This window comes from Peromyscus maniculatus, chromosome 12 (assembly GCF_049852395.1).
Source record: "Peromyscus maniculatus bairdii isolate BWxNUB_F1_BW_parent chromosome 12, HU_Pman_BW_mat_3.1, whole genome shotgun sequence".
NCBI lineage: Eukaryota > Metazoa > Chordata > Mammalia > Rodentia > Cricetidae > Peromyscus > Peromyscus maniculatus.
In genome coordinates, this window is record NC_134863.1 from 30,323,625 (window position 1) to 30,467,803 (window position 144,179).

At 39.7% G+C, this 144,179-nt stretch overlaps 1 long non-coding RNA gene across 2 annotated transcripts; it reads left to right on the top strand.

Moving 5' to 3' along the window:
- Positions 1-5,598: 5,598 nt before the first annotated feature.
- Positions 5,599-102,858, top strand: LOC143268001 (uncharacterized). 2 transcript variants are annotated; one of them, XR_013043586.1, is made up of 3 exons: positions 5,599-5,723; positions 98,992-99,145; positions 102,833-102,858. It is a non-coding gene; the product is annotated as an uncharacterized LOC143268001 (long non-coding RNA). The 2 variants fall into 2 exon arrangements; XR_013043587.1 differs by lacking the exon at positions 5,599-5,723 and adding an exon at positions 94,915-97,237.
- Positions 102,859-144,179: the final 41,321 nt, after the last annotated feature.

Here is a 144,179-nt window from a genome sequence, read left to right on the forward strand (position 1 = left end):
ACAGGGTGGGTGGCTTCAATGGCAAGACCAACTGCTCCTTTTCTGGCTAGTTTTCAAACTTTTAGCTCTACCTGTAGATTCCTGAACTTTAAATACTCCCCTAATCTTTAACACAACTTCAATTCCATTTTGAAGTCTTCTACTTGTCTTTTAAGGATCTCACTATATTGTGCTTTATGACAAACCACTGTAACTCTTAGTAGCTTTTGGCATCATGGAAAGGTAGATAAAGAGCGATTCCAAAGCCCTGATCTTCAATATTCACCAGGGTTCAAGGGAGTGACAGGCTGTTCATTGGTGAACCATCAGCTCTTCTATGTGTGTGATGGAAGGAGAAATGACCCATCTGTAACATTTGCTCATTTCCTTGGTGTGAGTACCCCCAGTGCCTTGATTTCAGGTGATAACCATGATGCCATTAGGATAGCTCTGTGAAAGAGATACACATAAGTGGCTTTGCAAATCTAGTTCGCTTCAGTCAAGCACTGCTCATAGGTCATAGCCTGTTCTTTCTCACCAATCATGCTGGAATCATATTGGAAGCAGGTACTCAAACTCTAGATGAACTACCCACTTCACACATGGAGTAGAAGGCTGCCTTTTCCTCTAAATCCTGTCCAAATTCTAAGCTTGCTATCAAAATAAATGTGTGTGTGTGTGTGTGTGTGTGTGTGTGTGTGTGTGTACATGCTCATGGAGGCAAGAGGCATTGGATATCCCTGTAGCTGGGATTACCATCAGTTGTGAGCCTCCCTATAATGGTAGGTGCTGGGAATTGAACTCAGGTCAGCAGAAAGAGCAATGTGTAATCTTAATTGCTGAGATATCTCTCAAGGCCCCTTGTTCCTATATTTTTAATACAAAAATATTTATTTTGACCGGGCATAGTTGCACATGCCTGTAGTGCTGGCACTTGAGAGGCAGAGGCAGGAGGATCAGAAGTTCAAAGCTGGCCTCGGAGGCCAGCATGGGCTACCAGAGAACCTGTATCAAAAAGCAGAACAAAACAAAAATGCTTAGCTGAAGTAACAAGTGTGTCTCTCTGTATTTTATGTAGTATGTTTGCTTATTGTGGTCGAATGACTGCTGAATGAATTAATGAACTAGTCTTGGCCTTTGATGGCTCTTGGGGAGAAGATGCTCTCTGTTCCTTTCCTGTGGCTCCCTGTGACTTTCTCAGTTCCTAGTCACCCAGGTGAGTGAGAAACCAAGTTCCTTTGAAGTATCCATCTGTGGTTATGTTCTGAATCTGGTGACAGTGTCATTGATTCCACAACTGTCCAGTCCCTGAAGACTGCAAGGGTGTACCTTCACAGGAGCTCAGCTTCCCAGCAGACAGCCACCTCAACCAGCTTTCTGGACGAGAACCCCTCCCACAGACTCAGGGCTAGCCTTTTGTTCAGGGCACTCCGGGGGATAAAAACACCCCAAGGTGTCAGTGTCAAAAACGGAAACTTGAGAATCTCGTTTCTGCTTTGTCTCTCTTAAGTGTACACCCAGTGAAGGTGCCGGTGCTGTGGTAAAAATAGCAGGGTTATTATGCTCGAATCTAATGCATTTAATGTAACAATAGATTACTCCATTGTCATGAAATGAAGGGAAGGTAGGAGGTTCTAATTCTATCTCCAGATTCCTTAATAAGTACCTCATTGTCAGGGAAATCACTTACCTTGTTCAATCCAAATAAAAAGGAAGATTATACAGTAGCACGGACGTCCGTGGGAGCACCTAGGGGCCAGGAGGACTTCAGGCTCCAGCTCGGGGTTAAGGGGCACCCAGGGAGGAGGCTGGCGATGGACTACTGCTTGCTCGGAGATGAAGTGCTTCGCTGTGTGGAGTCAGGGAGGTAGTGTTTTGGCGAGATGGAATTGACAAATGCTTCACTTTATCCACCTCCTCACACCCCCATGAACGTGTGATTTTGTGGCAGGATTTGGAGATGAGATTTTCTACTGTATAGGCTTCTTGTCAGGATGAATGAAGACCCTGTTAGCGAGATCATATCCCCCAATGGCCTGTAGGCGGCGCTTTTGCTCTAGATTGAACCCCCTGCAGCCTGAAGGCGGTCGCTGCAGCCCCGGCTTTCTGCTCTGGGCCTGGCAGAGTGCAGTCCTGTGAAATCTGTACTCAGGGACACCTAATCGAAGAGCCAGCCACAGCTCTCCTCTTGCCAAATCAACAAATCCTCAGTATCTGCTAATCAACCATTAATGTTCTATTGATAGGCAGAGCCAAAACAGGCTCACAGGGATGGGTTCATGGATTTAAACTGCTGCTCAAGTTTATAGCCTAAAATTTGGTCTTTTTTTTGCTTTAATTTCTCCTTGAAGTTCTTAGATATTATGAGTTTAAGGAACTTAAAAAATATTAGAGACTATGAGTTTATAGAGGGGTTGAAAGGGAGTAATTTTTTTGAGATTTGTACAAATTTCATCATTTTGAAAGATAAAGATCATGATTAAAACACCTTGTTAATTCTATAGAATAGTTCCTATACTGTTCAGAATAACCATATGCTACTATTTAAAAAATAAATTTTTAAAAGCCCTCAATTTTACTTCCTCACTTTCATATTTTAAGGACTCAATGACTACATGTAACTAATAGGCACAGATGTAAGTTGTGGCTGCTGTCACAGAGAATCTAGACATCAATAGAGAATTAGAAGAATGGAGAAAAGGAGGAGAAGTTGAACATCTGCAAGGCTTAGGGTTCAATGAGAGAGAGACACACACACACAGACAGACACAGAGATCGAGAGGAGACAGAGAAAGTGAAACATACAGAGAGATAGAGGAGACACACACAGAGAGATACTTAGAGAAAGAAAACACACACACACACACACACACACACACACAGAGAGAGAGAGAGAGAGAGAGAGAGAGAGAGAGAAACAGAGAGATGGAGAGACAGATTGAGCCTGAGGCTGGTGCATATAGATGACTTTCACGTAAGTATAGGGCTCTATGATTCTACACACAAGGATTTTTGTGGATCTTCCATATTTTTGCAATGATGAGCAAAAGTGTCTGTAGATACTATCACCTCTTAGTACTTTCTATATTGTCAAGATGAAAATGAGTTGAGACCCTGTCTTGGTTCATAGCCCACAGCTTGTCTATACCTAATCAATCAGTGCCATCTCAGTTTGTCAGGAAGGTGAGAAGCCTTCTGAGTGGTTGTTTTGTTTACACCAGGATGTGATGATCAGCTTGACTTACGCTCTCAGAGCTAATACATCACCATGGTACCTCATGGGCATATCGGGAGAGTCATGAAGCCAGAGGTGACTAAGGTTTGAAAATAACCTAAGTTGGAGCAGCATCCATCTAGTATTGGGATAGCATAAGACTTTGGACTGGACAGTCATTCTGTGTTGCAATTCTAACTTTCCTGTCCAGAGTTCTTCCTGTTAGCTAACCAATAGTTCTTTGGCCACTGAATACCTCCATTGCCTTTTGATCTTCTGTTTGGTGTCTAGTGAGAGGTAGGGAATTGTTTTGCTGTTGTAGCCCTCAAATTATGTCTTTGAACTCTGAAGTACTGCAAGGAGGTTTATGGGAATGAGGTCTGGGATTGCTCCCAGCACTCAGCCTTCCTTAGGAGTCTTTGCTCACTGAAGTACTTGTGACAGGTAAGACCAACAGACCTGAACTGTCCGACATTCACCTCCTTCCTTTTAGCATCCAGTCCACAGTTTTATCACACTAGCAATTTGATTTTATCATTATTTTTTCCTGGCATAATTAGGCACTGCATAATTGGTTCATGAAACACGCGCCCCCCTCACCTGATTCTGTTATGCAAAGCAAGATGCAGGCTTATTAATTTACAGCTGAAGAAAAACTTGGCCCGGAGACTGTGAGTTCACTCAGAAAAACGCTTGACAGTTCAGAAAGTTTCTTGGTGAATATAGAATCAGAGCTGGGCATGCTCAAGGGACAGTCCTGTCAAGTCATGGTAGCTTGATGTATCGTCTCTCTTCCCCCTTGAGAGGCTTCTGTCCGAAGATCCGGAACGTTCCCTGTCTGAGAACCCTCATGCCTGAGTGGAGCAGCAGAGAGGGAGACCCCGTCCCTCATCTAACTGCTAGGCTGACCCTTGTCACTTAACTTTGTGGTCACTCCAGCCTTTCCCTTTAACAACCTTTTGTAACAGTCTACACTTGACAACTCTCCAGATTACTTTTAATTAATTATAGTTTAGGTTGACTACCTCCCAGTGACATTTAGGGAAGTATTATAAACTCATTTCATAGTACATCTCCAAATCTACCTGGAGAATACGTTTCTTCTGGGCAAGCCAGTGTTTGTGCTGACAGATCTTTCTTCATTCATCTGCTCACTCATTCATTCAGTATTTATTAATTATTATTCTTGCTAGACACCAACAGACGCAGTAAAATTATAAAGATAAATAAATCTCTTTCTGGTTTTGTAGTGTTCACACTCTGTTTCAGAGACAGATTCAGAAGCTAATATTTTCATTTGTAAGTCACAAATAGAGATAGATAAATGGTTTAGGGGCATGAAGGAACGGGTTGAGTGTTTGAAACTTCATTGGCTATGGAAGGTCTCTTGTGAGCTATGCTTTTTTTTTCCTGTTGTCTATTTTGAAATTAATAATGATAGTCTCAATAATAGTGGTGATAGCTAGTACATCATGACCACCTGTCAGGGATGAGGCATTATCGCTCAGCTATTAGTATATGTTACCTAATTTAATAGTTTTTATTCCTTTAAAATTTCTATTGGTTCTATTGTCCTTCCATTTTTTTTTAAAGAGCTTGGTTATGGGATCCTAGACTTCTGTATCAGTTTTATGCTTCCTTCTTCTGGGTTAGCCCTCCCCTTCACCTTGATTTTCTGAATAGTTACATGCCCCTCGCTGCTCATGCATTTTGATGGCCCAGTCATTTTACCTATACGCAATCTACTATTCCCTCTCCCTTAATATGTCTTTCCCGCCAAAGTAAAATCCCCTTTCTAGTTTCCTGGCAATGGTATTACCCAGTTCTGGTTCCTACATGCTGCAATAATGATCTACAAGGCTAATATAACAGTGGCAGAGATGTTATGGGGTAACTGACTGCATTCTGATTGTATCTGAGGCCTGCCCTCTAGGAGGGAATTTCATGTCTGGTACTATAAACTCTGTCAAAAGCCCGGAGCTTTCAAGATCATAGGCTCAACGCTAAAGCCTGCTGTTGCTATTTTGCTAAGTGGTCATTTTATCAGATTATCTTCTAAATACGCTTATCCCACAGAGCTGGGCTGCACTCAGCCAGAGACGCTTCTTCCGCAGTGGAGAACAGGCACATCACTGTCAACGTGCTGAGAATAGAGACTGAGTGCCCAGCCCCAGAAGGGCCGTCTGTCTATATTAACCCCACCACCAGCAAGGCTCCAGGAACACTGTGGAAATGAAGATGAAAAGGACACAAGAGCCACAAGACGGGGAGGAGTGATATGAAATGCTGTCCTCTGAACAAGACGTGGCTGACACAATCATGAACTCATAGTGGTTGTGGTTATTGCACAAGACCCCTATGACATCAATCAGTTAAAATTCCAGCATAGACGGGATAGACAATCACAGGCCCCATCTTTTATGGAGATGCTATTGGCAGTGGGTCGTTGCTGAGATGGAGCCACGGGAAGGACCATGATCCAGTGGATGGCCCCTACCCATGTGCATATGGGGAGCACTAATGGGACTTAGTGAGTCATTTTTTTTTAAAGACATGAAAGTAGGAGAGGCATGCCAAAGGGGACAGAAGGGCAGATGGAAATACGGTCTTATTTTAATTTTTGCCTATATGAAATTCCAAATATAAGGAAAGATTGAAAAATTATTGGCATTATGGGCTTCAAAAAGACAGTGTCTTTCAAGTACCTCATGTACTTTTTACAATATTCACTCCTTCTCCACTAGTCTTCTTCCTTTCTCCAGTTTTCTGCTCTTATGTCACACACACACACACACACACACACACACACACACACACACACACACACAGAGAGAGAGAGAGAGAGAGAGAGAGAGAGAGAGAGAGAGAGAGAGAGAGAGAGAGAGAGAGAGAGAGCGAAGTTGAGTTTTTATGTATCTATATGCAATGCAGGAGCCACACAGGAGAGAAAACACATGATTTTTTTTAAACTATACCACTCCTGAGTGTACACTGGAATGACTCTATGTCATCAAAATCCTTTCAAACAACTCTTGGAAGAAAATTTCAAAAACTTTGTTTAATGGAAGAGAAAACCAGAAGTGGTTAGGCACTTGTCCAAAGCCGTCCAGGGAGATTTTGGATAGTGATGGATTATTAGTCCATTTTACCATATTGCATGCCAGCTACCACCCTTGAGCAATGAGACTTAAATCTACCAAATGGAATTATGGGATAAGGGGTGCATGGATCTTGTGGAGGACCCTCTCCCATTTGGGTTGAAAGAGCAGGTCATCTAAAGTTGAAAGCTTCCATTCTGTGACCATGTGTGGGGAGGCAGGAACTCTAAAATTATGCTGTAATTTTTAGTTGTAAAAATCTAAGGCTGATAGGTAACCACATGGAAGTTCTGGGTAATGTCCACGTTAAGAGGAATATCAGATACACTTGATGGCTGAATGAATCTTACAAACATCTCTGAGTCCTCAGAAGGACTGGGTTTCTTGGGTTCATAGAAGCAGTCCCGGGGAAAAATTATCTACCACTTATACACCTTATGGCCAAGACCATCACGGCTCCATTATCCTGGCCTTGACTGGACCACTTGTGTTTGCTTTTTCAATTTCCCATATCCTAGTGATTCAATTCTGTCTCTGAAGCTAAGAGAATGCAATTGAGTTTCCTTTGAAGCAACTGAGATACACAGTGTGAAGAACTTTAATTGCATTTGAAGGACCTGTCTTGGAAATGCATCGTGGCTCTGCGAAGGACTTGCCAGAGGATGTTGTAGCTCCCCTGAGCCTTTATTTCTTCATAGGTAAACATTTTCTGACTTTCTTATCCATTTTATACTATTCTGCATTGCTGGCAGTTCTTTGCTGCTGCTTCCAAAGGTCATGCATTGTGCCCTTCTCTCCCTTTTCTATTTTTAAGTGCCCTATGCTGTCTTTGAGCTCACCTTCACTATCTCTAGCTCATCTCCTGCCACAATGGGGGAAATGGCACCTAAGACACCTAAGACAAGGATTGCTTGCTGCTTCTGGCAATAAATGAGTCCACTATGTATAGGTAAGACTGGAAAGGCACCAGAAGGCACCTGGCATTCTTTCCCCTTCTGTCTTCCACCTCAGGTCTTGAGGAAGGGGGAGAGGGAAGGAACCCCATCCACAGATGAACAGTAAGGCCACAGAGAGCAGTGGTTTTGGTCCTTAATGATCCCATACACATGCCCCACCATACACACCAGAGATTGGAAGCCTCACATATGTGTTTCCGAATGCTCTGGGAAGATCAGTTCTCTGTACACAGTGTAGAGGAGGGAAACCATGCCATGACATTCTTATGGCCCCATTGGGCTCTCAGATCTCCCATGTAGAAAAATGTAATGTAGAGCCCAGAAGCTTCAGTCATATTATTTCCATGCTGCAGCATAACCTACTCAACAAATGCAGTGTAGCAACAGGAAGACTGTTTGCCTTCTGTCCACTCTTGGTAAGTTGGATCTAGTCCTATAGGAGGGAGGCAGTGAACATCTCTCTCTTTTTCTGAGCCTGAACTGATGTCAGCAAAGACAACAGGAAAGGCATTTTTCAAGGAAATTTGTCTAACTTTAGGGCTCTGTGGGAGTTTATTGATCTGAGTTCATTACATTTGAGAGGCAGGTTAGTGGTTCAGCCCATGCCCTCTAGGCTGGTCATTATCAAATCTTGGCACTTCTGTGGCCTTTAGACTACCCAGAGTCTTGGTTTTTCTGTCTGTAAAATATGAGGATTTCAATCATTTTAGTCTCTCATAGAATCTAAAGTTTAGTCAACATATGCAAGTCACTTGGAAAGCTGTCTGGTACACAGTAGTCAATATTATTGTTACTAGTCTCTCTTTGAATTTTTCCCAATAATGCTTACACATTACATTCTTTGTTATCACAACAACCTTGAGCTGCAGCAGCTACAGTCTGTGGTGAAGGAAACAATTGACTCCAGCCACATCTTCAAGCTCACACAGCCAAAGAAAGCCAAACAGCCCTGCAGCAGGTGTCCAGCTGTTTCCCATGAGCTTTCACTACTGTCCTTTCAGATCCTGAACCTAGAAGACTCAAGTGAGAAGCATTTGTGAACAGCTCACCGTTCAGCTGAGAATTAAGAGTTTGGATTACAGATCAGAATCTTTGAAATGACTTAAGAACTTCATTAAGTCACTATGTATATACAAGGAACTGTTAGACAAAGCTGTGTTTTCAATAGGAATAATCCCAATTTTAAACACAAAGCCCAGGATTCTTTCTTAATATTTTATATGTGTATCCCACTGCATTAGCCAGGTCTCCAGAGAAACCAAACCAGTAGAACTCATATATAGGTTATAAATGGAGACATATTCAATTAGCTTACAGAATAGGAGTTGGGCTGTCCAAAAATGTCCATCTGTATGCTGGAGACTCAGATAACACAGTAGTTGCTCAGTTTGACAAACTGGGTGCCTCACAGGCAGGCCCAATCCTGTTCTGAAGGTTTAAATGTTTCCTGAAGGGTTGCTAGCATTAAGTGCTCCTTGAAGGGCCAACAATGTTGAGCTCTGATGTAAGCAGACGTTGGTGATAGGCATGTACATATTCACTCGGGGCTGTCTGGAACTCTCAGGGTGCCTTTCCCTAGCTCCCTTCCATATTGTCCTGACTGCGGGGTGGTTCTTATCACATTTTGGGCCAATCTTCTTCCTCTACCACAAGTCACCACTCTGCATGTCAATGCTCTCTGAACACTCCCTCACAAACACCCAGAGGCACATGTCACCTGTCCTAGACATCTTCAAATCTAGTTGTTGATAACTGAGACCAATCATCACATTCATTCATTTCCACGATTCAGATTCCCACAAAACATTTATAGATTAAAATGGAGAAAATTATTTGAACTCTGTGGGAAGCAATTCTCTTTTTTTCCTCCTCAAAGCTAATCCAGGACAATTATACATATTTATGTGCCATTTTTATTTCATTCAGAAGGAAAATAGGTTTATTGGGCTCCTCAGGAAAATGTGTATTTTTTGTAAATAAAATTACCAACATCACTGAATATGAAATATTAGTGAAATAAATGGCACTGAGCTTTAGCCATCAAGATGTTAATTTGGAATCAGAAATAAATTTATTCCAAAATTGGCTAAAGAGTGGGAACCTGAACAAAGGGAGACTGTGTGTGGGTGAGAGATGGGAATCATTTATTAGAAGGAAATAAACTTGAGAAGTTAAACCTCTGCAGAGCTCTAGGAACTGGGTCTGACTGAAGGATTTCTTTGTTTCCTAATGGAAGATTAGAATTTGTGGGTTGTCTCATTTTAATTTTTTGACAAGACAAAGAATACTGCACTCAGCCAACAAGATTATTTTCTTATTCTAAAATCAAACAGAAACAGAATTTTATTTTGTTATTTGTGTATGAGTGTTTTGCCTGATTGTATGTCTGTGTACCACATATGTGCCTGGTGTCCGTAGAGACCAGAAGACAGTGTCAGATCCCCTGGGACTGGAGCTTCAGGTGGTTGTGAGTAACTATGTGAATGCTAGGAACTGAAACTGGGTCCTCTAGAAGAGCAAACCATGCTCCGCTGAGCCATCTCTCCAGCCTTGATACTTGAAAATATCAAGAATGAGATTTTATGTAAATAAGTTTTGATAGTACAATGAACGGGCTCTTCAATAACAGCTCTCATGAAAGGCACTGGCATACTTAAAGAACAAATACCGTTACAACTTTCTGTAACGGCAGAAGGTATAACATTGAATGCTAACAGAATACTTCAATGCTGGTATCCCTTTCCTCTTCTGCCCTCCTTTACACCCTCCCTCCTCCTCTTCTTTCTTTGCAGACACTATAAGAACAAGAGAAACTGTGTCACCATAGTTTCTGATAACAGAGAATCTTGAACAGGACAAAGAACAAAACAAAACAGAACAAAAAGACCTGCATCTGTTGAGTCCTCATAGCACCAGCTGAGCAAGGCTGGGTGGTGGCACTGATGTGCATAAGAGGATGTGTTCCACCTAAACAGGGCAGCAACTCCTTAGCTCCAATGGTAGGATAGAACATGGACTTTTATCAGATCTCTTGCTCTTCTACAGAAATAACTTAGAATTTTATAGGCTATACATGAAAGCTCCCTGCTTTTAAACACGGACAGTGAGCTTGTATATAAAAAAAAAAAGCCTCGTGGCATGTACTAACTCACTTATGTGTGATATTAGTTGCAGCAATATCCCTCATGTTGGAAATCTTGGAAACACCTTAAATGTTTATTGTGGAGAACAAAAATGGAGAACAGAGAAACAAAAAAAGTCATGTCATGCTAATTTGATGACACATTCTGCTAGAATAAAAAAGAAATAGGAATGAGTTGATCTTGATGTCTTAATGTGGAAAAATCTAAGGTATTCTTGTTTTGTTATTGCATCTGATTGACACATAGCTATATATTTTTATGGAGTAATGTAATGTTTTGATTCATACATACATTTCATGATGATAAAATTAAGGTAACTAATCTAGATTCTTAACAGTATCATTTCTTTGAGTGAGAACATTGAACCTATTTTATTAGCTCTTTTTCTAGTTATTTTGAAATGCACAACACAGTATTATTCAAACTACCACCCTTCTCCCCTTCAAAAGACCCACAGGATGTACTGCTCCTGCCCATCTTCTGTGCTAAACCTGCCGGGCACGCACATTCCTGCTCTTTCCATTGTCCGCAGACTCTATACTCTCATAAGGCTATACTGGATATATTATCAAGCAACCTTGTTTTAGAAGACTCTGCATCTAAGGGAGGCCATGTGGTAACTTGTTTTTCTCTCTCAAACTTATCAACAAGGAGTGATAGGCATGGTGTTGTATGCCTGTAATCCCAGAACCCTGGAGGCTGAGACAAAAGGCTTGCTATGATTTTGAGTTTTACTTGGGCTAAAAAGAAATATTCTGTCTCAAATCACCACCACCACCACCACCACCACCACCACCACCACCACCACCACCACCACCACCACCACAACAACAACAACAACAACAACAACAGCAACAAAAGACAATTTACAGAATAAGGAAATCATTCATAAGTTCTGCATCTGACAGAGTGAGTTAATATCCGTAATAGGATGTACATGGAATTCAATAACTCACTAACAGAAAACCAAATAGTCTAATTAAAAGTAGACTTTAGATATGAATAGATGTTTGCCAAAAGAAGGCACCCAAATGTCCAACAGAGAGATGAAAAATGCTTAACATCACTAATAGAGAGATGTATATTAAGACCTCTATAAAGTGTCATCTCACTTCAATTATCATCAAAAATAAACAAAACGAAACTTGGTGGAGTTATGTTCAGAAGGGCATCTCTTGAATATTGATTATGGGGATGTGTGTTAGTTTAGCCATTGAGATGAAGAGTGTAAATCCCTCCAAAAACTGAAAATAGAGTTTAGAGCTACATCATGGTCCATGAATTCCACTACTATGTATGTTCTCAAAGGAAAAGAAATCAGCATGATAAAGAAACATCAGCAGTCTCTTGCTTACTGTAGTGAAGCACACAGTGTGGAGGGCTTTTCAGGGTATCAGTACAGTGTCTGGGCTGGGGATCCAGGGAAGATTCAGAAATGTACCTAAAAATCTAGCTTATCGGGTGACTTGTTTGTATTCCAAACTTTAAAACAATCACATCAGACTTTCCATTAGTAGGATTTAATTCTTTCTCATTTACTGCTTATTTCCAGCAAGTCAAGTACAGGTTAGGTATCCAATAAATACCACTGGGTGTTAAATAAATTATCCTGAGAAATGAACAGGGTTTGCAAGCTTATTAAACTTCAGATTCCTTGTGTATAAAGAAAGACAATGTGTATGTGACTTTAAAAGTCATTCAGAATGTGGATAAAATAACGTGAGTTGAATCATAAGTTTCTAGTCCATGTGACCTTTAGTGCCTAATGACACCAGTTGTGTTTGGTACAGTATAAGGAGAAGATATTAGTGTTTACTGTGATCCAAATGGAGGCTGATATTTCTGACAAGTATTTCTGGATGCACAGGCTAGGGGCTTAAGTTTCTAGACTCCTTTATTGCAAGAATTTAGGACCCAGCTCCATCAATCAGATATCCTCGTGAGAGAATTAAGTGTTTTAACGGAAAGGCTGTGGTCTTGCCCTATAATGAGCTGTGTTGTAGCACTGCGCTGCTTGCCCTCCCCTGCTAGACTTAAAAGCTGAATGAAACAGGCAGAGAAGCATCATAATAGCAAGACTCTAGAGCTGACAGACATGGTGGTCTGGGTTTAAGAACTGAATTAACCAGGCAGAGGAACATCGCATTAAGACTGGAGAGCTGACAGACACGGTGACCTCTTCTTGGTGGCCAACTGTGAGAGTCAGAGTAGAAACACCTTTGGGTCTTTTGCTTCAGCAATGTGGCATGGGAATTAGCCGCAGGAACTAAGTCTCTTATCCTGTATTCAGCAGCCTTTCCAAATAAAGTAATTGTCTAAGCCACTGAACACAATGCGTGTTTGGTTTATAAAGCTACCATAACAGACTACTACATCTGTCTAGTTAAAACAACACAGGTTTCTCCTCACACAGTCCAGGAGTTGGATACTAAAAACTACGATTCCATTGTGGCCATGCACCATTTGATAGATCTTGCAAGAATCATTCTTTCTTCTTCCTCATCTTTGGTGTGTTTTGATAGTCCCCTTTAGAGTGTCATAGGACTTCTTTCCTTTGGGTGTCTTTGTGTTCATAGAGTGATCTCTTGAGGACAACAGTCACTGGATTTAAGACCCACATTAATCACTTACTTGAGACCTCTTTTAAATTTTGACAACATCTTTGAGCTCCAAATAAAGTCTCCTTCTAAGATTCTAGCTGGACACATGTTTGTAGGGGACATCATTTAAGCCAGTATATGGGGAAATGATTTCACATTGATCAAATTATCGCCAGTGAGTTCTGATCTCTGAAATGGAACCTTCTTGGTCTACATGGACTCTGAGGCTCTTAGCATGTCTGACATAGGAGGTTCCACAGTAGTGAAGCATTTGATCTGTTTTATTGAATTACTATGATAGAAATCATCAATCCTATACAGGCAACCATGCAGAAAAACCCAGGGACGCAAAGCTTCTTGTTCATAGCTGTCTGTGGCTGTTGGCTCTGTATGGGGAAAGCAGCGACTCCCTGCTCTGTTATTGCAGATCCTGACAGCCATTTCTTCAGTGTGTTTGTGACTTTTCTTCATCTTTCTTGGCCCTCTTTCTGTACGATACGAACAGCTTCTTTTCATACGTAATCAGTCCTTAGCTTTTAATTCTATGCTCAACAGGATAAACTGGTTTGAAGAATTTATTTTAAAATTAATTAATAATTAAACTGAGTATACATTATTACAGAATTATTGAGGTAATTTGGACTAAGTGGTGGTCACCAGGAGGCATTTGAGAAATGCAAAGGTGTGGATATTGTTTGAATGTGTCCCTGAAGGTAGCTCAGCTATCCGTATGTCAGTACTGAGATCATGGCATCTTTAAGAAGTGGGAGGAGTGGAATATGTTTGGCCACTGGGGTCACCAGTCTTGGACTAGGAAATTGAGGTTTCATATACTACCCACAATCAGGAAGCAGAGAATGAATAGGAAGTGGCATGAAGCTACAAACTCTCAAAGCTCAACCTTACTGATGTACTTCCTCCACCATACTCTCCCTCCTAAACATTCAACAACAGCACTATATATTGGGGATCAAGTGTTTAGGTGCCTGAGCCTATGGGGGGCATTTATCATTCAAACCACCACATCTGGTAAACACATATCACCTATTTCTTTCTCCTTCTGATCCCTCAAGATTAACTGATACTTAATTGGCTCAATCAATCATATAAGGAATGTGTGCACACATATACAAACTGAATTGAGTATCTTGAAAAAGATACATTAAGAATCACAACTATCTTAGGATATCTACCAAAGCCTCTAATTAAGAGTTATTCAATGTAGGTGCATAGAAACATAAAATATGCATATTTTTGAGAAGAGATCATCACCTGTGGGTACCCGATAATACTGCCTGGAGGGGATGTTCTTAAATTAGCTCATGCACTAATGAAGATGGCACTCTAGGTAAGGAAGATTTGGATCTAGGAAATGAGGGCCCATGTGTGAGATTCTGATTGATTACAAAAAAACTTATTGAGGATAGTAGTCAGAGATAAGGAAGAAATTGCAGCTGGGCGGCGACTAAAGCATGCTTTTAATGCCAGGCATATTGTTAAGGCTTGATTAGGGAGGCAGTACTATGTCAGATATTCTGGGATAATAATTCATTAAAATAATTACACGTTACTAATGGAAGGCACTCTATACACTGCCAGAGGAGAAAGGTGAAGACTACCCAGCTACAAATGCTTCTGTCTACAATGATGACCTGCCTGCAAGTGATGCTGGTGAAATAGTGGCACAGAAGTAGAAGTAACCACCCACTTTGTGATTGGATTTAAGGCCCACTCCATAAGACGTAACCCATCCCCGACCCTGTTTGGATAGCTAACAACCTGAGACTAGATAGGCCATGGGCTCAGCAGAAAACCAAACCTTCTGCTAAAGGAACATAACAAATGACTACCAATGATGTTCTGATGCACCCATAGATCAGAGGCTTGCTCAGTCATTATCAGAGAAGTTTCCTCCAGCAGTAGACAGAAACAAAAATAGAGATCCACCACTGGACCAAGTGCAGGGAAGTGAGAGATCGTGGAACACTCAGTCCTAAATGGGATGTCTCCATAAAATCCTTCCTTTCAGGGCTCAGATAACTATGCAGAAGAGGATGCAGAAAGATTCTAAGAGCCAGTGGTGATGGATGGAAGACAGCAAGGGAACAAATCCTTCTAGTCACGGCAGGACTTACACACACATAAACTCACAGAGTCTATGGCAACACACACAGGGCCTGCACAGGTCTAAGCCAGATGGAGTACCACTAGCACTGTGAGGGGAAGTGAACAGAAGCCCCCATCCCTAACCTAGAAGCTGTCTTCAACTGATACAACTCTCAAAGGAAAAAATAGTTTTCTCCAGTAGAGTCTCCCTGGATATATTAACCACACCTAAGGGCAGGCCCCATGCCCAGCAGTTGATGATCAACACAAAATGAACTCAATGGTATGTTGGCAAGCTTTTCTGTCTCATAATGCTTTTCTAGGCTTCTTTCCCCATGTAGGTCTTTTGCGTATATATTATGGTCTTTATGAGATTTCTGTGTATGCGAATGTGTGTATCTCTATGTTTATATGTGTTTCTTGTGCTTTTTATTTGGCTATTTTTTATGTTTTGTCCTATTTAGAGTTGCCTTTTAAAAAAATTGATTGATTGATTGATTGATTGATTATACAGTGTTCTGCCTACATGCCAGAAGAGGGCACCAGATTGAATTATAAATGGTTGTGAGCCACCATGTGGTTGCTGGGAATTGAACTCAGGACCTCTGGAAGAGCAGTCAGTGCTCTTAAATTCTGAGCCATCTCTCCAGCCCTAGAATTGTTTTTATTTTATCTTACTATGTTTTATTACTATTACTTTAAGATGACTTTTTCCTAATCAGAGAAAGTAAGAAAGGGTATGGATTTGGGTGAGTAGCGAAGTAGGAAAGATCTGGGAAGAGTTAGGGGAGGGGAAACTTTAATTATAATATGTTGTATGAAAAATAATCTATTTTCAATAAAAAAGAATTACACCTTACGTAGTTCCTGGGGGAGCTAGAGTATTTTGGCTTTATATTTTTGTATAACAAATCAATCCATAAGTTAAAGACTTCAAAACACAACTGATATACATGCTCATGATTCTGAGATTGCTGAGGCTCAGCTTGGCAGTTCTTCTGCAGGACTTTCCTGGGGTGTGGGTCAGATTAAGAGTAGAAACACGTGTTTAAATTAACTTCATTCACAGGCATATCTGATGCTTAGCAGGGATGTCTGGGAGGTTTCTGTACCTCTTTATATCTCTCAGCATCACCTTTTCTATGTGGCTAGTAGATGCTTTCCATAAAGCTTGTACCCTAGTAGTAACCAGTAGTAACCAGATAAGCCTTATTGTGCAAATATGTATCAAGCTCCTGTTTGCATCATGTTTGCCAATGCCCTTTATGTTAAGCTTAGCGCTGGTAGGAGAGAGAGCACAGCACTTGGATTCTAAGAAGGATGTCTCCTGGAGGCCATCATAGTATCAATTTATTATACTGTGCTACGGGATCAAGGCTTTTATCAGTAGGTAATAGAGAACTGAAAAGTTTGGAAGGGAAAGTGACATAATTCCATTGGTAATTTAGGAAGACTAATTTGGCAATAATGACGTAAGATGGTATAGGGAGACAAACCAGGCAGGGAGACTAATTGAGGGAAGCCACTGCAGACAGTCACAGCTAGAAGAAAGGAGGGATGAATTAGTGTGTCAATCCAGTTCTTATGTGCCTTTGGATCCATTCTTCTCTCTACCCTTGATGAGAAAGGAGCTGATTACTGCTGTATGTGTTCTCCCAGCCTCTGTATCAGCTGTCAGCTGGCCTCCTGCTGATGTGGCCAGTGAGAAGCACTGGTGGGGGGAGGGCAGGACAGTGGAAGGAGCCAGTGATCATCCTCACTTTCTTTACCTCAGGTGATACTTAGGGCAGCGGATGGAGTTTCTCTGTGCCTCCAGCATTGCTAACCCCATCTTCCGTCCTTGACTCTCCAAGGTAGAAATCGTAGCAACCTGGCTTGTTTCACCTTCCTTTGTTTCGCTTATCAGTTTCTCTGTCACCTTGACAGCAAAATTTCTGTGTGTAAGTCCTTCTGTTTTAAATAATTAGTTTCAATGTTCTCATTTCAAACCTGGCTGATACTGAAGGCTAGTAAGAATAGAGGAGATGAAACACAAAAAGGAATGTTTAAGGCTGGATAATGACTGGAGGCAGGGTAGTTCCTCTCAGGGGATATTGAAGATGATTGCAGTTTTCTGTTATGTGTAACCGAGAGAATGGGTGTTTGATTCTTTACTCAAACACCCAGAAGGGAAACAATCTATCACGGAAAGGATAACATGATAGTTAATCTTGATTGGACTAGGAGTCTACCAAGAGATGTGACTGTGTGTGGATCTATGGGGAGAGTTCCAGGAAGGAATAATTAATGGAGAAGATCCTCCCCTATAATGAGTGGAGACTTCCAGTGGGCAGTCCAGGTATAAAGGGGTCTGAGAGCCAGGTGTGGTGGTATATGCCTTTAATTCCAGCACTTAGGAGGCAGAGGCAGGCAGATCATGGTGAGTTCAAGGCCCACCTGGTCTACATAGTGAGTTCCGGGACAGTCAGGTCTACAGACAGAGGTGAGACCTTGTCTCAAACAACAACAACAAACAAGAAAACAAACGAAAGAGGTCTGAAGACAAAGCTGCTTGCTTGTCTGCCTTTGCTTCTCACAGTGTGTCTGTCTATTGCTGATGCTGTTCTTTGCTAACAGAGTCCAGTTTCTTTTTGTTCTAATGCAGATGGAATACCAATGACTTTCAAGGTGTCTGCTAGGCCTTTTGCACCAGACTGGGACTGCTGAAGCATTTAACTTCACAGACTGAACAGCTACCAGCTCTCAGACTCCAAAGTGTACCTATGGTGTTATTGGACTACCCAGCCCCTACAGATTGTCCATCACTCTAGTACATTACCATAGATATATTTATCTCACTTTGTTCCTTCTCTGTAGAGAACCCTGCCTTGTATGGACAGTGAATTCAATTTGATGCATACTGAATTTTTAGATGGGTATGTTATTAGATGATGATGACCATCAGGTGGCAGAGAGAGAGAGAGAGAGAGAGAGAGAGAGAGAGAGAGAGAGAGAGAGAGAGAGAGAGAACAGAGGTAAGAGATTAACCCTAGGTCTTCTATGGGGAGAAGTGGTTGTAGAGCTTAGGAACAGTGTTGCTGGGTTTTTGTAGAGGAGACATGAGCGAGGCGCTGAGACACTAGGTAGCACAGCTGCCACAGAGTGCTCTTACAACTCCACTAAAGTTTAGTTTGGTGAAGGAAAGAGTTTATTGAGCTTACTTACAGGAACATGGAGAAGAATTACTTCCAGAAACACAAGTGGCCAAAAGCAGCCACATGTCTGGAAAGTCTCCGTCCAGCATCAATGGCAACTCCCTCATAGCTCTAGAGATGGAGTCCCCCTTAGTTAACCTAGTTTCTGCATCTACAGGTAGCTGGGGCAGAAGTACATAGAATTACAGTTGGCAGGGAGGTACATAAGGGAGTATCTGAAATCTCAGATGAGAGTCTAAAGACCTACCCCACCTCTTGTTTGTATAAGGGACTGCCAAGTCTTGAGGGCATCTTGTGAGTAGTTACAGTCCTTCTGATGGAGATGGTAATGACTGTCATGCTCGTAGGAGAGTGCTCCACAATGGAAGTTGCTTAGACTGCCAGGAGAACAGTGAGGAAAACAAAAGTTCAGGTATTATCTATACACAGGGAGAATGGGAGGAAGGAGTAGCTCCACGAGACATCACTCCAAGCCAAGGCGAAAAATCTGAGAATGATGGGGATGCTTCAGTTTTCATAAAAAAATTGTCAAACTTATTAGTAGCTTCAAGAAAAGAATATGTTATCCCAGTTCTGTAAATCATCACTCTGGCATGAGGCTTCCTTGGATACGATGAAGATGTCATAGACTGCTTTCCTTTTGGATGATTTCAGGGAGAATCCGTTTCCTTGCTCCTTCGAGTTCTTGGCAGAAGTTACTTCCTTGTGGTTGTTAAGACTGAGATCTCGTTTCCTTGCTGGCTCTTGCCAGAAGGCTTTCCTCAGTTTCTAGAAGCTGCCTGCATCCCTCACTTCATGGCTTCTTTTCCTCTTCCAAGCCAGCAGCCACTAGTTGAGTTCTGTTTGTGTCATTCTTTAAAACTCCCCTTTCTTTTTCTGTAACGCCATTTGGCCCTTGGCTTTAAAGGGCACATGTGATTAGATTTATCCACAGACTCCCTTATTAACAATCTATCTTCTCAGTTCTTCATTTTTTTTTCTAGGAGTTACATCTTCAGGGGTTAAGACTTGGGCATAATTAAGGGCTTATTCCTCTTCTCAGCAAAGATGCTAGACCATTAATTATTTCCATGGAATAAAAAGAATAAGTGGAATGAAAATTAAGAAAATAATTTAAGATATGTTGATGTCTGTATGTGCTCTTTGGGATGAAAACTTCTACAGTGTAATTAATTAGGATGTGTTGATGGGGAGGATGTCCATACATGCTGTTGGGGGATAGATGTTTCCAAAAAGTCATGAAGACCGAGGACAATTTTCTCAGCTTAAAGAAATTTGGAGACAGATAAAAGACAAAATATGCCATGTATTAGGCAGTGCCAAAGGGTTATTATATGAGGTAATATATAGAAAATAGTCATCACAGTGACTTGTAGGTAGTCTCAGCCCCTGTTTACAAAGTATGGGCTTTTCTCTCAAGAAGTTTAGTGATGATATTCGTCCATGTCCTGTTTCTACAATGAAACACTAAGGCTGAGTACTTATAACGAGAAGAGATTGGTTCAGTTTATAGTTTGTGAAAGTTCAAGACAATGGTGGCATCTCTGGCAAGGATGTCATGGTGCATGTATACAATGGTGGCAGTGCCTGCAGAGAAAAAGAAGTCATTGAGCCAGATAGAAAGCCAGAGAGTGATTCAGGGGTCAGGCTCTGGCTAGTGTAATAACATGCTCTTGTGAGAACAAATAAACAAAACCACTAGGGAAAGAGTGTGAATGAAGAAACTGGAAGCGCAAAGACAGTCATTTGGAACCAATGATCATACTGCAGGTTAGCTAAGCACCATGATCATAGCAGGAGTCATTCTCTTTAATGTAGGTGGCACTCACTCAAGATGCTTTATCCTTGGTTGCAGCATTCTTGAGGCTCCTGTACAGTCTGCCAAATGCACAATGTGAATGCATTAAAATTTAATGCCAAGCCTTAATGTGGGTTTGCCAGGTGAATTTCCCTTCTTTAGTTAAGGTTACTCTTAACATTGGTATTCAATTAAATTATTTCATGTGTGAAGGAACTAACTTCTGAAATTAAGTTGACTTGTGTGTTCTCCATGCCTACATCATTGAAGACAAGAGTTTTGAAGATGGTACCAAAAAGGAAACATCCAAAAATACAAATCCTTAACCTAGGTGTGAAAACAATATAATTGAAGATTTGTATAGTCTGCCCAATATTCATGGAGAGTGTACCAGATCTATGTGAATACTGAGGTCCTAACATTGTGGCATTGTGGGCGCACTCACAAATGGGTTGAGGCCCTTTCATGAATGAAGGGCATGGAGGAAGTTCTCATTTGAGAAGTAATACCACTAAAAAATTTATGATGAGTTTCAAATCGCTGAGAATATTAGTTCTTAATGAGGCCATCAATAGGCCCACAGCTAGAATGAAGTGACAGCCACAGCCAGTCTTCTAATTCCTCAGCTTAAAGGTCCCACTGATATGAGCCCACGCTCGACTTTCTTTGCTATGCATTTTATCAAGGACAAGAAATAAATCACTTTGTGAGGTCTGCTGGAGCAAAATAACTCACCTCAATGGAATCTCTGCTATCCTAAACTTCATTTTTTTTCCCTTTGAGAGTCTGTTATATCAACCCAGAGTGACTGTCTTTGACTATAAAGCAAAGAATTTAACCAATTTAATTTCTTTTCACAGGAAATTTCTAAAGTGGAAAATTTTTGTGTCTAACTTTTGCCCCTAAATTACAAAAGATATTGTTCAACAGTGTTGTAATCATATTTGAATTAAAGATGATTTAAGATCAAGTATCTATTTGGTTATATGTATGTTGTTAATTGTAGTTTTCCTTTAGCTGGTAAATACCTTAAATGTCTCATCCACTGTTTTTCTTTTGATCTAGACTAAGATTTCATGTAAAAGTGGTAAGAAGGATAGAATACCTAATTAAATCATGCCTTTTCAAGTGAATACAGGCTATGAAATCAGAAAGTATTTATAAGAGAGGGAAAAGGTGTTGAGGATGGGGCAGAAAGCAACAGGACACAGGACACATGAGATATGAAAATAGAAGGAAGTGAAAAGGGTGGATAAGAGTGGGATGAGTTGGGAGTAGAATCAACAAAAATTGTGTGTGTGTGTGTGTGTGTGTGTGTGTGTGTGTGTGTTAATTAAGAAGCAAAAATAGGGCTAGAGGGATGGCCCAGCAAGTAAAGATGACTGCCTCCAAGCTTGAACACTTAAGTTCAATGCCTGGATTCACATGGTGAAAGGAGAGAACTGGCTTCTTCAATTTGTCCTCTGACCTCCTCACACACATTGTGGCAAATGCATCCCTGCTGTGGGATAATGCTTTTGTACACTGGTTTAATGAAACACTGATTGGCCAGTAGCCAAGCAGGAAGTATAGGGGGGATAAGTAGACAAGGAGAATTCTGGGAAGAGGAAGGCTGAGTCAGGAGATGCCAGCCTGCTCTCCAGGGAGCAGCATGAAATGGCACACAGGTAAAGCCATGGAACACGTGGCAACATATAGATGAACAGAAATGGGCTGAGTTTAAGTGTAAGAGCTAGTCAGTGGTAGGTCTGAGCTAATGGCTGAGCAGTTTTAGTTAATATAAGTCTCTGTGTGTTTACTTGGGTCTGAGCGGTTGCAGACTGGGCGAGACATAGGAAAACTTCCAGCTACACACACACACACACACACACACACACACACACACACACACACACACAGAAAATAAATAAATGTAAATGTTTTCTTAAAGAAAGTAAAAATAGAAGTAGAATGACATACAACATAAAATTTGATATTTTGGATGGTGGATAACAGAGAAAATGAAACTAGAGACCATAAATAAGGGAGGGAACAGTAATTTCAGAATTCATTTTGGTATCTGCCCTATGTGGTTTATAGTGAAACACTTTATTACTATAGTTAAAACTTGAGCAAACTAGAAACTATGAAGAGTTCTGCCTTATTATATTCATGTCCAATTATTTTAAATGTTACTCAGCCACACATAAACCAAAAACTGAAATTTGGACCCTTGTGAAGAGGTAATGTGTCACTTTTTAAAACAGAAGTATTGCATGCCAATTGATATTTGTTTTAGTTAATATCCAATATTGGTTGAACAAATTCTGCATATCGTATGTACTATGTTATATCCCACTCATCAAAAGTGAGTATTTGTGTTATATGTTATACACAAACCACTCATGCATCAAGCATTTTTGCAGGGGATTGTAGAGTGTTGTAAGAAACTGAAATTAAATGGGCAGGCCAGACAGAAACAAATAAGTTGTCCTAGGATGATGCCTAAAATAAGTCATTTGAAATTCATCAGTTATATTTTGAATCTCTGACATCAAGCAACCACAAAATTATATTTTGCTGGTTCATTCCAAACATGATGGAGGTGATGGTGTTAGAATAGTTGATGATCTATAGTTACGTCTTCACTACTGAATAGCGTGCTTAATTGTAATAAAACAAAAATGTCACTATTCTGAAGTACCACAAAATGGCGATGAAATTTATCATTTTACCAATCATAAGTGTATACTTCAGTGGCCATTAAGTTCATTTACATTGTTGGGCTACTATCACCAGTGTCCAAACACAGACCCGTTCTCACCTTATAAAACTGAGACTCTAAGCCCAGTAGGTCAGAATTTATTTTAAAGTTCCTACTCATAACCCCTTCTGTCCTTAAAAATAGGAGTGGGTGGAGGGGGAGAGTACTGAAAGAAATGGAAATGAGGGGCATTTCAGGGTCAGGTAGAATACTGATGCAAGGGAAACCCCCACGAATCTACAAAAACAACTCCAGCTAAGACTCCTAGCAGTAGTGGATACATAGCCTGAACTAGCCATCTTCTGTGATCAGATTGGTGACTACCTCAATTGGATGAAGAGAGTCTTCATCAAACAACTGACAGAAACAAATGCAGAGGCCCACAACCACACATTAGGCCACGCTTGGGGAATCCTGCTGAAGAGAGGGAGGAAGGATTGTGGGAGCCAGAAATGTCAAGGACATTGCAAGAAAACCCACAGAAATAACTAGTGTGGTTCTTAGGAACTCAGAGTCTGAGCCAACAACCATGGAGCCTACATAGGATCAACCTAGGCCCTCTACAAATATATGACAGTTGTGTAGCTTGGTCTACTTGTGGGATTCCTAACAATAAGTGCAGGGGATATCTCTAATGCTTTAACTGGCTCTTGGAAACCTGTTCTTCATACTGGATTGCCTTGCCCAGCCTTAATACAAGGGGAGGTGCTTAGACTTACTGCAACTTGATATGCCATGCTTTATTGATACCCATGGGAAGCCTGTCCTTTTCTGAATAGAAACAGAGGAGCAGTGGATCGGGGGGCAAAGTGGAGGTGAGGAGAGGGGATGGGAGGAAAACAGGGTGGGGAAACAGCAGTTGGGATGTAAAATGAATGAATAAATAAATAAATTAAATTAAAAATATTTACACAACCCAGGGTTTACAGACATATGAGATGGGATATACAAGCAAACATTTACTAATGATAAATCTTAAATAAATGTCATTTATATATAGTTTATGTAAAATATTTATATAAATATGTAAAGTATCTATATATATTTTACATAAGTATATATACTTATTAAAATTAAAATTATGCAGCTAATGAGATGGATGTGACTGTATTTTTAAGTAAAAATTGAATCTTGGGGGCCGGGCGGTGGTGGCGCACGCCTTTAATCCCAGCACTCGGGAGGCAGAGGCAGGCGGATCTCTGTGAGTTCGAGGCCAGCCTGGGCTACCAAGTGAGTTCCAGGAAAGGCGCAAAGCTATACAGAGAAACCCTGTCTCAAAAAACAAAAAACAAACAAACAAAAAAAAATTGAATCTTGGATGAATGTTTGATATGGGAAGACATAGAACATTTTCAAAGTTTTTCAGATTGATCAATGTTTTGGTTTCATAATCATCAGTGCTGACACTGAATCTAATGATCACTCAGGTAGTATTGGCCTCTGACCAATATTCAGTTTTCAAAGCCATGAACACAAGAGTATGTTCATTTATTTGAGTCTTTAGCTCCTTTCAGCAACATTTTAACAACACAGTTTCTTTGTAGAAACCATTTATCTTCTTAGTTAAGTTTACTCCTGTGTTTTATTCTTTTTGGTACAGTCTTAAATGATATAGTTTCCAATATTCTAATTTTACTCACTACTGCATTGTTATTATTGAAAAGCCAATGACTGAGTTTGCATGGTGACTTTGTATCCTGAAACTTTCCAGAGTTTCTTAGTTATAATATTTTTAGTGAAAGTTTCAAGTTCCTTATATATAAAATAATACCATCTATGATTGATAATTTTATTGCTTTCTTAGGAATTTTAAAGTTTTATTACCTTTTCTTACCTAATTGCTTTGGCTAGGATTGCCAGTATTTTGTTAATCAAGTAATTAAGGTGTCCACTCTTGTGTAAGTTTTGATTTTAGAGATAAAGATTTTCAATCTTTGCCAATAAGTATGTTTCTTATAAGTTTTCACATGCTACTTTTACTATGGTGAGAGGATTTCTCTCTTTCTCTAATTTGTTGAGTTTCTATCATAAAAGGTACAATTTTATGAAGTTCTTACCAGATTAATTGAGATGCTTATGTGGTTTTATGCTTTCTATATTCTTTATTTTTTATACTGTTGGCTTTTATGAGGCATATCACAGTGATAATTTTTTGTATGATGAACTCTCCTTGTTTGAAGGATGAAATCCTATTTAATTATGGTATATAATCCTTTCAGGTTGCTCATATTTTCTTGAGGACTTTTGGTATAGTCCAGACTGTTCTCTTAGATGAAGAAAGTGAGACATGAGATGTGATCTCTGAAAAAGTTATATTTGGCTACTGTTGATAGTGTCTAGATCTGTGGTTCTCAACCTGTGGGCCATGACCCCTTTAGGGGCCAAACAATCCTTTCACAGGGATTACATATCAGATATCCTGCACATCAGATATTTACATTTCAATTTATAACAGAGCAAAATTACAGTTATGAAGTTGCAACAAAATAATTTTATGGTTGGGGATCACCACAACATGAAGAAGTGTACTAAACAGTCATGGCATTACAAAGGTTGAGAACCACTAGGATCATAAGACTCCTTAATCTCCTCAGGCATTTTTAATTGGTTTGAGTTTGGAATGAACCAAATGGCATTAAATTTGCAAAGATCGATTGTTCTGAACTTGCTGGCACATGGAATTCACTTGGGAAGAGGTTAGGGCAGAGGAGTAGGTAGGAGAAGGGATAATTAATTAACATTAAGGATGTTTGTAAAACTATAAAATAGTAATATAAACTTACTACTTTATAATATATATGGTATATCATACATTGCATATGTGTGCATGTGTATGTATGTATGTATGTATGTATGTATATTCATTTGGATATATGTTTAATTGGACTTACCCTATACAAGGGATAATTCTTCTCTCATGAACTACAGTCTGTCAAATAATAAGCTCAATACCAGGTGTGGGATATATACCTGCTTTAGAGTTGTTGGTCCAGGGGTGTTCTGAAGACTCTCCAAATAATGCTTTATAAACCATTGCCATTACTCTTGGTTGCTCACCAGAATATGATGGTAAGACTCATCACTGAGGATACCACACAAATGTGTGGTCATGGAATTTCTCACCAGGCATGAAGAAGTCAAGTTGGTATTGATTTGGAAGCTTTTTCCCAGCTGGATACTTTTCATAGTACCGGAAAGTGCCATGTAGGCTCCCAGGCCATCAAAGTCATCAACAACTTTACCTAGTTCTAAACCCTGTGTGCTACAATACTGACCAGTTTCGGGTAATAGTGCTATGAATATTATGGGGTTAACTAACCAACTGCTTTTTATGATCACGGGAAGAAACATACCTGGTATGGTTAATACAGCTAAGAACTCATGCTAGGGAGTGCAGAGAACCTAAGAGTGAATCTGTTGCAATTATTTTGCTAAGTGGACACAGTATCAAACTACCCTCTAAATTTGTATCACTGTACCCAAAGATTAGTGAAACTCTAAGAAAAGTTACTGTGCATAGCAGTGGGCACTAAAAATTTTAGGCTATTAAACTGGAAAGTACCTAGGCCAAGATTGTTATCAAATTAGTAGAGTCTTCATGACTAAGTTATAATCAAGTATCAGAGGAAAATTGCTAGTGTTGATGAGAAGACCACTGATAGCCTTCTGCCTTCACACTGAGAGAAAAATCTAGGCTTGCTGGCTAAGAGCTATACTCACTACAGGGAAGTTGTCAGGAGAAATACAACTGAGCTTACATTACACAATTATTTTCTCAAAAATCAATGTAGCCTCTAATTTCCTATAAAATTTCCTTACTAACTCTTAAAAATATTTTTTCTCAAACAAATCTTTCTAAAATTCTGGCCCTATTAAAGGCAGATCTTTGCCCTACTGATTTATTTTAATAAGTTTTTAAAGATGAGGAAAGTTTCATTCTGTAGACCTTTATGATGGACTGGATTAAATAAAGTTTTATTTTATGGGCTGCTGTGTTGCCTTGTTTAATTGATTTATGTGCACTGTAGAAAGTTTTATGTAATATAGTGTACAGGTATAACATTTATAATTGATGAAATACCATGCTTGTGACCATTCATATAAAGAAGTTGGGCACCAAGCCTTGCTTAAGAGCGGAAACCAATTTTATAAGATTGCTTTTATGGGAAACTAAGATTTAAGTTATTTCTCTTAGGCTTACAGGATCAGATTCTATAAACAACCAGGTAATCAACGTGAGAAAACTGCTGTGGAATATCTCTCTGACTTTTTATAAGGGACAGGGCAAGACACACAGTTTTAAACATTTTTCTACTTATAATATTTTCTGGATTTATTTTAGATACGTAAAAAGGCCAATTAACTTTTTAAGGTCCCAGACTGTGCACTCAAGCTGTTAACTCAGAAGCAAGTATTAACTGAGCATCTATTGTGAATTGTCTTTTCAGAGAAGGAAGAGCACACAGAGAGATGAAAGTGTTTTGTCTCTAACAAGGTAGAAAAGATGCGTTGTTATAATGCAAGAGACAATGTGGTCAGCATAAGAGAAATGCAATTAGAGTCTAAAGTTTAAGAGACTGTAGAAATTTTAATTGCCCTTTTAAATCGAATACATTGAGCTTTGTATACATTGAGCTTTGAAATATTTTAAGAAATAGAGATGAGGTGAGACATTCCAGGCTGAGAAAAGGGCGTGAGGAGAGAAGGTAGTGGGAGAGGGTATAGTGAGTTTGAGGTACAGTGATGAGCCTCGTTTGCTGTAACAGAGTACCTATGGATCAGTAAATGATATGGGTTTTAAACATAGGAATCTGAGTAACTGGAGTCAAGGTCTAGGAAGGTTAGGGAGAGGGTAGCATACGACATAGATTTGTAGAAAAAGCAAGGCTGGTGGTAGGGACGGAAGCAGCATTTGGTGAGAACATCATGACTGGAAGGAAAATGGAGAGAAGGGCGGTAGGAGACACCTCACAAAGCTCGAACATGTCTTAGCTTGCTCCAGCCATCTGGGAGGCTTCTTTGTGATTGATGGGGTGGTCTGATTTTAATCTCAGTGGCAGCAGTAGTCTACCCAGAACTCCAGGTAGATGAAATGTCGTTCTGTCTCTATTCTCAGGTAAGCACAAGAAAAAGGAAATCTCTCCATTTCCTCACGAACCCTTAGAAAACAGTGCATGATGAGGGATAGCGACTTGGGGGAACTGCTTCAAACTGACAAGCTCAAATCTTCAAAAGCCCCTGGTTCCTGCAGAGGCTGTATGCATGGTACCAGCATTGAGTTTAATGTACCTGGAGAGCCTCTCCAGCTTTGTGAACAAAATGACATAAAATCAATAGAGTCATGCCCACCTTCTAAAATATGTACCAAAGAGGAAGATACAAGTTTTATGATTCTAAGTACTTTCATTGCCTGCATTGACTCAATGGGCAGCTCTTGGTAATTCACTTATTATTGAAACCCGCAGTCCAGTGGAAGAAGCCACTTCAGAACAATGAAGTCTTTTGCCTTAAGCTCTTTTGGATATCCTGAGCTAGTTTGCATTATAAGGGAAGTTCTAGGTGTCTGGCTTCAGGTACAAGAAATCCTTCACACCAAGATCTTCTATGCTCTTACGGGTTGTTTTCCCTTGGGACGTATGTCACTCAAAGCCCAATAATGGAGAGCAAAATGAAGATTACAGGGTTAAGTGATTCTTCTTAATTTTCCCCATCATATTTTCCTGTTTATTCTCACTTTCAAATTTACGTCTACTGGTCTCCCGAGGCTTAGGTGTGAAAAAATTTCCCTCTGTACTTGGGTCTTGAGAGTGTTGGCTAGAGGTAGGCTTATACCTGATTGTAATGAAGAATAGCTCTCAGCTGTCACTACTGTCCCCTCTGGCTGACAGGGAATGAAACTCAAAGACAATTCTGAAGGCAGCCAAGAGGGTTAGAGAAAGTTCTCAGAGGCAGCAGCCATTTTTCCTCAGGAAAAGAAAGAGACCACTCTCTCAGCTGGATCTGGAAAGTCTATCCTAGGTCCTGTCTTTTCACATTTCCTGCCACCTCTGCAGAAAAGTTTTTTTTTTTTTAATAAATTTATTTTTACAACATCATTTAGTCCAACATAATAGCCACAGATTCCCCTGTTCTCCCACTCTCGCCCCCTCCCCCTCCCCCCACCCCACCCCTCATTCCCACCTCCTCCAGATCAAGGTCTCCCCCGAGGACCGGGATCGACCTGGTAGACTCAGTCCAGCCAGGTCCAGTCCCCCCCTCCCAGTCCGAGCCAAGCGTCCCTGCATAGGTCCCAGGATTCAAACAGCCAGCTCATGCAACGAGCCCAGGACCCGGCACCAACACACAGCTGCCTCCCAAACAGATCAAGCCAAATGACTTTCTCACCCGTTCAGGGGGCCTGATCCAGTTGGGGGCCCCTCAGCCTTTGGTTCATAGATCCTGTGCTTCCATTCATTTGGTTATTTGTCCCTGTGCTTTATCCAACCTTGGCTTCAACAATTCTCGCTCATATAAACCCTCTTCTTTCTCACTAATTAGAATCCCAGTGCTCCACCAGGGGCCCAGCCGTGGATGTCTGCATCCAGATTCCTCAGACCTTCCTTGGATGGGGTTTATGGCACAACTAACAGGGTGTCTGGCCATCCCATCACCAGAGTAGGTCAGTTCCTGCCGTCTCTCGACCATTGCCAGCAGTCTTTTGTGGGGGTATCTTTGTGGATCTCCGTGGGCCTCCCTAGCTCTCTGCTTCCTCCCCTTCTCATGTGGTCTTCATTTACCATGGTCTCCTATTCCTTGTTCTCCCTCTCTTTTCTTGATCCAGCTAGGATCTCCCACTCTCTTTCCCTCGACCGTCGCCCTTCATTGTTCCCACTCATGACCAGGCTGTTCATGTAGATCTCATCCATTTCTCTGTGTTTTTTTTGGGGTCTCGTTTTCCAGGTAGCCTCACTGGTGATGTGAGTAGCAGTCCAGTCATCCTTGTTCCACATCTAGCATCTTCCTATGAGTGAGTACATACCATATTTGTCTTTCTGAGTCTGGGTCACCTCACTCAGGATGATTTTTTCTAGATCGATCCATTTGTCTGCAAACCGTATGATGTCATTGTTTTTCTCTGCTGAGTAGTACTCCATTAATTTTTGACAAAGAAGCCAAAAGTGTACAATGGAAAAAAGAAAGCATCTTCAACAAATGGTGCTGGCAAAACTGGATATCAACGTGTAGAAGGCTGCAAATAGATCCATATCTGTCACCGTGCACAAAACTTAAGTCCAAGTGGATCAAAGATCTCAACATAAATCCAGCTACTCTGAACCTGCTAGAAGAGAAAGTAGGAAATAGTCTTGAATGCATTGGCATAGGAGATCACTTCCTAAATATAACACCAGTAGCGCAGACACTGAGACAAATAATCAATCAATGGGACCTCTTGAAACTGAGAAGCTTTTGTGGAGCAAAGGATACAGTCAACAAGGCAAAGCGACAGCCTACAGAATGGGAAAAGATCTCCACCAACCCCACAGGTGACAGAGGACTGATATCCAGAATATATAAGGAACTCAAGAAATTAGACATCAAAACAACCAACAGTCCAATTGAGAAATGGGCTTTAGAACTAAAAGAGAATTCTCAACAGAGGAAACCCAAATGGCTGAAAGACATTTAAGGAATTGCTCAACATCCTTAATCATCAGGGAAATGCAAATCAAAACAACTCTGAGATACCACCTTACGCCTGTCAGAGTGGCTAAGATCAAAAACACTGAAGACACTTTATGCTGGAGAGGTTGTGGAACTAGGGGAACTCTCCTCCACTGCTGGTGGGAATGCAAGCTTGTACAACCACTTTGGAAATCAATATGGCGCTTTCTTAGAAAATTGGGAATCAATCTCCCCCAAGATCCAGCTATACCACTCCTGGGCATATACCCAAGAAATGCTCAATCATACCACAAGAGCACTTGCTCAGCTATGTTCATATCAGCATTGTTTGTAATAGCCAAAACCTGGAAACAACCTAGATGCCCTTCAACTGAAGAATGGATAAATAAATTGTGGCACATATACACAAAGGAATACTGCAGAAACGTTTTGTGTAAGAACCTGTAGTGGGGGAAGAGATAGCCAGTATTGCTAATGCTCCAGTGGAAATAGCTAGAGTCTTTCAATCTTCAAATGTGAGCAGTCCTCAACTTACCCTTATAAAGTACTTAAACTGTGCACAGTGTCTGTTATATAACATAAGCCATTTCTGTACAGGGCAAGAGAACATGAGCTCACAGTACAGAGTGAGGAACTTAGGTTATTTGACCAATCTTTTTATGGTGAAGATTGTTGAACCCTCCAGTGACTTAAATATTGGCATGAGTTGTCTCCTGAAGGGGGTTCTACCTGAAGATCTGAGACCAATGCAAAATGATTCTTGTACCTATTTCCTAAAAATTGTGAAGATATATCAGGGTTGGAAGACTCTGGCCCTTGGGCCAGCTGACCCATGTTGGAACATAAAAAGAGAGAAAGCATCAGGCGATGACTTATCATTATCTTTTTCAGGGGTATGAGCCCAGTGACCAGACAGCCTCTTACTAAATCCCATCTTTTAAAGTCTCCACCTCCTGATTGTATTATGCTGGGGACTAAGATCTAACATGTGGTCCTTTAGGAGACACTCCAGATTCAATATGTTACAAGAGCATAGGCAGCCATGCCAGTTCTCATGCTGCTCACAGTTGCTCCTGTGCTACAGTGGCAAAACAGAGAAGTTGGGACAAAGAGATGCTATGTTGGCTAGTTTTATGTCAACTTGACACAAGCAATAGTCATCTGATAGGAGGGAACCTCATTTGAGAAAATGCTTCCATAAGATGGGACTGCAGGCAAGTCTGTAGGGCATTTTCTTACCTGGTGATTGATGGGGGAAGGCCCAGGCTATTGTGGGTGGGGCCACCACTGGATTGATAGTCTTGGGTTCTATAAGAAAGCAGCCTGAGAAAGCCATGGAGAGCAAGCCAGTAAGCAGCACCCCTCTAGGGCCTCTACATCAGGTCCTACTTCCAGGTGCCTAACCTGTTTGAGTTCCTCTCCTGACTTCCTTCCTTTGAAGATCAATAGTGTTATGGAAGTGGAAGACCAATAAATGTTTTCCTTCCCAAGTTGCTTTGATCATGGTGTTTCATCAAAGGAATAGTAACCCTAACTAGGACAGATGCAGAGCCCACAAGCACAAAATATCGAGTATGGCTGTCGATTCATAATTGTAATGGCAATGTGGAATGTACAAAGATTCGCTGCCTTTCCTTGTCATCCTCTCTCCTCCTCTCCCCTTATTTACTTTCTTAGCACTCCACCAACAAACTAAATTTCTGTCCCTGCCTAATACTTTACAGCTTTCTAAGAACTTTTATGCCTACTATTTTATTTGACCTTTACACCAACTCTGCATGGTAGGTACAGAAATATACTCCCTTTTTAAATTCTAAATTTTATTAAAACTATAGATCTTCAGAATAGGATGCTCAATGAGACCCATAAAAACAGAAAAACCATATAAAACCAATCACTGCATTGCTTAGGAATAGATACATATGTGATAAAAGGCAATAAATAGCAAGAGAGAAATTTACAAAAATCAGGAAATTGATTATGCCTAGGGAGGACAAAAGCTTCACTTGTGCCAGCAAATTCTCTTTCTCGGGTGACCTGAAGGACAAATGTTATCCTTAAAGTCATATATGTACTTTTTGTATATGTGGTAGAAATCATAATAAACAGAAAATTAAATCTATTTTTCTTTTGTTAGCTATGATAACACAAGCCTTTCTTTGAATTGTAAATTGTACAAATTCTTTTTGAATTTACAATATTTCTGCTTCAATCTCTAAGTGCTGAGATTACAGGCATATGCCTGGCACTCAGCTAACACAATCCGTTTCTGATAATAACACTTATAACATCCCTTCTCCACCAGACTGTGACTCTAGAATGCCAGGGCCTTTTGGGGCCAGTATTGTCCACTCTAGGTTACATCTTGGTGAGTGACAGGTCACCAGCCAGATCTCTAACCTCACATTCCAACAGCAATCTGGCCTTCAGGCTCTACCCATTCAGTTGTGTGAGACCAATGGGGCAGAAGATAGAGACCAGTCCTGGTCCATTTAACCCTGAAGTCTGCTCCATGGAAGGGAACTGATAGAAATAAAAGAAACTTCTGGCACTGTAGACTTAAGTACTCAGAGCCAGGGATGAGTCACAAGCAAGCCTCTCATATTTTTCACAATGTTCAATATGAATTTGGATCTAGTGCATGTAGTTGCTCACCCTGGGAGTTCTTAGGCCATTTAATGGCATAAGCAAGAAACCATGAAGGATGGAGTCAGAGTAGGAGTTTAAGGCTGTGGCCAGCACAGTCAAGGTTCTGAGATTCCCCTGGATATCCAGAATAATTTGAGCCTGTAGGGGTCTGGTTCCTCTCCTTGATAGCACTGGACACCTTCCGCATTTTTGTACTTGATACTTTGGTCCACAACCCTGGCAAGATGTCTTTACATCCTTCTGTTCCCTTAGTGTAGAGCACAGGGCATGATCAGGGTAAATGTCAGGAGGCAGGAGGGACAGTTGACTCAAGAGTCCTCAGGTCTAACTCAGGCACCTCCTGGAGCATCCTGTTACAGCCTCTGTGCTCCTCAGCATTATAAACACAACAGTATTTTCTTTGGCACAGAAGAGTAAAGGTTGACCCTGGCCAGTGTCCTCCCTTCTTGTTATGTACTTTTCCTTTATTCATCTGCTTAGTTTATTTTAGTATGTGAGGGATTACTAGATGTTACACTCTCATTGGACTCAGACTCTTCAGAACACCTTTATGTCCTTTCTCATCAGGGGCCACTACACCTACATGAATGATGCAGTTTCAGTGTGATTTCCTGAGCTCGGGAGTCAAATTTAGTCACTTCCCTCTGACCAGCATTTATTATAGGACTGAGTCCAGTCCTATACAAGGTACCATCTTAGGGAAGAAACCCAACTCGATGACAGGTTGCAGTTGGGATCTCTGCCTCTAGATGGCTTGACTGAGTTATTTTCTTTTTATTAGTTTGCTACTCAGTAAAATGGCCTGTTGAGTCTAGAAAATGAGTTCTGAACTACTGGATGAGTTGCCTAGACAGTCATTATTCTCCAACACCATAGATTGCACACTGAGACAATCCCTTAATATTGGAGACATAGACTTGCAGTCCAGATATGTCTGCCATGTGAACAAGAAGGTCCAATTACAGTAGGACCTGTCTTTCACTGCTCAAGATCAGTGTCTCTTCAGCTACCTCCTGGTCACCCAGAAAACAGATCCCAAATCAAGAACTAAATACTGATATTTTATTTGGGAGGTTCAAACCCAAGTAGAGTAGAAAAGTACAAATAGGTTGTGGGACAAGAGGAAGTAATCCAAGGTGATACATTTCCTACCTACCTACTATTTCAAGACCAGAGTTGTGTAGCCAAAGCGGGTGCATCTTCCAGTTAGTTGGGAGATCTTCCCATAGACTATTGGAGAGAAATAATGTTAGGCCTCAATTCACTGAAGGGGGAGAAAGTAGAATATCTCAATTCTGAACTCTCCTGTCTTCCATTTCCCATTAGTGAAAATTTTATTCCCACTAATTATTTTTCCTGGATGTCTAAATTGCTGAATCTGCATGGGATGTCCTGTTGCAGAATTTTCCATTTGGGTGGAAAGACATACTGACCATGACTCCACTTCTCACATGCTGTCTGAGAGCTTCAACAGCTGTGAACACTGAGGAAAGTGTAAGAAGCCTGCTGGGCCATGGTTCCAAAAGGTATACACTCTAATGATTCCAGAAGATGGAGGCATATCTGAAGTAGACATTGACTTCTGCTTATCCATTGTAATTAGTAAAGTCTGACAAAGGGCACCAATTAATACATCTTCCTTCCTTTCTTGCCCTGCTGACTTCCTCTGAAAAGCTTCCGAGAGTCCTTCCTCTCCACTGTCCTATGCATTATCTAACCATTGATCTGATTTCTACCATATGTAAAGAACTAAGCTTCAGAGGCACAAACATGTCTGCAATGCTGTCCAGCTACTAATTGGCAAAGAATTACTGATCTGGAGAAGATATTTAGAGGTCTTCAAAACTGAAGAGATAACAATTCATTAGGGTTAGAGAAATGAGTTCTTTATCTCTTTGTTTATCTACACATTTTACCATGGAGTTTTCTAACTTGTTTCTCAAGAAGGGAATGTAGTTTTTCACTCCTTGGCCTTGGGTTTGGCCCTTTGATTGATCTTGCTCAATGATGTCTGTAGACTACCAGGGTCTTGAAACTTGTGATTTAGGTCTAATGACTGGAGTAGAAAATAACTAGAGCAGACTCGTGGCCTAAGAAGAAGGAGAAAGAAGTGGACCAGAGCCACTTGGCTCCCCCTTAGTCTTACAGTACGAAGCAGTGTAGCTGCAGCCCCAAGCAGAGCCTCTTCACTGAATCCGACTCAGATGACTCAGTGACCAACCGATCAATTGATTTGTGGATACTATGGGAAGTGAATGAAGTCCTGAGTGAAGGTGTATTGTTGATATGAGCACGGCTGTATCAAGGACCCCATGGGAGTGGCAAAGCTTTGTCAGATGAAGCTCAAGGGGAAAGACAAAACCTTCCTGTGGCCCAAGCAGAGATGTTGACAGTATATACAGAAAGTATCTATCGCACCTTCTTCAACATACATGACTGCAGCATGAGTTAGCTCACACATACCCCTACCCTGATTAGCTAATCCACCTCCTTGTTGAGCTGTATGTAATAAAGGTGCTGTGTGACCTAGCTGCTCCCTCAGACATGATGGGCAGGTCACCTAATATTGCTTCTCTGTTTCTGTGCATGTGGGGTTTAGTAGCTCTGATTGCACAGTCATAAGAACAGTGTCGTGGGGACCCACACATCTGGAGAGATCAGTGCTCTGGCTTCTCACCTCTCAATGATTTTTAGGACAAATTCATTCATTGGCAGCCTTATTGTGGTGCCCAGGAACCTTCCTTGCTGTTTTCCAGAACCAGAGGCATGTGATTGCTGGGACCCACGCCATGTCAAAGCAGATCTTTTTTCCTGACCCGGACATTATGAACAAGCGCCGTGTCTTTTTATTTCAAAACCTCGGTGGAGGCTCGCAGGCCAGAGATGCCAAGCTGTCTCAGTCTGTGAATAGACTCACTCCTCGACTTTTTTTCTTTCTATCCCTACCCATTTCCCCTCCCTGTTCTTGTATCCTTTTTAATCTCACAGCCTGGAACTCTCCAAGGCTTAAAAGAGGGGTTTTCCTAGCCTGGCATGGATTCAGTAAGCACAGCTTCTTAGAGAGTAGTGTAAGGGCTGGAGGACCAGGAATTTGGAAGCCTCCATAAAGTAGAAGAGCCCCTCCCTAACGCCTCCCTCTCCCACAAGCCCCTCTTTCCTCTCCTGGTATCCCATGAGGGCTGGATTCATTCATCAACATCTTTCTCTCTTTTAAAAAAATGAATCAACTAAACAGTAGCAAGCTCTAGAACGCCTCTGTAAACACTCCTTAAAGAAACCAGCTCTTTTTATTCCAGTCACGGGTTTATGAAACCAAACCAAACCAAAGTCTGTTCATATCTTTAATTTTAGGGTCAAAACATATTTGGATCTGATGTATCCAAATAATTTTAGGTATAGCATATATGGGAATAACTTAGATAATACACATGCTGTCTGTGGCATACATGGAATTCGTTAGACTCACTGGAACCCAAGAAACATTTGAGAAGTCCATGCTCTTTGAGTACTACAAGCAGACACCTGGAGCTTCCACGATTCTAACTGTGGAAACTGAACTAACTGGTTTTGCTTATCTCAGATGAGGCAGATTGTTTAATGAGAACGTTCTTTCTACAGTAAGAAATCCTGGGCAAGCCATTGCCACCAGCCCATGCTCTGACACATGGCATACCTGCTGGTCACCATATAAAACCTTGGGATTTAGAACAACAGTGGTCTCTGGACACCCCTGATGGCCCCCTCTGCACCTGAACTTTGGGAGTCATTCAAACATTTTTAAGTTATCATATTATTTATTCTTGTTATCTCCTCTTGAAGGATAACCTCCAAAACTTCATTTTCTTTTGGAAAAAACTATTTCCCTATTGCTGACAGCCCGTGAACACGCCCAGACAGTTGTGTGGCTGTAGCTGCTGCTCTTAAAGATGGGCAACGAAAGCCTTGTGGCTCACCCTGGCAGAGGTTCTGACATTGTGAACAGGTACTATGAGTGTCACAAAATCCTCAGCACATAAGACCTAGTTCAAGAATACTAAGTCTGGTGATAATTTCCCCAAGAGTAGTACTCAGCATGGCATTAAACAAGAGACTGAGAACAGAGGGGATGGTTGAAAACAGTTACTGCAATTTAGGCCAATGTTTCCCAAGGTGCATTTAGGTAATTCTACAACCACAGGGGCTTCATCATCTTTTTTTTTTTTTTTTAAATCTCACCCTTGGAGATTCTTTGTGCATGGGAGCACATTACACTCAGAGAGGTTTTGCAGCAGGCATTTGTAACTATTTAACACAATGTTTCCCAAATATACTTGACTACAGAACTATCTTTATGAACAGTACTGTGGTAGTTTGAATGTAATTGATCCCTATAAGCCCATTGGGAGTGGCACTATTAGGAGGTGTGGCTTTGTTGGAGGAGGTGTGGCCTTATTGGAGGAAGTGTGTCACTGTGGGGACACACTTTGAGGTCTCCTATGCTTCAGCTATGCCCAGTGACACAGTTCACTTCCAATAGCCTGTGTATCAAGATGTAGGACTCTCAGCTCCTTCTTCAGAACCGCATCTACCTGCATGCCGTCATGTGTCACCATGATAATAATGCACTATACCTCTGAAACTGTAAGCCACCCCAATTAAATGTTTTCCTTTATAAGAGTTTCCATGGTCATGGTGTCCTGTCACAGCAATAGAAACCCTAACTAAGACAAGTACCATTAACAAAGGGTGGTTATAGGCACAGGAGAAAAGGATAGACACCCACTGGTGAAGGTGGACAATCTTTAGGTCAGATTGCTTCCATGGGAAGGAAAGGAATGGACACATGTTGGCAATGAGAGGGGAAGTCAAGATTGCGAAGGTGAAGCCAATTTTGACACATTAGAGTTTCGATCAGCATGTGAGTGACTGGATATGCTCCAAATTTCAGCCTTTTTAATATCTACTCTACTAGTCCAAATTAAAAATAACAAACCGGGGCCCAGACCCAATTTATTCAGAGGTTCATAATGTTGCTTGGACAGGAAAGACTCTCCATGGGATATTTTAATTGGCTCAGCCAAAATTTCTATCTACTATATTTTATTCCATTTCCAATTTAGTAGTCTGACAGAACCATAGTAAGTCAAATATTATAATTAAAAAAGGAAGAGAGAATTGCCAGTTTCCCCCTCAGCTGGGACAGATATTAGATATTTTTTATACTTCAGCTAAGATGGCTTTTATCAGTCACTCCCGGAGGCCTTTGGGTCATCCCTGCCTGGGACAGATTTATACACCACACTTTGACTGTGCCTCTGAAAGCGGCATCACTGATCTTTGTTTTCAGAAGATAAGAGAGAAAGTGGCAGAGTCTTACATGCTCTGTCTCCCACCCCACACCACACACATGCTAGATTTTTCTCTGCCTCACTGAAGGCTTGGCGGTCTTGGAATTTTTATTTTACTCCTGTTGGGATCATTCTAGATTTCCCCACAGGCTCCATCCATCTCTACCCAAATAGGTGGTCCCACCTGTGACTCCACTGAAAAGACCAAGTCATGTGGAAAAAAATCCCTATATTAACATGGTCTCTGTCATCACACATGTATCTTCATTTCCCCACATAGTAGCTTTGGGTTTTGGCTTTCTGTGAATCCCTTCCCTGTGCTGAGACCTGAGCAGAGTATTTCACTCCTCAGTGTGAGTTTTCATCACCATTCATGCCTCAATGATAAGGACGATAGTGCATTTCAACCCTCTACAAAGTGACTAATGTATACAAGACACTGTAGTCAGATTTTCTTTATACCTCCAGCTCCCAAATAATGACATGGAGACTTCTTATCAAGTATGAAAGCTTGGCCTTAGATTAGGCTTGTCCTCAACTAGCTCTTAATACTTAAATTAACCTATTTATATTAATCTATGCTATGCCATATGGCTCATTACCTCTCCTCCATACAGTACATCCAATTACCACTCTGATTCCTACCCAGAATTCCTATATTTGCTCAGAAGTTCCACCTATCCTCTGCTGCCTATCTATTGGCTGTTCAGCTCTTTATTAAGCCAATCAGAAGGCGCCTTGCCAGACACACCTCTTCATAGCGCAAAAAGTTTATCCCACAAGACACTTGAAAATGGTGGCTAGTTTTATGCCCACCACCATGTATTTAAAATAATAAGTTAATAATAAGATAGATTTTATTGAAACATAATTTACAGAAAACAATGTATAAATTTTAAGTATAACCTTTGATGAGGTTTTGTAAGTTATGTATCTTGCATGAACAACAACCTCAGTTGCAATATAAACTTCCATTCCTCCAGCTACATCTTTCATGCCTGTCTACAATCCTTTCCCTCGATTTACCACTTCACTTAAATGTGGATCTACTCTCTATCACATGAAATTTGTTGTACATCCTCTAGAATTTCAGACTTGTAATGGTTTACTATGTGTTTTCTGTGTCATTTCTTTTGCTGAAAGCCCTTATAAATATTTTTTTCAAAGTTGAGCCTGAAAGTTCAGACCTCACTATTTGGGAGGTTGAGGCAGGAGGACCACAAGTTCAAAACCTGTGCTGGCTATAGGGTGAGTTCAAAACTAGCTTGGGAAACTTAGTGAGACTCTGTCTCAAAAAAAAAAATTAGAACCCTGGGGATATTGCTCAGTGGTAGACTGTGTGCACATGACATGTGAGGCCCTAGGTTCAATCCACAGTGTGAAAAGAACGAAAATTTTTATGCCAATGACATTGTGGCTCTTCAGTCTCTATTGCTGAGCAAAATCTCATTGCATCAATATTTACAACGTTTTTCATCCTTAATTTAGTGGACATTCAGGATTTTTTGACATTTTGGTGGTTGCTATCATCGACACTCATCTACATGATTTTTCATGAACATATATGTTATATATTAATTCTTTTGGAGAATACTTAACAAAAGATTTTTAAATCATATATCTGGTACATGTCTAATTGCTAAGAACCTGCCAAGGTGCTCTGTAATGTGACAGTGCCATTATAATCCCCCATGTGATGTGTGGAAGCTCTGCTTGCTCTTCAACTGCACTACGACACTGTTTTCAGCTTTGGATATTTCCATGACACTACTGGCTTACTGACCTGCAGTTCTGCTAACAACGCTTAAAAATTTTCTTTCATTTTTATAGTTTGTCTTGCTTATGCTTTTATTTATAATTCTTTATGTAATATTTTGTTAGACACATTTGCACACATTACAAATATTTTCTTCCAGTCTGTGTCTTCTGTTTTTATTTTTTATTCTTCCAGCTTTACTAAGACATAATGGAAAAATAAAACCTGTATATATTTAGATGTATCACTTGGTGTTTTGGTAAAGCATGAAATGATCATTCTACACTACTTAAAAATCCGTTACCTCATATAGTTTCACTTTTTATTTGTTTGTGTGTTCGTGTGTGTTCATAGGTACGAAGGTACTTGTGTGTGTGGGTGCACATGCAACATGTGTGCTCATGTGTGGGAAGGCCAGAGATCAACCTCAAGTGTCATTCTTTGGCATCTGTCCATCTTGTTTTGTTGAGACAGGAACACTTCAGGGCAGCTGGTGCTTGCTAATTAGGCAAGCCTGGGTGGTCAGTGAGCCCAAGAATCAACAGATCTTTGTTACCCCAGTGCTAGGGGTGACAAATACATACCAACATGTTCAGATTTTTACACGGGTACTTGGAGTAACACTTGGGTTCTCATGGTTGCATGACAAGCATTTTTACTAACTGGTTTATTTTAGTATTTCCTTTCTTCTTTCTGTGGTAATGGTCCTCAACTCTATCCTCCTAGCATGTTTCAAGTATTAGCCTCGTTATCTATGGACCATTTCCCATGGTTTGAATTACCCACAATTCAGAGGAATCATGAAATACTAGATAATTTCAGAAATGAACAGTTTTTAAGTGACTTACCAGCTGTGTAATGGAATGCGATTTTGACCACTCTGGTCCCGGACTGCCTGGGTTATAAATTGTCCCTTTGTCCAGTGTTTTACTCCATACATGCTTTCCAGCCTTTAGTCCCTTAGTAACCATCTCCGTTTTCAGCCTGACTGTTGCATTGCGATGATTGTGTTCAGGGAGCCTGAACTCAGTAATGTTTTCTAAGTAGCATCATATTGTGCTTTGTACATAAGGTTTGGTATGATCCATGGTTGTAGATATCCACTGGCTCCTGGAATGCTTCCCTTGAGATAAGGGGAGAATGCTGTCTACTGTAGGCACTATAGCATTGTTAATTACAGCCAGCACCTTGTGTACTGCCTTTTCACTTTTGTGATGGTGTCTGGAAAATCAGAAGTTTTAAATTTTGATGCAGTTCAAGTTAACTTTTAAAAAAGATGTAAGAGAGCTTTTAAAATTGTATTTATTTCTGTCTGTCTTTCTCTGTCTCTGTCACTGTCTTCTGTCTCTCTGGTCTCTCTCTCTCTCTCTCTCTCTCTCTCTCTCTCTCTCTCTCTCTCTCTCTCTCTCTCTCTCTGTGTGTGTGTGTGTCTGTGCTGTGTGTAAGCCATGATATGTGTGACATATCATGAGGACATATATGAGGACAACATGAGGAGAGTGTCAGTTCTCTCTTTCTATCATATGGATCCTGGCCATTAAACTAAAGTTGTTTGGCTTAGTGGCAAACAACTTTATCTGCTGAGCCAGCTCATTGGTCCCAAATTATCTTTTTCATATTATCTTTTTCTTTTTTATCACTTAATTTTCATATTCTATGTAAGAATTCTTTGCTTACCACAAACTGCAAAAAGTTTGATATACGTGTGTGTGTGTGTGTGTGTGTGTGTGTGTGTGTGTGTAGAGAGGGAGAGAAAGAGAGAGAGAGAGAACTTTACACACTTCTATACATTTCTTAGTTCTTGATTTTATACTCATGTATACGATCTGCTTCAAATTGATTTTATGTTTATTCAAAGGTAGGGGTTGAATTTTTTTTTTTAGCTTTGTTCTATTTGTTTCCATTTATTCCAGCATCATTTGTTGAAAAGTCTGGTTTTCTTTTGGAACCTATGTTGAAATCATTCGAAGGTACATGGTTGGTATATTTGTGAATTCTTTATTGTGCTACACTTTGTACAAGTCTGTGTGCTGCTACTACTGTATATTGATTATAGAAATGCTATAGTATGAGTGAGTTACATGGTTTATCTCCTGCAATTTTATTCTTTTACAATATTGTTTTGTCTATTCTATGTCCTTTATATTCCCATGAATATTAAAATTTCTAAACAGTTTGCCCACTTTATCAAAATACAAAATAGGAAGTTGATTGAAATTAAATTTAAATGTATAAATCAAATAGAAAAGAGTAGACATCTTGAGTTCTGTAGTTTATGAATGTGATGCCTTTTTATATTCTTTTAAATTTTATTAATACTTTCTGAAAAATATTTTGTGGTGTTCAGAATCAATGTCTTATTTTTTGCTATTTTTTCCTCAGGATTTCATACTTTATGATGCTATTAAAATTTTTAAAAGTTTCAATTTACAACTGCTTTTCCTAGAACATAGATATGCAATTAATTTTTGGATATTGACCTTTTATCAAGTGACTGTATAAATTTTATTAGGTGTAGGCTATTCCATATTTTACTCATTTTTCATGTATAAAATTATGCTGCCTAAAATAACAGCAGGTTAGCTTCTTATTTGGAATCACTTCTGTCTTGATTTTTTAATTGGACTTTGCTTCTTTAGACTCTAGATAATACTAAATGGAAATGGTTAGATACTTACCCTTTCCCTATGTTTAACTTATATATATGTTAGAAACTATCTTTCAAAATTCTGATTTTGATTCACTCAGTAAATGGTCTTCAAAAAATTAGAACAGATTTCTCACACTTCCTATTTCTATTTTATTGTTTCCTGTATTGTGAGTTTGAGTCTAGTATTACTTCCTATCAATTGGAAGAGTGCTCTTTAACACTTGTTTTTTTGTTTGTTTGTTTTTGTTTTTGTTTTTGTTTTTGAGACAGGGTTTCTCTGTGTAGTTTTGATACCTGTCTTGGATCTAGCTCAGTAGACCAGGCTGGCCTTGAACCCACAGAGATCTGCCTGGCTCTGCCTCCTGAGTGCTGGGATTAAAGGCATGTGTCACCACTGTTTGGCTCTTTAGCACATCTTAAAGTACCTATAAGAAAAAGACTCCCAGCCAGCCAGTGGTGGTACATGCCTTTAATCCCAGCACTTGGGAGGCAGAGCCAGGCAGATATCTGTGGGTTCAAGGCCAGCCTGGTTTACAGAGCGAGATCCAGGACAGACACCAAAACTACACAGAGAAACCCTGTCTCGAAAAAACCAAAAAAGAAAAACATCCCCATTTGATCTTCATTCTTATAAAGACATTGTTTATATGTGAGTGTACATGAGTGCATGTTTGTTTGTACATGTGTGTCTGTGAAAGCCAGAGGATGGTGCCAGCTGCTGCTCCTCCTTACATTCTGGCCACTTTGAATATAGACATTGTGTCTCTCACTAGCTTGGAACATATTAAGTATCCCAGTCCAGCTGGCCAGTGAACCCATGGATCTACTTGTCTTGTGTGCCATTGGGTCTTTCCTGTGTGGATTCAGGGAATGGCACTCAAGTCCTAATGATTGCACTATACTGAATGAGATCTCTTCCCAGGCCCATTTCTTCTTTCTCACACAAAGAAATGTGTGGTGCCTGGACATAGAATTCTGGACCTTTTTTATTCTTTCTTGTAGTGTTTTAAGAATAACATTTTTTTATTGTACAGTCTTGATAAAGTCCCAACTGGATGCAAAAGCTTGTTAAAGTGTCTTTTCCTTCCATTTGACCCCTAAGGCAAAGACTCTTGGGAGCATTCCGTCTAGAATATTGGGGGTCACTTCTATTTACCATGGAAACCCCAAAATTCTAGACTCTTCTGCATCTGCAATTTCAGTAGTTCTTTGGCTTAGACTATGGCATTCTGTTTGGGATATATGTCCCCTAGTGTAAGGAGGTGGGAGGGCAGATGATACTCATCATGTTAATCTTATGGGCTTCTCTGTTGTCCAATCCTTAAAAATAGTTTCTTTTAATATTTTTCATAGTTCCATAGCAATGTACTGTTGCAATCTAGAGTTATTTAATGCAGCCTACAGCAAAACAAGTTGTGTGTTGCTGTAGATGACCTTAATGATGGTGTTATAGAGTCACTGTTCACAAGAGTCAAATCTTTTGATTTATGAAAGATCTTCATTTGGGACAAAGCTTTCAGGTTGGTAGCAACTGGGTTACATCATGTTCTATGACTCAAGTATGTGGTGTCTTCAACAATTAGCATTACCAGCAAGTTCTAGAGAAAACCCAAGAGCAATGACAATGGCCTGTAATATTTGTGGAGGTCTATGGGATCCTACTGACCAAGAAGTCCAAAAGAGAAAACCTATTCCTCACCTGGGCTTTTGGTTTGTTAGCTTATGATGTCTAGCAGGGGCATTATCCCCCTGTTATTGGATTGTAGGGAAACTCGATTGAAAAATCTCTCTCTCTCTCTCTCTCTCTCTCTCTCTCTCTCTCTCTCTCTCTCTCTCTCTCTCTCTCTCTTTCTCTCTCTCTCTTTCTCTCTCTCCTCTCTCATCTCCTCTCTCCCCCTCCCTCTCTCCATTCCATCCCTCCCTCTGTCCTCCTTCCTCCCTTCTTTTCTCCCTGCCTCTTTCTGCATTTTATGACTCTTCTATGGTAGTAGGTTTCCATATGACTATTCGAATACTTTCAATGTTAGTTATCCCTCTCCACACACCCTCCTCTATCCTGATCTGTCATCCCAGACCCCAGTTAATCCTTGATCCATTATTCTTCTTTCGTACTTTATACCCCTTGTGTTCTATCTCCCTTTCCTTGAAAGCCACCACCCCAACCTGGCCCCTTATTAGTTTACTAACCTCTATGGGTATTCCCCTTTGAAGCCATGTATCTAAAGTTTCAACTTTAGCATCCACATATGGAGAGAACATGGGATATTTATCTTATGGGTCTGGGCTGCCTCATTTAGAATGATAATTTCTAGTTCTATCCATTTACCTACAAATTTCTTTTTTTCTTAGCTGATAACATTCCAATGTATAAATGTACCACATTTTCATTATCTGTTCATCAATTGGCAGTCAAATAGACTATCTCCATTTCTTGGCTATTGTGAATACTGAAGCAATGAAAATTGATGATCAATAATCTTTGTAGTAGGACAGAGAATGATTTGGTTATATATACCAGGAGTAGTAGAGGTGGATCATGTTTATTCTATTTCTAGCTTTTCTAGAAACCCATACACTAATTTCCATAGTGCCTTCACCAGTTTATACTTCCACCAACAGTGAGTAAGTTTTTATTTTTCCACACATCCACACCAGCATCCATGTGTGCTGATGGAGGAGGAAAGAAATCATCAGTCTTTCATAGCTGTGAACACTGTGAGCTTCAATAACGATTGGCCTGGTGAGATATTCCCACTGATGCCATAGTAGCATGAATATTATAGGACTAATTAACTGTTTTCTGATTGGATCTAAGGCTCACTGTGCAAGATAGAATCCTCGCCTGACACCATTACTGGGGACAAGGACACATGGCTAGAAAGCTCATATGCCTCAGGGTAGCACCTACTACTGTTATTCTGGCTTCAGCTGACTCTAAAGACTTATTGCTATACCCATAAATTAGTTCGTCTCTCAACCCTAATCAGAGTAACTTCTTTGTGCAGTAGATGGTGGTTAACACAGAGACCTACAACTTGTCAAGGTGCAGAGAATGAGAGACTGAAGAATTCTTAGCCTTAAATGGAATGTTTTTTATCATAGTCCCTCCTCTCAAATCTCAGGGCTCATTGCAGAAGAGGAGACAAAAATATTGTGAGAGTCTGAGATAGTGGGGTGACTACAGGTAAACAATGTTTTCAGGACACAGCAGGGCCGTGTCACAGAAGTTGTTACTACATACATGATATTGGCACAAGCTCAAGTTAGATAAAATTGGAGCAGTGGAGGGGGAAGTATGCATGAGGTCCCACCCCTAGGTGAGAAACTGTTGACAGTTGATACTGCTGGGAGAGGGAAAGGTAGTTTTTTTTAAGGGTATGGCCCCCATTAGGTTCACCACACTCCAGTGGATGGCCTCCTACACACATGTCTATGGGTAACAGAAGTTAGACTTGATGGAATTTCAAAAATGAAAACACAAAGGATGGGGGATAGGAAAGTGTGATAAGGTCTGGGAGGACATAGGAAGAAGAGAAGGAAGAGGAGCAGGAAGAGAAGGAGAAGGGTGATTATGATCAACATACATTGAATGGAATTCTAAAGAAATAATTTTATCATTATATGCAAATTCAGACAGGTACCAAATTGCTGGTTTCTTGAAATCAACCAAACTGATAGGTAGGTGTTTTAGGGAGAGTCTAGGGGGTATATACCACAAAAACACACAAATTCTATAAACCACTGATCTTTTTCTTTCTGCATTGTGGATCTGAAAATTAAACATTTCCCAGCATATCACTGGTTAATAGTGGTAGCACCAGTCAGGTACTAATTGTTCCATCATACCTGGAAGATGAAATTCCATTTTTTTCTTAATTCACTTATTTCTTAATCCCTTTTCAATTTGACTTTAATTGCCTCCAATCTACTTAAAAACTGTTTCATTCCTGAACTTTTCTGTATTATTTCCTTTTGATGCCTCTGATAACTTGACTCATATTTGATGATCTTCCTGCTGGCCTCGGCTACTGTAAGTGTAAAGTTGGTATTGTTTTTTTCTCTCTCACTATTTGCTTCTGCTGTGTGATGTTTAGTGACGTCCTTCTCGTGCTGGGAAACTGCAGAGCCCTCCTCTCACTTCTCTTTCTGATAGCTAGATGGGGAAAGAAGGGGCTCTATCATGGAATGAAATTCGGGGTACTTGGAAAGAATATGTTGCCCTTTCTTGCCTGCCCATACACGCGCTGTGCTGGTACAACCTTTTTTGATGTTTCTATTTGTGTCCGCTCCAATCTGCCTTTGCTGCACTGTGCTTCCATTTCCTCCAAACAATCATAGCAATATTTTCTTCTCTCACTATCTACTGGATGTACATTGTCTAGAGACATCAATAAGTGATGACAATGGGAATAGAAATTCAGAAGGCACCTATATACCCACCCATTTAATTATCCCTCTTTATTTGATGACCTGTGTTTCATAAAAAATTCCAAGGTATGTTCTGCATAGTACACATTGGACTTTATCACTTGCAACTCTGTTCTACTTGTCTATTTGTCTGATGTGTTAAAATTCACATTGTGCGTGAGTTTTCCCTGACTACCTTCAGTTAGTAGTGTCCCATTGCTTCTGCGTCACTAAAAAATTTCCAGCCACTCTCAAAACATGCTGTGTTCTGTATCTTCAGTTGACTGAGAAGCTAGTGAGGGCAGTTCATTTCTCTACATTTCTTTGTTTGCTGCCTAGTGTACAGGGAATTTTAGAAATTAAACACAGCCATGGTGATGGCTTGAATTCTAAATAGATTTAAATGTACATATTCTTTGCTGAAAACTCTATTTAATTTCTGTTCCTCTCCAAATCAACTCATCCTGTTTACTTGACACTGCAACATCAAAAGGATTAATCACTTCTTATAGAAGAAATGAGTTTAATTAGTTAAATATCAATCCATGGATTTAGTAAAATGACTAATCCAATACATTTATCTTAACAAACAAGATAATTTGATGTGGTCTAGTTATTTTAGTGACTAGTTATTACAGTTGATCAAATGTTCTTCATCTGCTGTGATATGATTGGATGGCTGTCATTAACCTTCATGTGCCCTTAGCAGACTCTCCTCACTTGCTGTGGAGGATGGAACAGAACTGAAAAGACACCCAGGGCTTATTTCTGTACTGTAGGAAATCCCTCCTCTGTATCCACTCACTCCTGAGACTTTCTCATGTTGGCCTGATTTTCTCCTGCTAACTTACTTTCACAGAGTTAGAATTCTCTCTCTCCATATGGCATGTTTTGTAGCATAATCAAGCTCACTGGCTTTCCATTTCGATGGCACTAACATGAGACAAATAAGCCAATTATGAAACACAGTCAATAAAACAGACTTGCCATACATTTTAGGATGTAAGGATGACAAGTTAGTGACTGGTTTTATTAGGAGACTTTAAAGAAAGAAAAAAAATACCTTTGAAATTATAGCTCAAGTAATTTTAAAAAATGTTATGAACATGAACCTCAGATTGATGTATCGCTGCTAAAATGCCTCAAGAAGAAGTCCAAGGAGAATTCTCCAAGACTCTGAGAATAAAATGCGAGATTTTAGGACAGAGGAAATAGTAAAATGCAATAAATGTTGGGAAATCTTAACATCACGAAAATTAAATACTTCTACTCATTGAACAAAACTCTAAGTCATGTGTTCTCTAATTGAAAAATGCAAAATCTGGGCTGGCAAGATCTCAAGCCCTCTTTACCCAAGATGGTAAAGGTACTTGTTGCCGAGTTTCATGATCTGAGTTTTATCCTCAGGACCTACGTCGTAGAAGGAGAAAACCAAATCCATGATGTCTTTTGAGTTTCGTACATGTGCCATGGCACATGCACACCCTCAGCCATGATAAATACATCATAAAAAATTACATAAAAAAATCTGAAATGCTTCAAAGTCAGTTATGCTATACAGTCATGTTGTAATTTGGAATGTTTCAGATCTCTATTTTTTAAGATAGAAATTGGGATGATTATTCAACTTGCCTGGATTTGGAATCCCCTAGGAGATATGCCTCTGTGTTTTTCTGCAAGGGTGTTTTCAGACAAGTTTAACTGAAGAGGAGATATACTCCCTGAATTTGAGTGGCACCATGCTATAGGCTGGGAGGCCAGGCTGAATTAAAAATATAAAGTAAATCAGCATCAATATTAATCCATTCTTTACCTTCCACAATGGACTGTATGCCCTCAAACTATGAGCCAAAGCAGCCCCTTCATTCTTGGAACTTGCTTATTAGAGAATTTCCCCAACAACTAGAAAATAAACTAGTTGCAGGGACTAGTAGAGTTACAGTAAGTTAATAGATACTTCACTATAAATGTATATATGTATATATTATATACATATATGACATATGATCCATAGCCATGTACAGACATATATCATAGTACTGAAAAAAACTACTGCTCGGTTTTAAAACTGAGAAGTCTAAGTTTTATAATTTATAATCATATAAATTATAATTTATAATTAATAAACATGTGAGAAAAAACTCACCATTAGCATTATTAGGGAAGTACAAATTAAAAGCACAGTGGGGTATGCTAGATACCCAAACTATATAAGAGTATTTATATCAAATTTATCTATAATATATAAAACCAGAGATCATCAACTACCCTTCTATAATTGAATGACTAAAGAAACAATGGTGTAGGAGCAAAGCTCTCCTATACACAGTATGTGTGAATCATAAGTGGAATCTTCTACAAAGGAGTGCATACAGAATTACACTTAGATGAAGTTCTACAACAGGTAAGGCTAATCTACGAAGCTAATAAGTCTACAATTCGGGTTACTTTTAGGGAGAGTTATGTTTGCTTGCTTATTTATCTGGTGAGGAATATGAAGAGAATTTCTGGAAGACAGACAAGGTTGTATCTCCAGACTATCTAAAACAGTAACTATCAAGTGGGGACAATTCCTCCCATAGTATTTTTTGGCGATGTTGATAGTTTTTGTGTTCTTAAAATTTGAGGAAAGGGTGTGTGGTACTACTGACATCTAGTGGGTAGTGGCTATGGACATTGCTGAATATTTACAATGCCCATGGACAATTCTCACAACAACAACAACAACAACAAACATTTCGAGTAAGAACAGAGTTAAAATGAAAGACCCTGAATTGGGTTCACAGAGGTACAGGCACGTCCCAAATCTCATTATATTGCATGCAGTAGAGTTTTGCCTTTTACCAAGTGTCACCAAATACTGGTCCTAGTTAACAATATGTACACTACACTAGAGGGATGTGGATGAAATGTGCTGATGTCTTCAACTTTCACCTCATGAGCGCTGAAGAATAACATCAGCTGATTGATTGATAGTGGGATGGATAAAGCCAATGAAAAAAAGTACACCAAATGTTAATTATATAGTCTCCACGGGGCATAGACATTAAACCCTCAATTCTTTCCACATGAGTTTGTGATTTTTCGTAATAAAGTGTTGTCATACTTTACTGCTTCCGTTAATTCACCCATCCAATTTAGCTTGATCAGCATTCCTGCCTGTTATCCAAATATATTTTGAATTCAGTCATTTTTCTTCCGACAGCCACCAGCCCAGTGTAAGCTGCCAGCAGTTCTCCCCACCAGACCACAGGAGTAGTCTGCTATTGCTCTCCCTTGTTTCTCTTGTGCTTTTCACAGCCTTTGTCTTCAGCAGACCTCTTAAACAGAGCTGGTGTTTAACATCCCCAGATTAAAACCTTCCAAAGTATAGCCCAGTGTATTCAACATTTACTATGGCTGTTTTAATCATGTCTTAAGAGTGTCTACTACATCCAATACCTGCCTGCCTCTTGAATTCTTCTCTAGTGTCACTTACTATGACACACTATGTGGACACTTTGGCCAACTCATTTCCTGAACACATTGAAGCCTTCAGTAACTCACGCTTCTGCCTGTGTCCTCTTCATAGAATGTTCAAGATCCAAGCTCTTTTCATCAAGTCTCAATGAACACGTGACTTTCTTTTTTTTCTGTCAAAAGCAACTTATTCTCTACCTGTTTCAAAGCACCTGCTTCGCTTTCCTCAGTGCTGGCGCTTTTCTGTGCGTACATGATGGTTAAGCTTCCCTTGTCAACTTGACTGTCTTTAGAAGCACTCTGCAGTTCGGTGAAGTGCATCAGTGCATGTGTCTTTGAAGCTATTTCCAGACAGAGTTAAATGAGAGGGGAAGATTGTCCTAAATGTGGGTGGCACCATTTCTTGGACTATGGCTTGAATGAAAAAGAAATGAGAACACTATTTTTGCGATGACTCCTTTCCCCTGATGGCTCGAACCTCTGAAACAGTGAACAAAACAAACCTTGCTCCACTTGAGTTCTTTATGTCATGCATTCTGTCAGAGTGACAAGAAAATAATTAGTACAGTATTCTCCTTAGACTTTAAACTATAAGAAAGCAGAGGCCTATCTGTCTTGTTCATTTCTGCTACACAAGGTCCAAAGTAGTGTTTAGTATTCTAAATTAAAAAAAAAAATTTTTTTTTGGTTTTTCGAGACAGGGTTTCTCTGTGTAGCTTTGCGCCTTTCCTGGAACTCACTTGGTAGCCCAGGCTGGCCTCGAACTCACAGAGATCCGCCTGCCTCTGCCTCCCAAGTGCTGGGATTAAAGGTGTGTGCCACCACCACCCAGCCTAAATAAAAATATTTTAATGGTATATCATTTGGGAGATGATAGACTTTCCCCACTAAATGCTCTAGAGGTGTCATGGACTAGAGAATGACATTCAAGAAGCACATTCTCTCACTGACAAAAAAACAAAACAAAACAAAAAACCAAAAAAACTAAAACAACACTGAGATTAAGGAAGAGAAAAACATGTGAAGTATAGCCAGTGCCTTCCTTGGCTTTCATAACCCTGTACTCAACTTTTTCCCATCACATAGTTCACAAAATGGTTCATTAACTATGCATTGTGGTTCCTGAATAAAGACATTTATAGATATTAAAAAGTATATAGTAGAGAAATATTCATTGACTCAGAGAAAGACTCATCATATATTGTCAAGACAAATAGCAAGCTTCAAAATATAGTCAATATTATCCTTGGACCACTCAACACATTGAAAAAGGCCATCCAATTCTTAGCAGCACTCTTCTGGATTGTTAATGGATCATGTTATTTACCCCAAACTCTGAGGACAGGTAACCTTGGTCATTCTTGGAATAAAAGAGAGCAGGTGTTTGGGGGAGACTCATACATAGAAATGTGTATGTAGGTGTAGTTCATAGGATAATCATTGATTAACTGTCAATAACCAGTAAAATGCTAAGGATATTGTGAAATTGACCCAGCAGGAGTTCACACTACATTTAGTATTTATATTATTACCATCCACTATACCATATCAAATTACACTGCTGTACTCTGAAGGGCTTTAATTCCAGCAGGGCTTAGAACTGACTCTTGTGACACAATGAGGAAACTGGACGACACACTCTGAGAGCAACAGGGAGAGAGGGAGCTGCTACCTGAGTGCTCCTAAGTTTCCCTCCCTTCCCTTTAATATCTAAATTACAATAATCAGAGGATCCCTCCTGTGTGACTGCAAGAATCCAATTCTGTGCCCAGTTATGTCTGAGGCTTGCTGGAGGAATACTATATTAGTTTCCCGAGGCTGTCATAACAAGGGACCACAAACTGTGTGGGCTTAAAGCAATAGATTTATTGCTTTACAATTCTGGAGACTAGATGTCCAAAATCAAGATGTTGTCCACGTGGATTCGTTCTGAGTGCTGTGAGGCAATCTTCTGTTCATCCTTCTCTGTTGGCTTCTTGGGTCTTCCTAAACTTCTGTATGACTTTCTCTCTGTGTTTCCACATCATTTTCTCTCTATGGTGTCTCTGTCCTTGTACAGACTCTTTTTTCTCTATAAGGACACAACTTGTAGATTACTCTTCTTGTTGATGTTTCTAAATGCCTTTCAAAAGCAACTGAAAGGAGATAGAGTTCATTATGGTGTAGAGTTTGAGAGTATACTCCATCATCGTGGTGGGGAAGTCATGGTGTCAGGACTAGCTCTAGCTGTGGTATCAAGAGTTAGGCAGGTGATCACACCGTATCTTCAGTCAGAGACCAGAGAGATGAATGCCAGAACTCAGTTTTCTGTATGCTCTCTCCCTTTTCTTCAGTCTGGAACCCAGTCTCCAGATGGTGGCACCCACATTCAGGATGGGTTTTCCCTCCATGTTAAACCTCCTTGGAAATTTAAGGACAGACAGAAGTGTATCTCCTAGGTGAATCCAAATCAAGCCAAATTGACAGCAATGGTAATATAATAGGCTCACACTAATGACTTCATTTAAAATTCATGGTATACAATTCCCCTATTTCCAAAGAAGATCACATTCACAGGTATCAGAGCTTAGGAGCTACACATTGCTTTGAGCCACGTGATTCAATTCACACACACAAAAAAATTATCCTGCTGAATCTGGCTGAGTTCTTCTCATGTCACATTTGCTTCTGGTTCTATGGCCAAGTGTCTCCTGATCACCTCTTATTTACACTTTAACAGAATGTGACCATCTCATGGTAAAAGGCTATTATTTAAATAATCTTGACTAAGAAAAGGTGGTGTAAGTAAAGTTCCATGCAGAGAAGGGAAACTTGAACAGAATATTAGATAAATCGATTTTTCAAGCCTACTGCTTGCACATGTTTACTGGATGTCCTACTTGGTTTTAACTGTCAACTTAATATTACTTAGATTCACCTGAGAAGGGAGTCTCAATTTAAGGATTGTATATATGAGCCATGGGAGTGTCTATTGGGGATTGTTTTGATTGTTAATTGATGTTGGAGGTTCAGCCCACTGTGGGCAGCATCATTGCCCAGGAAGAAGGTCCTGGACTGGATGGGCATGAGTCTGTGAGAGCCAGCTGGACATGAGTCTGTGAGTGAACCAGTCAGCAGCTTCATCCATGGCTTATAGTTCAAGCTCCTGCCTTGATTTTTTTTCACCCATGAGCTGTGACCCTGCAAGTGTAAGTTGAAGAAACTCTTCAGTCTGCTAAGTTGCTTTTGGTCAGCTTCATTACAGCAACTGAATTTAACTAGAACTCAAGGGTTATGGCTGTCTCTGATTAACCCTTGACCTGCTGACAGACTGTGGGATGTGAACCTCTTTCTCAGGAGATTTTGATTCATTTGTACCATTCCTTCTCCCTAGTTGAGGTCTCCCATGGGAGGAAACTTAATCAATATTAAAGCACAAGTATGCCTCTCTCTGTGTGAACATGCTGTGATGTCACTGAAAATACAGTGTCACAACAGGCTTGTAGCATATGCATTTGATGCCAGGTCATCTTATGTAGGAATGAGTGGGTACAAAGAACGTCCCTACATAACAACATTTGTATAGTAACTGTTCCAGTGGTGTTGTAAACAGTACTGTCATTTTCCAATGGCCACAGCATTGGATGGGTCAGTCTCCTCAAATATTTGGACTAAATATATCCTTTAAAATCATGTTGCAGGCTAGGAATACAGCTCACTGGTGAAGCACTTTCCTAGCATGTGTGAAGCTATAGGTTCAGGTCTCAGCACCAGACACACATAATAGTATTAATTTCTTCTTCTTCTTCTTCCTCTTCTTCTTCTTCTTCTTCTTCTTCTTCTTCTTCTTCTTCTTCTTCTTCTTCTTCTTCTTCTTCTTCTCCTCCTCCTCCTCCTCCTCCTCCTCCTCCTCCTCCTCCTCCTCCTCCTTCTTTTTACCATCTATTTAAAGTACTGTTTTGTTTGTTTGTTTTTGTTTTTTGAGACAGGGTTTCTCTGTGTAGTTTTGGTGCCTGTCTTGGATCTCACTCTGTAGCTCAGGCTGGCCTCAAACTCACAGAGATCTGCCTGGCTCTGCCTCCCAATTGCTGGGATCAAAGGCGTGTGCCACCACTGCCCGGCTAAAGTACTGTTCTTTGTATACACATCTTTGTAAACAGTGTAGCTGGGATATAAATTATTATAGACAGAATTATTCAACCAGAGGATCAGTCTAGGCAGGGCATTTATCTAATTGCACAGTGGATGAGGGTTGTTTCTGCACTGAATGAATTAATCTCTACATGAAAGCTATCAGACAGAAAAGCAGATGGCCAAATGGCATGGGGTCCTTTTAAGTTGAGATGCCAGTAATGTCCATTATCCTAGCCCCCGTTAGAGCTGTGTTGAAATTAGTTGGCTTGAGGAGAGGCAAGCACAGTCTACAGGCTTCCACTTTTACCACCCACACATGATCACACTACATTAAGTTCACCTTCGGATTGATACTTCGGGGTGGTGGCTGATTGCGCTCTCTTGATCAGCACACAAGTGAGGATTCAGTTAATATCCAGCAGGGTTGAAGGGTGTAAGAGAAGGCACCGAAGAGCAAACAATACTTGTGTAAGGGCACAAAGCTGAGATTTACTAATTTGAATCCTTATAGACCCAGCAAAACATGTCAATCTAGTCTGCTCTGGAGACTTTTATTTAGCGATGAAGATTTAATTTTGAAATCCTGAAATCTGAAAGCTCTGTTAACATGGAGCCTGTCTGCAGACAGACAGAATAACGATAGTCTAGTTGCCAGAGTTCTCTACCCACTTGAGAAAGAATGCATAATGCTCAGTTTTCTGCATATCCTGCTAGTCCCTACTGTGTTTTCAACATGCAGAAACAATTAGTTACTTTTATCATCTGTAGATCTTTGATTTCTTATACATATTTTCTGTTTTATGTGTATGAGTGTTTTGCTTGCATGTGTGCTTGTGTATGAGTTGCATGCCTGGTGCCTAAGTAGATCAGAAGAGGGAGGGCAATAGATCCTCTGGAGCTGGAGTTACAGATGGTTGTGAGGCAACATGTGGGTGCTGGGACTCAAATCTGGATCCTCTGGAAGTTCAGTCTGTACTCTTAACCATCAAGCCACCTCTCCTGCCCTCTCATCTGTTAATTTTGATTGGATATTTCTAATATCTAGAGAAACATTTCTTTGTCCCTTGCTACTAACAGGTCTGGAAAGATGGGCTGGAATTAAAAGGTGAATTTTATTTTATTAACCAGTATTATTTATGTATATGTGATCTGTCATAGACAAGTAAATATTTCAGATTTTTAGATCTCCTTCCTACTCTTGAGAATAGGATTTATTGACATCAGTAGACAGATTAATATAAAGGATGTTCCAGTTAGAAGAAACCAAATGTGCCTAGTTTTGCTTACACAAATGCTTATAAAATTTGCTTATAAAATAAGTTTAGAGAAGAATGAGTCTGTTCCATGTTATGTCTTGGAACTGCAACACAGCTAGGATATTGACCTTCTGCCTTGGCTGAGGACAGAGGTGAATGGAGAAAACTCCTGGCAGAGTGTGGTTAGCCTGCAAGATGGCTTGAATGGCTTGTTAGAGATCTAGGAATGTATGATATCCTTAATAATAAAGTTGATAGGACCTGATGCTCAGCTACATGGGAAGGCAGTTTAGAAAGAGAAAGCATAAATCGATGAATCTGAAGTCTTGTTGACTTTATTATTTCAAAACTTCATCGTTTTGTACAGGTCAGGCAACTTTTCCATTCCCGGGAAGTCACTGCAGAAATGTAGCTGAAGGCTTTGGAAGGCGAAGTCCACTGTGGTTTTGTTGTTGTTGTTGTTTCATAGCTGAATCTTTTGGAGTCAAAGTGGTTATTAGACATTTCAAGCATTTGCTTCTTGGTCCCCACGGTTGCCTACATAATGGTGGTTCATGTGAGCCATGTTATCATGGATACAGCAGGTGTGAAAGCTTAGCTAGATCCTGACCTGTGGTCACACTGACTCTAAGAATCTTGTGCTTACAGCATGTGCTTGCCACTGGCCATATAGAAACATCATTAGATCTATTTTATTCATTGGGAAAATGGAACCTATTCCTACTGGAAAAATAACTTCCTTGAGAGCTTATGAGAAAAAGAACCTCAGTGGTGGTTTGTTGGCTTAGCTCATGTATTATTTTACTTTAATTGAAGGCATACCCAGGATATAGGGAGGGGATGTAATTATTGTATTTTATAGGCAGAGAATTTCAGGCACAAAAATTTGTGATCATTTGCCCAGATTTATGTAACTAGTAACTACACATTCAGCCTGGAATAGAGGTTCTGTGGGCCCTAGTCCATATCTCTTCACTTGTTCAGCATTCATATATCTGCCTCTGAAGATGTGGTATTGCTAAAGAAACAGTTTTGAAAAGCAATTTGAAAGTATAAGTGAGGATTTTTTTTCTTAGTATTAATCGACAGAAAATCCAGCATCAGCTGACTTTTAACAAAAAGATTTTGTTGATATTGAAACCTAGGATAATAATGGTGAGGTTTCCTTTTGTCCCTAGGATCTCCTTTTGGTGAATCTGATTGCATTTTTAAGTTTCCCAAAGTGGCAAGATAGTTGGCCACCACTTCAGCTCCTTTGGGACCAACAGACAGGATAGAACCAATCTTCCTCTTGTCTGGATGGTGTGGACCAGGTACCTACTTAGGGCCAGGCAGTGTGATCAGCCACTGTGGTGTCCCTGGAAATAGGAATGAAACTTCATATGGACTAAAAACAACCAGAAAACTAGAAACCAAACTAAAAACTTCATGTGGACTCTCCAAAGAGAGTGGTGTGAAAATTCTAGAAAAGGGGGAATGGGATACAGAATAGCCAAAGCAACATGAGTTTCATAAGGTGCTACTTAAATTTCCAAGTTTATACTCTAGTTCTTTGAAGAAATAGAAGCATTATTGAAAATGACTTCTGTTGTTTACTCAGTAGTGTCCATTTCCCCACTCTGTCTCAAGCTAAGCAAAGACACAGTTAAGGATGACCCAGTCTGTTTTATTTCATCATACTTCTGCATTCCAAACCTGGTCCCCTAAAGTGAGGTCACTGCTTGATTTGGGCATGGTGTATTTTGTCGGCTCTTACTTAGTCTTAGAGTTAACTGTATCTCTCTATGTCCTTTGTTTCTCCCATCTAGCTTTATGCCTGCCATGACACTTTCTTCTTGGTTTGGTTCTTCTGAGCCCTCAAACACAGACTCCTGTTTCTTTGCATGGCCTCTGTCTTCTCTGTGGCATGTTCTGTACAAGTCTGGCTCTCTGTTGGATTGATAATGGCGGATAATCAGGATTTGAAAGACACCTTTGGAAGAGTGATAAGTTCTAATGTCCTTAAATAAGTAACTGAGTAGAGACCTACAGTTGCAGACGAAGCAGACAGTTTTAAGAGATGTTAAATACCAGGGGGGATGAAGCACACCATGGGTGATAAAGAATTCAGCAGTATATGCATTCAGCATAAGGCTATACTGTATACAGAGTTAGGATTTCTGATACTGTAGAATCAACATTTTAGTCCAATTTCATAGGAAAGGCTTTCTCTTGCATGCTATATTAGTTGTTATTCCACATACAGCTTCATGTATCACAAACGTCCTTGGCATCTTAAGTCTCCATAATGAGCTACAGGTCACCTTCTGATGCCACAGTGCCCATGTTCCTGCAAGGGGATTCCAGGTTTCTCTTTTGATGCTGGTTTTTTTTTTTTTTTTTAAATCTATTCTGACTTTGTAGGGTCTCTCAGTTAGGATGTCTGTTGATGTGATAGTATAACATAGCCAAAAGCAAGCCAGGGAGGAAAGAGTTTATTTCAGTTAACAATTCTCTTGTCACATTTCAGCACTGAGGGAAGTCAGGGCAGGAACTCAAGGCAGGATCTTGGAGGTGGGGATTGATGTAAGAGGCCATGAAGGGTGCTTCTTACTGGCTTGTTCCTCATGACTTGTTCAGCCATCCTTCTTATACAATCCAGGGCCACTTCCTCAGAGATATGATCACCCACAGTAGGCTAGGCTCTCCCATGTCAATCTTTAATTAAGAAATGTTGCACAGGTTTGCCTACAAGACACTCTGGTGGGGACATTTTCTCAACTGCGGCTTCCTCTTTACAAAAAACTCAAGCTTGTGTCAAGGCGGGATGCAAGCTAACAAAGACACAGGGCTTTGTGTAATTGCCTTTTGCCCTGCCCCCAGACCTCACCCTTTGCCCTACTTAAATCCATTTTTACTTAATTTTTCTTGACTCTAGCTAATGCTACTTTACTTATTAAACTTTCTGTGCCTGAGCCTGTGGACTACATGTAGTCATTTTGTCAGGTAACCTTATAGATTAAAAAAAGTGACATACACATTACATTGTACTGTGATTGTCTTCTACAAATTGATTTTCGTTGACAGATAGTAGTGCATATTTCTGTGGTGTAATATGGTGGTGTGATATATGAACACATTGTAGATTCAACTGAGTCCCTCAGCACTAATCTAGTCTAATGCTTGATCACCTTGTCCGTTTTTCTCTTCCAGAGCACTTTGTGACCTCGACTTAGTCTACTTGACATGTAACTAGTAATCATTCCAAATTTTTCCTGCAGTAGTGTGTGTGTGTGTGTGTGTGTTCTCGGTCTTTGAACTAGGGTTCTCACACTTGTGAAGCAAGTGTTTGGCCCTCCCCCTTCCCCAGTAATTTTCCATTCTCATTTACTCCATTTTCTAATGTCAAAATGCAGAAAGGATATACTTACTATTCATTCAAAGTCAGTACAGGGAAAGGCAATGGATCTGAACTTCCGTGGGTTGATGTCTGCATTTAGGAGATACCACTTTGCAGAGGATTTGCTGCTTAATGTCTTTGCGACAACAGGAATGGAAAGAATGGGAAAGCTTGGGAGACTTGGAGATCCAGGGCCTAATTAATGACTGTAGCTGCTTGTTATGGTGGGAAGTTCCTGCCCACGCAGCGGCAGAATCTGCCCACATCAGAGAGTCTTCATTACCTACTATTTCTTCCTTAGATCGACTTTCAAGGGAAATGGTGTTTTCCCCTAACAGGGAAGCACCAGTGAAGGCAGCTGCTACCGCACAAGCCATTGTCAGAATATTGTGATCAACTTGTAGTAGTTCAGAATCACAGAGCAAATGAGATGTATATAGCTGGAAGTCAAGACCAAAAATAATTGTGCAGCATTGGGGAAAAAAATGACCTATGAGAAGAAGTTACAGTAATTAGTTTACTTCACCCGGAAAAGAATAATACAGGGAAATTCACCGCCCTAACAGGCTGCAAGACCATGAAAGATAATTCCACAGGATGGCGAATTGACAGTTATAGATGGACAAGGATTGTTTTTCCCATTGTCCTCTCTCAATTTCTTGCTTTATTTCTGCTCTGTAATAACTTGATGAAAGATAATAATGTGGTGACTTGAGAAAATTCGGAGAGTAAGTACTTTGGAAGCCTGCAACATTATTGTACTGTCTTACCACTGTCTCCCTCCCTTCCCCCGCTCAAAAGAGGAACTCAGAAGGGAGTCAATATACCATCTGCAAGACTCTTTCCTCTTTTACAGCCATTCTGATGCCATCTGCTATGACTTCAGCCCACCTGCATACTGAGAAACATTAATTGTCTTCCCAGAATTGTACAAGAAAACACAGGCTCCTGTAAAATGAGAGTAGGAGGAAGGAGACACTTTTACAGCCTCTTCAAGTGAGCCTTGCACAGGGCCACCCACCCGAGCCCTTTTGTGAGTCTTCTGGCTGCTCCACCAATCTTATTGTCTGAGCAGGGATTACAGTTCTGAGATAAAGTGGAATCTTAGTGTTCGTTTCTTGAGAAATCTGAAGGCCACATGGACTCAGAAATGCAGCCCCCACTGTTGAGAGGCATTTAGACATTACTGTTGGAAGCTGCCTGCAAGGACTTCTCTCTGCCTCAGAACTGGAACTCTGTGTTCTTTTCGTCCAAATCCTGGCATGTTCTTTATATGTAATTATGACTGGAGTTCAGGTCCCCCATTCTGATGTTGAGCCAGTAGCCTAAAGAGTTTGTAAAGGAGCATTGGCTAGTGTTTCTCAGCGATTCTTTCATTGTTGACAGGAGCATTCTTCCCTTCAGAAAGTTGTACTATATGGGAGCACAAAGTTTTCTACCTTTGGCTGCCTTTCATTAAATGCCATTGACGTTTTCTGTCATTGTGGCAGCTCCAAAGCCGCCCCCCCATCTATGTCCTCCTAATCCTTAGAGGGCTCTGACACCCCCTGCTGTGACTTATTGAGCCTGTCTCTCCTCTTCACCCTTTTCATTTCAGGAGGAGAGGTCAGTTTCTGCTGCAGCTTCCTGCTGTGGTGAAGGTTTTGGTTTGTGTAGCTCCAACCTACTGTTATCAGGGCCATAAAGCTAGGAAGAGTCTGAGGTTATGAAAAATTGAGAGCGCATCTATCTGCAGAAACATTTCTTCAGGCTAGCACCCCTCTCTCTATCGCTCTCTTACACACACACACACACACACACACACACACACACACACACACACTGTAATTTTTAAGCCTGAACCTTCAGCTTACAGCATCCTGTGTGAAGCAAGAGCACCTTAGAGGAAAAAGGAAGGCTTAATTCAAACAACCGGTCCCCATCAGCTGTTCTGAAATATTAATGGCCGCTGTGAGCAAGTAGGCTCCATGTACCTGTGCTCCTGACAAATTCAGTTTGCAGTTGCAGTAGTGGACATCAGTTGACAAGGCCTGCGTCTAGCTCAGTTGACTATGATTTGATATTTGTTTTACACATTTCATTCCCTCATTTACCTTCTGAGGGCATTGTTTTGTGCTAATCCATAATTTAGGTGGGATTTTCCCTAATTGGTTTTATATGCCCAGCATACTCTATGCATAGATTAATCACACACAGCATGCCTCCATCAACCAGTGTATCATTAGTCTTATCAGGGAAAACATACATGGTATGCTGACTTCTAGATCCCCTTTCTGAAACAACACTTCCTCTATAAAAAGGAAAACAAAAGCAGTACATAGCAGGCCCTTATAAGGCCATGTCCACGTGGGAGATGGGTTTTGCCATCCAGTTACTGAATGTTAAGCAATCTGTCATACTGAACAGAGTCAAGCTGATTCAGATGGCTTAATGTTTAGGGTTGTCACTTAACTGGTAAATTATCTAAGTGTGATGCAAAAACCAAACAGGAATAAGCATCATAATAGTCAACCTAATAAACCACTTTGCTTTTTCCACATAGGACTGGTACATTCATAACCCAACAGTATTTCACATCAATAACTACAAACTCCTTTGTATATCTATGAAACAGACACTGTAAAGACAAATAAGCTTAGGAGTCAGGAAGACAAGGCTACAAATGGTATCATCTCTTTGGATAAGTCAGTTAACCTCTTTGAATTGAGATTGTTCAAGTGTTGTGAGGACTAGTGATTCAGCCCATCTTGTACCGTCTAAAAATCTAGGTACTGAGTGAATATTCTTTGCATTATTCCAAATGAGACTTGGGTTTCCTTATTGGGTGTTTTTCACTCTTCATTGTAATTATGCAGAATAATGGAAACTAGGTGTACATATGACCATATTTTTATTTCAGGTTCTTAAAAAATTCTAAACTTTTAATTTAGCACTGAGACACTGCATATCCACATTTGCCATCCAGGCTTTCCCCTTAATATTTGAGGATGAATTGCAAGTGACACACAGCCCAACCCTGACCCCACCATGGCCCTATTCAGAACATTATGTCACAATTATTCCAAATGATCTGGGACTGAGTCATCTAATGCAGCTTACAGGAAAACAAGCTGTGTGTTACTGTAGGCGACCTTAATGATGTGCAATTACTTAAGAATCTGGTGTTGACCACTTCCAGTTGAAAGCACGTAAGTGAACTGGAAAGACAGTATAATCATATACACTGAAATTAGGCTAGCATACACACTTTGATAGCTCAATATGGCCACATAAGGAGATTTCATAATCAGGGTACTATCCCTCTTTGTGTGTGCATGCACGCACACGCACATACACACACATACACACACACACACACACACCATTTCTATAAGTTACATATGTATATTCAAGGTGTGCCTCAAACATAAAAGTTTATAGTAGATTTTATATGTCTGATGTAGAATGATGACTATTTTGTCATTATTTTAGTTCTGACCTATGATCTCAGGGCCTTACCTACATTATTTAGTAATGTTTTGTAACAAAGTTAGATGCTTATATTTTACTTTGGTTTCGATTGCTGTGATAAAACACTAGGGAAAAGCAATTTGAGGGGAAGAAAGTCTTTATTTCGGGCCTACACTTTCCAATCCATTATTGAAAGAAACCATGGCAGAAAGTGAAGTAGAGACCATGGAAGAGCAGCACTTACTAGTTTGCTTCGTTTGGCTTGCTCAGCCACCTTTTTTGCACAGCCCAAGTCAATCTGCTCAGTGATAGCACTTCCTGTAGTGGGCTGGGACTTCCCATATTAATTATCAATCAAAGAAATGCCCCATAGACATGCCACAGACTAATATGATGGAGGCAATTCTTCAGTTGAAATTTCTTTTCCCCAGGTGTATCTGGGCTTGTGTCAAGTTGCAAAAGACTAACCAGTTCAGCTTGTAATAACAGTACCCCTTCTATGAACCCCTCTCTAGCTTGCATAGGGCTCACTTCATTTTTCTCCCCTTTTGAAGCTCAGTGACAAGATTCTAGAATCATTTCAAGCAGAGGTCCTCTATGGGATGCTGGGCCATGTCTAGAATCATTTTTGATGGTCACAACTTGGGAGACTGGTGCCACTGGCCAAGAACACTGCTCTGTGTTCTACAATGCAACAGGACAAGCCTCCTCCCCTAACACACACAGCAAAGAAATGCCTTTCCCCAAATGTCAGTAAGAGTATAAAACTATGGCACAAAGGCTTGTTCACTCATAACTCTGGTGAAAATTTCTGTTCATTTATTGGTGGTGTCAATTATGTTCCATATGGATCTCTCTAATGTAGTCTCCCCCACTCTCTATAGGGAGTAGTTTAGGCTTCCTCACAAAATAGTGTCTGACTTCCAAGTATAGGAATGCCTTTATGATAATGTTGTGAAGAAACCGAATTTCTTATATGACCTGGCCTGGGTAATCCAAGACCATGTTCTATTGGATGGAGTAGGTAATCAGAAACCTTCACTCTAAATATTTCTCACAGTTTTTGGAGGGTGAGGATTGAAGTGTTGGCCTTTGATGATGAAGGTCTTTTTTACTGCATCCTTCAATGATGAAAGGTGGAAAGGCAAATGTACGTGTGAGCACATGACAGCAAGAAGGGGAGGCACTCATCCTTATAACAAGCCTACTTTTGTGATAGTCAATGAATCTACTCTTACAGCAATGGATCTTTCCCCTCATGAGGTAAGACCCTTTGTAACCCCATCATCTCATAACTGTAATATTTTTTTTGACAAATAAAGGGTTAGGGATTAAATTTCAAAGACATAAAATGTAGAGGGCATATTCAGAAGTGAGTGGTGTGGCACAGACCATGCCAATTCCAGGAAAATATGTGTCCAAAAAAAAAAAAAAAAAAAGAGCAGAAAATAAAACTTGCTGTGGTGGTTTGAATGAGAGCGGCACCATAGGTGCATGCATTTGTATGCTTAGCCCCCAGTTGGTGAACTATTTAGGAAGGATTAAGAGGCATGGTCTTGTTGCAGGAAATGTGTCACCACGGGGGTGGGAGGTGAGCTTTGAGGTTTCAAAAGCCCACGCCAGCTACCCCACCCTCTGCCTGTGGATCAGGATTTAGGCGCTCAGCTATTCCTCCAGCACCATACCTGTCTGCTTCCTGCCATGATGATCACAGATGATCTCTCTAAAACTGTCAGCAAGTCCCTAATTAAATGCTTTCCTTTAAAAGACTTGCCTTGGTCGTGGTGCCTCTTCACAGCAAGAACAGTGACTAAGACGGTTGCCAAAGGGACTGTGTCTCATTCTTTGCATCCCAGCACCATAGCAGTCAATAGAAGGTAGCAGATGCTCAATTTGTGCATTTTTGAATTATATCAAATTAAGTAAACTTAATATGTGGAATATATGATAAACAATGACTAGATTTGGCATTACAGATAACAATATTCCACAGAGTACTTTTAAATAGTGACTTGCTCTACTTCATTATAAAGTATGATTTAATTATGAAAATTTCAATGGTATATTTATTCATCTGGTTGTTCATTAATTCAGTATTCATTGAGCACATACTGTAGGCAAGAGAGCATGCTAGTCTCTGGAATACAAAGATGGATCAGACATGGAATTGCCTTTAAGTCACTCACAGTCTTGTGGGGAAGGTAAGTGCCATATATAAATCACTGTGATGTAGGACAGAGCTCATTAGAGGTACAAATCAAATGCCTTGGTGCTCTACAACAACATACAGCCTTCCCAAAAGGGAAAAGGAAGACTTTATTAAAGATGCTCAGTCTAATGAACACTAGATCTTTTTACTTCCTCACTCCACACTTCTATAATTACAAGGAGAAATTGGCAGAATTTCCTCCAATTTTATAATATTCAATCGAAGCAGTCACCTAAAACATGACTGAGGACCATCTGCTGTGCAGCTGTTGAGTCTGTCTGTCTCAGTCAGTCATTTACTGCTCTGGGAAGGCACAAGGACATAGTGAATGTTTCTGCTGCCATCCTAGGATATTGCAATATGAGTGACAGAAAAGTTGGAAGGTCATAGTCATCCATGAACTTCCCCAGAAAGATACTTGTTCTGTAATTCTGGCAGTATTGCACACCTACCCAACGGAACTATAGGTATCCTCAGGAGTATTACCGGGGAACTTTTGTGCATCAGTGCCTCTCTGTCTTAAGATTCTAAAAGGCAAGATCAGGTTCTTTACATCCAGACAATACAAATTGTTAGGTTTATCCCCTTTGAAACATTAATATACTTTAAATACCACAATAATCAATTGTACCTTAGAAAATGCTTGTGACATTTTGTAACATTCTTTACAATTCAGAGGGAAAAAGAAGTTTAGTAGAAAAGAAACCATCCAAGAAGCTGTGATATAGTTACGGAAAGAAAGAGTGGCCTGCTTGTAGTAGCAGCAGAAGGGATCACAGTAACTAACATTCTTTGAATATTTGTCATGTGACAAGGCCTATGTATAGCTTCATGAAAAATATCTAAATCAATACACACAGCAATGTTAGATACAGCTGCTTTTATTTCTAATTTTACAGACAAGGAGGTGGAGAAATAATCAATAAAATTAGAATTCAAGCCTACCTAAGCATGTCTCTGCAGTTCATGAATTCACCATATGCATATTGTACCTTTAAAAAGAAAGGAAACAAACTTGATATGATCAAGAAGGAATAATCTAGATGACCCGAGAGTGAGTCATATAATATAACTCAGGTCATAATTTGGATTAGGCCAAGTGGATAGATGCAAATAAAATTTCATTATGTCAAAATCACTACCACAACCCACCACCATAACAATCCAATAACAATGAGTTCACTATGTGGGAAGTTTAGCTTTGGACATAATGATTGAAAGTCTGATGCCCAGAGCACATTCATATGGAGATGGGCATTAGGGAATTGGATATGGTCTCAAAGATCAGGAAAGAGCTTGGTGAATGAGTTTAGTATTTGAGTGCCCTCAGCTTATATCAGAGACACAGGGAGGGAAGGACACACAGGATGCCTAAGGAGAGAACCCTGGAACACCACAAAACATTTCCAATGGGGATTTCCAACTGGATTCTGAGGCAGCAAACAAAAGAGAACACAACTGGTGGCCAGAAGTTGCTCATAATCTAGATGTGGAGACATAACAGGGTTATGGGGAACAGCTTGAGAACAATTATCAGACAGAATGCAGAAGACAGCAACATGGTTTTCAGAATGAGAAAATAAAGAACAGAATGTGAATAGGACTCATTTGGAAGATGTCCTGGAGTTTGGATCTGAGTGGGGTTTCTACCAGCATGCCATAGTGTGGAGAATCGGGAGACTAAGGGAGGGTAGAGATGTATGATGGGGGGGAGGTTAAATAATCTCTCTCTAAACTCTGTAGTCTGAAGGGTACCGAAGGAAAGAGACACAGAATTCACAGCTCAGGCTGTGATGCTGTTGTCATTGCTTGTGGGGACTGGAGTTCGTAGGCAATGTATTGGAGGAGAATAGGACTGTAAAACAGGGAGAGTGGAAACAAGTCAAAACCCAAACTTAGGGGTTCTTGGGCCTGGAATTCTGGTAAGTGAAGAAGTACTGAGGGGGATGTAGAGAAGCAGTACACCAAGATTCTCTCTCCTCACGCCTATGATGTGAATAAGTAGCTAAGGGAAAATTAACTGTGAAGGGCAGAATGGCTCCTGATCCACATACACATTATCATCCTAGCTCTAGAGTGTCCTGTGGCCTGACTTTGCCAGAAGCTGCCAGGTCAGGGCATTCTGGAGAATGTAGGGCCATCCTACCTTAGAGGCTCATAACGTATACAAAGGTAGCAGGGTGTGAATAATCAAGAATAATTTGAAGAAATTCAGCAGTTCAGTTTAGTTCAGTGCTTTTCAACTTTAAACATATGTCAGAAGCACATTGATGGATCATTAAACCAGAGGAGTTAAGATGTGACTCCGTGTGGGTCCAAAGAATAGACATTGTTAACAGGTTCCCAAGTGCCGCTGTGAGTTCAAGTGACACATTAAGAGTCCCTCAATCCCATCCTAAATTTATTTTATGTGAAATAACTGATGCTAAATTATTTTCTAAACCCCTTTCTCCTACAAAACAGTATATTTTGCCTAGAAAATACATATAAAAATAACTAACTCATTGCCACTTGTAGAGAATGCTGTGGACAGCAAGGAAATTGTGACCCTCATGTCCTCTGTGCTGGTCTGAGAACCATGCTTGGAGATTCACTGCTTTATCTGAAACACAGAGGCATCATTGAGTTTCAGTGAGAAAAAAATCAGCAGAGAAGCAAATATAGCAAAAAGAATACTTGAGGAAAAGCCCTAGAATTGTGAAATATGAAATGACAGAATGTCATTAAAATGACTGAACAGGAGGTTGACAGGCAAAGATCGTGTTTGCAGCAGGGTGCATAACTGCTGTGTGGGAGACTGTCTCAAGTATGAGTTGGAAGTGAGGAAATAAATTTCAAGGTAGTTTTTACAACAATCTAGTGATCTACATCCAGAACAGGGAAGTAAGTGACTATGGAAACCGAAATGCAGGAAAATCCCACTATGAATACATCATCAAGTAGTCTATTCCTCTCCCCTAACACAAGATGAATTCGTGTCTCTATTTCATCAGAGTCGACCAAGAGTGATGCTATTTCATTTTACTTTTAAAATTATATTATTTTTTATTTATGTATGTGTGTATCTGTTTGTCTGTATGTGTACCATGTGTGTGCAGATACCCTTGGGGGGCCAAAGAGGATATCAGATCCTTGGAGTTACTGGTGGTGTTGAGCCACCTGATGAGGCTGCTGGAAACTAAATCTGAGTCCTCTGCAAAAGCATCTAGTGTCGTTAATTATTGAACCAACTCTACAGCCCCGAGAGTGACTTGACCCTTTAATTTTTGTAATTTGTAGATTTTATTTCTGAAAATGCAGAATAATTGGAGGTCAGAAAAGCATAAAATTAAAACAAAATCTTTCTACAATAAAGTCTGTTAGACATGGATAATAATTCTCTCTACTCTTTTCTATGCCTATAAGTTCATATATTTTATCTCACTTGAAGTTGGGCATCTTGGATTTGCTCTCCTGAGTGAGTAAGGGATGTGTCACTGCCTCTTGGGCATGGTGGCCTCCCATGGCCCCCTGTCTTCCGATCACATTTGTGTCTCTTGGAGAAGGGTGACTTTTTCTTTTCAGACAATTCACTGCTGGTGACATCAGTGTTGGGCTGCCATCGGCTTGTTAGGCTGCTATAGATTGATGCTTCCTGTGACATTCAGTGAGAAACAAGAGAGATAGAAAGATCAGGTGGCTAAGTTAACAGCCCAGAAAGATGAGATAGGAGTCTAGTCAAGTCCCGGCTGACACATGTTATCTGATTGGCTGAATGGAATCCCTGTGAGATAGGAAACGGAGTAGGAATGATAACAGAATTAAAGGTAATGCTTATTTAATGCTGTGAAATCTTAGGGATTTTCCTATAGGTTTAACAAAATTTAAAAACATTCCAATGGAAAGAAAGGTTTTTTTGTTATTTTATTCACTTTCCAAATGAAGACACTGGTTGGGAGTAGCTAAGAGCTGGAGGGTGAGGGGAGCAAAGCTGATTTAAAAACAAAGTGACTTGGTCAAGGATGTCATGCTGTGATGTAGGGGCCAGGCTGTTCAGAACCCAACTCACAGTGGTTCCCATTTTAACCCCACTGCCTTTCTGAGTTAAGTGTCTCAGCCCTTTCTGAGGCTGATAAGGGCTTAGAAACTTCTCTGCCTGAACTCCTGATTCAGGATTTACAATCTTCTCTGATCTCACTGTCTGCTAGCTGTGCCTGCTTTGACTCCGATTTAAATGTCAGTCCTTCCCGCTCCTGCAGTCTGGTACCTTGACCCCTGAGTGTGTTAGCTCAGAGGAAGTCTTCCCCTGGGCATCAGTGGGAAGGCCTCAGAACCCTTGCACCTGACATTGCTCAGCTAATGAGGATTTTGAAGGGCGTTGATAACTTATTCTGAAGCCACTGCCTACGTGCTCAGCAGGATGTGACAAGAGTGGTTTACCTCCAGTTCACTCACTCCAAACCCTCCCCGTGCCATCTGTCTCCTCCACATTCTGCCTCCTTCTGGCTCCTCTTCCTGGTGGTGTCCCTCTGCCTTCGGCTTCCTTGAAACACGGTACAAGGCCCTGCTTCCCCTCTGTTAGAGCACAGAGGACATGAGGGCCCCATCCCCTTGCTGTCCACAGCGTTCTCTCCAAGTGGTGATGAGTTGGTGATTTTTGTTTGTCCTAAACAAAACATACTGTTATAGTGGGAAGCCATGGCTTAAAACAAGTTAATTTAGCATCAGTTCTTCCATATAAAAAATAAATTTAGGATGGAATTGTGGAAATCCTATACATGTCACCTGTACTCACAATGTTTCATTTCTTCCGCTTCTACTTTTAATTTTTATTATTTTAGAAGTTTATTTATTGATTTATTGTGCATGTGTGTGGGTGTAGATGCCATAGCTTACGGATGGAGGTTAGAGGACAATCTGCTGGGATTGGTTCTCTCCCTCCACTCTGTGTCTCAATCAAACTCAGGTTGAGGAGCTCAGAGACCAGTGCCTTTACCCACTGAACCATCGTCTCACCAGGTCAGATCTACTGGCGATTTAATGCTCTTTGCTATTTCCCAGACCCAAAGCATATGTTTCTTCACTTTGTACTTTTATTTTGATTTATTTTTGATTCATGGCATCATTAGTCATCAGTACTTCATCAAATAACACCATTTTCTAGTCTCTCATTCTTTATACTTTTTCCATTTTTCTACCTAGAATGCCTCCCACAACCCCTTGCTTTTTCGTCCCCACCTTTGGTTTTTACTCTGCTCACATTTCATATTTGGGTTGGCCAAAATTTATCTGGTGTCTTTCCTGGCACAAGTGGCCTGATGGGATGGTTTAATTAGAGACTTTTGTTGCCACACAACACTATTTTATAGAGCTGTCTATTGCAGTGTCTGTTTGTCTCTTCAGTGTGGGTGGAAGACTTCCTGGAAGTAAGTACTTGTTAATGGTCGCTTCCTCTGGCTCATGGTGCTTGAAGCAGTTTCTGGTACATGTCAGGGACATCATAATTATTTGCTGAAAGAATAAACAAATGCATGAATAAATACCTTTCATTGTATAAGCACATTCCAGGATTGCAATGTAGCTCAGTGGAAGAGTTCTTGTTCAGCATATAGAAAGTTCTGGATTCAAACGTCAGCACCAAAATCAAGTAGTAAACAAACAAACAAACAAATAATAAATAAGTGATGCATTTCATCCCGTCACTTGTTTCTCTTTCAGTGAAATTGTTTCTCCATATGTTGTTTTACCCCTATGTTTTTTATTCTCCTGGAGAAGTCTTTATCATCATCTCCATGGAAACTACTGTGGTACTGTATCAGCATTCAATTGGGGCGCTCTGGACAGGTCACAGATCACCTGGACAATGCAAACTCAGATGCCCAGAGCACAGCTTACTGTAGTCTAAAGCAATGGTTCTCAACCTTTAGGTGGCAGCCCCCACAGGGCTCAGATATCCGTCATATTAGATATTTACATTGTGATATATAGCCATAGCAAAGTTAAGTTATGATGTAGCATTGAACATAATTTCATGGTTGGGGGTCAACACAACATGGGGAACTGTTTTAAAGGTGGCAGCAGCAGAAAGGTTGAGAACCACTGCTCTAAAACCTTCTTCTTTCTCCTGGCTTTCCTTTTCACATCATGGCAGTCTTATCATTCCTGATGACACAGCCACACCTCTCCCTGGACTCCTCACATCCAGACCTTAATTCTTTAGAATGCCACTTCCATGGATCTCAACATCCTCTTTGGGGACCTTATCATACATCTGAAAAGACTTTTCTATCTCATCATGGACAGCTATGTAACCACATGCAAAGCAATGAAGCTGGATCCCCACCTCATACCATACATGAAGCAAAAATGCACTCAAAGTAAACTACAGACCTAAGTGTAGGAGCTAAAGTCACAGAACTCTTCAGGAAAGTACAGATAGGCAGAGGTGCTTGATACACAAATAAAAAAGGGAGCAATAGAAGAAAAGACCAGATAATTGGATCTATCAGAAATTGAAAAAAATACTTCAAAAAAGATCATAGAGAAGTAAAAAGATAATCCACATATCAGGTAATGAACTTGTGTCCAAAATTTATAAATCACTAATGACTCTCTGAGCACAGTGATGAAGACAACATGGTGATTCAGAAAGACTTTCCTCCAAGAAGATATACAGATGACCAATAAACTCAAGATAGGATACTCAATTAATAGTCATTAGTGAAATGCAATAAGGCACCACTTCACCTGCTTACAAGAATGACTATAATTAGAGAGACAGACAATTCCAAGTGTTTTCAAGAGTAATGTGGAAAAGTAGACCCCCGCCTCCCAAATAAATTGCTTGTAGGGATGAACAATGCTGCAGTTACTTTGGGAAACAGCTTGACAATTTCATAAAATGTTAAAAATGAACAAGAACAACAACAATAGATTTGTTAAAGTGGACTGGGATGGGGGAGACCACAAAGCCTCAGTTCTACACAAAGAGACACAAGAAACTAAGTAATGCTGAGAGTGGGAGGAATCATCTTCCCCAGGGAAAGAAAAAGTCTTCACCACCAATTGGTGATTCAATACTAAATGATCACCCCTGGAAACATATAAACAAGCAGCATTATATAGATTGAGCAGGCTATATTTCAGAATATCTAATCTATCCATCTGTATATATATATATAGTTGATGAACAGAGAGGCTATGAGTTTGAAAGAGAGCAAAGGGGTATATGTGGGAAGCTTTGGAAAGACATGGAAAGGAGAAATAATGTAATTTATATCATGATCTCAAAAATAAAAGGAAAGACTTTCAAATGGGAACAAATGTTAAACAGAGTTATCATAGAACCTAGCCATGTCCTGTGTTTTCCCTCCGATGAGCTGGCACTTCCAGGCTACTACTTAACCAACTTCACTTTCCTCTGAGCGAGCTGGAAGTTGTTTTGTTTAAAAGGCACAAAAATCAGCAGATGTCCATCAGAATCCTTTCCAGAAGTAATCCATTTTATAACTTGGAGATGTTACAAACAAATTTAAAGTTTCATGACCATCTTAAAGGAGGATTACTATAAATATAATTTAAAACAACGTGTTCTTGAGGTCTATGCAACCTCATGTAGTAATCTTCTAATTGGCAGGGGCACGGCAATGACTGAAAGATTAGTTAGAAAAAAACAGAAACAAAACCAAATCCCATTAGTCCGTTTTCTGGACAATCTACGCTTTAATACTGAATTCCTTCTGTGAAATTATCTTTTAGTAAGGAGGAAAGAAATGCCTTTAGCTATGAAGACCACAGCAAGCCTGCAGGACTACTTATATCTATTTTAATAATGTCTCTGTCTGAGGAAGTGCCTGAAATACCATAATTACTGGACGGTCTTGACAAGAAAATTGTTTTCAATGGCAAAAACTACTACCATAGTATTAATAATAATGACTCATATTTAGCTCTTATTATGCAGGCCTTGTGCTTGTGTGGGTTTTTCTCGTATTATCCTTGAAATAAACCTTGGGACTGTATACACACTGTTATTACTCTGATTTCCTACAAACTTGAACTACCTGCATTAGTTCATATTAGGTTTGAATTCAAATATAGGAAAATCTTAAAACAGTCATTAAGTTTGAGGCTGATTTTATGTCTTAGAAATATGCAAAGGTGTTCCTGCAATTTCTGCATACCCCTGTGACCCCCATCAGTTCGCCATTCTGCCATCATCGGATGTGACTCTGGGCCTCCGTATTGGTGTGATCCCTATTTGTGGGGATATAATTGAAGAAAGAGTGACTAACAAGAGACAGGGACCCACAGAGCCTTTCCCCCACACTCAGACGTTGCTCACAGTACATTTTACTTACATGGGACAGAGTGGGTCACATGTGCACAGTGAGTTTAGCTGAGGAAGTCTAGGGAAAATAATTAGTATTGTGAGTGTTATATGTCCAACTAAAATTTGTATTACTGTGTAACAGAAAATGGTGATATGGCCCAAAGTCTCTCTGTGTCATCTAGGTATCAAATGCTCATGAGTGATGGTGGTACTAGAATCAAACCTTGTCTCTTCAGAACACACATGTCTGAAAGTAGGTCATAACACCCAGATTGTTAAAAAAAAAGTTTATTTTATTCTGAATTATGCTTTGTGTATGTGTGTGCGCGCGCGTGTGCGTCTATGTATGGGTATATGCATGTGAGCACAATTGCCCACAGAGGCCAGAAGAGGACATCACATCCCCTGAAGCTGAGGTTACAGGTAGTCGTGAGCTACCTAGCATAGATCCTGGGAACTGAACTCAGGTCCTATGCATGAACAGTATGCTCTCTTGATTGAGTCTTTCCAGTCCTAGATGCTTCATAATGACACATTTTCCTGAGAAGAAAGGCTAAGATATGAGTGCAGTCTTAACTAAATGTACTTAGAAACCCTTGTTGCTGCTTCTTAGTTGACTATAGATTTTAGCACATGTTGTGGAATATTCCTTTACACTGTGTGATGATGTGTCACTGTGATTGGCTTAATAAAAAGCTAAATGGCCAATAGCTAGGCATAGCTAGGGAGGAGGTATATAGGTGGGACTTGTGGACAGAGTGAGCTCTGGGAAGAAGAAAGGCGGTTGCCAGTCAGACACAGAGGGAACAGATATGCAGGAGGAGAGGTGAAAGCCACAAGTCACGTGGCAACATGTAGATAAATAGAAATGGGTTAATTTAAGTTATAAGAGCTTGTAGCTAAAGTTTTTCTCTCCAGGTCCTGCCAAGCCCTGGTAGTTCCTTAGTCCACTTATAAAATAAACATACAGATGCTTATATTATTTAAACTGCTTGGCCATTAGCTCAGGCCTACCATTATCTAGCTCTTACTCTTAGCCTATTTCTGTTAATCTGTATGTCACCACATGTTCCGTGGCTTTACCTGCTGCCTCTACACGATGTTCCCTGGACAACAGGCTGGCGTCTCCTGCTCTCTGCCTTCCTGTTCTCTCTATTCTCCTCTCTGCTAGTCCCGCCTATATTTCCTGCCTGGCTACTGATCAATCAGTGTTTTATTTATCAATCAATCAATCAAGCAAGCAAGCAATCAATCATCCATAGCACTTCCCCTTTTTCTTTTTTTTCAAAAAGGAAGGTTTTAACTTTAACATAGTAAAACTATATATAACAAAATAATTACCAAGCAAAAATTACAGTTACAATATTAAAGAAGATATCCTATCTATCTTGTATTTGTGAGCCTAAGGTTTTATATCTAAATTATCTTTTATCATAACTGAGGAAATTATAACTCTAGTCTTCAAGTACATCAAAGACCCCAAAAGGATGTACTATTACCTGAGAAACAGGAGAAGGATGTAAGCAACATTTAGGAGTCTTGCAGGGTAGACAGAGACCGCTGGCAGCCTGGACAGTCACCCAATCTTCCTTTGTAAAGTTGGGGCGTCTGTCTTCAGCCCACAGGCTTAGAATCTCTCAGTCATTTCTCTCTGTGTCCTGTAGAATGCCTGGCAGTTTCCTCTGTGAAGCAGGAACCTGAAGGACCATTTCACCAAGCAAAGTTCAGTGGTCACCTTCCTATGGGTCCTGCATGTCTAGTTGATCAAGCAGTCAAGGCAAGAACAGTTTCTTGCCCAAATGGCTATTTTTGCCAAGGTGAAGATAAACTCCATATGGAGTGTCTTTGATGACCATCCTCCTCTCTGAAGTAAATTGGTGCTGCCAGGAGCAGACATGTCTCATTGTCTAGAAAGTCTAAATTTTTAAAACATTTTAAATGCCATATTCTGTAGGTCTTTGAAGTGTTTGAAGATTACCTACCTAATTGAATTATATCTATGCATATTTAGAAAACAACATGACTATAAGTTTGACTATCATAGAAGACTAATTATTAATCTATATTTCCCAATTATCCATTACAACTTAAATGAGTTACACAAACATAATAGCTCAAACAAGAATATATATATATATATATATATACAGTATAACAGTTTAAACTTGTATCAATAAACTAAAATCCATAGCAATGCAAACATTTTAAACAAGCTGCTCTTTAGAAGTAGATTCAATAATGTACCCTTTCATCCTATCATATCTATATCATATACCTTTTCTTCTCTAGAAAGAGATCGCATTTATAATCAACCTGATTTAAATAAAAATATTGGTTTTTCTCTGTCCCACACCAGAGGGCTCTTCTGACATGGGACAAAAGAATACGTGGAGTGGCCTTAATAATTTCACCAAAAAGAGCTAGTGGGAGAAGCCTAAGCTATAATAGGCTGAGTTTTCATAATTAATAATAAGTCTCTGTGTCCTTTTTTGGAGCTGTTGGTCCAAAGCAAAGTCTGATGACAAGAGCAATTACAGACTTGAGAGGAGATAGGTGGGGGAGAAAGGCTAGTGGACTAAAATCTAACAATGCAGGGCAGAGCATGAACTCCTCATGACCGGCATCTTCCTGTTTATAATGTGACTGAATAATGGCTATACATTTTTCATGTTCCATTGTCATTTATGGTGAATCCCATAACAGTTGGTTTTCTAATCATTAGTAGTAAACACAATTGCACTGCTCAATTTAATGCTAAACTAGCTGTATTGCACTGAGACAAATAACATGATTTCTTATTTATATCAGTGTGTGTGTGTGTGTGTGTGTGTGTGTGTGTGTGTGTGTGTGTGTGTGTGTTAGTTTTTAAAAAAAGAAAATAATACAGCACCAGTGTTTTGAAACAATTTTGTTTTGAGGTAGAGACTCTTGTAGCCCCAGCTGGCCATGAACACTGTATACAATTAAGGATGACTTTGAATGTCTGATCCTTTTGTTTTAACCTCCCAAGTTCTGGGATTATAGGACTGTGCTACCACACCTGTTTTTTTTGGGGGGGGGGGTTGCTGGGGATCAAACTTCAACCTTCTTGCTTGCTAAGCAAACACTACTGAGTGACTATATACCCAGACTGACTTTTACTGTTTGTGTGCTTTGTGCTTTTGGATAAGTCAATTTGGTCTAAATTCTCCCTATTTGTTAACTGGCACTTACAATAAAATACCCCATACTTCCTAATTCTTAGAAATTAAGTAAGAATTATTTTGTGAAGTGCATAGAATTGTAAATGGCACAAGTTGTATGTTGTTTTTAATTATTATTTCCTTTTCATTCCTTATTGTATTCCCACCCATTTACCAATGAGTGCATTTGGAAATCTTTATCCCCTACACCTATGAAGAGAGTTCTTGTTGTCTGGCAAACCAGGAAGATCAATGATCAGAGTGTCTTGTCGACGAATTTCTAAGCAGCCTTATTAAATAAGAAACACAGCCAAATACAGAGGCAATAGCCGAAGAGATCTGAGCAAATAGCCACGACTAGCCTTAGCTTACCACCAGCAGTAGCCTCTGATTCTCTATTTTTTCACACTGAGAATAAGAAACAGAGTCACTAATATCTATGACTTCCAAGTAAAACAGTAAGATTTAGTCAAATAGTGTATTTAACATGGAAAAATCTAGTTCCTAAGTTGTTTTCTTGTGTAGATGCTCAATCCAGAATAATTGTTGCAGGATCATGACTGGGTGGCAGGGGTGGCCAGACCTTTGCAAGTGACACCAACAGATTTTATTTCTACATGGACAACTGTGACTGTCCTCTTGGAAGTCTAGACTGGTTTCTGAGTCACTACAATGCTTTATAGGTAAGGGCATCACCGTTCACCAAACACGAACCAACACCATTCACCCTTTCTCAGCCACTATTCACTTGTCTATACTTTCACTTCAAATGTACTTGTTAATGACTTTTCTTGGTGTTGTAAGCAAATGCATCTTCAGAAAGCAGCTTAAGGGAAGAGAGATACATTGTGGTTCACAGTTTGGAGGGATTTGGCCCCTTATGCAGGAGAAGGCAGCTCTCAGTTGCAATGACAGAAACATACAGTGGTTGTTTACATCTGGGCAGTCAGGGAAGCAGAGCGCTGGACATGCTTAGTTAGATTAATTAGCTAGAGTTTACTTTGCATTTTTTTATTTAGTCTGAGTTCCTAGACAACAGAATAGTGTTTTTAAGGTGGGTCTTTACTTCTCAGTTAAACTTCTCTGGAAAGGCCTTCACAGACAGGGTCCCTAGGTGACTAAATCCAGTCAAATTGGCAATGAAGATTAACCATCTTGAATACCTATTGTATAATTCTATTTAAATTGCTATGGGGGCACTAGTGTTTATTTCTTTTGTGAGTTTTATAGAACAGAAAAGACATTCATGTAATTATCTAAATGAATTGCCAGTGCCCCAGAGGCAGTCCAACTTAATGGTCAATGAGTCAGATTTGAAGTCAAATCAGAGATGTGTGATCTTGGGCAAATTACATCATCTTTTGAGTCTAATCCTCAGCTGTAAAACATAAAAGAGTCATAGTACCTTTAACACCAGTGGTTGTGAGAATCAAGTGAAATAATGTAGCTAAAGGCTAGCACAGTCCCCAGCACACAGTACTGACTCAATAAATAGTATTCTTGTAAAATATCTATACATCATTAATCTGATAAAAAGAATTGCTCGCCAAGCTGTTGAGGCAGCTTAGTGGGGAAAAGCTCTGACCACACAGACTTGGAGACCTGCATTTGATCTCTGGAATACATTTAAAGATGTAAATCGAGAATTGACTCCCCCAATTATCTTCTGATCTTCACACACACACACACACACACACACACACACACACACACACACACACTGAGGGAGACATACACTAATCCATAAAATACATTCAAAGGAATTTTACCACATATATATCACAAATATACTGCATATATACCACTTTCAAAATAACAAAAATAGCCAGATGTGTAGTGTTGTTACATAGCTGTTGTCCTAGTACTTTGGAAGCAGATTCAGGAATATAAGGAATCTTGGTGGTATGATGAGTTGAGGGTCAGCCTCAGCTACTTGTGACCCTGCCTGGAAAAATAAAAAGAGGAAAAAAAATCAAGTTTAAATGTATTGTAGTAGTTTGGGTCGTTATTGCTGTAAAGAGACACCATGACCATGGCAATTCTTATAAAGAAAACATTTAACTGATGGTGGCTCACTTACAGTTTCAGAGATTCCGTCCTTTATCGTAAGGATGGGGAGCATGGTGTGCAGGCAGACGTGGTGCTAGAGAAACAGCTGAGAGTCCTATATCTTGCAGGCAACAGGAAGTTGACTGACTCACTCTGTGGTATCCTGAGCTAAGGAGACCTCAAAAGACCACCCCCACAGTGACACACTTTCTCCAACAAGGCCATACCCACTCCAAGAAAGCCACACCTCCTAATGGTGCCACTTCCTATGAAATTATGGAGGCCAGTTACATTCAGACTACCACAGGTATTAAACCAAAGAAGATTACAGATGACAAGTAGGAACACAGACAAATATCTAGCCTACTTAGTTATTAGAGAGATTTAGTTCTCAACACACTAAGAGAAAGGCTAAAATGAAAGAAATTGAAAATAATGCCATTGGTAAATATACTTACTATATGACTTTGTCATCCTATTCTTAAATATACACCCCAGAGAAAGCACAGCCTACATTTATATGAAAACTTGTGCTCAAATGTTTGTGGCAGATTAGAATAATCAACCTAAATGTCCTCCCACAGGCATAAGCACGAATGAACTGTGCTGTACCCATGTAATGAAATAGTACTCAGGCATAGCAAATGAACTGACTATGTATAACTGTACATTATTATAACTAACTCTGTATATGCTATTGATTCTATCTCCCTGGAGAACCTAGACTAATAAATGTCTAGTCTATTATCCCATAGCTGTTTATTACCTTGCTATCTCATAGATAGGTTCAAACATAGGATTATAATATTTTCTCTGGATTTATTTATTTATTTGCTATTTCTCTGAGCGTGTTTTGGCTCAGTTACCTAGACCATCATTCTAGGATAGACGTTTTTAATCAACACTTTTTTTTTTTAAATTCTTAGACATCAAGTCTCAGTTCCTCAATATTTTGGTTTGGAGTTCTTATCCCTAGAGCATTTCAAAGATACTCTAGGAGGAATGTGAGATTCTAAATACGTCAGATACTCTTGGCTTTCTGATTGTGGTAGTTTGAATGAAAATGGCCCCCACAGGTTCATTGGGAATGGCACTATTAGGAGGTATGGCCATTTTGGAGTAGGTGTTGCCTTGTTGAAAGAAGTGTGTCAGTGGGGGTGGGTTCTGAGGCCTTAGGTGCTCAAATCAGGCATGATGTCACTCTTTTCCTGCTGCCTTCAGATCTGAATGTAGAACTCACTGCTGCTTCTCAAGCAACATGTCTATCTGCATGCCACCATGCTTTCCACCTTGAGGACAATGAACTAAACCTCTGAACCATAAGCCAGCCCCAATTAATTGTTTTCCTTTATAATAGTTGTTGTGGTCATGGTGTGTCTTCACAGCAATAGAAATCCTAAGACATGGACCAACGCATATCTCCTTTTTCTTACTAATAAAGCACGTCTTTTATTGTTCAAGCAAGGTACTCACCCCTCTCAACCCCTCAAGGGAGGAGATTTTGAATAAGCCAAGTAAAACAAGCCTGCTCCCTCTGCTTGATAATTCATAACTTGCCAATAGTACTCAAGAGGACTTCTAGGGGACTCTAGTTATTCATCCTACTTCACTACTGCTACTAACAGAGCCCATGGTGCTGACCCTTTATGCTCCCTGTCATTTCCTTCAAAGGAGCAAGTGATGCATAGAAACAAAAATCACACATGTGAGTAGGGTAACTGGCTGTGTTCTGGTCCGCACATGTGGAATGATGTGCAGATAACTGAAGTGTGGCTAGAATCTCAAACCTCTTTCACATTTTTTATGAGGGCAACTTCTAAAATTTTCCTTCCAGCCTTTTGAAACTGCTCTGTATCGATGTGATCTACAGTTCCCCTGGTGTGCTATTTCACTCTGGAGCTGCTTGCTCCTGACTATAATTTAGCACCTACACATCACTGTTTCACCCCCTCCTCTCCTGCTCTTCCTGGACTCTCTGGTCACCAGCATTCTACTTGTAACTTCCATAAAATCATCTTTGTGTTTATTATTCCACAGTGAGCGATAGGCAGTACTTACCTTTCAATGTCTGGCTTAACTTTCTATGTTTTTGACATACTGCTTCATGAGGATGTGGCACAGCATCTGTTGTAGACAGGTTGGAATAATGAGGGGGAGAAGTCACCAACCTATAGATCTATGTAGATCAGAAAAACAGCTATGGTGGAGGTGCATGTTGATACTGTGAAGTGTCTGCACCAAGTCCCCCTAACCCTGGGATTCTTGTTTATTGAGACAAGAACTTCTTATTATTGTCACTTTTAATCAGGAATTGTATTACTTGCAGCTAAGCTGGTCCCAGCGGATACAGTCAGCTTTGCATTCAGCAGACATCCCGTGTCAGAGCGCTGAAGGTTTCTACTCTCCAGAAGCAAGTCTACCTTTGTTCCTTCAGCACTCACAGAGCCTTCTTTTTCCTTCTGCTTGTTCTGTGTCTGTATCCAATGTTAAAACTGTCAACTTAGATCTCTGCTGGGTTGAGCACCATTACACCTCTGCCAGACCCTGGCAATGTCTTCTTTGTGTCACTGAGATTTTATATTTTGCCTCCCTGATGAATACTCCATCTCCCGTCAAACATTTCAGACATCCCAGCTTTTGCCTGAAGTGAACCTTGCATGAAGGGCTAACCAGCCTTTGTTCATCTAGTGTTAAGGTCTGGGAAAGGACAGGGTTCTGAACTTAGGGACATTCTCGACTATTGCTACTACGGCTCCTCTAGGAGAAATATCAAAAATGAAAAGATGCATGGAAACATTGGAAATCGCACAAAAAGATGAAGCTGGGTGTATTTTCTTTTGTTTATACATACTAGGCAGGGCTTTGCTTTTTCCTAGGGACAGGGAGGGAATAGCTAATCTAAACTCAAGGGTGAACCAAATAAAGCTGCTTTCTTCTCTGGGGAATGAGGCATGGGCTAGAGGGAGTGCAGCTGTGGAACTGGGAATCTTTTACTCTCAGAGCAAGCAAGCCTTGCATTCTCTGAGTGAGCTTTATACACTGGTTTTGAAACAGTGCGAAAGGACTTCGGAGCTGACCCTGTGAAGAAGCCTGGGGGAGAATTTAAGATGTGGTCAGTGACTGCTGGCATGAGCCCAGATACAAGAGGGACAATTTAGTTCAATATGTTTAGAGAATGTTCTTCAAATTATCTTGTTAAAAATCTGTCATTCTCTCTCTTGGGCTGAGAGTTGATAAAGAGTTTAATGAATATGCAGTTTGATGGGCAGACAACCTCTCCTTCATTTTCTGGATTTGTCCTTCATCAATTGAAGCCTGGACAAAGGACCCTTGTCACCATTCTGTGTCTATTTGTCCAGAGAAGCAATCTGAATTAATGCTCTAGCTGACCCATCAACAGAGGCCAAAGCCAGCTTCTGCAGATGGGAGGGAGGATGCTGGCCATTAGCCTTGGACTTTCTTGTGCACACTGCTGGGCTGCAGGGCTGGCCGTGGGCTACTTTGTTAAGCAGGGAGCTTGTTATCATCAATATATTTATGGAGTATCTGCTTAACATTCTGAAGCCAAACTCCTGATCTGTCCCCGAATTCTGCTCCTCTCAATGCATCTGGAGTGCAGTGAGTGGCAGTTTGTTGTGCCTGTAGTTCAGGCCCAAACTTTGTGACAGCCTTAGATTCTGTGACTGCTCTTCCTTACCACATCCAGCTCATCAGAAAAATCCCTTGACTCTATTTTCAAAATTTATCTTGACTATAGCTGCCGTTTCATTAGTCAGAGCAATTACAACCACTTTGATTATTTTAATGGCACCTTGAATCATCTCTGGCCTCCACACTTTACCAGTTTCAATACTTCTCGGAAGTGTAGTTTATCTTTAAAAACAGAGTTTAGCAGACACTGGCCCTTCGTTTGCCTCCTGTTGTCTATTGGTATTAATCTCTCTCTTACTCCCTCTTCCTCTGCCCCGCTGCTTCCTAGCTATTTGTAGAACTTTCCAGAAGTGCATATCAGGTGTGTATTCCCCTTGCCCATAAGCTCTTCTCCCAGACATTAGTATGTGCACAGTATCTCCAGTCTTTTCTCTGTGTCACCATCTAATGGATGCAGGGCTGGCTGGTTTCACATCAGGGTGGCACAGCTGGTGTTATCAGAAGAGACAGAACCCTAGCTGAGAAAATACCTCCACAATATTGGGCTGTAGGCAAGTAAGTCTGTGGGGCATTCTCTTGATTAATGATTGGTGTGGGAGGGCCCATACTACAAGGGATGGTATCACTCCTGGGCAGGTGGTCCTATACACTATTTAAAAAAGAAGCCTGATGAGCAAGCCATTGGGAGCAAACCAGTAAGCAGCATTGCTCCACGGCCTTTGTATCAGCTCCTGCCTCCAAGTTCCTGCTTTGAGTTCCTGCCCTGACTTCTCTCAGTGATGGAGTATGACCTTAGCAGTGTAAGATGAAATAAACCCTTTCATCCCCAAGTTACTTTTTGTCCTGATCTATTATCACAGCAACAGAAACCTAACAAAGATATATGCCTTTCCTAAATCCTTATCCAAAAATTTGCATTCCTCAGGATCTTCTTTATCACTGCTCAGTGTTTGCTTAGAGTAGTTATCATGACCTGACATACACTGTGGTTATTTATTGGTTGTTTGTTACTGTATTCTTTCACTAGAAGATCTAGTTGATGATGATGGGAAATTACACATTTCATTCACTGAGCTATCAGGAATGTCTGCAACAGTATATGGTACTTTCTCATTTTTACAACCAGGATAAAAGGATGAGAAGGCTTTGGAGGTAGGGGAGTGTCAGAGAGATATTCCTTCTGAGGTTTGTCCATTCTCCTTCAATTCAATTAGCATGCCAAGGCCCCATATTTTGGGATATTGTGTTCTGGGCTTCAATGTTATTGAAAGGTGCTTACTCAAAGAAATATTCTCAAATTGCATCCTGTAAATTGCAAATTAGATAATATATATGTCTAGCAAATTACGTTACATTTTAAATGAAATCTTGAGAAAGAGAAACAGTATTAGAAATGTAATGTCAATGTAATTTTCTATGTGTTACAGTTAAAACCATCTAAAGGCAGGGAATTCTGCACCAGAGAATGTCTGCAGAACTAGAAAGGGACTGAAAGCAGTGCCCGCAGGTGCCAGGTCATCAATGTTATTACTCACATTTATCTAGATCGACTTTACAGAGTCCTCACCCCCAGTCCTGTGAGGTCTCTAGTGGGGAGAGTGTACTTCTCACTCATTGGGTTTGGCTACCTGTCATGCTTTGAGCAAATATGAATGATGCTGTGTCTAAGCAGAAGTATGGGAATGGTACTATTGCCCAGACCCCAAGAACAAGACACAAAGAGATGTTGGGGTGATGGTTCAGTTGCTGAAATTCTGGTCATGCAAGTACGGGGACCTGAGTCAACCCCCCTGAACCTATGTAAAAAGATGGGTGTGATATAACATGAATCTTAAAAGGTCTTGTTAATAACAACAAGCCTGGAGCCAGGTATTGGGGTGAATGCTAGAAGATCAGAGAAGCAGAACAAGCCACAGCTACCTCACCTTGACAACTTCTCAGTTGTTACTGTTTCCTCAGACTGGAGGCCTTTGAGTCCTCATCCAAATGGATCTCAGCTGAATTGCTGCTCACAGCCTTAAAGCTTAACCAGGCTAGTTCCTGGGCTTCACGCCTTTTATACCTTTCTGTTTCCTGCCATCACTTCCTGGGATTAAAGGCTCTTGTTACCAAACCTGGCTGTTTCCAGTGTGGCCTTGAACTCACAGAGATCCAGAAGGATCTCTGCCTCTGGAATGCTAGGATTAAAGGCATGTGCTACCACTGCCTAACCTCTATGTTTAATATTATGGCTGTTCTGTTCTCTGACCCCAGATAAGTTTATTAGGGTGCACAACATTTGGGGAAACACAATATTTCACTATCATGTGATGGCACTCACTCTCAATCATAGCACTAGTGGGATGTAGACAGGTGGAGCCTTGGGGTACTTGCTAGTGAGCCTAGCTGAACTGGTGAGCACCATGTTCCAATGAGAGACCCTGCCTCAAAATCAAGGTGAATGACGGCTAAAGAATGACACTCAAGTTTGACCTCTGGTCTCCATACACATAGGCATGCACCTGTGCACATATGTGTGTACATAGCTGCACAAACATGAACTTACACACATTTGCACACGCACACACACACACACACACACACACACACACCTCCACACACAAAATAGTAGCAAATAAATATTTTAAGAATTAATAGAAATAAAAATTAAAAAAGAACTTTATTTGACAGTGACAAAGTTCTCATTCCAAGTGAAAGGGAATTTACTGTTCAAGGAACACAGGAAAACTGAATAGACTGTGGTGTCATCAGGATGCATCTGGACCTCTATGTTGTTTTCAGCTTCTCTTATTCTTTGACCTCAATTTTCTAATGTGGACATGACAAAGAACACTTGAAGCCCTGGATTTATTTCCTAGACAGTCTACATCATAGAAGAAAGATATGATTTCTGTTCCTTTAATCTCAAAATGTCCTGGAGCAGAACCATGCATGAGTTTCATGGCATGAGCCAATGTCTTGTGGCCAGTGCATTGGGTGATATAAGGCAGAAAAGACTTCTTATCCATTGTGAAGTTAATATCTGAGACTCTCACAACAAAAGGTGAATTAAAAGAAGAGAACATTAACATTTACTTACTGTGGGTTTTATGCATCATGGGGCCTTCAGAAATGTATCTCAAAGATACACGAGAAATTGGGTTTTAGTGGAAGAAAGAAGAGTAATGAATCTGTTGCTTCACTTAATGAGAAGCAATTAAATGGAGGAAAAGTTTATTTAGGCTTACAGTGTGATGGGATACAATCCCACTTGTGGGAGGAGGCAGACTGAGAGACATACAGTCACATTGAGTCCACAGTCAAGAAGCAGAGAATAAATAAAGGTGGCTGGACCTTCCCCCATTAGCTCTCTTCCTCCTGTGAGTCTTCTTCTTCTAAAGGTTTGCAACTTTTCTACATACCACCACCAGCTGTTCACACCAAATGTTCAAACAAATGAAGCCTACAAAGTGCATTTCAAATCCAAACCACACTATGTACATTAAATGGATAATATCTTGTGAGAAACAAAATTTCCTGTTTGCTCAGATTTTTCTCTGTGTCTCTGTGTCTGCAAAGATGAGAATATTGCTTCTTTTAGGTCCAAGATGAGCAGCTATCATGTGAGGGCCTTCAAGGGAGAAGTAGGACCAAGATAGGTAACATTGACAATATATCTTTATTAGATAGGTACCTGGCTAAGTTCTGGGACTTCTCTCGGGGAAACGGCACAATGAAGTATGCTCTTGTGTTTCTGCTATTTCCCCAGCTTCCAAGGGTTAATTTTGTGGCAGTTACTGTGTCTTGCATCGTGGCATCATTGTTGTCCCAGATCAGCTAATGTACCTACTTTTGTAGTCAAAAGTACATAGTCTATTGCAAGAAGCAATGTAGTTCTGGCCACAGAAATACAAAGGGTGCCATGGGTATCTTAGAAAAGTGACCAGTGGACTAGTCTCTTCTACATTTTTGGAGTCAGCTTGATTGTCAAATGCTTTAATATCAGATCTACATAAAGGCTTCACATCAAATTTTGAGAGAGTTATTTCAGATGTTAGGCAGTTAGAAACAGATTTCAGCAAAGGAAATATCTGGTGGAATCTATCTGGTTACAAATGGTAAGAAATGGTGTAAATAAATAGGGAAGATGGCCAACCAGGTGTTTAAAAGCACGGCCACTGAATTTATTGTATAGGTAGGTGTGATCTGAGTGAAATCAAGTCTGAAACTCCTGGCAAGTACTTTTTTCAAAATTAGTTTTGAAACTGTGTCTTTGTTAAGCTTTTGGAGAGAACCCACACACCTCGAGTGTAGAGGAATTGCTGAATGGTCTTATTAAATAAAAAACCTGGAGCCATAAATTGAGGTTAAAGCTGAGAGATCAGAGGAATAGGACAAGCCACAAGTCAACCCTGCCTCACTGACCCTCTGCTTCCAAAGAGACCTACTTCCTGTATACCCACGTCCTTATTCATTTCTATTCTGCCAACTCATTTCCTCTCTCTGCCCAGCTACATCACTTCCTCTTCTTGCCCAGCTTTGTCACTTCCTGTCTGTCTGTAAAACTTCCAGACCTTTATGGTTAACTAGTGTTGGAATTTAAGGCCTGGCTCTGTTTCAAGTGTGGCCTTGAACTCCCAGAGTTGCAGATAGATCCCTGCCTCCCAAGTGATAGGATTAAAGGTGTGCTACAATTGCCTGACTTCTATGTCTAATACAGTGGTTGGCTTTTTCCTCTGATCCTCAGATAAACTTTATTGGGAGATACAGATAAAATATCACCACACTTGAGGATAGCCTATACATCTTTAAAATAACCCCGGAGAGGTGAAATGGGACACAGCATCTATTAAATGTTGACAAAGATATATGTCAATGTTACTCTTATTACTCCTGAGAAATTAGGACTAAGTATGCCCATTTTACAGATGAGGCTGAAGATAAGGAGGGTTTAAAAGACAGACATGTCTCACTATGAAGTTTTGCCTACCTATTCCCAGGTGTTAACTTCTTTCATGACATAGTTCATTGAATTTTTAAGACAGGTTATGCAAACTTCCCTTGTAATGACTTAACAAGGTAAACAAATATCTAAGGTTTCTGGAGTCACTTGGTTCTCCCCACCCCTGCCACAGTAGCTGAGATAAAGTAAACTGGAATTTTAAATGGTAAATCTATCCAAGGAAAGGCAACACCAGGGGAGAGTGTACAGGTGTAATGGAGCTTTAACATGCTCATGTTTGTGGCAATTATGAGCTAAGTGGTACCCAGATGGGCTACTGCAGCTGGGAGGGTTATTGTAAAAGAAGAGTGGAGAGTGAGAGCTCCTGGGGATAGCTAAGGAAGAAAAATGAACCTCTGATAGGGCAATTAACTAGCTTGTTAGCTATTCTCCTGGTGGGAACGTCCAGTGTAAAAGCCAGTAGAGGAGAGCTCACCCTGGAGAGGTTAAGAGAAGGTCAAAGACCAGAGACTGGCTTGGAAGTGCTATATGGGATGCTGAGTCTCAGGCACAGGGAAAGATCTATTGAAACATCTTTTGGATGCATTCTGAGATGTGGCAGTTTAGTGAAGGAATCTAGGCTCCTTTGAACGCTTTTGGTCTAGAGCTGAGAAAATAGTTATGGGGCAGAGGCAAAAGAGCCTTGCTTTTTGTCATTGGCAAGGGAGCCCTCTTTATCTGTTTTATGTGGCTAGGACCGAATTGCCAGGATGAGTTGTTCATAAATAATAAATGTTCATTCAGTCACAGTTCAGAAGTCTAGAAAGTTTATCAGATGGCCATGTCTGGTGAGAGACCTCCTGTTGATAATACTTTCTGCAGAGTCTCTACAGGCCATAACTGATGAGACAGAACATGCTTGATGGCTCACGCCTCTTTTCTTTTTCTTAAGTCACTAAACTATTAAGATCACCACTTGGGTGTTATTCTTGTGACTTCATCTCACTCCAAATTCTTCTTTAAGATACCATTAACACATGGCATTCAAGCCACAGCAAGAGTTAAAGGCACAGCCTGGCTCTAAATAGAGAAGCACTACGTAGCTAACAGGCCCGCACTTGGAGGCTATTATTTTGAATAAAATGTTTTGGGATAGAGAACCTAGCTCCTTTAAAGGAATGCCAAAATCAAAACCTAAGACTACCTAAGACAGATATTCTCAATACTGTTAACACAGAGATTCTAACTCAATGCAATAAACACAATTCATGCACCTGAGCTGATTATACTGCTGAACACGGCTGGGGAGGAAAGAAGCTGTGATTCCCATGGAAATCGTCTTCAGGGGAATAATTTGCCCACCAGGACTTCAATATTTCTGTGATCCAAAATGCCAATAGGGCCCGGTTGAGGGAGACTTTGTTGACTTCATTCTATAGCAAATAAATTTTGGTGCCAAGGAAAATGGAGAGATTAGGATGGATCCCAGAGATGACTCTGAAAATAAATGCAGACTTCCTTTTCACTCTATGTGGAAGAACCCTGATCCATGTAATACAATAGGAAGCCATAGTGTTGCAAGGACAGATGAGAAGGAAAGAAAATTAAAAAGAAGGTCAATGGGTTTAATTTTTCTCTGTGGTCGAACTTTATTCCAAAGTTCCATAGGATCAGCTCAGGAAAGGGAGACAGAAACATTTTCCCTGGCCATTGTTACAAACTAACTTTTACAATACTATATAGTTCATATCAGACCAATCAGAACAAAGGCCAGCCTATTAAAATGAGGGGGAGCAGAGGATAATGAAGGGAGGAATTTAAGAAAAAAGACAAGGTAGAGCATTGGCCAGGGTCAGATTATCTCCTCAGAGCAGACAAAGAAACTTATGCAAAATTTATGATGGGCTTAGATCCAGGACAGCACATGCTTTGAAACTCAATCTATTTAAATGATGATAAATGTCACAGCTGTCCTCCTTTATGGAGTGATTTGCCCACCAGAAGAGAAAGATTTCAAACTATCTTTTCCAAAGAGAGGATAAAAATCACTTAAAATTGGTCATTCAGATTGTCTCGTAAGTCTCTTGAGCTGAAGAAAGTTATATCCCTTTACAGAGAACCTACAAATAAATGTCCATATAAGAACAAATTAATGGTCCCCTACTCTGGGGTTTGGTTATGACCAAGATGGAATATTCTTCCCCTAGGTCAATCATAAGAGTTTAGTATGAAACTATTTTTTAACAGCCCATCATTGAATTGTCCCAATGTTAATTTAGTAAAACTCTTGGAAACTAGCAGCCAAAGCTTGTTTTATCACACCAGGTCCTGACGATCATTAGTATGAAGAATATACGATTTCTATGGACTTGATTCTAGAAAGAGTCAAAGCTCATATCTAGTGATTGGTGATTAGCTAAACATTTACTTTAAATCCCCACTAGGTGGACTATTGGTGGTATTATGAGTAAAAAAGGGTGTATGTGTGTGTAATGGAAACCTCAAAAATGATTTTCCTGTCCATGTATATCTTGCTCCCAAACAGATGTGAACAGGAGTTCATTTCTTCCAAGTGATGAGAATGGCCATGCTGGTGCATGAAAAAGAGCGAACAGTATAAATGCTAATGCTAATGTGTATGAAATGAAAGGTAATATGAAGGTATGCATGAAGCGATGCATATGCACTTATCTTTATAAATGTACAGAATATCATTGAAATAAATATTTCCATAAAGTATTTATTTATTCATAATATATCTATGAAGTATATTCTATGAAATATTTATAGAAATATAATATTTCTCAACATAGTTGAGAAATTAACCAAAAATCTTGATAGAACAGTTGGTCCAAAGGCCTATATCTTAAAGGCTTGCTTCTTAGGCCATGCTTTAAGAGGTGAAGATTAGTGGAAATTCTTAGGTCACTGGGGGCAGGTCACACCAGTCTATCCCCTTGCTGAGGAAGTGGATTCTCCAGCTGTGCTATTATCTTTCCCTCTCTCTAGTAATGGGATGGGCAGACAATGAAGAGAAAACAAACAAGAGGAACTTTTCTTTATCACATGGAACAGTTAAGTGGGAGAGTGGAAACTTGAATAAGGAAGTAGGAAGAGGACACTGTAAGATGACAGCCACAGCCCAATTGTGTGTCTTGCTTGGGAGTCTACAAGCCTTACAGTTCCAGAGGAGGGCAGTCTCCTGCAGGAAGAGTCTGCTCACAGGGAAGGAGAGGGCACTAAGTGTCCTACCTCTGGCAGGACTCAGGATGGAGACAGTTCCTCTGCTTGGTGTCTCAGTAGGATATGTCTAATATCTGGAAGGAAGAACTAGGGATTGTCTTCCTTCCAGCAGAAGCACCAGATCTTGGTGTCTTGTTGGAGTCTGAATCTGTGCTTGGGATGAGTCTTGAGGCTTGGGACAATCTTCCTTTTCTGAAAAGTGTTTGAGGCTCATGCTAGACAGATTAAAATCCTCTAGTGCAGTGGTTCCCAACCTTCTTAATGTTGTGACCCTTTAATACAGTTTCTCATGTTGTGGTGACCCCCAACCATAAAATTATTTTGCTGTTACTTTGTAACTGTAATTTTGCTACTGTTATGAATTGCAATATAAATATCTGATATGCAGTATATTTGATACGTGACTACAAAGGGTTTGCAACCTACAGGTTGAGAACCACTGCCCTAGTGCCTGGGTTTATATACATGTGATGTCTGATTGGCTGGTTGTGTGTATGCTGTGGGATGGTCTGTATGTCAAATTGCTCTGATTGGTCAATAAATAAAACACTGATTGGCCAGTGGCCAGGCAGGAAGTAGGTGGGACAAGGAGAGAGGAGAATTCTGGGAAGCGGAAGGCTGAGGCAGAGAGACACTGCCAGCCACTGCCATGACCAGCAGCATGTAAAGACGCCGGTAAGCCACCAGCCACGTGGCAAGGTATAGATTTTTGGAAATGGATTAATTTAAGCTATAAGAACAGTTAGCAAGAAGCCTGCCACGGCCATACAGTTTGTATGCAATATAAGTCTCTGTGTTTACTTGGTTGGGTCTGAGCGGCTGTGGGACTAGAGGGTGACAAAGATTTGTCTTGACTGTGGGCAAGGCAGGAAAACTCTAGCTACATGTGTATGCATGTGAGATGTAGAAATAGGACCAATCAAGAGAAAGCTGTTAAGTATGGAAATGGAAAAAAAAAGCCTGAACAAACAGTTTTCAGTCACAGCTACTATCCCCAAACCTGGCCCTATTTTACAACAGAAGTTGGGAAATAGGAAAGAGAAAGGTGTGTGTGTGTGTGTGTGTGTATGCATTTGTGTGTGTATATGTGTGTGTGTGTGTGGGGGGTCTCTTATGTCTGTCATCACTTTCCTTGCTCCTGTCTTTCTTTTCTCACATACGTAATTCTGTCTTCTTGTACTGTCCTACCACAGACCTAGAGGCAACGGGGAAAGCCAATTATGGACTGGAATATTTGAAACTGTGAGCTCAAATCAACCTTTTATTCCTTATTGGTTGATTAACTGAGGCATTTTCTATAGTAATCAAACACAAGGAAAGGGGATGTTTCTGCTTTCCATGATGGACACGCTTTACAACTTTCATAAATTATCATGTGCATGGCTTGCCTGCTAAAATGATGGCTAGGACACTAAGCAGTGATGAGTTTCCTGGAATGTGTACAGTTGCATCATGTAGAATCTGGCAGCAGAAAATTTGGAAATACCCTTGCTTGCTCTGTGATTTGGGGTGCCACTTTGTTGCATTTCCTGTTTGATTAAGGGAGAAATTCAGATTGAATTCTTTGTCCCAATTCCTGATGCATATAGAACAGGACTTTTTTAACTACAAAGATGCCCAGGGCACAGAAGCCCGCTTAGTATGTAGACATAGATGCAGGATAGCACACATAACAGGTATACAGTGGCAAAGAAGTGATCCCAATCAGTAGGAATTTAAGTGAATAAAATGAACTAAATATGAGAGAAAAGTGTATAGACACAGGGGAAAATAAAAATGAGTAACAGAGCTGTGCTTTTCAGATGTATTTGGTAATACGTAGTAAAATCTTTTCTTAAACTAGAGAATGTTATCAGAAAAATGCCAAAGACCATCTTCACACATGGAGAGGGATGGGGATGTAGGAGCCTGAGGCATAATGTTGTTAAAATGTCCTCTCAGGATCTCTTCTTGTCGCTTTCTCTACATGCTGGCTTTATTCTCTGGGTCTTGCTTTATGTGCAAGCTAGGAGACACGGCTAGTCACAGAGTGTCTGCTTCACAGGTTCCCTACCAGAGTGATAAAAGCACTTTCGTCCTGGTTTGAAATATTCCAGGGAAGAATAGTGATTGGCATGGCCAGGGTCAAATGTCTGCCTTTGAATGGGCCAGCTGGGCTGAGGTAATAGACACACTTTTCCGAGTTTTGCATAGGACTTTCTGATTTGATGCAGTGATGGGAACATGGTAAGTGCAGAGTGTTGATGAGGTCTGATTTCAGGAGCACTCTCCAATCTCCTCAGTGTTTCTTAGTCTACACCCAGCAATGTGGTATCTTTATTAAAAATCAGATCTGAGAGGAGCAACTCATTAAATTCCATTTAAACTTCAGTGACTGATATGGCATCTCTTTCCTGAGACCAGAACCTTTGCCTGGGGAGGAACATGTAGCTATTTCCTCAAAACAGAAACATTTTCTTATGAAGGGAAGAGAGAGCCTCTTAAGACCCAGGAAGCTAATGATACTTACAATGCCCAGGAAGCCTCAAAAATTGCAATACTCTTGAGACCCCCCTCCAGAGCTTCAGTAGGCAGTAAACAGTGGCTGGGGAGGAGGATCCTCCTCTGTAGAGCTTCCTGTAAGCCAAACGGAGCTCTAGAGATGCAGTTTCACTAAAGAGTTGTCAATCACACTGGGGTGTGATTTTGGTGATGCCTTTGCCTTTGAGCATCTCCTACTCCTTCCTGTAGGCAACCTCCAAATTGCTTTGGTTCGCCAGTATAGACTTGGATGGGATACTCTCTTTGGCCTGTTGTCAGTGCCCTACTTGAGTACTGTAGATGGCTTTTCATATCTCTCAAGGGAAAGCCACAAGTCAGGAAGGGAGGGCCAAGAATGATGGAGAGTGCCAACTTAGAGTTCACAAATTCGGCAGGTAACAGGAGTTGTCTTTAACTGTTGTTCGTTTTCATATTATTTTATACCCTGGTATCCAATTCTGCCTCATAGACTGCTATCCTGGTATTGGCACTATCACCAGGGCCATATGAGTTGTACATCTCTGTCCTTCATCTTGGACTGCATAAACTTCTAATGTATAACAAAGGCATTGCTGATGATGATCCCTGGAGTTGTTCAGTGATACAGCCTAGTCTGTGTTGATCACATGTGTATACTTGTTTCTTTCCTAAAAAAATTATTACATTCTTGGCTTGTTTAGTACACATATACATACAAACATACATACATACATACATACATATATACATATATACACATTTTGCCCTACAAAGAAAAGTAAAAGCATTATTTAAAATGATACGAAATCAATTTTCCTTACCTGAGTTGATAAACTAAGGTTGTTGGACTAAATCTAGCCTGGTGCATGGCTTAATGAGGAAATTTTAATAAAATACAGCCCCGCACATTTATCTACCTCTTGTCTATAAGTGCTTTTATGCATTATAAGTTTAGAAAATGGGGTGATCCTTTTGTTGTCCATCAAAAGGACCATGGCCAACATCCCAATGAAAAGGACAGGTTACCAAAAAATACAGCACAATGGATTCCTTCGATTACAATCTCACATGCTGCTTGGCCCTCCAATTTGAAGATCCCGAAGGCTCAGGATGATATATCCATTTTTATGTGTAGTTTTGATAAAATATGAACAGGCATGAAGAGAGTTGATTGGACAAAATGGTAGGACTTGTAATAAACTGAAGGAGAATGCCTAGTCAGTCTTCTCTCTTCATATTGTTCTCTGTGGTATTTCTTACTCCTAGGCCCTTCTGAAATGGGCCTCTTAATGATTTACAATTAAACAAAAACTTCCTTTTAAATGTTTTTTTTTTTAATTTTACGTGTATGAATGTCTTGTCTGTGTGTATTTATGTTCAACATATCTGTGCCTGGCATCCTCAGAGTTCAGAAGAGGATGTCAGATCCTCTGGGTCTGGAGTCTCCATGTGGTTGCTGGGAATTGAACTCCAGTTCTTTGCAAGAAAAACAAGTGCTCTTAAGCACTGAGCCATCTATGCAGCCTAAATAAGACCTTTGTTAAGGCCAACCCTCACAGAGAAAGATGCACAAATTAGAGTAACATTTATAGATCTCTGCAGAGTTGGTGTGGGGGTAGAAATGATTTGATATCTATGACCCTCTGAAGAGACGAGGGGTTCTATCTTGTAACTCATCCTATGGGAGAATGAAGAGGAAGAGTCAGGGAGATGGGAGCAGAGGTAAGCTTTTGTACTGAAGCCTACACTCCTGCATGTTCCTTTCCTCCCTCCCTCCCTCCCTCCCTCCCTCCCTCCCTCCCTCCCTCCCTCCCTCCCTCCCTCCCTCCCTCCTTCCCTCCCTCCCTCCCTCCCTCCCTCCCTCCCTCCCTCCCTTCATTGCTTCCTTCCTCCCTTCCTTTCTTCTTTCATTTTCCTTTTTACATAAAGTTAAATAATTAAGGTGAACAGTTATAAAATTGCAGAAGAATTAGAATTAGAGACTTATCTATGCTAGCAAAAGGTATAAATGGCAGTGCCTAACATCCCCAACTACAGGGGAGCAAACAGAAAGTTCTCTTTAGATCTTGGAACCAGGACCACAAAAATGGAAATAGTGTCTAATTATTGTTATAGAAGAGCCAGTTCTCGTTTATTAACATGCTTTATTTCATGAACTTGTAAATGCAAAACACACTGAGGTTCTTTTTTAGTGTTTTGAGCCATCCACCCCTGCCTCCTTCCAGATATCCCTAGTGGCCCAGTCTGATCTTCCTCCAAACTTCCTCTTTTTATAAATTATTATTAATTATTCCCTAAATCCAGTTAGGGCCACTCCTATGCTCATGGGTATATGGCCATTGACTAAGGCATAAGCAACTTCCCGGATGCCCACAAGACAGAGATTTTTCTCTCCCTCAGAGACCATCATTTCCAGTAGTCTCTCTGATGGGAGTGGGGACTCAGAGGCGTCTCTGGGGTTATTCTCTGACCCCAACACTACCATGGCAGAGACGGATGATTATGAAAAAAACTATATGGTATGGCCCACAATGCTTAGAAAGTTACTACCTGACATCTTACAAACACCAAACAAACCCCATACCAAACAACAACAACAACAACAACAACAACAACAACAAACTATATCAAAAGCCTTAATACTTCTTGTCTGGACCAGAACCTATACTAATTAGAAATGTCCTTTTAACTTGATAAACATAAGCCATTACCCTATTAGTTATTATATTAAAAAATAGGATTCTCTATAGGTAAACCAGGAGTGGTAATAGCTCAGTGGAGATCATAAAAGTTAAAGCTGGGAAGAGGGCTGAAGAGGAACGGTGGCAGAGCCAGGTTCCCGTGTTTCTGAGTGAGCTACATGACTTGTTCAAAGTCACACATCAGGTAGTTAAAGGCTTGCCGCTGTCACTCTTCAGTTCAGCACTTGAAACAGCTCTACATTCCCTGCCTGTGTGTTTTCACTTTACAACTCCCTTCTCTTCTTCATTTCCAAGTTTTTAACCTGCACAAGTCCTTCAGTCAGCAGCATTGGCGTGCTCACATTTTTAAAGCTCTTCATTATTGTTACTGCACCACAGAATCATAATGTGGTCATATTAATTATTCTCAACTTACCCACTCTTTCTCTGCCTTTCCTTAATAACTCCATATGCCTGTTCCCTTTGTGATGAGTTCTTTATGAATGGCAGTTTTTGATTGGTTGATGGGTATTCCCTGTACTTCTTCATTATTGAGCCATCCCCTACCAGATGTTCTCACAGTCCTTCTTGTTCCAGAAAGTCACCTTGGCTGATGTTAGAGTTCGGTATATAGTGATTAAGAAGCATCACCCAATGATTAGGTCCCTTCTGCACCATCAGCCTCAATGAAGGCATTCACTGTGTCTTCCTTCTTCTTGCTCTGAAAACACACAGTCCAAATATGTAGGGTGAGTTTTTCCAGGCATCATGTAATATAGGACAGTAGCCACTCCATACAGATTGAGAATGGAAGGAATACTGTTGAGCCATAGCATGAGAGCAGAATATCCTAGCCCAGGGAAGATTTAAATGCTATGAACAATGTATCTAATCACTTGTAAACCAAAAGCTTTGGGGGAACCTATGTTCAATTACAACATAAAATCCTAAAAAATAGTAACAGTAGCTTCACAGGCAGGAGACCTGAGTCTTGTTAATTCCCAGGTATGTGATTAAATCCCTTTGGCCAGCCACTCTGAAGCTCAGTTTCCTTATCTGTCCAACGAGGAAGATGAGCAAAAATAAATGAAATGCACCTTCTTGTTAGTGACCATATTTTCTCAGCCCCGAATCAGAGCATATGCTCTGACAAGTGCAATTACACTTAAGGGATAAGGAGACAGGAGAAAAGAAATATGGATTATGCTAGACAATTGGGAACATGTGGGTGCCCTATCTCCAGTTACAAAATTCTTTGAGATTTAAGGCCTTGTTATCGCTTTGTACATTTAAGCACTTTCTAAAATTTGTGAGTCATTAATGATCCTGGCCCTCAAACACTATTAAATATACATTTCCTATTTCCCCAGCTTATTTTTACAATGTCACTGTAGTCTTCACATTCTAAATCATATTCCTTTATGCTTCATTTACCTATTCAAAAATATTTACAGTTCCTCTCATGCAGTCCTCTAGGGTAGCTGGATTCACTGTCTAGATTGTGGCTTACACAAGGTGTCCAGTCAGTAGAAGGAGATGCCTCTGTTACCAGGTAAGGGCCAATTACACACTGAGGAAACTGCAGTAAAACATCATAGGTATTAGTCATTTTCCTGGGCTAGACACTAGACATGTAGGACGCCAACATAAACACAACCCATGACTTCTTGAAAATGGCAGTAAAGTGGGAAATCAGTGTTATACAGAATGGCCAATGCTGTCAGAGAGGGATAACAAATTCCTAAGGGAGCCAAGATGAAGGTACACTCATTCCTTATGGGTCAGGTGATGAGAGTCATGGAAGAACTCTTAGGGGAATTTACTATTGAAATCTTTTTGGTATGTTTCTTCATTACTAGGACAGCTTCTATAGATGTGTTGTGTTTGAAGATTCCTACTGCACTAGGTTTTCTGAGGTAGGAGTATTAGTGGGAGGCAAAACTTAAGCCCAGAGTTGGATAAATAGCTCTGCTTCTCTTCTAGAAGGTCTTGGGGTTGTCAGGACCCATGGCATTCCTGCTTGAGAAGAGGCCTGTCACCCCAATTTCTATCCTTCCTTTTCTCACAGACTATTAGAGAGGCATCTGGAGACTGGAATGCAGTCTCACTAAGAGGTCAGTAACTCTGTCCAAGAGAAATAATTGAGTTCAAGGGATGGTTGCTCAAGGCCTTCACTTTGGACTTGAGATCAAAGCCAAGCTATAAACTTTTGCTTGACTTTAACTTACACAGTAATGGTTTCTTTAGCAAACTCAGAAGAAAACCCTGTGACTACTGAAGAACACAATACTAGGATTCAGGAATGTGTCTTTTTTCTTGTTGTCCCAATAGTTAATTTTTACATGAGACTTGAAAGATTAGTAGGAATCTGACAAATGAGTTGAAAAGGGTCATGTGATATCAATCCATATCAGCAATTTGACTAGCTTTAAAATCACCATGGAAACATATTTCTGATGGTGATTTCAGAGAGGTAAAGATGAAGAAGGAAGACCCAGCCTGAGTGTGGGTGGCCCCATCCCCTGGGGGTGGGGTGATCAATTAAATAAAAAGGAGAAAGTGAGCTGAGTATTCACATTCAGGAAAGGAAGCAAGATGCATGTTGGCTGCCATCACCATCATGATAGATTGTATGCCTTCATAAACCATGAGCCAAAACACATCCTTCCTTCTTTAAGTTGCTTCTTGTCATGTATTTTTGATACAATGAGAGAAGTAACTAATATAATCCTAAAGATGAAGGATAAATGCAATTACTTGATTTCGTCAACAATATTACATGTCCAGGGAACTGGAACAGACAACAGACTGAGAGTTTGTATGGGAAATATTAAGCTCACCCATCTGCAACTGGAAATGTATAATAGCTCCTGTGGACAGCAGACAGATAATCAGAGTTCGCAAATGAGGAATGCCATAACTGGACCTATTTTATAGTTGTCAAGAGAAGATTGGCTAGAGGATAGCATAAAATCACAGACGATCTGCTGTGGGATGGTCTGTATGTCAAATGTGTTGCTCTGACTGGTCAATAAATAAAACACTGATTGGCCAGTAACCAGGCAGGAAGTATAGGCGGGACTAACAAAGAGGAGAATGGAGGGAACAGGAAGGCGGAGGGAGACACTGCCAGCCACCGCCATGACAAGCAGCATGTGAAGATGCTGGTAAGCCACGAGTCACGTGGCAAGGTATAGATGTACAGAAATGGATTGATTTAAGGTGTAAGAACTAGATAGCTAGAAGCCTGAGCCATTAGGCCAAACAGTTTAAATAATATAAGTATCTGTGTGTTTATTTTATAAGTGAGCTGTTGGACTGCCGGGGCTTGGCGGGACCTGGAGAGAAAACTCTCCAGCTACAAGGATCTTGTATGGGGCAACCAGCTGAGAGTGAAGAGGAAGATGCTGGCTCAAGGAGACACACTCTGGATGCAGGTGTGATGGACAGTGGGAGACAGGTGTGCTAGGACGCTGCCTACTGATATCAACAACAGAGGGAGGTGAGATGAATTTGTCTGGGAAAGGTGGGAGTTGAGGATAAGGGTAGTGGTTTATGTGTACAACGATTTAGAAGCATTTCTGTAGGGGGGCTGATCCAAGATAGAAAAGGTTGAGGTTTTGATGGACAACTGCTATTTGATATGGCAGCAATCATTCTGTCCTGCCACTCAGTATAATGTATTTATAACATAGAAATTATTGTGAAGTGGACAGGGTCAGGGACTAACAGTATAGAGGATGCATTATAATCAAACCAATTCAGCTTTGTTACAAAAAACAATTTACTAGGATATGTATGTAGTTTACACATTGAGAAATCTAGCAATAAAACTTGACTCAGTTTAGGCAAAAATGTTAGATGAAAAAATATTTTTTTAATATAACAACAATAGTTGTATTGTTCCAGCCAGTTTATGTACATTTCCTTTTATGTACAGAGAGACTGGGACTCAGAAATGGTAAGTAACTTGCCTAAGGAATATCACCACTAAGTGGCAGAGTAATTACAAAACTAGATTCCCCTGGTTCCATGCTCTTTCCAGCAGAAAATGGCTCCTCTTTAGCCTACTTAAGAGTGAAGACAATTAGCAACATCATTTGCATTTAAATAATACATTTGCTAAGCACAACTGATCCTTATCTATTTGTTAATGAATTGCTGGATTCCATACAATGTTTGTGTCTGTTGGGGTCTTTCTAACTCCAACGTCTCATTTATTTCTGTCTTTCACAGATTCTGGGACGTATTGGTGTGGTTTCACTTTTGATAGAATCCATCCATCCATGGTAGACATTTGTTAACTTCCTCTGCTCATTGCAAGCCTAAAGCTCTGGACAATTTTGAATAATGAAATGTTATCAACATCTACTTTTGAAGATTATGTTTCATTTCATTGTTTTTATTGTATATGCTCAATAAAATATCTGTGAAATGAAAGGGAAGGTGTCTTAGTCCACTGGACTATTCCTATGAAGAGACACCATGACCAAGGCAACTCTTATAAAAGAAAACATTTAGTTGAGGACTTGCTTACAGTTTCAGAGGTTTAGTACATTTTCATCATAACTGGGAGCACGTGAGCATACACAGCACTAGAGAAGGAGCTGAGAGTTACATGCTGATTCTCAGGCCAAGGGAGAGAGACTCTGAGCTTGGCATGGGATTTTGAAACCTCAAGGCCCACCCTCAGTGACACACTCCTCCAACAAGGCCATGCTTCCTCCTCATTCTAATCCCTTCAAATAGTGCTACTCCCCAGTAACTAAGTATTTAAGTATATGAGCCTATAGGGGCCATTCTTATTTAAAGCACCACATTCCATCCCCTGTTCCCATAGGCTGATTTCAAAAGTCCTGAGAGTCTATCACAGTCTCAACATTATTTAAAAGACCAAAGTTCAGATCTTTTCAGAGGCTCAAGGCAATCTCGGAACTCTAACCTCCTATAAAATCAAAATTAAAAATCAGATCACAGCCAAGTGGTAGTGATGCATGCCTTTAATTCCAATACTCAGGAGGCAGAGGCAGACAGATTTTTTTGTTTTGTTTTGTTTTGTTTTTTGAGGCAGTCTAGTCTACAGAGAGAGTTTCAGAACAGCCAGGGCTGTTACATAGAGAAGCCCATCTCAAAATCCAAAAACAAACAAACAAACAAACAAAAAAACCCAACACCTAAAAACCAAAACAAAACAAAAATACCAAAAATACAAATCACGTGCTTCCAACATACAATGACCCAGAATATACATTAACACTCTAAAAAGAAGGAAAAGGAGCATAGGGAAGAAATACTGGGCCAAAGTAAGACCAAAAACCAGAAAGGCAAACTCCAAATTCCTCACCTCTGTGTCTGATATCAAAGAGCACTTCAGCTGTCTAACTCCTTTCATCTTTATTGACTGCAACATGCTTACCTCTTTGGGGATGGTTCCACACCCAGTCTGCAGCTTTCTTCGGAAGGAATCTCATAACTCTGGATCTCCGACATCTTGATGTCTCCAAAACATTTGAGGTTTCACCTCCACAGTTTCATACAAAGGCCTCTCTGGGCCTCCACGCAGGGACATCCCTAACACATATCTTGCCTCAGTGGCTTTCCTTAGCAGCAGAGAGAGATTCCACAACCCCTTTAGTGTCTCCTTGACTCTAAATCCAGAACCACGTGGCCCAAAGTACCAAAGCTGCCAAATTCTGCTGCTGCTTGCTGGGGCTAGAACATGCCCCCCTCCTTCAATTACATCTGCATCAGCTTTCTGTGTTTGATGGTATCCTTCACTGATAAAGATCTCCCTAAATTCCTTTTCAGAAGTTGTAAGCTTAGCTGGCTGGGGTCTTGCCCTGAGGCCACCATTTTGTTTATTCTATTTAACATCAAGCTTTTCTTTAGACTTTTTATCTCCTTGAGCACTGTATTTAGCTCCATTATACTTCTTGATGCTCCTTTTCTCCTCAAACTGTGCATTTTGTATTTACCTTTGACTAGCTTTCTCCTTTTCATTATACCGATCTTCATAAGAGTGAAAATAGCATCACTAATGTCCACTAATGACCATGTGACACATTCAATGCTAGGCCATCTTGCAATCTCCTCTGCCAAAGCCATTAATCTAAAACTCTTCAACTTAGTGTCTGGCAGATTTTTTTTGGACAAGGACAAAAAGTAGCCATATTCTTTGCCAAAATATCACAAGAATGGGCACTAGACCATGTACTAATATTCTTCCCCTCTAAAACCTCTTGAGTCAGGCCATCATAATCTCCATTCCTCTAAGCACTACTGTCTTCTATGTTTCTGCTAGTTTGACACATCAATCACTGTTTAAAGCATTCAACTGCTTTCCTAATCCAAAGATCCAAAGTCAGCATTCCACCAACAAGAAGCGTGACCATGTTTGTCATACCAATACTCCACTCTCTAGTACCAGCTTCTTTCTTAGTCACTGTTCTAGTGCTGTGAAAAGACACCATAACCAAGGCAACCCTTATGGAGTTAAATTAAATTAAATGATTGAGGCTTACTTACAGTTTCAGAGGTCTAGTCCATTTTTATCACAGTGGGAAGCATGGCAGCATACATGGTACTAGGACAGCAGCTGAGAGCCACACCCCGATTGGCAGGCTGAGAAAGACTGGACTTGGTATTGATTTGTGAACCTCAAAGATCACCCTTAGTAACACACTTCCTCCAATAAAGCCACACCTCTTAATCCTAATCCTTTCAAATAGTGCCACTCCCTGGTGACTAAGCATTCAAATATAGGAGCTTATTTATCTTTTTTTTTTAAATTTTATGTGTATAGGTGTTTTGACTGCATGTATGTTTGTGCAAAGGCCAGAAGAGGGTACTGGATTCCTAGAACTGGAGTTACAGATAGTTGTGAGGGTTGGGAGCTGCCATGTGAGTTCTAGGAATTGAACTCAGGTCTTCTGAGAGAACAGCAAGAGTTCTTAACTCCTGAGATACCCCTTTAGCCCCAGGACTCTCTCAAATGTTGTGTCTATATTTACTAATATCCCAAACTCCATACAAATAAAATCAAGTCTACTAACTTCTTTCCCAAAAATTCCTCCTGTCTTCCCTTCTTGGTTTTTCACATTATGATGGACAATCCATTTAATTTCTCATTTCTCCTTCTCTTCTGCAGGAAAATCTACCATAGATAAACAAGACAACTCAAATGCCTTTTGAACTCTACTATGATAGTTGTCATCATGTGCAAGGGCTGCTTGCATTCGAACTCCTATCAACATGGAATATTCCTCTACAGGCTTGTGTGTTGTGTGCTCGGTTCCCAGATGGTAGATGTATTTTGCGGTAAAAAACCTTCCTTGGTGGGTCTTAGATAAAGGAAGTAAGCCATTGGGGCTGATCTCAGAAGTTTATACCCCATCTCCTCCTTTATGTTTTTTATGTCATCATGACAAGTCTATAACACACATGCAATGCCATAGCACCTCCTCACATACAATCTTTATATTCCAGTTGCTTCCTACCACTGAACCTCTGCTTATACAGGTGTTGTCTCCCTTGCAGAGGAAGTCACATGGGAAGACTATGTGACTTCACTTCCCTTGCTTGTATATAAGGGAGAGACTGTAAATCAATCACAATACAAGGTATTCCTGGACTCAGAATAATCACACAGGGGCTCTCAGCATCTCTCATGAGGAACTAAAATAGGACTTTAGATGAACCTTGTTTACTATCTGGCTGCTACAGGATGATGTCCCCTTAACAGCTATGAAATCCAAGTTCTCATGAAGTCCTAAGTCAAGTAGCATCAGTATCATGCTGATGCTACTTGCCCCCTCTTCCTATTTGAACCTATTTGTCCCCTCTGAACCTGTTATTGACCTTCAGCTTACACATTTTGTTTCCATGTTTGCTATTGTCTTTTTTTTTCATGTTGATTATTTATATCTGAATTGATTATTCACACAGTCGATGTGTCCCGAGGGTGAAGGCTGTGCCACAGTCACTTCTGAGCTTTCCACAGCTCTAATCACAGTGTGAGGATTAATATCTGTCCAGTGAATTGCTGCCTTACACATTCGGCCTTTCTTAAGGTCACAGAGAAGTGAGCTGTTTTTTGTCTTCTCTGAACTACATTTTACTTTCCTCGAGGGCAAGACTGAAGCCTTGTTCATCTCTGAATCACCATGGCCTGCAGAACTCAGTAAATTGTTATTGGTAGTTCTGTGAATAGCTTTCTTTTTTCTCTGTCAACAATCATATTGTGTCCACTTAATATCCTTCAACTGGCAGATTTGCTGTAAAATATTCTGTTTCTTAGGCTTATTATTTTGTATTGGCCTTTTTTTTCTAAATTAGAGCTAGATATCAAGGACTTACTCAATATCAACATCTTGAAGGAAGCCATTCAGTAGAAAGTCAGGGGAGACAGAGATAGAGATGATAGATAGATAGATAGATAGATAGATAGATAGATAGATAGATAGATAGATAGATAGATAGAGACAGAGAGAGACACACAGAGAGAGACACAGAGAGAGACAGATAAACAGAGAAAGAGAGACAGAGACTTCAGCAGGGTGGAGTTCAAAGCAAAAAGGAAAAGGGTTACTCTTTTAAGAGGGAAAGAATAGAGAATCCAAAAAAAGAAAAGGAGAGGGGAGATGAGCAGTTCCTGAAGGGGTGAGCAGGTGGGGGGACAGACACAGGCAAGGCAAAGATGATAGGAGAAGATAGACAGCTAGCCAAGACGAAAACCAGCTGGGACATAAGGACACAGGCTCCTGGACATGGGGAGATGGTGCTGTTCGTAAAGTGCTTGCTGCACAAGTAAGTGCACATGAGTTCTAATCCCCAGGACCCCCATGGATAGTCAGGTATAGTCTCATGTGCCTGTAATCCCAGCATTAGGGAGGCAGAGACAAGAGGATTCCTGGGACTTGCTGGCCAATCTGTCTAACCAAATTGGTGATCTTTAGGTTCAATAAGGGATCCTATATCAAAAAAGGTGAAGAGTTATTGAAAAAAAAAAACCATGGGGTTGACCTCTAGCTTGCCCACATATACAAATATACACATCTGTACGCCTACATATACCCACCCTCACAACAATGTATGCTACCCTTAAAACCAGTTTAAGCTGTTGAAAGTAAGAATGTCTGTAAGATTTTAAAACTTCCCTGCATAGACTTTCAGCTTAACTCAGTTGGCATAGTACTAGCTTAAGCATGCACAAAATCCTGGGTTTCATGCCTAGCACCACATAAAACAGGGAATGAAGGAGGCAGGACTGTAATCCCAGCACTCAAAAAGAGAGGCAAGAATGTTAGGAGTTCAATGTCTTTCTCTGCCACACAGCAAGTTCAAACTTATTCTGGAATATAGGAGATCTTATGTAAAACAAAGCCCTGGATGATTTCCCCCCCTACTCTTTTCTTGTACTTTTGAGGAGGACAAATGGTACTAAACATAAAAATAAAATATAAGCATAAGTGAGAGACTTAGGAAAAATGAAACTAAAAAGGTCATTGAGACAGTGGAGGAAGAGCCTGCCTGGGAGAACAAGAGAAAGAAGTGCAGGGAACGACACTGAACTGACATGTTTGAGCACAGGAGCTGCCCTGTGAAGAGGAGAGCTCACATCTATCTGCCTTTGATCAGCCACATTGTAGGAGACAACCTGATCAGAAAGCAAATGAGTTGATAAAGTGGCCGGAACCACAGTGGACTTGATAGGCAGGGCTGGGAGAGCGCCAGCAAGAAGGGAAGGGAAGCTTCTGACAGCTGGAGAAGAAAGCCTGCCTGGGGTTGAGGGTCAAGGTAGCCAGGGCCTTGCTGTGGTCCTGATGTCCAGGTTGTCTCAGTTTAGCCAGGCTGGTAACAGGGTCCCCAGGAACATCCTGCAGCCATGCTTCCTGAAAGTAGGCAGGGTCACTGTGCTCACGCAGCCCGGCACCTGATGGTAGAATTTGCCTGAAGACTTCCTCTACCCTGAGACAGGCTAGAAGATGAAATCAATACTTCAAAGGGATATTTTTTTCCTGCTATATTCCCTTGCCGTCTCTCACGGAACTTCTACATTGCTGAGTTGCCAGAAAACCTAATTAGTATGTAAGCAGGGCCCCATTCTACACAAGGGTTTCTTTGTAGCTTTCTAGATTGTTTGGAACAAGATCGCTACATGCATAAAGCTACAATTTGAAAAAGTTCTTAATTCTATGTAGACATTACAAGAGGATAAAAGACATGTAAAACTCTGGAATATATAACATTATAAGTAAAGTTGCAGTGGTTTGAGAGCATATGATGGATGGTTTATGGTTTATAGAATGTCATTTAGTTCATGGGGAAACTGAGGCTGAGAGATGCTGAATAATAGGTTCATATAGTACAGGGATAAAAAGTGGTAGAAGCAACACACGGGTTTAGGTCACCCGAATGGGGCTAATCGCTTTGTATGATCCTCTAGATGGATTTTTAAAAAAACAAACAAACAAACAAACAACAACAACAAAAAAAAAAAACACCGGATAAAAGATGTTTGTAAGTTAGGTGATAGCTTAGGATATCTGAAAGGACCCACTAGCTCACCCTGTGCCCCCTTTAAAAGAGAATGCTATGTGATACATCTCCCCCAGGCTCCCGCTTCTGCACTTTGGACATCCACCTGGTGGAGTTGTTTTGAGAAGTTGTGTAACTTTTAGGGGATGTGGCTCATCTGAAGAAAGGGTCACTGGGAGAGTGGGCCATGAGGTTTATAGTCTGGCCCTGATTCTAGCCCTCTTCTGCTTCCTCTTCTACAGGGTTCTGAGTAAGAGTTTGCCACAGAGCTATCTGTGGTCAAACATTCTGTGTCTCTGGCTGGATGGACTGTGCCCTCAAATAATGAACCAGAATGTACCTGCCCTCTGGTTTCTTCTGACTGGGTGTTTGGTCATAGCATGAGAAAAAGGACTTGTCCATCTGCTTATGCTTTTGCTGGTTCTGTTCTATTGCAGTCTAGTCTGAAGGGGAGGCTCACTGTTCCTGATGATTTAAAAGGCAGCTGGACAAAGTAAGTCAAAAGAGCTCCCTATCCAGAGAACCAGATGCTTAGAAATAGAAGAATTGAGCTCTAACAGAAACTGTAGACACTGCTCCTACCCTGAAGGGCTATGTAATGTAATGGGGGCATTTAGGATGCACTTGGTTAAAATATATGAAAGCACAGAGGCATCAACATGTAAGCATGTACACTGAACTTAATACCAAAGAGAGCTTCTCACTGTTAAGCTCCAAAGACTCTAGTTATGCTATGGCAGAGGTAGGGAAGGAGCCAATCTTTGCTGTATTGGGGAGAGGTATTTGTGCATGGGTGATATGCTTATGTTTGGGAAAGAAATGGATAGAAAAAGCAATAAATACAACTGTAACAAGAAGATAAGAGGGGATAAAAAGTGCTAAGGATGAAAATATCAATATAATAGCCATACACACGTCACCTGGAGATTGAGTACTACATACACCTGACTTAAGTTTTAAGACCTGAAAGTCAGAAATAAGTAAGAGGATGGGAGCCACGCATGGATGGTGAGATGGCATTATGGTAGCCCACACTGCAAGGCTCCAAGGGCAGCTTAGGATATCTAGTATGCCAAGCACCTAATATGGAAGGCATTGTCTTCAGAGGAGAAATTGGGCTGGGAGAAGCTAAGACTATCTGTAACCATGGATCCGGTGTCACATTGCCATATGAGGACTAGAAATCAAAGAAGAACTAATCTATGTGGATCTGGTAGGTGTGAGCCTCTAACTCTACAACTGGAGAGCCAGAGACAGGTGGGTAAATGTCTAAACATTCCATGTCGGCCTGATCTATATGAGTTCCAGGCCAGATAATCTATACAACTTCCAGACCAGCTTTATATACATTGCTGGTTCAAGATCAACCAGGGCTACAGAGTAAAACATTGTCTAAAAAAGAGAAAAAAGTACAGTCTGAGGCTTGAGAAAGGTAAACAGTGCTCGCTGTGGGGCATGGGGAGGGGTATAGCATAAGCTTGCTGAAGGTGGGTTTTAAAAGGGGTCGTTAAGAGAAGAGTGAAAAAGACTCTTTGCAAGAGATAAATGGGGGGAGCCAACAGCTGCAGAGCTCAGAGGGACCAAACTGAGCATCCATTGCAGTATTGTTGTAGCAGAAACCAAGATGAACAAGATTATCAAGGTGTAGACTCAAGCCCACCCTCCTGGAGGCTCTGGCAAGGTGAAAAACTTGGCAGTGAAGTTTCTAATCTAGCCTCAGAATAAAAAATATTATGAGAAATCAGTAATACAGGATGGGTATGTCACAATTGGTGGGTATAAAATGTCAATAAAAACCCAGCAAATGACTAGGCTTAGAAAGATTTGGTTACCATTAAACCTAACTCAACATAGAAGGTCCTTATAACACCAACAATAAAACATTTTTAAGATGTTCTTAATAGAGTGCTAAACCTTAGGCAATCATGTAGTCCAGATATCAGTGAATATATTTCTCTCTACCTTCCATGGTAGTCCCATGTTGAGGGGTATGAGTTCGGAAATAAAAAAGTCTGAGTCCAAATTCAGATTTTCCTTCTAATTAGCTAATGACTAGCAAGTCATGTAGCTTTATTTAAGTCACACACCTCATCTAAAACATATGAATATAACATTACATCACTGTATTAGTGTGAGAAGTATATGGCATAATTCACTTGGGAGAATCAGCTATTATGGTTTTCATTCATAAAGGGAATACTAAAAATATTCACTGTTATATTACTAATAATATTCACATTATCATTCTAACCTGGTACTGGCTTGATAAGAAAGACTTTTAAATTACTTTGGGGGAATTCCATGTTTAGGAAGAACATTCTGTAAACTTTGCCTAAAATACTATCTTTTGTCTAGACTTAAATTTCTCCACTAGAAATTTACTCCAAATCATTTTCTAACTTAAAAACATATATGAACATATTTATTCTTTGTAATGGGTGTTCAGACACAAGACATATAATGGCTCCATATTTGACCCTAGTCTCTATTTCATCTAATGAGACCTTGATCTATATATTCAAAGCTGTATACTTGAAAAAAAACATACTTATCCATAATGTCTTGAAAACATGAAACCTTGATCATAATGTATTAAAAAAAAATAGCTGGTCTCAGATTCAGTGATTTACCTCTTCCCCTACTCTGCTTCTGAGGTCATCACACGGGCAGATTGACTGATCCTTCACTACGTCTCACTTTGTATCCTCCTGCCATTATCCTAACGGCCAGAGCCCCTTTCTACTTCTAAATCTTTTTTGCTCCCAGCAGCAGATTGCCCTTTCAGTACTTGGTCCATTATATTCTTTGTGACTGCTTTGGGACTTTTAGGGATAAAGTTTTTAATCCTAGTAACATCACATGCTTGTTCTTTCAGAGAGATTTATTTTCTGCTAAAGTTTGTGAGATTTCTTGCTGATGTCAGGTAGAGTGTTCATACATATTCAGCACTTTGTCCAGACTGGACTTGCTAGAAAGAGTCCTAAGTGTTTGCACTTTCCATTATGACGGCCATTGTGATGAGGATCACTGACATCAGCATACTGTCTGCTGCTGTTTCCTGGCCTTTCGTTCAGAACCAGGAGGCCCAGACACACAGGCTCCCTTTGCCTTGAAAGACAGTAGCTCAGTTGAGAAAATAGACAAATAAATATTAAGGCTCAGTACCAGCCTATGATATTATAAGAATGCTGAGCCAGAATTTGCAGTATTGTGAGTATAGCAACAGCTTCCACAGGCCCAGGCTTATCATTAGTCTGCGTGCCTCAAGAGTTTTACAGAGCCAATGTTTCAAATTGGAGAACTGAGGCAGGATCAATTGATTATGCACTCTCCTTTTAGATTAGAAATAGAAAGCTAATCCCTTAGTTTTGTGCATAGCACACTACTCAGAGCATGTGGGAGATGAGATGATATGAGTTTGGACAGCACAGCCTTGCATGTTAGATGATTGATTTGGTTCTCAGAAACGTAATATATTATAGAATTTGCAATTTGTATGGTCAAAGAAAGCTGTGAGTGTGTAAGGTCTTGAGTGAAAAGGTTTTTGACATGGGGAGGATCATGTTAGACCAATGGGAAAGTGGCAAAGCTTTCTCCCTGGGGGTGAACCTCAGAAAGAAATACCAAAGCTTTTCCTCTGGTTCATGTGTGGATACTGATAGTGATTACAGAAAATATCCACCATAGTAGTTACCTTCCCCTGGATATTTACAGCCTGAAGACCGTGCCCTCCAGGGACTGCTTTTACAGAGACTAGCTAGATCTGTCTCCTTAATCTAGCTGTGTACCGTAAACCCCTCCTCCTTCAGCTGTGCACAACAACTGCACCTCTGTGTTCAGGTCTCTATAACAAATATATTGAGCTTCCCAGGTGCTGCTGTTTCTCCATCAGAGAGCTCATCCCACCCAATCCTATGGATTTTATCTGCCTACCTTTCTATCTGTTTTTCTTTATTCCCTCACCACCTCTAGGCAGATCCAAGTCCCTTGAGCCAAGCTGGACACAGCAGTAGTTTTCTCTGTCTTTTCAGTTATAATTTTCATAGGAAACATTTGAGTCTTCTGTGTATGTATGTGTAAGTATGCATACTTCTTCCTTCATTAAATTTACTCCTCTCTGACTAATTTCATGAGTATTCAGCTGAAACTCAAGATTTATTGATTTTTAAATCTCATGATTTCTATATTTGTCTTAACATTATAAATAATTTTATGAGAGTAAATATTTTCCTAGTGTGTGTTTTCACATTCTCTATTCATTTTTTTCAAAAGTGCATCCCAAGCGAAAATAAAACACTCCATTTGAAACAAGGAAATACAATGTGCAAGGCAGGAGAAACACAGAGCTGCTGTAGTGTCAGAAAGGGTATAGGGAGAGATCCTGACCTCTGACACTAGGATGCTTTCTCCGTTCTTCACCCCATAATGTCCTGTGGTGCTATAGAGGAGCCCTGGGTCTGGGTTGAGTGGAGTGCAATTTTTAGAATATATCAGTGCCATTGTCTTCAGACTTTATTGTTAGCCACAAATGTGACATTGGCAAATTGGAGTGTCAGTAGAGGAATGGCATTTCCAGGCTGAGACTTTGCGATGCTCATCCTTCAACTAATTCAGGAAAGTCCACATTTAGTACATAAAACAGAGTAAAGGTGTCAACTCTTGGTGCATCCTATCAGCATGCATTCATTTGCTCTATCAAAATAGAAATGTAAATTTTAGTTAGTGCTGCTCATCTGTATTTGCATATCACTATTGGAGAAGACAGGACACGTCCTGTGAGCAATAGAAATGTCACATTTAGGTTCAGGTGTTTCTCTCTCTCTTTTTTTTTTTTCAATTTCAATTGCTTTTTATTTCCATTTTCATTCTATTTTTGAATGTAGTTTTAGATGCACAGCAGATCTTTTATGCCTCTCTTATTCTTGGTTCTTCTTGGACTTTGCATGTACTGAATCATGCTTATGTTAGGAAGAAGGGCCATAAAATCTTGCTGCTTATATCAGCTCTAACCATATAGGTTCAAGTGCCTACCAGATTTTCTCTTACTGTTCATCACAGAAAAGAAAATGCACTAGCTAACATATCACCTTTTCATTGCCTCGCCTACGTGCCAGATCCTTACATGGCTCTCCTCTGTTTTCAGCTCAATTAGCCCTAGAAACGCCAGAAGAAAAATAGTGCCTTTACTCACTGCTGCTTACTCATGACCAATGGATTTTTCTGAGCATCAGGAAAATGATCCTGAGTGTACATTCTTCTAAAGTAACACTGTTCTGTATTCTAGCTATACAGCAGTATTGTTAGACTCCCCTTCAAATTAATTGTCTAAGCTGTAATGAGTTCTTCATTGGCTTGTTTTCCCTTCAAAGGACATTTCTTGTTTTGTTGATGTTTTTGTTTTTCAGTTGAATTGAAAGTCGCCTAATTAAAAACAAATCATTTTAAGGCGAATAATTCAATATCATTAGTATATTTACAGCTTCGTGAATCCATCATAATTACCTAGTTTCAAGGTATTTCCATCAACCTAGAAAGAAATCTTCAATCCACTAAGCAAATGTCCATTGTCACAACTTGCTTTCTATTGCTGTGATAATGATTGTGATAAAAAGCAACTCGGGGAAGAAAGGGTTTATTTCATCTTACAGCTAACAGCATATCATGAAGAGAAGCCAAGGCAGGAACCCAAGGTAAGAGCTTGGAAGCAGGAACAGAAGCAGAGACCATGGAAGAACAGTGATTGCTGGCCTGCTCCCCATGGCTTGCAGAGAGAGCCTACTTTCTTATACGACCCAGCACTGCCTGCCTAGGGGAAACACCAACCACAATGGGCTGAGCCACCCCACATCAATCATTTATCATGAAAAAAACCTCACAGACTTGCCTATAGGCCAATTGATGGAGGCATTTTCTAAATTGAGGTTCCCTCTTTCCAGGTGATCTTAGTTTGTGTGAAGTTGACAAAAACGGCTAACCTGCACAACCACTTGACCTGTTTGCCTCAGCCCCAGTCCACTTACTGATTCTGTGGATTTGATTATAATAGATATTTCTTATAAATGAAGTCATGAAATATGTGGGCATTTGTGAATGCCTTCATTCACTTAAACAGTTTTTTTGAGGTTTGTATTAGTAGTTCACTTATGTGAGTTTGAATAATACTCTCTCTCTCTCTCTCTCTCTCTCTCTCTCTCTCTCTCTCTCTCTCTCTCTCGTGTGTGTGTGTGTGTGTGTGTGTGTGTGTGTGTGTGTGTCTGCATCTGTGTCTGTGTGTCTGTGAGTGGGCATGGCAACTTGTTCATCCTTTCAGCTGTTGGACATTGTGGATGTTCTCACTGTTTGGCTACTGGACACAGTCCTGTGGTGAAGATGGACAGGATTTGCTCGAGTACCTGTTTTCTTAATCTGAGATGTGTTGCTGAGTAATGTAATAATTCCATGTTGAGCTTTTTGAGTAGCTGCCAAACTGCTTCATTTTCCACAGAATCAAAAGCCTTTTCTATCCCCTACCTGTAGTATCTGAGGGCTCCAACTTCCCATCCTCACTAACATTTGTTATTTTCCCTTTTCCCAATCAGAGCTACAATAATGGGTATGAAATGACATTCAGTTTTCTCCTTTTGTCTTTTCCCAGAATGTTCTGTACCATTTGAAATCACAATTAAAGTTTCCTCAAAATATATGCCAAGTTAATGTTACACACGTCTGTGTTTTAGTCAGCCTGCAGAGCAAAGCTGGTTAGAAAGAGGTTGAGAATAGGAGTCCAGCTAGGCATGAATTGTTTGGAAGATTTTTCAAAACTGGTCAGGCAAATAGTCAAAGCAATCCCTGGTGGAGTGAGGTAAGGGAATTCTAGGGCATTCTTCAAGATTCTCTCTCATTGTTGTATGTGCCTCTAATACTCACGTTCCTACATTTACTGGCAAACCTCCAGATGGGATAGAAAATTGCCTCTCTGATTATGTTTCCTTGCACAAGAATGCAAGGATATTCTCCACATAGCACTCCTCCTGAAAAGATATATAGATATAGATATAGAATAGATATAGATATAGACATAGACATAGACATAGACATAGACATAGACATAGACATAGACATAGACATAGACATAGACATAGACATAGACATAGACATAGACAGATCTTTCTTAAGTTTCTTGACTGGCTTTGAAGAGGTAAGCTACCAGGTTGCAAGAGGGCAGAAGCTGAGAACAACCCTGTCAGGTAGTCACTGAACAACCAGGAAGTGTAGTCCCAAACCATGAAGGGCCAAGGCCCTTAATGAAGTTGGCAGAGAATGCTGAACTGCAGGTGAGAGCTGAGTCAAGCTGATACTGTAACTTACATGTGAGGTATTGAGCAGCGAGAACTCACATAAACCCTTGTATACTTCTTACCTGAAGAGCTAGTGTTTATAAATGGTGTTATCTTAAACTGTTAGATTTGTGGCTATCTGTTATACAGCAATAGAAAATTAATACAGGAGAATATTCAAAATACTTAGTAACTAGTAATTGGAACAATTTGGTCTCTGGAAAGTTATAGAAGATGCTGGATACAAATAATGATGCTGTACTCTTTGAGAGTAGTTGGCTATTATCCCTGGACCAATAGTACCTTCCTCAGCAGAGAGCTTGCCAGAGTAGAGGGCTTTGGGCAGTTTACCCACTAACAGGTTGTTGTATTAACTTGGCTTGCAGAAACTCCTGGCCCAGTTGTTCTCTTTGCTCAGGAGCTGTCTGTCCCTTGTCTTGCCCAGTCTGGCAAGGATTCTGGTTTCTTAGTATACATTTTTTTAAGGAGTCACAAAGTCCCTCTAGGTTGATAATTACTGTTGGAATGGTTTTATCTGTGACGATAAGATCCTAGGAAGGTTATAGATATGAAATCTCCATAGGCTTCCTCACCCCATTCAACTTATTAATGTATATTTAGCTTTATAAGATCTTGTAGTGCATACAGAGTGTCAAAATTGTTTGATCTGATTGATGTTTAAAGCCGTGCACTGTTTTTAGTGTCATGTGAATGAAATGTAGCAAAACTATGTAAAATAAGAGAACATCAGAAATAAAACAGATCTATACACACAGTTAGTTAACTTATTCACTTGTTTCCTGAATTAAATTCTGTTTTACACTGGGTAGGATCTTTTTCTTCCAGTGTTCTCTCTTTACAACTGTGCCATATTTAAGTAGTCTCCATGTAAATTACTTCATCGTGTTCATGCTTAACATAAAAAGCTCTGTTTATACTATTCATTTTATCTAATACAGTATAGATCATTTCACAGAGGTCTTTGATGAGAAATAGAAGTTTCTCTAGGCATTAGGATACAAAAAGGCAAATTATAAACCTTAGACTCAGACATAGAGAGAGAGAAGAAGAGAGAGAGAGAGGGAAAGAAGGAGAGAGGAAAAGGTAAGGAGGGAGAGAGAAAGAGAGGGAGAGAGAGGGGAAAGACTCTAAGACTCTAAAAAGCCTAAAAAACTATGATGGGGAAACCAGCCAATGCATTTAAAAACCATTCAAGTTGTTTGGGTATGAAAAGAATAGACAAAGGCCCCTAAACTTTAGGGTACAACTTAAAGAAAAAAAGACTTAGAAATGGGAGGAATAAGTAAAGGTATTGGTATAACAATAATAATATAAAACTAAGATAAAAATTATTAATATGGCTTAGAATTGAATGTGAATGACACATAAATTGATATTATTAAAACTGAATAATAAAAAATTGTTGATGGGACTTGGAAAATGGAAGTTGGTAGGAGGGTAATCTAATTCTTCATTTTGGGGGAACAAATATCATTATTGACTATATTTGACGTGTTTAGTTAAACCATTATGTCTTCAACTTCTTTTTTTTTTTTTTTTTTGGTTTTTCGAGACAGGGTTTCTCTGTGTAGCTTTGCGCCTTTCCTGGAGCTCACTTGGTAGCCCAGGCTGGCCTCGAACTCACAGAGATCCGCCTGGCTCTGCCTCCCGAGTGCTGGGATTAAAGGCGTGCGCCACCACCGCCCGGCCTGTCTTCAACTTCTTAATATTCCTTTTTTTCAAATTCATTTTTGTCTTTTAGGAAAAAACATCACTTATTCTAAAGTTATAATATATTTACATAAATTCCAGAATTTTCACTTTTATCTTTTATTGCCTTATTTTTTTTTTAAATAAAAAAACAAAATTAGTAAGTTGTAGTGTGATGTCACCTTTATGTAATGACATTTATCTACCCATCTATCTATACCTTACCCAAATTACTAATATTTGTAATGAAAATGAAGGGATTCCAGCAGCTATCAATGCATTCAAAAAATCATGAGAACATACCCTAAAAAATGTATTCCACTAAACAAAAAAATCAAATTTCTCAATGTATATGACCTATGAAAAACTAAACCAATATTGTGTAATTTAATACATAAGAAACCATAAAGATTCCACCAAAACCTCTTAGAGCTTATAAACGCTTCCAGCAGAGTGGCATGTAACCAAATAAATACAGAAAAATCAGTAGCCTTCTTATATCCTAATGACAAGCATACTGAGAAGGAAACCAGAGAATAATCCCATTGACAGTAACCACAGAAGATAAAAACACTGGTAATGTACCTAACCCAGACAAGGAGAGATCTTTATGATCGAAACTTTAAGACATTGAAAAAGAAAGAGGGGGCACTGGAAGTCAGAAACATCTTCTATATTCACGGCTCAGAAGAGTTACTCTTGTGAAACCAACCATCCTACTAAAAGCAATTTATAAATTCAATTTAGTATCAATAAAAATTTCAGGGATATTCTTCACAGATCTAGAAAGATCAGCCTTAAAATGTATATGGAAGCACAAAAGAGCAAGGAAGGCGAAATAAATCCTGAAGAAAATAATGCCACAGGAACTGGTGAGATAACTCAGCAGGGAGAAGAGCTTGCCATGTAGCCTGTGACCTAACTCTGACCCCAATTCCACGTGGAAGGAAAGGACTCCAAAGAGTTGTCCTCTGAGCTCTCCATGCATTCTGTTGCATGCACTCATAGCACACACACATACACAATGCTAAATAAAACAAAAATAATTTTCCTGATTTTTTTTGAGATTGTAGTTAATTAAAAAATATTTCTACCATTTCCTCTCTCTAAGCCCTTCCATATATCTCTCCTCTCCTTCAAATTCATGGCCTCTTTTTGGACTGTTATTGCATGCATATTTATATTTGTTTATATATATGTATTTCTAACTATAACCTACTCAGTACATATAATGCTACTCACATGTATGTTTTCAGGTTTGTTTGTCACTGGACAATCAATCGGTGTGATCTTTCCTGGGGGGGACCATCTCTCCCATTTCCAGGTTTCCTCTGTTGCCTGTAGTTCTTTGTGCAGGGTTGAGGCCTCATGGTCTTTCCTAGGCCAGCTTGATATGCTCACTCACTGGTCACTTAGTCAGTTCACATCTGGGAAGTCATGTTTGTGAAACTTTATGAGTATAATTCTGCTATTACTAGGGACACAATCTCACAGAAACAAAACCCTCTGGCTCTTATAAATTTTCTGCCTCTTATTTCACAATGTTCCCTGAACCTTAGGGTTGAGAGTATTTTGTACACATCTCCACTGGGACTGGGCTCTACAACTCTGTATTTTGGTTGGTTGTAGTTTTCTGTAGTGGTCTCTATCTATTGCAAAGAGAGTTCTCCTTGATGAAGAGTTAGACTACAGTTATATGTAGGTATAAGGACACATACATATGAAAAAAAATCTTAAAAAATATATACTTCAGGAGGCAGAAAAGCTATCACCATTCATTAAACTATAATAAGAAAAAAATGAAACTTGCAGGAAAGCTTGATAGAACAAGAAAATTCTGGGGGATGTCTTCCTGTACATGGTGAATATATGTTGTAACCATTGGTTATAAATAAACTACTTTGGCCTATGGCAGGGCAGCTTAGAGGCACGGGGAAATGCAAGGAGAGAGAAAGGAGGGAGAAAGGTGGAGTCGAGGGAGACACCAGCACTGCCAGAAGAAAGATGTGAAAGTACCGGTAAGCCACAACAGCATGGCAACTTATAGATAAATAAAAATGGGTTAAGTTATAAGAGCTAGCTAGCAAGAAGCGTGCCATAGGCCATACAATTTGTAAATAATATAAGCCTCTGTGTGTTTACTTGGGACCATGGGTGAGCGAGATTTGTTTGGACCCCAGGTCCAGGTGGGATCTGTAGAAACCTTCCGACTACAAGAAAATATTGTGCTAAGTAAGATAATCAAATGCTGCGAGTTCCCTCATATATGGATCATAGTTTCAAAATTTTAGGTATCTTTGTTTAACTTGGGAACTGTTGTGGTATTGTGTTCCCCAAAATATTGTGTACTCTAATAAACTTATATGGGGTCAGAGAACAGAAAAGCCACTAGATACTTAGGATAGGCAGTGGTAGTACATGCCTTTAATCCTAGCATTCCAGAGGCAGAAATCCATCTATTCAAGGATACAGCCAAGAATGATGACTCACGCCTTTAATCCCAGAAAGTTAGCCTTTAATCCCTGGCAGTGATGGTAGAAAGGAAAGATATATAAGGCGTGAAGACCAGAAACTAGAAGCATTTGGCTGGTTAAGCATTTGGCTGGTTAAGCTTTTAGGTTTTGAGCAGCACAGTTCAGCTGAGAGTCATTCAGATATGAGGACACAGAGGCTTCCAGTCTGAGGAAACAAGAATAGCTGAGAAGTTGGCCAGGTGAGGTTAGCTGTGGCTTGTTCTGTCTCTCTGATCTTCCAGTGTTCACCCTAATAACTGGCCTCAGGTTTGATTTTATTATAAGAACTTTTAAGACCCCTGCTACAGGGAACACTGTAGAGACTTGGAAGCAACATAGTGGGAGGGGAATTTAAGGATGATAGAACACACGTGCTACAAAACTATTGGGGTGGGGGATAGTGGAGGTGACAAGGTTAAACAGAGATGTGGGTGGCATATGGGGGAGAAGATGTGGTTCACCTGGATGGCTAAACAAGACTAAGAATGTATAAAGAAGTTACACAGAAATCCACTACCTTGTAAGGTAATTAAAAACATAAATTAAGAAAGACTTTGAATGGGTGTGCCATGCATAGATGGATAAAGCAGATCCTAGAACTCATGGGTTATAGATAACTATCCCATTTTCAGAAGTAGAAGACCTTCCTAGGAGTTGTTGGTCATGACTACTCAGTCTCCCTCAACTATCCATATTATTCCATTGACCCTTATTGCCCATCAGAAGTGGATTATAAGACCCTGTTGCTGAGATACCACCTAGCTTGATTGTAGAATATAGAGGAGCCATGCTGGAATTGAGGTGGAAGTTTCTTCCATTCTGGCTAGGCTTTATAGTGCCAGAAGGTGCTCTGCAGACAGCTGGGGAGAACAGCCAGAAATGGTCTCTGTGGTTTGAACCTTGTATGTCAACTTACCAGGCAAGAGGTGCTCATGGGTGCAATCATGGTATAACTGTTATGGGACTAATTAAATGATTTGTAATTGTATATGAGGCCCAATCTGTAGGAGGGAGTTCATGACCTCTACCATGGACCTTGTCAAAGTCTCATGACTGAAGAGATCACAGACACTAGAGGTGAACCTTCTATTTGTGTTTTGCTGATTGGACACATTGTCAGACTCCTAAATATGTATGCGTCTAGTCATAGACTAGTGCTGTCTTCAGCCTTGTTTTATGAAATTTTTCTTTGCAGTGAATGGTGGTTAATACAGGTTTGTGGGTGGTCAAGACTCATCATCTGTTGTGGTGTGTGTGTGTGTGTGTGTGTGTGTGTGTGTGTGTGTGTGTGTGTGTGTTTATGGGTGTTTTTTTTATGGTGCTGGAGATTGAATCCACAGCTTTACACATGCTAGGTGAGAATGTTACCGCTGATCTATATGCCTTGACAGTTCAGCTGTTATTCTTTAAGTCATGGGAAAGCAAATACAATTCCTTAAATTTCTAAAAAGAGAGACTTAGTTTGTCTTGGAAAGGAAAATCTATAGTGTAAATTTTATCTCTCTGCCTAGAATTTACCACACTCTGCTTTTGTGGTAGATGCTCATAAGATACTTCACTGCACAGATATAGAGTCACCTATTGAGAACTTTGTCAGACTTTGTGACCCATTGGCAGCAGCACATGAGATGTTTTATGCCCTTCAAATATATTTGGTCCTTGTAATTGAGTTGAACTAATGACTATGCTAAGATTTCTCACGTTTGAATATGAAAACATATCTTGCAAAGTCTCAAATTATATTTGCCTTGTTTTCTTCCAAATCTTGCCTGTTCATTAATATATCTTGTGTAGTTATCTACTGCTGAGTAACAAATTATACTTATGCTTAGCATCTTAATACAGCCAAGCTTTATGATTGTATGTATTTTCTCAGGGTCATGAATCTGAGAATTGCTTAGCCTGTTAGCCATGTTCCAACATCTCTCAGAGCATGTATTCAGGCTGATGAAAATACGAAACAGAAATTTATCAGGAAGTTTCATGGGAGGGACCTAAAAATAAGGGACTCCATTCTCATCCTTAGTCAGAAGCTGATAATGTCCTTGGTTGTATCCTGGCTGGAGGCTAAAAATGCCAGACGTGTTTGGAGCCTCTAGTTTTTTGTCTGTTTTGTTATGCCTTTTATACAGTTACCTGGGCTCTTACATGATAGCATTTCTTCTCACTCCCATCCAGGCACAATCATCTCTTTTGATGAACAGTCATGGTAGAAATGGGTTTTATCTATGATAAGCTTAGTAGCGACAATACTAATGGCCTGTATTTTACTGCTGTCTTATTTAGTTGACCCACAGTCAAATGGTTCTGCTCTAATCTAACTACATATATTCAGGTTTCTAGATTACCCTTCAAAGCCCAAAAGTTAATAAGGATGGAGATGCTAAACCTTTCTATGCCCCAATTTCAGCTCATTTACTAAGTGATTTTTTTTCATTTTTTAAATTTATTTATTAAATTTAATTTTACATATCAGCCACGGATTCCCTTGTTCTCCCCCTCCTACCCCCTAACCCCCACCCCCCATCTCCACCTTCCCCCCAGCCCACCCCCCATTCCCATCTCCTCCAGGGCAGAGACTCCCCTGAGGATTGAGTTCAACCTGGTAGATTCAGTCCAGGCAGGTCCAGTCCCCTCCTCCAAGGCTGAGCCAAGTGTCCCTGTATAAGCCCTAGATTCCAAACTGCCAGTTCATGCACTGAGGACAGGACCCGGTCCCACTGTCTGGATGCCTCCCAAGCAGATCAAGCTAATCAACTGTCTTATTTATCCGGAGGGCATAATAGGGTTTTCACTCTTGAGGAGAGAACATTACAGTGATTAGCAGGTTTGGAGAATGCCCTTAGCTCATGATCTTTGGATCCCATCTCCTCTTTCTCAAATAACATTCAAAAGATAAATATCACAATTGCCAGTCCTCAGGTCCTAAATATCATTTGGAAAAGATAGTGTTATCAGGGCTCTTTTGAGGCCCATTAAGTGCAAGCTACTCTGCTCAAAAGGATGTAATCTGGTTTCTATGTATGACCCTGAGTGGAGGCAGGATACCTTGATCTGCTCCAAGGATTAGAATATTCATACTATTGCTTCCTCCCTTAAGAGTTTATCAAGCTGTGCCTGTCAATCACCTGATCAAGAGATCAGCCCTCTAGAAAGTGGATTTACTTGAGAAGGTGCTAAAGAGGTGGGAGGAATAATTATCCCTTTGATGAGATAATGTACTTCTACTTCCCAGAAGGCACCTCCAGCCCTCCCCCACTTAGCCTCCCCCACCCTCACATGCAGTTGCTCACAAATCTTGATACAACCATGCTAAACCTGCCTGTTTTCTAAATTCTAACTCAAACATCATAACTACTTTCCCCATCTTTTATCTCTTTTGCAGACACTGGCCAGAAATCTAAGCATGCTTTTCCTGACCCTGTGGGATTTCTCTTTATTCCCCTTCTCTCTTTTGCTGTGAAGGTACTTGCCAACCTCCTTTGCTGAGCATGCTGGCTTTCATGGACTCTAGCTCAAAAGGGCATGGCTTTTTCTCCTTTCCTCCCAATCCAGCATCCCAACAGCTGCAGAGATTTATAGCTTGCCTTCTCAGTTGTTTTTCTTTCAGACTCTAATAAAATTTCTCCAAGCTTTCTTTTGAGTCCCTTTTAAAATCAGTTTGCTATTTGAGTCTAAGAACTTCAAAAGAGAACCTCAGTTTTTCTTGCCATAAGGCTGTCTGGCAAGGGCATGGTTTCTGAAGGGTTGGAATGTCGGCTATGTAGATCAAGAAATAGCCTTCTTCAGAGAAGGAGGAGGGGGAGGGAGATTGTGATTGTTTTATTAGTAACATAATTTTACAAATGACTTTCTACTAGTTCATTCATTTGGATTCCTCCAAGAAAGTCAGTAATTTTAGCACACGTTCAAGGGGCAAGGGATGAAGACCCAGCTTGGAGGGAATGTGTGTCAGAGAAATAGTGAACATTGCTTGAAAGTGAGTATATTCACCTAATTGTTGCCCACCGTCTGTCATTTTTAAAAACTTTGCCTTCTGTCCCTTTACTTATGGCACCAGAGATTTCCGATAGCCCCCTTTTAATGGGTCAAAGGATTTAGGGATTGTAATCTTTAATCAAGACTGCCTGTCTTTCAAATGCTTAGCCTGTTTCTTCCAGGGATTACAAAGTACTTTGAAAAGTGAGAGCTTTTTTACTGAGTTTTGTCTCCCACACACTCTATTGCACAAAGAAGATTCTAAATATTCTTCGGCATAAATAAACCTAATTATTTTACCTCAGAAATATTCTTCCCGTATGTTAACTCTTCAGAGATAATATAAATTGTGTGCCTCCTTCTGTTCCCAAAACATGCAATGGTTTGCAGATCATTCATAGTAAAACCAGAGTTCTTGGACTGGTTCAAGGGCCCTGCTCCCACATGACACATCTCCTTGTCAATGCCTCACTCAGTGTTCATTCCACCTGCATGTTATTTCTTAAACACTTTGGATATTTTCTTGCCTCAGAATCTTTGTAGAAACTAGTTCCTCTACCTGGCGTGCTCTGCCTCTTCAAAGCTGCTGATTCATTCTCTCACCCACTCAAGACCTTTGCACAAACAATGCCTCCTAAATGAGACATTCATTCCCACAGTGTTTAAAATTTACCTTCCTATTTCATTATTCCTGTCCCCATTCTTTTGCTTCCTGTTTTTACAAGCATCGCATTACCAAATATCACATTGTGTATTAACTTTTTGCTCTTATTTATTCCCTGGCTGGAGTATGATCTGCTTTATTGACTGATATATCATTATTGCCTATAGGACATGGCAAGCATTCAATGAGCATTTGCTGAAGTAGTGATTTGATATTACAAATATAGTCAGTTCTATGTTTTAGTCCATGAGGATACTAACACCATGCCACCAAGCTGTTGCTTATCTATCTATTCCCTCTGGGGCTTGTGACGGAGATACCAGAATACTTTAGGTTGGAAAGGGAATGACTCACAGTTTCTCTTGAGATCTTACCCTAGTCCCATATATACATACTTGACAAAGAATGAGAAAGAATCTACATGGAAATTAAAAGGAGATATAAAGAAACAAGAAATCAGTAGCATAAACTTAAGGGAAAGGTCCTAGTGGAAAAGTGTGCAGAATACAAAAAATACAGCATTTCTATTTCTATTCATGGGCCCCCATCTTCTTGCACACTAACAAATTCTGAGCCTTCCAGGTCTGCCCAGTTAAGACAGAGGGGCCATAATCTCATTTGGAAGTGGCTTTCCATAAAGTGAATTAAGCACAAATTCTCTAGAGCACGATTGTGTTTATGACTTAATCTAAATATACAATTGCCTCATTGCTCCCTGTCTCAGATTAGGGAGGAGTGCCTTGCACAAGAAGGTTTGATTTCATTATGAGATGGGGTGGAACATGGAAGAGAGAGCTCTGCCATGCTGGGGATATCCTTCTATATGTTGTGAATGTGTTGCTACGATTGATTGAAAATAAAATGCTGATTGGCCAGTAGCCAGGCAGGAAGTATAGAATAGGTGGGATAAGCACAGAGGAGAATTCTGGGAAATGGAAGGCTGAGTCAGGAGACCCTGCCAGTGGAAGTAAGATGTAAAGTACTGGTGAGCCATGAGCCACATGGTAACTTAGAGATTAATAGAAATGATTTAATTTAAGATATAAGAACTAGATATCAAGAAGCCTGCCATGGCCATACAGTTTATAAGTCATATAAGTCCTTGTGTGTTTACTTTGGTCTGAGTGACTGCAGGCCCAAGCGGTACTGGAGATATCTCCAGCTACAATGCTACTCTCCGTTTACTGGCAAATGGTGATGGCGATAAGCAAGGCTTTAGAAATTCCACACAGAAGTGGGTGGGATACCTGGAGGGAAACGAAAAAGACTGTTTTGAGAGGAAACACATGTATAAATAAGTAGATGTGACATTTTAAGTTGAAAGAGCTTTGAAAAGTATGTATTAGAAGCATTCTAACTTTCCTTCAGTTCTGAGTACAACACAACCATGTTTTCATATCAAGAGATTTACAAGGAAGACTTTAAGAAATCAATTATAGACTAGGTTCTGACAAATTTCTTTAAAACTTTCCGAACTTTTCCAAAATTGCCATAACAATTTTATAACAAATTACTTTAATACTAAATTGTTAATACTTTAATACTAACCTTCCCCAACTGTTTTCTTAAACAGCATTTACACACATATTTATTTTTGATCTATAATTCCCAGTCTAATTTCTGATGCTTAAACCCGAATCATTCCTATCTTTGCATGTGCATTTTGAAACCTAATAAATCAGTACATTCTTTCATTTTCTTCCATATTTCCAGTCTTTCCCCAAAGATTTCTTTTTTTATATTTCCCCAGAGATTGCTACTGGAAAATTTCTATTTCTTTGTCTTTAAGGGGCATGTGTTTACTACTGGTAAATGATGAACTTGTACTGCTCCATGCTGACTTCTCACACATCAGGGCCCCAAAGAAGAAAGCTTAGTCTAGATTGTGAAGATAGGAGCCTCTTCCAATGTTCTTTCTGCAGTCATCACAAATACTTTCATACTTGTCAGCATGAAGGTCTCCTTTCTAGATTAGCTGTGTTTTCATCAAAGCCATGAACTCTTGAGCTGTTTGATTTTTTGTTCACCTCTTTGTTACAAATTTTAGTTGCTTTCTGAAAAGTCCTTCTGTCTCATCTCTAAATCTTTTCTATGGAAATAGTCTCTCTCTCTCTCTCTCTCTCTCTCTCTCTCTCTCTCTCTCTCTCTCTCTCTTGTTTATATTTGAAGTTATATTTTAATTGCAACATTTCCTAGAATAGTCTAATTTAGCTTTGGTCCTACCAATGATTGGTTATCACCATTGGAAATGCCAGCTCATACCCCATTCTCACGGTACTGAGCACTACCCTGCACCTCTCCTTTGTTGTTTTGAAGATAGCATGCCAGAACTCTTACTGATTCAGAATAGTGTCTTCAGCCTCCTAAGGCTGGCTGGTTCCTTCATGGACTTTTGTCTTCCCAGACACACTTATGTTTACACTGTTTTTCCCCCTCAATTCCCTTCAAAACAATTCTCAAAATTCTTGCCACAAATAAACTTGGTCACATAAAAATAAGTAACAAAAAAGTAGAAGACCCCTGGGAAACCTAATTAATAAAATCAAAATAAAAATGAATCAAACCTTGATATGAGCACAGTAAATGTAATGTAAAGAAATGTTTAGCAAAATACTACTAAGTCTAATATAGTACAAATAGGGTTAAGATTGTAACTTTCATGAGTAATAATAAAAATGCTAATTATCAAAATTACCCATGAGAATCCTTGGGAAGATTAACATTTTTATTAAAAATTGAGATTTTTGTTATGCAAGTTTATATTTTAAATTATGGACTTAGGGCTGGAGAGATGGCCCAGTGGTTAAGAGCACTGCCTGAGCTTCCAGAGGATCCAGGATCAATCCTCAGCACCTACATGGCAGCTCACAACTGTCTGTAACTGCAGTTCCAAGGGATCTGACACCTCCACACTGATGCACATAGAGTAAGTTTTAAAAAAGAAAATTATGAGCTTGAATGCTTCATGTAGAATAGTTTTCAAGTATTTAAAAATTTTCAAAAAATATGTGAATCCATTGACTCTATTGTAGCAAAATTATCAATTTCAGATAGAAAACTGGACAATTGCTATAGAAATAGAATATTATATTAATGCATATTATGTATGTACAAGCCAAATAGCTATTTCTGTTTGCCTTTATCTAACTAATCTCATTTACATAGAAAAACAATTTTAAGAATAAGCCATGAGCAAGTTTAATCCTTATATAACTAAAATATAATCAAAATGCAAGATTTAATACTGGACTATAATAGTGAATTAATATCAAGAAATTTATTAATTGGATTAAGTGAGTGAAAATAATTATCTCATGAAATATTAAGGAGGTTTTTGATTGTATTCAACCCCCATTCCATCACTGTTCTTTCAGAATATTTCTAAAACAGTGAATCATGATCCGGCATTATATTTAATGACAAAGCTTTAGAAATTACCTCTGTATCCAAGAAATGTAAAGTTGTTTATTTTAAAAGTCTCTCGCAGTAGCAGAAGGTGAAAATCTAGGAAAAATAAGTAAAATTATTAGGACAGAAATCACAAGTAGCATTTAAAATTATTTTTTAGAATATTTTTTAAAGAATTTCATATATATGAGTACTATATTTATATCATTTCCACTCCTTCCGTTCCTCCCTCAAGTTCCTCCCATGTGTCCCCCATACTCCCTCTCAAATTCATGACTTCTTTAATTACTATTGTTACATGGTTATCTATGTGTGTTATCAAATTATTATATTGTTATATGTTGTCTATATATGTATACATACATATACATAAATACAATATTCTGAGTCCCCTGAGTGTTGCCCCATATCTATATGTTCAGGGATGACCACTTGGTATTGGCTAGCTTATCAAGAGTTCGCCAGTGGAGAAGACTGATTCTTCCTCTTAGCAGCCCTTAACCAGTCGTGGTTTTTTGTGATGGTTTCCATAGATTACAAAAGGAAGCTTCTTTGATGTGGAATAGGAGCTATACTTACCTATGGGTATGAGAATAAGTATTTAACATGAATTAGAAATTAAACTGGTTTAGTAAAGTGGCAGCAGTAGGTTCTCCTCTGGGATGCCATGACCTGCAGTACCAGATATGAATTCCCATCTACTGAACAGTCCTTAAAACCAGTTAGATGGCTACTGGTTACCCCCCAAATATAAAGGCTACTACTGTACCTTTGAGGATATCCTGCCTTGTTGGTCATTTTGTAGTTTGTCCATCTTACAGTTGGGTAGGACTATCGATTGCTTTTCAATCTTGGCAGCTTGCCCAACATCTTCCAGTACTGTGGGAGCTAGATACCAGTGAAGCTGGAGAGTTTTTCTACAGGTCCCACCAAGCCCCTGCAGTCCCGCAGTACACTTATAAAATAATCACTCAGATGCTTATATTACTTATAAACTGCATGGCCATGGCAGGCTTCTTGTTATCTAGTTCTTCTATCTTAAATTAACCCATTTCTATTAATTTATACCTTGCCATGTGGTTTGAGGCTTACCTGTACTTTACATCCTGCTTCTCATCGTGGCAGCTGGCAGAGTCTCTCAGCCTCAGCCTTCCACTTCCCAGAATTCTCCTCTCTCTTTGTCCTGCCTATACTTCCTGTCTGGCTACTTGCCAATTAGCATTTTATGTATCCATCAGTCATCCACAGCATACCAGCCAGGAGGCTTCCAGGCCAGTTCCAGAGTGATTCTTCCAAGTTCTGAAGGAAAAACAAAAAAAGATAAATTTTTATGAGAATTAAAGAGCTTTTGCAAAGTGAGTAGACACAAAATAATCTGATGAAAACCATCAATAGTATTCTAATGTATAAATAAAATACTACATTTACAGCAGCAAATATAAACAATACACTGATAGGCAGTGGGCAAGCAGGTCAGGGGTAGAGGTAGCTGAAAGATGATCTGATTCTGATGCTGATGCTGAAGACAACAACCACCATGACCATACAATGCTTGAGAATGGGGACATAAAACTAATTTATGAGTAAAAATATATGAAGCACAAGATATTTCTCAGCAACATCTATTTGAAGAACTGTATCTTTCTCAAGTTAATATGTAGCTTTAAAGCAGTATTTATAAAATGTGGTAAGTTCTAACTATACCTGGGCACTGTGTTTTATAAACTCTTGGGAACCCTGAATTAGTCAATACTAAATCATTGCTCTGGGAGATACACAGTAAAGTTTTTTTTATTAAGAGATTATCTATTCATTTTACATATCATCTACAGATTACCCTGTCCTCCCTCCTTCTACTCCCAGACTTCCCCCACAACCAAGCCCCCATTCCCACCTCCTCCAAGGCAAGGTCTCCCATGGAGAATCAACAGAGCCTGGTACATTCAGTTGAGGCAGGTCCAAGTCCCCCCTCCCTGCACCAAGGCTGTGCAAAGTGTCTCACCATAGGCACTAGGTTCCAAAAAGCTGGCTCATGCATTAGGAACAGGTTCTGGTCCCATTGCCTTGGGGCCCCCTAAACAGTTCAAGCTAAACAACTGTCTCACTTATCTAGAGGGCCTAGTCCAGCACCATTGACTCAGCTAGAGCTAAGAAGCCCCCACAGTGAAGTTTTTAATGGCTTCTAGTCATGTATTTTTAGGTTATTTTCACGTGTGTGTGTGTGTGTGTGTGTGTGTGTGTGTGTGTGTGTGTACCATATGTATATGGATGTCCATGGAGACCAGAACAGGGTGTTGGATCCTCAGGAGCTATAGTTACAGGTGGCTGTGAATTGTCTGATGTGGGTGTGAACTCTCAGGCTCTTTGTAACTGCAGTAAGTGAACCATCTCACCAACCACCTAGTTGTAATATTTTCATTAAGCTGGTTAATACATGTTAATTTTATGTTTTTCTATTTTAAAACACTTTATTACACACATTTACAACATTTTATTACACATATATAGTAAAGCATTTTTAATAGAAAACATAAAATTAATATATGTGTATGTGTAGTATAATTTGTTAACATTGAGGCCACAGCTAGCAGAACCACAATTTATGCTTAAACCAAATTTATATAGTGAACATATTCCCCCCATAGGGCATATCACAGCAATAATGACCAAAAGAACATTAAAGACCACTTGAGCACACAGAGAAGGGCATTTTCATGAGTAAAAGCCACATAATTTTAAAAACCCTGACATTCAATAAACCTTAGAAAGGATACATCTTCAAAGTAGAGAAGTTGAGACCAGCAAGCATGGAGCAGGTTGGTTTCCCTGGGTTCTCTCTGCAGGAAACTTAAGTTTTCACTGCTCTGGCTATGTTTGAAAATGACGAAGAAAGAAAACATTGTATTGGGGAGTCACAAGCATATTTTATAGGGAACATTTAGTATCAATTTGGGCAAATTTGCAAGTCTGAACTGTCAGGCAACAAGGATCTTCTCTATGTATTAATTTTTCTTTTGTAGAGATTTGACAAAATAATTCTAAAATTCATCTCCAGTCTGGTAGAATACAGCCAAGAGAAATTGGAAGATGAGAGGACAATTTGCCCCCTACTGGATATTAAAATTGATTATACCACTCAAGCAATTTTGAATCCTTTCTTATAAATATTTACAGACAGATCAATAGAACTTGTAACCTTGGAATAAATCCTAGTATATCTAGATACTTGGTATTTGACAAATAGTACCTCATAAAAGAATGGGAAAGCTATGGGCCATTCAGGGATTGTTTTAACTTCCTGAGGAACACTAATTTATTTTCCTCTCATTTACATTGAAATGAACTTCAGATGAATTATAAAGTGAAATGTAGTAAAATTAAAACAACAAAACAGAAAACATTGGTGAATACTTAGTGGATATTCAGACAAAGTATTTTCTCAGATGAAAGCCACAAAGGAAAAATGCAACAAGAAAAAAATCAATAGATTTTCATAAACAGATCAAAAGGCGAATAAAAAGAAGTCTTCTGTTTATGCAGAAATGTAATTAAGAGACAAATATCAAGATGAGAAAAAAAGAAAGTTATTACAATAGACAGTCTTATACTCTTAATGTGCAAAATCTTTCAGAAATAAGCCAGAGACTGGTATTCAGTGGAAGTGAGCATCAAAAGGCATAGGACACTTGGAACATCTGAAATGGAAGAGTGGCAGGATTTAACTTTATGGTTAAGTAAACATACAAGTCTGGACAAAGTGTGACATCACTGGCTTTCAAAAGATAGAGATGAGAAGGGCAATAAAGATTATGGACAGCATTAGACACAAGGTGCTAGATTATAGACAGGACTTTGCAGTTGGAAACCTGGCTTCAAATGCAGAATTTTTTTTTTTCTGGTTGTATAAACTTAAGCAAACTACTTATTCTCATTGCAGTTCAGATTCATCAGTAAACAACATTAGTAATAGTTACACTCTGCAGTTTAACAAAGCACACATAGAGGACCCAGAAGCATAGCCAGTACTTGTCAAATGCCAGCTTTTAGCAGCAGAGTGGTACACTTATACTTGAATGGGAACATGTACTAGAGTTCAGAAAATGACACCCTAAAATATAATGATCTGGCAGGCTGAGAACTTTCTATCTAAAATTTTAGATTTTTAAAAATTTTATGTGTATGAATGCTTTCCTTCCATATATTTATGGGTACCACATGTGCACCTGGTACCTAAGAAGAGCAGAAGAAGGTGCCTGAGCCTCTATAACTGGAGTTACTGATAAGCCTAAGAAGCCACATGGTCTCAGTGAATTCAACAGGGTCCTCTGAAAGAGCAGCAAGTGGTCTTAATCTCTGAGCCACTTGTCAGTATGCAGGGCTGAGCACATTCAATGAGAAGAAATTGGAAGGTTTCAGAGGTTCACACATGTGTTATCTCCTGTTGTTTTTACATGTGCCTGCCCTTCTCAAGTACAGAAAGAGGCAGTCCGAAGATTTTTCCTTGGACTCTTACCAAAATTTTTAAAAAATTATCATAGTTTCACTGGACCTCCTCCCTCAATGAGGATGAAAATCTAGAAAAGGAAACTCTGTTGTTTTCACCTATTTACATCAAATGCAGCATTGTGGTTTCTGATTACTGCTGTCTGAGAGATGTATCAGCACAGGACTGTCTATGTTCCTAGTGTGTTTCCACCCTGCATCTTCACATAAGTGAACCCCATCAACCCTTGAATTGAGAGGGTTTAATTCCAAGATATTGCCTGTTCTTATCATTAATTTTTCCTAAAAATCAATACCCCGTTAAAGTTACTGTTGCCTAACCCCAATTTTCCTATCCTCCATGACAAGGATATTTATGGTTCATCTATATGGCCTTTCTTTGAGTTTCATATATTGCAAGACCCCTATGTGCATGTGCACATTAATACATTTATTCTGACAGTTGTTAGTTTATTTCAGCAAATTTGGACTTTCAAAGAGGGAGGCAAATGAATTTCTTCTTATACTGGGACATTTTGGGAAGCAAATATACTCAATTTATATAAATAATCCCTTCTAATGTGCATGCCTTTTAAACTAATTTGACTTGTCTTCTTAAAACCTATTTTAATAACAGATTAGGTAATCTGATATAATAATTAATTACACAATATAGTAACTAATAGTATATTAAACCACATTGTGAATATATAATTAATCGTAACATAATAATATTATAATAATTTAATCAGAAATTCCAGCAAATGCATTTTCATCAAATAGGCTTCTATGTATTATTTGTAAATGTGAATAATTAGAGACAATTCCAATAACCCAAATGAAGAGCAGAAGCATGTTACAGAAGTCATAAACTTACACATTTATGTTTGTTTAAGAGACATACCCTGCAGTGATCGAAAGCAGTTCACAAGAATGTTTGACGACACAAGAACATTCACACTGCTCTATTAAGTGAACAAGGCAGGGGGATAGACTCACACAGCTCAATCCTGATGTCTCTAGACTTTCTAATTTGGTCTTAATCTTTTAGTACTCTGTCACGTTTTCTTTGCCCAGCATGCATAACAACATGAAGGTGCCTGTATACTATGTTTCTTCTAATAGATGTAAAATTCAGGAGAGTATCAATCATGTCTTACTTGTTGAGTAGATGCCTTCATTTCAGATGGAGTAGAATGGTTCTTGTTATCATTGAACAGTAGACACTCAATGAATGTTTGATGAAATAACTAAAATAATAATAGAGGCATTTTTCATATCATATGAACATTTTGATCTTCCCTAGTGTATTCAAATTATATCTAAAAGCAAGAAATCATAAGTCCCATAGCAAATCATCTTTCTTTCATACACATCTTCCCCAAAGTTGGCTTAAAATTCTCTATAATTCCAAATGTTTTACAGGGATGTTGCTGTGTTTCAGGTAGTCCCTTTTGTTTAGGCTTACACCATCATTATGACGAGGGGGAAGTTAGACCAACTGTGCATGCTATTTGTTTCAGTTGTTGAACCCATTCTTCCTTCATTAAATAAGAGGTGCTCCTGACTGTAGTTGTTTTAGCTGAACAAAGTTAAACAGCTGTTGGATGCACCAAGGCCATGCATCCTCCTCCTTACTGTTTTTCACAGAGCTCCCCACCTGCACACCACTGAGCCTCAGAGCACAGATCATCGCCTGGCTGAGGCTGCTCCTATTTGCCATGTCCTTTTCTTAAAAGCACCAATCATACTGAAGGAAAACATCTATATAAACTTCCCCTCAACATTTGAAGAAAAGGAAGAGGTGGGAATTAGCATTACCCAAATTCCATTGGAAGTGATAAATGGAGTCAGGGCTTGGAAAGGTTTGTGTGGGGAGAACCCACCCTCCCATAGGCAGCGGGAAACATTCATAACAGAGCCATTTGGCCAATGGTATTTTCCTCTTCAGTATGTACAGGGTAACCTGAATAAAAGGTTTGAATTACAAAGCAGCCTAATCCGCACATTCTTTGAGCAATGACTGCTATTTATGTCAAGAAAATAAAGAGGCCCAGCAAATGAGGGAGATAGGGAGGGAGAAGAGCGGAGAATGGAAGAATAAGTAGGAGTTATCCTTCTCACAGGAAAGGGGCAGAATTAGATTTTGTTTTTATTTCAAAGTTTGTGCTTTCTATCTTTGGTAATGTCATTATTTACTGAAAAAGCAAACATACTCATGGTTTTAATAGAACTCACTTCCCCCCATTCTGAATGCAGAGAGCCAAGGCCAGCAGCCAGCATCCCTGTAAGACCTTCTCTCCTTCAGCCTTTCCTGCACTCTGGTGCCGGGTGTTGCTAATGTGCGGTAATGGTGCAGATGAAAAACATTTATGTTCCATTTTCCCCCAATATTATTAAAACTGCTCCATCACCGCCTGTAATGGGGGCGTCCACATTTTCTCTTGCCTGTATTCCTGACATGACATAATGCCTGCCCTCACCAGTATACCATAATATGGAGGTAATTGAAACATAACTCACCGTAAATTACAGGCAATGTTGAGGCACAGCCTCAGTGAGTTTCCTGAGGCTCATTAGAAATATAAGCTAAGTATTTCTTTAAGGGAAGTGAGAAGAAACTGGAGTCTGAAACAGAAGCAGGGGTAGAGAAAGGAAAGAGTGTGGCAGAGAGGGAGAGGGGGTGGAGACTTAAAAGCAACAAGAGGTAGCATGTATCAGGCTACCAGAGGGGTGAAAATTGTCTCCCTACTTAACCAGCGGCAACCTGCTATCATTTGTTGGCTTCGGGGCTACTGTCTGGACTTCTCGACACTGTAGGCTGCTATTCAGTTCTTACACAACTTGGGCCTATAAAAATGTATTTACTGGCCCAGTGATTCTTGGGTTAGCAGTATTGACTGCTGGAAGGAGCTTATGGGAAATGAAATAGTAACTCCGAGAGACTAGATGATACACCACACTAATGTGTTTTCCATAACTCGTTTAGCTCTCCAAACTTGATGTCTCAGCCAAGTCTGTGCAGAATGAGGAACCTAAGTTTATTCATCCTTAGCTTGGAATTAGCTCCTTTCTGTTCCAGCCTCTGGAGACACGTGGAGGGGCTGTGGTGATCACTGTGAAGTTCATTTGCTTTAAAGTGAATGGCTTGCACGTGACTGGGTCCATTTCTTTCTCACGGGGAGGGCATTTGTGACTCCTCCCACTTTGTCCTCCATTTCATTTCTCCTCTAGTCCTACATGTTGGTGGTTGTCTGACTTCCCTCTTTGAACTGCCATCTCGCTCCTGAATTCATAAAAGCTTGTACCCTGTACCAGGACTCTTCCTTTGAGAAACGCCTGCCTTCACTCTGACCTTTGGAGGGAGGGGGATGTGGTACAGCTTATGAGTACCAGGGAAGAAGAAGTCCTCATCCATCGAGACACAGTGTTTCTGGAAGTTGATCAGCTGATTCTGATCTCTGCATTTTGATAGTGGTTCGTAACACATCTGTGTGGCTTGTCATGAGGCAGGGGAGAGATTCATTTCTGTTCTCCTCAGACAGTTAGTATGGGCTGGCTATGAGGAGCCAACACTTTGTGCAGCCTATGTATAGGATAAAGCACACGTCAATCATTCTTGACCTCACCCCCAAAGCAAGAGAGAGACAAACAAACAAAAACACAACAAACAGCAAGTGAAAAAACTAGTTTGTTCTCGGTTCTCCACCAGTTTCTTGCCTTTTCCCCGTTTTTGTGACTGTCTGCCTCAAAGTTACAAGAAACAAAGCTCCACTTAAGAACTCAGTATTATCATTGATTACTCCAAGTCAGGTCCTAAAATGATTCATGGTTTCATAGCTCTCATGACCATGAAGACTTATCTATTCCAATTCTACTATTTCGCTGAAGAAAGATGGTCATGGGAGAGAACTGATTAAAATACAATTAGCAATCTAAATATAAGCAAAAACCCCACAAATTCTTCTTTTTCAGTTCTATGTTTTTCTAGTATTTTTCAAAAGAAAGATAGATTTCATTCTTTTTTAAAAAATTTATTTTAAAAATACTTATTTCTAGTTCATTATTTTTGTGTACATATGTATCTTGTCACAGTATGTCTTGGTGTTAGGTGATGGTGGAGGCCAGAAGAGAGGGCAGGACCAACTCCTCCCATCAAACTGGAGTTAGACAGTTGCAAACCAACTCACTTGTGTGCTGGGAATTGAATTCAGGTCCTCTGGAAGACCTGCCTCTTAACCACTGAGCCTTCTACTTAGCTTTGTCTACATTCTTACAGGTAACTGTAACTAACTGAAAAAGATCTATCTTCACATCCTTCCAAATAATCGTTTCATCTGTTAGCATCTTTCAATAATTTATCATTCACTGAAGACCTATGCATAACAGAGAATATTGAATTTATTTCACATATACTGAAGGAACTTTAGGGTAGCCATGACTGAAGTTATGTTTTGTTCAAACACTTTTTCCTAGGTTTTAGTGCTACATTTCTTTGTGTTGGCTGATTAGTATGAACTTACGTCATAGAACTTACAACGTTCATGTTGGTAGAGGCCTGAGGATTCATCAGATCTAGTTCCCTCTTGTAATGGCAGTAATACCCAATGTTGCACATCTTCTTATTTGCAGAGCCAAGACTTGTGCTTGTGAGGGCTGACACTGTGAAAAGTGCTTGAATTGCTAGAGTCTATAGATAAAGTGACTGGACAACAAAAGTGTGAATAAGAATCATAGGGGAAACATTTGAATACACACATGCACACATAAACACATACACACATAAACACACACACACACACCCCACATGCACACACCTCTTGTGATTCTACTCATCATAACCAAATAGGATACCTACAACGATACTTGTTCCTTTAAAAGAATGACTGCAAGAAGTTTCCATATAATGAAAGTATAGGAATCCTTGGTGTACATGTAATTATTTTATGCACAGGCATACATACATATGCACACATACCTATGCACATAGATTTGTATGATTGCTAAAATAAACATAAGTTGAAATTTCTGGGATTCTGGAGAATTCCCTGAGATCCTTCTCAGTCAGTGATTTTTCTCTATCAAGGATGACCACAATCACCAGTTTTAAAACTCTCTGTACTTTGTCTGAAGTCCTTTACTTGGATAATTGTATGTTTGAAATATGTACATGTCTAGGAGCCATAAGTTCTTTTGTATTTCTATGTAGTATTCCATTATAAGAATACATATGTACATATATATTTCATTTTACTGTTGCTAAGAATGTATCATGTAGGTTTTTATCTACAGATGTAGCTGTTATACATATTCTTATATATTTGTTAATGAGACAGCAAAATGCCTTTTGGATATCACTACATCATTAGGGTGTCCTTCAGTATTACTGAAAACGGTTTTCCAAAGCAATTCTCACCTTTGGTCCACCAGCAAATGAGGGAACCTTATTTATCCATAGTAATACTAGCACTTCCTTGGTATTGATTTTAAATAATTGTACATATTCATGCTGTGGAATGGGATATTTTGTGGTCTGCATACACTTTATGATTTAAACAGGTTATTTTCATGCCTTGCCTCCAACTATTATTGTTCTCTGTGTTTAGAACACTCAAAATGCTCTCTTCTTGCCAGCTTGAAATACACAGTTAATAAACGTCACTCTACCACACAAAAGACTTCTGAAATGTTTTTCACTTGTGATTTATGTTTGCCTGAAAATTTTTCATGTAACCCTACATACAGGTATATAAAATAGTTATAAAAATAAAAAAGATTACTGATAATAAATCACAAAGAAATTTATTTCACAATTCTTTGGTACACATATAATTTTACTATTTTTTAAAGGTGAATACAAATTTGCACACTAATGAGCTGCATATGCTTATTTATTTTCACCTAAAGAATTAAATCACGCCTGAATATTTAATGCTGCAGGATGCAGAACATCTTCAACATTTTTCAGAGTTGACTGATATTTTGTGTTTATAATTGTCAACGCAGAGAACATCTTTTTGCCAAAATTCATAGTATAAAATGCAGACTCGGTGTATGGCCATTTCAGAAATTGTTGGAAGCTCTCTCCTCCTTTAAAGTCAGGATTAATGTAACATCATTTTAAAGAAATGAAACTCATCAATTCAAATATCAAGATTAAACCTTCTAAGTCAGTTCAGTCCAGAGATATTAATCATTCCACATGCTAAGGTAACAGTAGGAAACTTTTAAAAGTCTTTGTTTTCTGTAATTAAATCATTACATTTGTATAGGAGAAGAATACCTTATATGCACAGTAAACACACTGCAATTCACGGCATATGGTAGTTTAGAACTGAGGTGTTTCAGAAAGTGCTCCTTGCTGTAACAGAATGCAGACTGCAAAGTGTTCATGTTAAAACGAAAGCTGCCACCTAATTCTTGGCAAAAATTTCAAAACCATACATTGGAGAAAGGACAGCCAGCTTAAGAAATGGTGCTGATAACAGGTTTCCCTGCATAAGAGAATGAAACTAGATCCCTGTGTCTCACTCTACACCAAAATCAGATCACAGTGGATCACAGACCTTAATGTAGGACCTGAAACTAAAACTGATAGAAGAAAACACATGGGAAACAATTTAAGATAATCACAGGCAAAGACTCCCTGAAAAGCCTCAAGTAGCATAGGAAATAATCCCAAGAAATAAAAAATGGGCACACATGATACTAAAATGTTTCTACATTTATATAGATGTATAAATATATACACATACATGTAGCAATATTATATAAGGAAAAAGAGGCCATGAATTTCAGAAGGAAAAAGGGGAGAAATGGGAGGTGCTGAAGAGTAGAGAGCTAGAGGGGAAACATAATTTTAAAAATTGAAAATTAAAAATGTGTAATGTATGAGAGAAGAATCTACTTTCAATAAAAAGATTGAAAATTGCCAGGCGGTGGTGGTACATGCCTTTAATCCCAGCTCTCGGGAGGCAGAGGCAGGCGGATCTCTGTGAGTTCGAGGCCAACCTGGGCTACAGAGTGAGTTCCAGGAAAGGCACAAAGCTACACAGAGAAACCCTGTCTCGAAAAACCAAAACCAAAACAAAACAACAAAAAAAAGGATGAAAATTAGAAATGTGAAAAATTCATGAATTGCCAACTTATATAAGAGAAAAGCCATTTTAATTTTATAAAAATTTCTAAGTTAACAAAAGCCCATACAACAAATGAAACAGTCCCCAGAATGAAAAAGTAGGCTACAGAGTGGAAAAGAAAACCTTAGCTAACTACAGACATGGCAGGGACTCAATATCAAGGATATATAAAGAACTGTCCAAACTAAATACTAAAAACCAAACTATCCCATCAGTAAATGAGCTGAGAAACTGAATAGACGGTTCTTAATAAATATTTGGAAACATGATTAATATCTTTATCTATCTGGAAGTGCAAAATGGAACTGCTTTGAGGTTCTGTCTCATCGCAGTCAGTATAGCTATCACCAAGAAAACAGGCAAGAACACATGCTAGAGAGGATGCTAAGGGAGGAAGCCTTCCTACTCTACCTCATTTACTAGAAGTCTTTGGTATCTGTTGTAAATGGTGTTGCTATCTAGATTTTCCCGTTGGCTGGGTCATTACTGATGCCTTGCTAATTTTATTTTTTTAATTTTCATTCTTCTGTTTGGAATAGAATAGTATCATCTTGTTGAGGCTGGTTTTGAACTTGTTTCTCTTGATTTCAACCTCCTAAGCAGTTAGTTAGGATTGCAGGCATTGTGCCAAGACATGTCGCTCCACTAATGATTTTTGTAAGTTGGTTTTACTGGATTTGCTTATCAGTCATAATGGTTTTGTAGTGGATGTTCATGTTTTTATATATATGACCTCAACACCTAAGAGTAGATGATTTGAATTTTCCCTTTCCAATTTCTGAGCCCTTTATTTCTCTTTCTCTTGCCTAAGCACTTTGTGTAGAACTTTCAGTATTGAGTTGAATAAATGTGATTTAAAAAAAAAGAATATTCTTGCCTTTTTCTTGTTCTTAGGGCTAAAGCTCCAACTTTTTCTGTTTGATATGATTTTTTTTCACGTGCATTTTTTCACTTTTGAATTTATTGAGGAAATTCCTTTTCTATCCAACTTGTTATGAGTTTGTATCATGAGGGAATCCATTATCACATAAATGCTTCATTAGTTTCTATTAAGACAATCATATGGCTCATACCCTCATTGCATTGACATAATGGATCATGTTTGTGTATGTGAAAAGCATTCTTTTATCCTACAATAAATCCTGCTTGATCATGGTTCCCAATACTTGTGATGAGCTCTTGGATTCTTCATTTTACCTCAGAAGGACTTTGATTAAAAAAAATTGAGGTGTGTGCGTGCGTGCATGCGTGCGTGCGTGCGTGCGTGCGTGCGTGCGTGCGTGCGTGCGTGCGTGTGTATTTATCATGGGGACTGGTCTATGTCCTTTCACTGCTTTTCTTACTGTTGTATGTAGGGAGAAGTTGAAGTCTTGAGTGAATATGTATTATTGACATGAGCGTGGTCATGCCAAGGACCCAAGGGCATCAGATCAATGGTAATAGCATAGTTTTCCCCAAGTCAGATGCAGACATGTGACAAACCCTTCCTGATCCAAAGGTGGATGTTATGAATGATTGACTTTTAACTAAAACCAGTATGTGCAGCAACTATCAACCACATCTTCCTTCTCCTGGACGAAGACAACTGCACCTTTAAATGGCTTCACTACAGAGACCTCCTACTGATATTATTTGTCCTGCAGCCTCCTTGTTCAGCTGTATATTCTAAACCCATCTCCTCACCTGAGAGACACATAATAATTGCACTGCTTCCAGGCTGCTGATGTGTCTCCGACAGGGTATACAGCTACACCAGTCCAAGCTTTTCTGTATATCTGTCTGTTCTTTATTACCTCATTGTAGCAGTCTAGTCAATTCCAAAGCCATGCAAATTGGGGAGTCATGCTCTTATCTGAGTTTTGCATAATTGTTATTACAGAATGAAGATGGGAAAACATGCCTTCTTCAACTTGTTAGAGTTTGACAGAATTTGTATTTCTACTTTTTTAAGGGTTTGATACAGTTCAGTGTACTCAAGCCATTGTTAAAACACATCTTATTAATTGTGTTAACTCACATTATGGTCTGTTCATATTTTTCTATTTTGGATTTAATCTTGGTTAGGTATATGTTTGCAAGCAATATTGATGTATTTTTTTTTCTAGGTTTTCAAATTTGTTGGCATACCATTATAAACGTTAATTTCTTATTGTCTTGTGATATCAATTGTAATGTCCTTCCTTCCTTTGCTTCTCTCTTTCTTTCTCTCTTTCTTTCTCTCTTTCTTTCTCTCTCTCTCTCTCTTTCTTTCTTTCTTTCTTTCTTTCTTTCTTTCTTTCTTTCTTTCTTTCTTTCTTTCTCTCTCTCTCTCTCTCTCCTTCCTTCCTTCCTTCTTTCTTTTCTTTTCTTTTCTTTTCTTTTCTTTTCTTTTCTTTTCTTTTCTTTTCTTTTCTTTTCTTTTCTTTTCTTTTCTTTTCTCTCTCTTCCTTTCTCAGGTCTTCCTGTGCTTTCTCGGCTAGTCTTGAACTAAAGAGTCTTCCCTTCTGTTTTTTTAGTCTCCTGAGAGCTGAGATTATAATAAATACTCTCATGCCCTGCCCAATATCTCCACTTTAATTTCAGATTTATTTGAGTCTTATATATCTTTTTCTTTAAATTGAAATTTCCTAATTTTTTTGTGGATTTTATTTCATTTTTTAAGAAAATTATTTGTCATTTCTGTGACGCTGGAAGTCTCTGTTCATTTTTGTGTTTTCTTATCTTTGTTGTTGTGTTCCTTCTGTTTAACTTTGTGTTTGATTTCTTTTTCTTATTGTTCTACTTCCTTATGTTCATTCTGATTGATTTTTTTTTTTGAGCCAGACATTCATTGCTATAAATACCTATCTTAGTATTTCTTTTATGGAATCCCATAGGTTTTGATACAATGTGTTTTTATTTTCATTTGTTTCACAAAATTTTATTTATTTTATTTTATTTTATTTTGGATTTAATCTTGGTTAGGTATATGTTTGCAAGAAATATTGATGCATTTTTTTTCTAGGTTTTCAAATTTGTTGGCATACCATTATAAACGTTAATTTCTTATTGTCTTGTGATATCAATTATAATGTCCTTCCTTCCTTTGCTTCTCCCTTTATTTTAATTTTTTCGTTGAACCTTTGGTCATTTAGAATAACCCTGTTTAATTTCTTTCTACAGTTCTTAATATTCCTGTTGTTGTCTTATTCTGCTGCAGTGAGTTCTAGTTTGCATCCTACTGCTGTGATAAAACATTGACCAAAACCAACTTCAGAAGAAAGGGTTTATTTAGCTTACATTTCCAGGTAACATCCATCATCAGTGGAAGTTAGGGAAGGAACTCAAGCAGGAACTGACATAGACCCAAATGGGAAAGCTCCTTTTTGGCTTGCTTTCTGGCCCACACAGCTTGCTTTCTTCCGTAGTCTACGAACACCTGTCCAGGGATGGCACCACTCACACACAGTAGAGGCCCTCCCATGTCAATCATTAATCAAGAAAATTTCCCCACAGACTTGCTTACAGGTCAGTCTGATGCAAGCATTTTTTTTTTAAATTGAGCTTACTTCTTACCATTTGACTCTCATATGTTTCAAGTGGACAAAAACACAACCCAGAACATGGTGTGAGAATGTACATGCTATATAACTAAAGTGTATCGTTCCTTGAGTTGTTTTATGCAGGCAGTTTATTATAGCAATGGAGAAAATAACAAATACAAATGTGTTAGGCAAATATCAACTTTTTATAGCTGGGTGTCCATATCTCTTCTAAGATAATACATCTTTATTTATAATAAATAATAAATTTATGATGAATAAATTTTCTAACAACTATTTAGTTACATAAGATTTCTACTCCAAGTTTAGTCTCTTTTGTTTCTGAAATTCCCATAAGATTCATTTAATTTATTCATTTAATTTTTTTCCCTATAAAATTGTGGGCTGTCTTCAACATTCTTGATTCCCTCTCTCTCTGATGGGAAAATATTAAGGTACCTATCTTTAAATTAAAATAGTCTTTCTTCTGTGGAACTAGTCTGCAGGCAACCATTCTTTATTTCACTCTTTGAATTCTTTGTTCCTGTTTTTGCTAAATTGTCTGTTTTTGTATCCTTTTAACTCACCAGGTTCACTCAGTGGTGGTTATGCTGTGGGGTGGGTGGTGTTAGCGATCAGAATGTTACTATGTACCCTTAGTAGCATCACGATTCCTTTCTTTTTGTGTGTAGGCAAATTCTTCTCAGTCAGGTCTTTTACTGGCAGGTTGTGTTTTGCAGTTATAAAGAAAGGGCCAATTACTTTATTACTTATCTTGGAAGGTAATCTTATAAGGAACCTTAAAGGAATCACAAATCTAAACTTTTATATTTGAAAAGAATTAGTCAGCTTCTATTTTAAATCTTTAGTGTGCATACCCACTCATCAATATTTTTTTTATATCAGGAGATTGAGGACAGAAATGGGTATGAGCAATTAATCATCACCTTTGGTTATCAACCAATCCTAACAAGATAGGCATGTCAGCTAATAATAATTGGGCTGCTTTGATCTTATTCCCTGGCTTTAACGAGTTTCTCATTCAGCTATGTGCTTTTCTAAAACTTTACATTGTCTTTTTGGGTATTTCATCTCAAAACTATTTGACAAAAACATTTTAGTATAACTTTAAGTTATTATCAAAGCTTTGTTTAAGCTATAATGCACCCTAAATCCTGTGAACATATCTCGCAACATTAAGATGAAAATTTAAACTAGCTGGGCTATTGGGACTTAATTTTTTTTTAATCACTAACCTAAGCCACAGTTTATATGGCTCCTCAATAGAAACTCATGTGTTCTAGCTGTGTGACACTTCCTTGTTTATTTTTTTTATCATCAAAACTCTATTTAAACTAACATTATTATTCCCAGTTAAACAGTATAGTATAAGAAGAAATCATCTTCATAATAATCCACAGGTAAAAATGCTCAGTAGAATGGGATGTTTCCATGAGATAAACACACTACATTACGGGTAGTGGGTATCTCCCCACACCCATTCACACCATGCCAGATACCACAGAAAGACAGCGGTGGTGAACATGGAAAGGCACAGCAGAAGCCAAAGACATTCTGGAGTCTGTGGTCTTGTGGCCAGGCCTATTCTAGATTCACCCATTAGGGGTTTTCCTCCGGGTGAGCTAACACCTGAACTTCAATTGCCATCCGCTGCTCCTCTGACATGGCCACCGGCAAACTACCGTAATTGTGAGCTATAGAAGGAGCAGGTCAGCCACAGCTTGGCTTCAGAGGGGAGGATAGGACAGTAGTTCAGGTATGGGATATAGCAGGTCATGAAATCTGGCTAGTCATTGAGTGACTAAGGCTCCAGATTTTGCCAATCACTGTTGCAGTTCTCAGATGGAGATGGACAATAGCAGTCTCAGCTACAGGGAAGAGGACACAGTGTTGCTTTGGTTCTGAAGGAGCTTAGCTGTGTGGATTCCAAGGGAGTTCCCTCTCTTGAAACACATGCCTATGGAGATCACATGGCTGTTCGGTGTTAAAGACAGCAAGTGTTGTATCTAATGTGGTGATGGTGGCTTTTAGGGTCCTTACATGGGTCTTTTTTTTTTCCAAAGGAAGATCAGGTTGATCCTTGGTGGAGATGGGCTGTAAGGGACAATGGTTTTCCTAGAAACCTAGGAAAGTTTCTGTGCTCCCCAGGCTTTCTGCCAGTTTTTGGTATACTCTGGTACTCTCCTGCAGCTGTCTAATAAGAATGCTGTTCGTTTTTCTTTTGGGCTATCTCTGTGGAGGTAGTGATCATATCTTGCTGATATAATCCCTCCATTTTAATTTTAAGCTTTCTGATGGTAGATGCAATTTTCCTTTATCTTTCATCCATCCATTTATCACTGCATTCATCCATGCATATTATCTATCTATCTATCTATCTATCTATCTATCTATCTATCTATCTATCTATCTATCTATCTATCATCTATCTATCTATCTATCTATCTATCTATCTATCTATCTATCTATCTATCATCTATCTACTATCTATCTATCTATCTATCTATCTATCTATCTATCTATCTATCTATCTATCATCCTGTTTCTTCCCTTTTAACTCCCTTCATGGGGACTTTACATGAGCAGAAGATCTTAGCTTTAGTAATGTCCAAATTGTTTTTCTCTTTTTAATACTGACCATTATATTTTAATGTGGCAAAGGAAATCTACCTGTCTAATGGTCATTATGACATTCTCCCATGCTTTATAATAGAACCGTCATTCTTTTCAGCTTTCATATTCAGGCATGTGATCTATCTTAATATGTTTTTGTGTTTGTGTATGGCAGTAGCTAAAGCATTTTAAAGCTCTCCAATTAATTTTGATGACATTCTTTGTTGAGAATATTTGGAAGTAAAAAGATTTAGAATGAGGTCTGGATTCAAGTACCATTTATGCTACCCATTAACTGAGTCATATTTGTCAAATCCCTCTCCTCACATTAAAGTCATAAAGAATAATAATATCCATATTTCAGGGTTTAAGGGATAATAAGTTGATATTCATTTTAGAAAGATTGACATAGAGTAGATCATTAAATCATAGTTATTTTAATTTTATTTAATTTAAAAATTTAATTTGTAAACATGGGCATGCTAGGTTCATTTGTGATGAAATGTAATTATTGTGATTAGTTAGATCAGGGTTGGCTTGTCTCAACTTTCATTAGCTGATATAAACACATAGGTCATTTGTAGTATTTAGGTTCTTCTAAAGATAAGGTGGTA